Here is a 113326-nt window from a genome sequence, read left to right as displayed (position 1 = left end):
ACACAACAGTAGAGCTTTAGAGACAGTAGAAAGTTGAAAAGGCCGTCTACATCTCCAACTCATTTTAAATGCACTGGCTGGTTGTATGGAGGAGGACTGTCCTATATACATGAAGTGCATCAGAACAGCGCCAGTGATGTAGCAGAGAGAGAGAGAGAGAGAGAGAGAGAGAGAGAGAGAGAGAGAGAGAGAGAGAGATTATTAGAGTATTCTACATAAATGAGTATCTAAACTGAGACAGTGCACCACAGACGAGAAAGAGTTCAGTAATATTGGGTAAAAAAATTGATTGGGTTAGTATTATTATATGTCAATAATATGCCTTATCTCTCTTACATACATAAAGAATGGCAAACAGAGCCCTGCTCTTGAATAATTGAGATGGTGCTAAATGTTTAACTAAGTCCTCTTATGCCACCTAAGAGCCCCATTGGAGAAATGGACCAGTCCTGAGCCATCTCTGATGACAGATCATCTAGCCTCCTACTGCTCGCAATGTATCTACTAATGACAATTCAAGAACAAATTGCACAACCAAGCAGAGAGGATAGGGGAAAAACAGTTTTACTTTTTGTGAATTCATATGAACTCAACTGTAAGCTATGGTGTGGTACTCCCAAACCCTTTCTATGCTTAAATACAGATGAAACTGATCTTTACAGTGGATAAATATAATTCTCTCCTCTGACTCTTTGAAATCCCTCACTAAATCATCCTCCTGTTGCTTTCATGAGCTGCTTGTGTGGAAGCGCACACCAGTGTCGTTGAACTTCACAGCAGATTAAATGAACGTGACACCAAGGTCCTGCGCAGGTACATTCTGAGTACACTTCCAGAGGGATCCCTAGCCCTCGGACTTCAAATATAGACATGGGAACTTACTGGACATGTTACACAACCCCACCTGTTGCTTGAGTCAACAGAACATTCTCCGCTTTCAAGTGACCACTTCCTCTCCTGGACTGTCCAGATGTCTTAATACCCTGAGTTTCACAGGTAATGGCACATGTTTACAGCCAAGTACATATGAAGTACATAATGTGAGACCACATTAAAGTAGAATAAGATGCATATTTATTAAATATATGTCTAAAAGATTTGAAGCTTGAAAACAGAACATTGAAACATTCCATTTACACAACATCAAAATATGTTCTTTGCCTTGTTAAGATCTATGGAAGCAAATCGTGACCAAAATTCAAATGAAAATGCATTTCCAGAAATGCATTTTCATTTTAAGAATGTGGCTGCATTATTTGACTCATAAATCAAATTAGTATTCAATCATCCTATTTGCATTTTCATTTTCTTCTTTAAGACTGCTCATTCTTTCCCTTAATTAAAATGAAAACGAAAAAGACATTTGAAATTTAATTTTCAAAATATGCCCCAGCAAATAGATACCAAAATTCAATTTGAAATGTAAAATTTGAAAATGAAAATGCATTTCCAGAAATGCATTTTCATTTTAAGAACGTGGCTGCAAAATCGTGACCACAATTCAAATTCAAATGCATTTCCAGAAATGCATTTTCATTTTCAAGAACGTGGCTGCAAAATCGTGACCACAATTCAAATTCAAATGCATTTTCAGAAATGCATTTTCATTTTTAGAACGTGGCTGCAAAATCGTGACCACAATTCAAATTCAAATGTATTTCCAGAAATGCATTTTCATTTTAAGAATGTGGCTGCATTATTTGACTCATAAATCAAATTAGTACTGATTAGTACTGAGCGGACATTGCATTTTCATTTTCATGTTCTGCCCGCAAAGAACTGCCCATAATTCGAAAACGAAAATGCATTCTGAGCGGCGCAGTAGAGTGACGTCAGTAGCCGCTCTTCTTCAGCTCCCTGCTGACCGAGCTACCCATCTTGTTCGGTAGGGGGCGGTGTGCACATACGCATTGCATTACATGACAAATGTGCCGGGAAATTGATTGAATTGCCGGGTCTTTAGAGGACGCATCACAGATCATGGCGCTCCCTCAAATTGTGCAGACACTGATAGAATTAGCTGACCTGGTAGAAACTAATAATATATCTGAGTCTGATGCCCGTGACCGAGTAGAACAAGTCACAGAGAGCTTGGCTGCATACTCTGCCGTCACAGACGTACACATTAATGAGGTTGCCATAGTAAACCTCTCTTCAGTCCTGGAACGGCTGGATGCTGTGGAGCCTCAAATGGGACGGGGACGACCAACCATCCACATCCCGTTCGAGTCCATCGAAAACTATTTATTAAATGGTTTAAAAATAAAGGACATAGCGGAGCTGTTGTCGGCCACCAGACCATCCGTCGGAGGATGCAAAGCAACGGATTTACGGAGCTAGAAAGCTGACAAAAGTATCTGAATTTGAATATGAAAGATCAGAAATATTTGTGTCTCGAATTTCATAAAACTGAAATATATTGCTGTTGAATATATAATATCTGAATTATTTGTATGCCAAATTTAATACAACTGAATTATTTTGATCCAAAAATAAAACATTCTAAAATTAGGGTGACCAGATGTCCCGCTTTGTGCGGGACAGTCCCGCATTTCTATCATTTTTCACCCGTCCCGCAAATTGAGACGTTATCCCGCATTCTTACCGATAGTCAGACTCCAAATTTTGAAATGCGTGTTTTATCAAACAGTTGTTTGTGTGTGTAGACAGCCGTGAGGGCTGTCATCAGAGGGCGCCTAGACTCGGCTAGGCTATTTCATAGATGGGCTATGGCTATTTGCTATTTCATCATGTCTGGGACGCGGACCTATGACGCGGAAGAAGTTAAGCGCGCCAATCGAAACAATAGAAATCAGGTCAGAACGGCAAGCAGCAGACATGGAGGAAAACACGACACTCACGGGTAAGAAGAGGAACTGGAAGTGCAGTTTCAACAAAGACTGGGAAACTATCTATCCCTGGGTGAAACCAGTGCCTAGTGATTCTAGCAAAGTGTCGTGTGAAATTTGCTCAAGTCAATTTTCCATTTCACACGGAGGTGAATACGACACAAACAGTGCGAGGCACATAAAAAACGTGTTGCTCAAAAAGAGTCTTGCCAGTCTATGGATACGTTCCTGCTAAAACCCAAACAAGAGTCAAACGCCAACAAGGTAACTGCAGCTGAACTAACTAGTGTTTACCACACTGTAAAACACTCACTATCATACAGGTCAGAAGACTGTGGTAATAAGCTAGCATCTACCATGTTTCCAGACTCTGAGATTGCAAAGAAAATGTCATGTGGTCGTACAAAGGCAGCATCCATAGTAACAGATGTGCTTGCACCTGCCTCTGTAGAGAGTTGTTTGAGAGAATTAAAAATGCCAGTGGTTCAAGAGCTCCCAAGTGATAGAAAAGTCCACACGCCATTTTTTTCAGTGGCTTCAGATGCATCTAATCATGGCACTACAAAACTCTTCCCACTGTCGTTACGATATTGGACACCAGAGCTGGGTTTGAAAACTAAGATACTGGACTTTTATGAAGATAGCCAAGAGTCAGCTGCTGCCATACACCACCAGATAAAGAGCAAGTTAGAGGAAAATGGTCTGCAACTGGAAATGATTTTTATCTTACACTGCAGACAATGCTAGTGTGAACTATGGGAAAAACAACTCGGTTTACCAAAAGCTAAAGGCAGAAAATAGTGGCATCATCAAGGCAAACTGTATGGCCCACATAGTGCACAACTGTGCAAAGCATGCTGGAGACATGCTGAACATTGACATTGAATCTGTAGTCAACAAAATATTCAGCCACTTTTCAGTCTCAGCAAAGCGCACAGAGGAATTAAAAGCAGTGTTCGCCTTTGTGGAGGAAGACTATCATGCTGTACGGCGACATGTACCAACAAGGTGGTTAAGTCTGTGGCCTGCTGTCCAGAGGCTACATAACAGCTGGGCAGCTATCAAGAGCTACTTCTTGTCGCTGGGAGAGAGTGAGTGCCCAAAAGTACTGTGGAAGCTCTTAAAATCAGATCAGGATGGTGAGGGGCATCCCATTGAGCTGCAGGCCTACCTGGCTTTCCTCAACAACATACTCAAGGTGTTCCATGACGTTGTGCTGCTGTTGGAGGGACAGGATGGGACCATCTGTGAGCTCTATGACATCATGCAGACCCTCAAGACCAAGCTCAATCAGCGACAGATCGATTCCTTCTTTGGAATGGAGACCAGTGCGATTGTCCAACAGTTTCCGGACCAAAAGGCAGCATCAATCAAAGAGGATATGTCCAACTTCTACCAGACAGCACTCAACTACCTGGAAAAATGGTATGACTTCAACGACACCAACTATCAGAAGAAAGTTGCCTGCTTGTCACTGAAGAACAGCTTTACATTCACCCAGCTCAGTGATGCCGTGGAGGCCCTACATATAGGGGGGAAACTGGACATGGACGAACTCTACGAGGAGTACTGTGTGACTCTGCCACGCCAGCCGGAAATTGTGCAGAGAAGAGCTCCTGTTGTGGAGAAGTGGTCGACCTTTCTCAAAAGCACGAAGACACCAAACCTGACTGCAGTTGCCTCCTTTGTCTTCAGCATCCCAATAACCAACGCATCTGTAGAGAGAGTGTTTTCCCTGATGACTGCAGCCTGGACCGACCAGAGGAACCGTTGCTCTGTGGAGCTCATCAAGAGTGAAATTCAAGTCAAGACCAACTTTGAATACAGTTGTAAGGAATTCTACAGTTATGCACTTAAGCAGAAAGCCTTATTAGAAGCTGCAAGCTCAAGCAAGAAGTATAAAGCCAAGAAGATCATCTAAGGTAAGATAAACATTGTCTATATAAATTTAGAATATTGTGAGCACTGAGCCAGTGTGGTGCTAGATTTTAAAACAATGCTCTATTCTTGTGTTTTGCTGGCAGGTGCTTTCCGTGGTGCTGAGAGTGCATCGTCTGTGTGGGCCTGCAGTTGTTGCTGTGATGTAGAGAACTGAAAACAAAATTCAGCCAGGTGCTCTCCTTGGTGCTGGAATAGCATTAATTGTGTATTTTTCTATGATTAACTAAACATATTTCATTAAAGTGTTTGCTCTAGTTAAATATACTCAAGCACATACAGTATTCAAGTAGAACATTTATTTTGTGTAGTTTATCTCTATGTGATTCTGAGCTGAGTGAGTTTAGTTATGTTCAGATAATCAGCCTATGTGCTCCATGTTCTACTTGAATACTGTATGTGCTTCAGTTTATTTTTTTCTAGAGCAAACACTTTATTGAAAAATGAAAACATTATTTTATTTAAGTTTGTGTTACCTCCTGACCAGTATTGATTTGCACTTCAGGTTTTATTTATTATTTTATGTAGTGCCTATACCAATTTGTGCGTTTTTGTAGCATTACTTGGTCCAGTAACTGCAGAGCATTTTCAAATGCATTTATTTTGTGTAGTTTATCTCTATGTGATTCTGAACTGATTAAGTTTTGTTATGTTCAGATAATCAGCCTATGTGCTCCATGTATCCAGTGTATGTTCTACTTGAATGTATGTACTTCAGTTTATTGTTTCACTAGAGCAAACACTTAAATGTGGTTGTGTTGTTGTTGCTCTCTGTTGTTGGAGAAAAGGCACATTAAAGGACAATATTTGAAAGAACAATTGTAGCCTTGTCTTTCTGTTTGATTGTACACAGTCAGGAGTGTTAACTTGAGGGGCACTGTGAAACAGCATGAAAACTCCATTGGGAAAGTTGCATTTAAATACATGTGTTACTTTTTTGTTTGCAGGCTGTTATGTGCTCCTGAATCAACCAAATGGCAAATCATAGTAACGTTATAGCAAAGGGGAAGAATAGAAATGTTTATTTAAATTTAATTTTATTTTAGACTGCCTCGATGCATTGATATCTCACATTGTCCCACATTGTCCCACATTGTCCCACACAAACGTTGTCTTTGTCCCACATCTGGTGAATTGGGATCCGGTCACCCTATCTAAAATTCAGATTGCAGGAATTCAGATTCTTGAAATTCAGATTGCGGAAATTCAAATTCAGATTGCGGAAATTCAGATTTTGTCTGAACCAGGCCAAAGGTGAAACAGCTTGCTTTCACAGGAAAAAGTAGACCATTTAATAAATAGTTTTCGATGGACTCGAACGGGATGTGGATGGTTGGTCGTCCCCGTCCCATTTGAGGCTCCACAGCATCCAGCTGTTCCAGGACTGAAGAGAGGTTTACTATGGCAACCTCATTAATGTGTACGTCTGTGACGGCAGAGTATGCAGCCAAGCTCTCTGTGACTTGTTCTACTCGGTCACGGGCATCAGACTCAGATATATTATTAGTTTCTACCAGCTCAGCTAATTCTATCAGTGTCTGCACAATTTGAGGGAGCGCCATGATCTGTGATGCGTCCTCTAAAGACCCGGCAATTCAATCAATTTCCCGGCACATTTGTCATGTAATGCAATGCGTATGTGCACACCGCCCCCTACCGAACAAGATGGGTAGCTCGGTCAGCAGGGAGCTGAAGAAGAGCGGCTACTGACGTCACTCTACTGCGCCGCTCAGAATGCATTTTCGTTTTCGAATTATGGGCAGTTCTTTGCGGGCAGAACATGAAAATGAAAATGCAATGTCCGCTCAGTACTAATCAGTACTAATTTGATTTATGAGTCAAATAATGCAGCCACATTCTTAAAATGAAAATGCATTTCTGGAAATACATTTGAATTTGAATTGTGGTCACGATTTTGCAGCCACGTTCTAAAAATGAAAATGCATTTCTGAAAATGCATTTGAATTTGAATTGTGGTCACGATTTTGCAACCACGTTCTTGAAAATGAAAATGCATTTCTGGAAATGCATTTGAATTTGAATTGTGGTCACGATTTTGCAGCCACGTTCTTAAAATGAAAATGCATTTCTGGAAATGCATTTTCATTTTCAAATTTTACATTTCAAATTGAATTTTGGTATCTATTTGCTGGGGCATATTTTGAAAATTAAATTTCAAATGTCTTTTTCGTTTTCATTTTAATTAAGGGAAAGAATGAGCAGTCTTAAAGAAGAAAATGAAAATGCAAATAGGATGATTGAATACTAATTTGATTTATGAGTCAAATAATGCAGCCACATTCTTAAAATGAAAATGCATTTCTGGAAATGCATTTTCATTTGAATTTTGGTCACGATTTGCTTCCATAAAGATCTAGGCATTTTGTTGCTCCTTCAAACTTGCGAGTCAGATAGGCCTACACAAAACGATGCCATCTAGTGGAAAAACAGTCTGGTGACTAAATTTAATTAATCGCAACGGGTACATCACCCAAGACTTTAGGGTGATAACAAATCATACTGTACACAGTAATAAAGAGGTGTGTCATAATTGACCCAAAATGCAAATTATGTTGTATTTGCTATTTTAATCAAAATACTCACAGTCTCTGCTGACGCATTTATGTCCACTGGCATTAAACATCTGATTGTATGGGATGAAGGGACTGGACATGAACGATGATTCGTTGTTTCCCATGATTATTTTCTAAATGCGAAAAAACTTAATTCTTTATAAAAGCCTTTTTTGTGTGCGTTTCTCTGGTTGTAGGCTAAACTTAGCGAGGAACCCACTTCAATCAAAAAACAATCCCGCCTAAATTTGGTTGAAAAGATAAACAACAAAAGCACGTGGACATTTCTTGCTTTTCTGTCCAATAAAACCGTCGGCTCGTGAAGGGTTGGACTTGGCACGTGCCTCAAGTGTCTCAAAGTAGGAGAAACTTTTCGGCTATTTCAAAATACGCGCACTACATTGGTCTATTATGAGATAACGGCTTTCACCCAGACGCCATAACAATATTGTATTGAAAAGCCTATCAAAACGGTATCTTGTGATGGCCTAAAACCGCCTTTATACCCAGTTTAATTTCAGAAGTCTCCTTTCTCACTTAACATTCAACTGTTCATTTTTTGAATTTGAGAAAGCAACATATGCAACGACTTTTTATTACAACTTGCTTGGACTTGGCCAACGAGCTGCTCCCCTATCACTGTTACTTATGGTTTAAAGTAAACAATGGATCGAAGAAACCATATCTCATTCAGAGGTGCAGTAGGATACGTTAGGGACTTTCAGGCGGTAGCCTACTACTTGAGACTCTCAAAATATTACTCTTCCCACAGAGGGCGCCAACTGCTTGATGCTCCGCAATGAAGACATGCTAAATTGTGGAGGAAATAAATGAACACCCTCTAGAGGTCGCTCACAAACAATTATTCAAGGGAAGCCGGTTAATTAAAGATGGTGTAAGCAATGTTGTTGAGAAGCACTTTTTGTCATATTTGCTGAAATAATCTTCACATCTTGATAGCAACCAGTGCATCCAAAGGTTTGACGGTAGGGCCTAATATGAAATGGACTGTAATAAGACCATGACCAGACTAATGATTGCTTGAAAGTAGTAGTACCAGCGCCATGTTTATGTTCATTATGATAGAATTGTGTGTGTTCTTACATGAAAATGCGACATGGGGTAATTTGTGAAAAAAACTATGCTGCTCGATCAAAAGCTCTCTCTCTCTTGTGGACTAACTAGACTAGAATCCCGCAGTTCTGTAGTCATACAGCGCGTTCGTGTGTTTAGTAGGAGTGGCTTTGAAGGGAGGGGGTAAGATATTATGGTTTGGAAAATAAACTAAAACTTGCCTACACCAACTTTAAATGGTACATGTTTTCATTAAGTTTTTTGTCTCAGATTTCACTAGTAGTTGAGTAGTGACACAGTGTCAAGATCAGATACACTACAGTAAGATACAGTTTTAAGGCCTTGTGTCAACATTTGTTCATTTCTGACAGATTTCAGATTTTACACAGATATGATTAAATCCTTCACACATGCAGAGGCCCTACACTACACACACACATTTGTTTAGAACCGTACTGCTTATAGCCATAACGTCTAAGTCTGTGACATCAACTGCCCCAAGAGGGCAGACAGTTTAGAGGTGCGGATGCCAAACATTCCAAGAATACTCCACACAGGATCTTATGTCTGCATGAGAACCCCTCACAGGAACATGACCCACCAGCTCTGGAGAGTGGAAAAATACAGGCTTTGTTTTGAGTCAAGGAAGTTGATAATGCTTAGAATGGTTCAACAAGCCTCTCCCTTCTTCTGGGGTATCAGAAATGCAGTCACTACAGACAAAAACACTGCCATACCGGACTTTCAGCACATAGTAACACTTTTGTTACTTTCTAAATCTAGTTTGGTTGCCCAGATGCATTACTTAAATAATCAGAACAATTAGAATCTTATATGACTAAAACCATGACTTTGTTCATCTTTAATGTTCCAGCAACACCCACAGTCAAAAAAGGCAGAACAAGCTTTAACTCCCTCATGGAAAATCCTATTTTCACAGCAGCTACAGTGTGTATAGCAGACCTGCCAGCAATGCGCACCTCAGTCGCAGCCTCAACATGCCAAAGAGAGCTGCTGAGGAAAGAAAGTAATGCTGGCCCGGAAAGGCCCCTTCAATGAGATAATACGTAATGTCCTGACATTCTGTGGAGCCGCTGTTGAGTGGAGACGGAGGGTATCGCTCCTCCAATCTGCCTTTACCTCAGCCCCTGTCACGCCAGGGCAGCATCTCAGATGCCTGCTCTCCGATATGTCTGGGCCTCTGAAAGGCTGAGTCTTATCAACACGATTGGTTGAATTAAGAGCAGGCATTTTGTCATAACTGTGCCCAGGAAATGTCGAATGGGAGATGGTGAGTGTGAAGGCCAAGTTTAGCGTTGAACTGTGCTTGTAATTTAGAGGCAGTACATTTAAAGAGCTGATTGCTATGTCCAGCTACCTAGGTGCGTGTGTGTTGTGTGTATGTGTGACCTAAAAAGGTTATAATCCCTGGAATCCCAGCCAATGAGAACAGTACCATGACATTACTGCGTCACCTCTAGGTCCAGGCTGTCAGGATTGTATCTGTGAGTGGGTGTATGAGATTTAGGCCAGCTTTGGGAAGGGATAAGTATGTGGTCTATGGGCAATCCAATTCATTGATATGTAAGCCAGGCAATGATGATCACATGTAGTTAAGAAGCTAGTGCTGTGCATGCGTCACTATGTAAAATACACACAGATGGCTATCTGAGAGATTTGGATGTGGGTTAAAACAACAAGAACCATGAGAAACACACCCAAGTGTTAATTTGCGAATGAACACCATAGCATGCCAGACTCTTTGTTTCCAAGGATGCAAATGACTTGTGTGAAAAGTGTTTGGTGTCTTGTGTGTGAGTCAAAACAATCATTGTCTCTTCTTGCCTTTCTTTCTGTCATGAGCCATCGTTCTTTAATAGAGTATGATGTAAATTAAAATTACTGTAAGACTGAGGTAGCACTTTGTGGCCAATACACATCGACTGACTGCCAGCAATATAACAAAGACCAGTAAGAAATGGCAGAGCCATAGTAATGATTCATTGGTAGATTGCTGTAGCTCTCAATGTAACTGTTTGGGTTGTGGGTGCTATTTTACCAAAGAGGTTTTAACTCCTTCTCACATACACATTTGCAGGTAACAGACCTTTGAAATGCCCCCCTAAGTGAGAAACATTCTCAACACAGGGCCAACACCCACACATACTTTAACACTTCCATCCTTTGCTGACCTTACTCCTTTACAGCAGGAAGTGAAAAGACACAAAAGGATGGGCTGGGCGGCGGGGGAAATGGGGTGGAGGGCAGGAGATGGCGGTGGGGGTTTGGGGAGGGGTGTGAGATCGGGGGAGGGAGAGGAACACATATGTCACCAAAATCCCAGCTTGTCTGTAGCTAATGGTGAGGTAAGAGGTTGATACTTAAGCCAGAATCATTGTCTCTGTTTAGGTCTGCTCAGAGACATGCTAGTCAAATTCACAGATTTACTCTTTAGCATTCTCCTCATTTCCCTGAAGAAGTCAATCAGATGTTTAGTTCAATAAGTGTTTATTTGTCAACAACCCTGTTCTGATGGCGGAGGCAGTTCTGGCAGTGAAAGAATGAAGGCCTTGGGACGTTATCACTCACTGCTAGAATTTTTTTTTTCTCACACTACAGAGAGGTCAGAGCCAATGTTTGGCTAATTTGCAACCCAAACATATTCTTGTCCCTTTCATGGCCATCTCCCCATCTCCTCATTGGCTAGTGAGACAGACGGCACAGGGATGGAGTTTGACTGCACCCTGAATGGTCTTTAGTTGTCACACTTTTCCCAAACGCCTTGCAGCTGCTCCTATTGTGGCGGTGGAGGGGGGCTCTTTGGCTGCTCCTTTCAGCCCCCTGCTGTTGGCATAGCCTCATCTGGGTTCAGACTGAGAAACGGAGTGCTCCCGGAACAATGGCTGACATTAATACAGACCCTATAAGAGACACACAGGATACATTCCCAGATATGAGGCAGGGAGGATTCCATCGCACCACTCCATCCCAGGATACAACATGATAGGAGTTTACGCTCTTTCATGACCATATGCTTCTGACCTTGTTTGTCAGAACATATAAAGGTGCATGTTTAAGGTCAACGTTGGGGTCATTTTTCTGATCAAATGTAGGTATTAGTAGGGATTCTCTCTATCTAGTTAATCGATGTATTGTGCCATGTGAATGATACATAAATGCCATGAAGTGTTCATCAAGTAAGCAGCCCATCAGTTCTCTTTTTAAGTAAAAAATACCAATGGCGTTTATTCAGTTGTATCAAACATACTACAAACATATGCAAAAATATATATAAGAAATATATTACTTTAGTTCAATAAATATCACATATCAGAAAGCAGTCTCTTTAGTAAAAGTTCCCCATCTTAGTGCTTTTGGGGTTCTCTCTCTCTTCCCAGAGCTGCTGCACACAGTACAGAGGCATGAGGTATCTGACGGTTGTTTTAACCCAATGTCAGGTTTGTCAGGGTTTCATGGTGTTTTCAAAGGCAGGCATTTGTATTTGAACGGGCATCTCCGTCCACTTACAGAAATAATTGTTAAAAAGAAACTTGGCCTGAGTTTCATTCTGAAAGAGAAGGGGGATACATTCATTGTTCGTCAAATCGATGAGTCCGAGAAGTGATTCTGTTTCGCGAGATGTCCGCAATGCTCTTATAAAACTGATCTGAAAGCCAAGAAAGGTCATAATAGTTTTCTGAGTGAGTCCTTGAGGACATTTGCCGAATGATAATAATTATCATCAGCCACCACTTTCAGTATCACATGGTACAATTACTGTAAAAAAGGGGTAAAATACTTCAGTTACAGATGACCTGAGCAATCTTGTACATGCACATGCTCTTTGTTGTAAAGAGGTGGGGTAGGGCCTGGCAGAAGAGTGAGGCTCATTCCCATTAACACAGGATGTCGTGATAACAATACTGACTTGTGATAGCGAGAGATAATCCTGTCAACACAATGGGGGCTAACCTATGTCATTGTCCATGGAATTACACCACAGGCCATACAATTGGCCTTTTAAATATCCATCTCCAGAATGTCTTTATTCCCCGTTTTGTCCAGTGTCTATGTTCACTTTATGACACTGTTACACCAATGTTTAGCCACGGATGGGAGGGTTCAGCAGCTGGGGGAGGTGGTGATGGGACTGTGCAGGAAGGAGAGTGGCCCGGCCGTGGAGTGCACGGGGATGGAGACGGGGAAGTTAAAGACAGTGCTGCTCTTGCTGATGGCTGGGCTGCCAGCCTCGGAGGAGCAACTGGAGGTGGCCAGGACCTGGGACTCAAACTGCAGCAGCTGTCCCATGAAGCTAAAGTTGGGGGAGATGATGCTGCGCCGCTGCTTGACAAACTCGAAGGCCTCGTCCAGCTTCACACGGTTGGTGCGCATGAGGTAGGCTAGGCATATTGTGGCGGAGCGGGAGATGCCGGCCTGACAGTGAACGAAAACTCGTCCGCCTTTGTTCCTCACCGAGTCTGAAACAGGGAGAGAGAAGAAAGAGAAAGGTGAGAAACTGTGTCAAAACAAAGTGGTCTTTAAAGTCCTTACTTCCTGTGTTCATCAGTGATACTTTCAACAACAACAACAAAAACCTAACCCCTAAAAACAAGCTCAACTTTCTTCATTAGTTATGTTTTAAATTGCAAATCCAGCCTATCAGTGCTGCTAGTGGTCTCCTTCATTCAGACACAGGAAGAACAGTTAAAGAGGTTTGTGATGCAAGCTTGGGGGTTATTCCCTAAGGAGGGGGTATGAATAGACATAAGGGAGGGGTGGCTGCCCCCTGCAGAGGGTATTGATCTGGGAGGAAGGCTGGCAGTGAGCGTGGAGAATCTACCCTTTGTTTAGCAAGAACAAAGAGGGGTGAGGAGGGAGCCATTCAAGCCAGACCAGGCTAGTGAAGCAGACTGGGGCCTCAGCCTGGTGGTTCAACATGAAAAGGGGGCACCTCTTTAAAAAAGGAGGGTTGAGGGGTGATGATGTAACCACTATTGTGGTGGACCAGGGGCTCTGGGGCTGAGACAGCTGGTCAATTTTGGAGGGAACTTTTCAAAAATTTAAATCCAAGGCCCAGAATAAAGGGAGCGAGGATAGGGGGCTGGGTGTTAGGTCTCCATGGCAACGGCTGGGTTTGGTGATTGTGTTTTGGCAGTTGAGAGAGGGGGGTGTTTTGAAGGTACTTACCAATAAACTCGATAGCTTCGTTGAACCAGGAGCTGATATCTGCTTTGTGGTTGTCCTCAACTGGAATACTTTTGTACAAGAAAGAGTCCTCAAAGTGGTTTGGGCAGTTGGCCGAGACGTTGATGAGTGCTGTGATCCCTAGCATATCCAACATGTCTTTTCTAGATGCATGGTAGGCACTTCCAAGATATAAAAAGGGCAGGATCTCAACTGGACCACCCTAGAAGATCACAAACATGAAAGGAGAGTTGGACGGTCAATGCCAGGTTGATTAAATAAGGGCCCCACAATGTAGGGCTGATAAAATGGATACATGTAATAACTTGAAACATTCAGAAAGTGTGAGCGACCACATACCTGGTCGTAGAGCGGTGTGCTGCATGGACTGCAGCCCGTGCCCGCGCTCTCGGGTCGACTAGCGCTCAGGGGCAGACTCAGACCCTGTGGCGGGGATGGTTTGGTGCACATCTCTGGAAACTCCGACGAAAACGTGTCAAAGCCACCTAATAAGACAACACTATATTAGGGTACTGCCGGACATTCAATTCCACGTATCGATATTTGGCTTTAAGCACCAGCAGCTGTCTAACACGCTATTTTAGCACAATGTGTTTATTCTACAGCACAAGACACCAGCTGGTGCGTTGACAGCTGTGATTCACATTTGTTGTGCGCCGTTGTTAGGTACAGTGTAACTACAACTTTACTCTATGTACGTATGGCCTGCCATAAAATCATAGACAGTTTTGTCTATAAGCTCCTTACCTTTAAGAAAGAATATACTGGCACCGCATGGATCACGACATAAAGCTGTCACTGCGAGCATCAGGGTCCCATCTTTTTTCACTTGGCCGAAGTCCAAACTACGGTCATCGACGAACACCACTGATTGATACTCTCCTGTCAGGAGTCTGTTCCTGAGGTCCTCGTTAGGAACAATGTGTTCAAGTCCCAAGCCCCCTCTCGCTCTCCGGCGCACTATAGTACTGAATCGCACATTGGCAGACCCGGGGATGTGAGAGGAATTAAAAGAGAAGAATGAGCGACAGTCCAGAACAAGGCAAGCGGAATCGTCCTCGTCCAACAAGCCACGGAGGGACGCACTGTCGATGCTGGGCACTTCCATAATCACCATAGTAGGGCGGCGTGCTGAAAAGTCAAAATCCAAAAACATAAAGCGCAGTTGAAGAAAAATAGACTGTCTTTCTTCCCTAAAAACTGTATCCGTGGAGAACTGGTTTCTTTTCCTTGAGTAAAAAATTCGTTATTTTGTTCTTGTTAAGCTTATTAAGGTTAAGAAAATTAAAAAAGGAATACCTCATCAAAACCGTCTGTTCCCTATTGTCATGGGTCCTAGTTGTTCTTTTGTACAAAATTATTCTTACTCTCCCTGGAGTTGTTCAGAGCTTGTGTCTTCGCAAGGTCCTTCAGAATAGGGTTTTATAGTAACCCTCTTCTTATGAATGAGAAACATGACGTCAAGCACCACCCACTTTAGCAATCTGCCTGGCCCGCTTTGCACATACGTCATTGTGTCATTGAGCCAACACAGCCAAGCCCTCTCTTGAGAAGGATACCGACAGAGCTTGATTGGGGCTGGGAGGCTGAATGTGGGACATGTACGCTATGTACTGCAGACCAACTTCTTCCCTTCTCCACAGCGAACAGTTTTTCAAATGCATAGTCTGTCTAAGTCTTAACGAAAAAAAACAAGCATATTGTGTTTGGCCTTAGAAATATGATGTTACAATGTAACCTAAGTTATTGAACACTCTACAAGCTAATTTGTAAATTAACATGCTGATACGATTGGATTAATATTGGTTTATACACTTTGCCATTGCCATGATTTATCCATGCTTCCACAATACAATAGGCTGGTTATCATTATGATGCACATTGTTGTCATCATTGGGATGATTACCCCAGTCATCCTCAATTAATTGTCAGGATTTCATGAAATTAAATAGTTGAAGCATAGTTCTGCCAATGAAGAATTTGACAAATTTTCCATGATGTTATTGTTCAATTATATTTTTATTTTTCTCCTTCAGATGAGGGTTGACAAGTATCAAGATAATAAGTAAATACCTGTCATGGTGGCCATAAAAGTTTATGCTTTGTTTTTATTGGGCAGAGGTACATAGTGTTCAATGTCGCGCGAGCAAAGGCTAACCATAAAAGTTAATCACTGTATAGAAACTTGGGGTCCAGTAAATTTCCACACGGTGGAAACAAAACAGTGAGCTTACAGGAAGAAAACAGCAGATGGGAAGTATTATTTGGTCTTGACATCTTTAAGGCGAGTTATGCATGTAAATATAGCCAAAAAAAAGAACAACCTTACACTGTGATTGAAAACAAACAACGTTACTGGGAAACCCTTTTCAATCCCCGGTGTGGTTTGATGACTCGAACAGGGCACTTCAGATATCTTGTAATAAAGAGGAACAAAAAAAGCTGGTTACTGACTGACAAACATTGTGGTAAGGAGGGTGTTTCTCTTGACTACAAAGACATACTAGTATTGTTTTTCATTTTTGCAAAACGTGCCATGGATCTTCCAAACAGGCAGAGAATGTTGCCATATGCTTATCTCATGTAAAATCAAATGATGCATCATCTCATCCTACACATTCCATCATAGATATCTGAAACGTTAAGGGTAGGCATGCGCTAATACGTCTTCTTACTATAACTGTACACACATACTTTATACACATCACACATTTACATTTACATTTAGTCATTTAGCAGACGCTCTTATCCAGAGCGACTTACAGTAAGTACAGGGACATTCCCCCCGAGGCAAGTAGGGTGAAGTGCCTTGCCCAAGGACACAACGTCATTTGACACGGCGGGGACTCAATCCAGCAACCTTCTGATTACTAGCCCAACTCCCTCACACACACACACACTATATAACTAGTCACTGATAAATTATTTGTTCTTAACAATAAACACTATGTAAGCTACATCTTTTTTAATACTTGTTGATGTAAGTTTAATTAATTATGAAAATAAACACACTTATAATGATTTGTTTTTACACCAAGCCAGGCCAGGATATTGATAAACAATTCCAACAAGATGTATAGTAAAAGCCTTCAGGTAATGACGTCAGTCTAGTATTTTCAGTAGTTAGAGGGAAGCAGAACTTTTGGTGCTGAGTTTGGCTCTAGTTGCATCTGAAAGGGGGAAAAATCTCAACAAAAAGTGTTGGTTAGAAAGGACAAGCGAGAGAGAGAAAGAAATTGCTCTGGCGGGAAGCCATGTATCTTGCAGATACTTTACCCATTTTTTGTAGGCCTACCTCACACACGTCTGTGATGAGTCAACTATGAGCTACTTACTGAGCAGCTGGAATGTAACAAACATAGTGGGTTGAAAGGAACCCCGCGTTCTGAAAACAGTATGTACTATGTAGCCCACCCAAAAAGGTTCTCCATGAACAAGGTACACTACGCATGCAGGAAATGTTGAAATATTCTGTGAATAACCAGACAGAGGTCAGAATGAGAATGGACTAAAGTATGTTATTGTTATGTTAAAGTATTTATTGATAAAGGTGTAGACATGTGTGTCTATACAGACACATTAGGGAAATGTAGGTGCATGAAAAAATGAATTGGGCCTACTGTGTTTTAACTTCCCATCATCAGATGTAACTACTCTCATCAAGAAACGGAACAGAAACAGAGGATGCCACAAAGACATTTCCTGTGTGCTACCACTGTTGTCAGTAACTGTCATCTCTCATGATCACCTCGGCAACCTGTGACTCAGTATCCAGCCTTCTGATCATCAACATATCAGTGCTAAGGGTTTCTTTTTCACAACTCTGACATTGTGTCATTTGGTTTTCATGTTTCAGTATCTTGGGAGGATAATGTTATGGGAATCAGTTGTGGAGTTTCCTGTCACCAAGCCGCAGTGGTTATAATGAGATCAACAAGGGCATCTTCACGGCCCAGGGGCAAAACATACATTTTCCATAGATCATTCCAGTTGAGCATGGTTCCATATTAACATGCATATGACATATAATGCAAATCACTGACCTAACTCAGGAATACTTGTAATTAATATTCTAAAGCCAAATTATATATAACAATCCTACTATAACTATTTGGTGGTCAAAAATAACCATACAGGGATCCAAACTGGTTTTCAACCTACATTCAGTTAATAACTATCAGTCTTGGAGTAGTATTGCCTCTCAAATTTGTCTATTGGTCTGTTCCCTATTTTATAAAAAACCTTTGATAAACTAAACTGGACATGGATTTCATGTATATTTATTTATATCTCTACTAGAAAGAACTACATCATATTCCTTAAAGTACATAACGAGAAATCTATACATATTACGTGTGGACTACTGTAGTCTGAGCCTATCATCTCTCACACACAAAGCGGAAGAAGAATCAGAGGACTGGGAAACGCTCTAGACCAATAAGATTTTGCAAAGCGTCCTAAGCTGACGTCAACCCGGTACCGACGAACAACCGGTAGGATTGAAGAGAAATCTCCACTGGCTCGTGGGCAAATTGAATTGTACAATATTTCTCTATAAAACGTGCTAACATCATGCCGTTCGATGTCAGGAGGTGAGTAAAAAGCTTTAGTTCATAACGCGGTGCCTTCACGGTATTTGTTTCCCCATATAAAACGTTAATTTGTCTAAGGATGAATCATCTTAAGAAAGCCCTGACCACAAGTTCCATAGCCAACAAGTTAGCGGTGCAACATATTTCTGTATTGCATATTGTTGCTATGATTTCCATAGTTGTTACAACGTAACCGTTTCCAGTGGCTCTTATGTCATTGGACGTGTGAGTGTTGGGACAGGGAACGTTGCTCAAGCTTAGCCTAGCATAGCCTACTTCTGCAGATAATAAACTAAACTTATTTGACCGGTTGTCAGGCCGCAGTACTTCCAGGTACAACTGGAAAACTAAGACTAGTAATTAAAATGGAAATATATTTGGCTGGCCATGCAGTATTTAATTAGAAACCTCATAAGTGGATCTTATGATTGCAGTAAACTTATTAAAATAAAAGAAGCGTGATCTAATATTGACCCATCAGCTTCCCATAAAATATATTCTTGATAAATATGGACTGTTAAGTTTCCTTTCCCATGGCGCTTTGGTCTCCATTTCCAAATTAAATCCTTATTTGTAGTAATTCAGTAATCACTAAAGTCTCAATCTATACCTCTCAAAGAAGCAAGTGTAACAGCTAGATAGTGTAACACACTCTATGCAAATAAAAAACATGAGTTCTGATCACAGCCTGCATTTGCATACCTGTTTACTAGAATTCCTGTAGGAGTTGGATGGGGTTTCAAAATGTTTTTCAAATGCTTTTCTGATCACACAATGAGGACGAACAGTTTACACAAATCCAAATCATTTATCTGTGTAGATAACCCTGCAGTTCTACAAACTGATACATGATTCAAAAACATTGATTAACATTTTAAACATTTATTGACACAAGTTCTTACATCCTGATTCGAGTGACTTGAACTTCAGACAGTGTATGTGTGACAGTCTCTTACAATCAGCTGTCACCTTGCTGACCCCCAGTCAAATACACCTGCAACTTCAATGCTGCGATCACTAGACACAGCAGTCATCAAGTGTGACACTGACAAAACATGCCCGATGATCGTACACTGCGAAGCACTGCTGATTGTGAGCTTCCAGTTACGACTGTGTTCGAATCAGCATTTTTGTCATTTACGATCAACTTCCCCAATTGGCCATTATGGACGACCAAGCAATGAGTGGGCTTGATCTATCAACCCCACACAGTGACTCATGTACCATTTCAGTTAGTTCACTCCATTTACCCGCTCGTATGTGTCCTGTAGTTGCTGTTGCATGAGAGCTGACGGAATAGAACACCATGTCCTAACACACAGAGAGAGAGAGAGAGAGAGAGAGATGTGTAATTCAGGAAATTACAGCCACTGTAGCCCTGGAGCTGAACTCTTGACAGGTCCATGTTGGTTAGACACAAGACATTCTTTCGTCAGATTATATTTTGAAATCCCATCTGATTTGGTATGTTCAGGCCATCTTCGTTGGTGTCCTCTGATGCTGCCAGTCCAGTGTGAAGACCCAGGTGTAAGGTGATGAGCTAGAGCTCACCTGGGTCACTTCTATCACCTTGATACAGAAAGATTCACCTTGAAGAGAGACGGAAAGAACCCCTTCTATAATATATATTATTGTTCAACTATTATAAACATTTCCTCAAAGGATTATTCTATTGTTACATATAGGCTAGCTTTGAGTGTCCTTTTGGTATAGAAGGTAGAATCCAGTTCCTTTCACTTTATTAATCCCAAAGGAAATTCCAGTGTTCATTCTAAATCTAGTTACAAAATAAGTAAAGACATATCGGAAGATAATTGAAGAGAAACTTAGAAAGTTTCTCCTGAGACAACAATGGAGCCACATCCAGGAAATGTGTCCAGGCCTCCTTTGGTACACAACACCCCCGACCCCCCCCCCTCCCAAAAACACACACATCCTGTCATGCTGCTCTGTCAAGAAGCGGTAATCACAATGCTTATTGGGACATGGGAGGGGGTGTGGAGAGAGGGGAACGGAAGCTGAATGAAGCAAGGGAGAGAGGAGAGGTAAAGAGTGCATCTGAACAGAGTGAGTGAGTGAGGGGAAAGTTGGAGAAAGAAAAGCCCAGTGGAAGGTATGGGTAGTGAATGACTGACGTAGGGGTGGGGTGGTAAGTCAAAACAAGTGAACAGCGGAGTAACGGTTTGGACAGGAACCCCCTAACCCCCCCCCCCCCCCCCCCCCCCCCCCCTCCCCGCTTCGTCAGCAGTGATTATTTAACTGGCAGCACTTTGTGGAAGAAATGTGCACAGATGTAGAGGTTTTGGGTGAAGAGGAGGAGAGAGAAGTGGAGGAGAGAGGAGGGGGAGAGAGACAGAGAGACAGAGAATAGAGGCAGAGAGAGACTAGGAGAGAAGGAGAGACAGAGAGTGGGAACGTATTACAAGAGGGAGAGGGTGAAAGAGAAGAGGAGAAAAAGAAGAAGAAGAGGAGGAGAGTGGGAGGGTTTCAGGGAGGCAGTGATGGAGTTTGTGTTGAAACTGCACAAATGCCTAAAAAGGGTAGACACTAGTCCTCTGGGGTCTTGTGAGCCTAAATATTTGAGCTGTGGAGTAGCAGCTTTATTCTTTCCCCAACTGGGTAATATGAGCATTCCTGTCAAATAAGAGTTGGATCAGTGAAGTAGCTATGAGCAAGACACATTTGTGATTCATCACTTGGTTTCCGTACCCTTGCTTAGAGCCAAAAATGATCCAACTTTAAAAAATCTGGTTACAGATATGGTCCAAAGACAAATAATATACAGATGTAACATTAACTTGATCAAATGTGCCTTTCATGTCACGATGAAAAGACAAAAATTGAACAAACTAAATGTGTTGTATCTGAGAACAAGGGGAGGCGAGGATGGAGAAAGGACAGGGGGTTCAATATTGTTTCTTGAGGTCAAAGCTTCAGGGCAGGAATGTAAAGGAAATGATGTAGGCTCTGTAAGATGAAGCAGATGTGTGTGTGTGTTCCTCTAGGCCTGTTTGTCTTGGTTGTGGTCCAGGGCTAACATTCCAATGGTCTTCTGTAATACCGCACTGCCTTCTGGGTAAACAATGTGCTCTCCCCCTCACTCTAGCACATTGTGTTTACCTTTTCGTCCTATTTTTTCTCATCACTCTTTTTCACAGTTTTTCCTTTCTTTTCACCCCTCCTCAGATTGGATATATACAGGAAAGTACCCAAAGACCTCACCCAGCCTACGTACACAGGAGCACTCAGTAAGTAGTCATATCTGAAGTTGGTTCACTCAACTTAGGTACTCGATGGAGACAGAGGGACACGTCCCTTGTCATGGTGACTGAACCTGTCTCACTCCAGGTAGTTCTCCCGAGCGTGGGGATGTGGTATGACACGGTACCTGTGTAGGAATGATAAGTCACCTCAGATGATCCCCCCCAGGGACAGAAGACCTGTCACACCAAAGAAATCTTCACTGTAAATGTGTTGACTCATATGGTTTCCTATTTGTCACCGGGCTGTCCTCCAATGGCATTGATTGTTCACTGCTTGCTGGGGCAGGAAGATCATGTGATAGTTTCAGTTTCTTAATCCGTTACTAGCAATGATTAACCAATAGCCTATCCCTAATGAGTCAGTACTTTTGTAAACATGGTATTAACCACATGGGTTGCCATTTAACATCACCAGAGACCACTTGTGGTAGCTTTACCCCAGTAACGTTTATACTTGGGTATCTGAACCAGCTCGTTTGTTATGAGTGTGGCTGGGGGCCGGGGTGGTTTGGAGTGGGATAGTCATACATGTTCCCCCGGGGCTCATATGTACTATTGCATGTGTTTCTCCACAGACAGGCCCCCTCTTGTTACAAAAGGTCAAATATTTGACCCTTTTGTTATTTTCTGTGGGGCTGCATGCCACTGGGTTCAGCCCTAGGGCCATTACGTCCAGATTAAACACGCAGGGTTAGTTTTAATAAACAAAGGGTAAGGCTTCAGGTACCATCAGAATGCTTTGGGACTGCTAGAGCTGTGCACTGAATATCCTAGTACACAGTCATACACCCTGAGGAAAATGTGGAACCATTTCCATTAAGACACCGTAATCACACTTAACAAGACAACAAGGTTCAACATGCCAGTTTTTCTACAAAGAGGAATTGCGCTGATGATCCTGTACCATGACTCCTCAGCTTTGTGGTGATTCCATCTCCAGGAACGTGCTCTCTCAAGACTTAGAGGAAGTACATGTCCTGAACCTGAAATGGTCACCTATGAGTCATAGAGACACTCCCTATTGTTTGAGTCTTGGTTAAACATTACCTTTAGTAAACCCTTTGAAAACCACACATCCGTCATGACGTGTGTTAAACCACAATGTCATGTGACTCTTCCTAGTCCTAGGATACTGTTGCCAGATAAACAGGTCTCACCTGCTGAGCATTGGTTTTCTGACTCAGTCACATGATTGTAATAGTAACTTACACCGGATAGATGTCCAGTTGAGCAGCCCGTCAGATCCCTCCCTCCTATATTTATCTGAGTAAACACACAAATCTCCCTCATAGTATTCTAGAGGCTTGTGTTTTTGACATTTTGGAAACCAGAAGCATTGTATTTCAAATGGAAACTTGGAAGATCTTTGCCTCACTTCATTTCCCGCCCTTTCCCTGTTTCCAGTATGAATAAAGGATTAAAGTTTGCGGTTTGACCCTGTTTGGGTTATATTTCCCACTAAGCCCCTAAGTGAAATCACCTAACATCATCATCATGATGAACGTGAGAATCCCAGCACATGAAACCAAAAATGAGCCGTTTGAGTGACTGAATCAGCATGAGCTCACTGCCCTGGAGGAGTCGTAATGCTCTGTCCGTATTCCAGAGAAAACTTTCACGCCGGTGTAACGACTGAACCAACACAAGCAGTTAAAACGGTGCTATTTCGAACACATGTTTATGACCGAGTGGTGATTTCATTCATGTCAGATGCCAGTCTTCTGCACATTGCGCTGCATAGTTCATTTAGGACCGGCCTCGTCTCCAAACTTGGCTTTCATTAGAAACCGATTATTCAGCAGATTGGAATTGACATGTTGGTCACCCAGTCCACAACCAACAAACTGGGTCACAGGGCTTGTTCTGGTTTCGAGTTGAAAAATCCATATTCACTTCTTCCCTTGTTGTCTCCTCTCCCTGTCTTCCTCCACAGTCTCCATCCTGTGCTGTGTTTTTATGATATTCCTGTTCCTGTCTGAACTGACAGGATTCATAGCCACTGAAATGTAAGTACTCATCCAACCTGCAGACACACAAACTACATCCCTGCTAGACACCACAAACACTGTCATTGTGTAATGTGCAGTTATCTTGAACGTATACACCTGCACATTGAGTGTCCTTGGTGGTTATGCCGTGTGTGCAATCTAGAACAGTTTAGAACCACGTAAGAAGGAGTGATTAGGTCCTCACAATGATGCACACACTTGTGTAACCAACCAACAAAAACAATGTTCTCACAGGAAATTAGCCAGTGTATGCGTCAGCTCTTTCAGCTGTGTGTGTGTGTGTGTGTGTGTGAGAGGAGGGGAAGGGGAAGGATGGTAAGGGAGGGGCCGGAAGGAAATTGGAGGAACACTTGTGTACAAAATAATGGTTTCTCGCTATTTTGTAGAACAAGGAAGATGGCCTTTTGGAACAAGGGTAATAGCATACTTAAAAAGTACCCAAATGTTTTTCAGATGGCTCTTTGTGACAGAGCTTTGTTTGGGTAAATAACACATAACTAATTGTAGTCCTTTTCCCCCTTCTCTTTCTGACACTCTTGTCTCTGTCTCTCTGTGTCTGTCATGTGTTTTTCAGAGTCAATGAGCTCTATGTGGATGACCCTGATAAGAACAGTGGTGGGAAGATAGATGTGAGTTTAAACGTCAGTTTGCCAAACTTACACTGTGATTGTGAGTATACAGTATATACGTAAATACATAACATTACACCCCTGTTTTTCCCCACACAGTTTCAGGGCCTGTCTTGTACCAGCCAACTGTTTTAACCTTTCCATGAGTCATTGTCCTCTTTCTGCCAAATCAACCAGAATGAAATGACCTGTCATTTATCATGACCTGCTGTTGGCATAGAAACAAAAGCCCTATACCGACATTGCCTACATTGACTTAAGCTAGACTCAAAACTGTTCATCTTCCCGTATTTTACGTCATGTCTTGCGTACCCAACCTTAGATGAAGTTGACACTATGACCCGGGGGTAAACCCACATGTTGTCAGACCTGTCTGTGGGCGTGGCTCCCAGTAGCAACAGGCTCTGGGTCGGACCCACTGTAAGTCCCTCTGATGTCACAACTGGGCGGAGCCAAGTCAGGATGGAGAGCAGTCACTGCTTATTCCCTCCTGATGACTCCCGTCCGAAACTATGCCCAATAACACACCACAAGCGTAACTACAACATACACACACACATAAACACAAAACACTCAATTCATGCCAGACACCAAGCCAGCCCTGGAAACTGAATCATTTTTGTCCCACTCCAAAAATGGCAAAGACGATCTAACGGAGATGAAAGTGTGTCGACATGGAGATGATTTTGCATCCAGACACACAGCTGTGAAGCATGTGTTAAACAGCTCTCTCTCTCGCAGCCTGCCATGCACAAAGACTATCTATATTCCTTCCTCTTATCTCCCATAAAAGGTCACAAGGAGTGATGTCAGTGGCTGTTCACTGTTTCTGCAGCACGGCCCTGTTAAGCTCTGGCCTGATTTCCATAAGCATTCTCATTCTAACTCGCTCTGCTGAATTCAGCACTGTGTTCTCTCTGTGCCTCTCTCCAGAGGCATCGTGAGTTGACGTTTTCTATGCGTCCTGTGTTATCGTAGTTCCTTTTTTACTGCACACAACAGTTATGACGATGTTTCACAGATACAGGCTGACAGGCTCATTTCAGTCCTACATGGTATTTCAGTCTGTGTCGTTTCAGTTTCTCTCTTCTGGTCTAGACTCTTAAGTCTCTCCAGTAACCTTTTAAAGATGGCCAGTGTTGCTTTGACTTCATGGAAAAACACAAAAGTCAACGAACTAACAAGCTTGTGATGTCCATTTCCAAAGAACGTCTTCCTGCACGTGGAAAATGTGTTCATGTTAAAAAGGGAGAAGACTGAGTTACATGTTGACACTCCCGGCCATGCCTGTGCAGGCTGTATTTTGGGATGGGGGTTGGAGGGGATGTGTCTAAACCTGTCCTCTTAAATGTGAAAGGTCACAGGGCATGTGGCTGGTCCAGCCGACATCCATCTCACACACAGACCCACACACACACACACAAACACACACAGACAGACAGACACAAATTCAGACACGGTGCCAAAAATAGAATTCTGCCAATGTGCCAATCCTGAGCTGTCCTGAGAGGGAGAGGAGGAGGAGGGGTGGGACAAGGAGAAAGTAGGAGAAGCAGCGAGCGAGAGAGGGAGAGAGCACGAGAGAACATGGAAAACTACAGAGTAGTTAGCGAGCCTACTGTACCATCCACCGCAGACCTGTTGACAAACCCGAGTCAGTACTTTTGTCAGCATGTGCTTGGCTAAAGCTCTGGTTTCACACCCTTGTTGGGACATGCGATGCTTCACCAATCAGTAACTAGATTGTGTTTATTCATTAATAGATAAGCCCCTGTTTGTGACGTGGTTTGTGTGAAATCTGTTGTCCAGACCAATATCTAACCACCTTGCTCCATCATCTTTTGTCCCTCTGTCTCTTCTTCCCATCCACTCATCCCCTCCACCCTCCTCATCCCTCCTTCACGCCCCCCCCCCCCCCCCCTGTCCCAGTGGTGGGCTTGGACATCCAGGATGAGATGGGTCGCCATGAGGTGGGCCACATAGACAACTCCATGAAGATCCCTCTCAACAACGGCTACGGCTGCCGCTTTGAAGGAGAGTTCACCATCAACAAGGTGCGACTGTTGATGTGCCCGTGCCCGTGCCCCCCCCCCCCCCCCCCCCCCCCCCCCCCCCCCCCCGTGTTGTAGAGCCTCCTGGTTAAGAGTCTGTCTGTCCATGTAAACGCTGTCACTGAGACCTAACCATGCGTACAGAAGCCTTCTTCATCAGCATGGCTCCAGTCAGCCCAAATCAAGTTATGTTTAATGGAGGAGCGTGCATAAGGACAGGCCTCGGCTGAAAAGCCTTCATAGTTCGGCCTCTTAAAAGCCCCTTTGTCACGCCGTGGTCTCATGCGTCACTTTCTCCGTTGCATTTCAAATGATTAACCTCACTGTTGAACTGTTAACGGTCTCATTTGGTTAAATGAGGCTTGAATGCAGTGGGAAGTTAAACATTAAGTGCTTTCCGAATTGTTTACAAAGGCTAAAACGTTGAAATCTGCTCTATTGTTGTAGTGGGGGAGACGGAGAACGTGTGAGTTGGAGGCTTGGCGGTACAGCTTGGTGGTTAGCACAGAATGTGTGGACCTTGGGACATCTGGGACTTACCTGGTCCATTCACCTGTGTGTGTTTGGTCCTTTATCAGGTGCCAGGGAACTTCCACGTGTCGACCCACAGTGCCACTGCCCAGCCTCAGAGCCCCGACATGACCCACAACATTCATAAGCTGGCCTTTGGGGAAAAGCTGTCGGTACGCCAACACACACACACACACACACACACACACTAGTGTTCTGGCTCTCAGGAAGCTGGATGTGGATTAAACCCTTCCCTTGTCTGTTTGTGTTCACAGGTGCTCCACGTCCAAGGAGCCTTCAATGCCTTAGGAGGGGCTGACAGGCTTAGCTCCAACCGTACGTCATCCTGTTTATCTCTGCTGGCTTCTGTTATCTCCTCTCAGCATCAAGTGAAACGCTGTCCAGAGAACCCACTCGCTATGCAATGAGGAACCATGGGAAACGGAGACACCTAGTGGTCAAGCTGAACCAGAGCTTTGAATGGCAGTCAGATTTTGATGTTCTACTGAAAAAACCTGTTATTTCTTTTCCAAACAGCTCTGGCCTCGCATGACTACATATTGAAGATTGTTCCAACGGTTTATGAGGACCTGACGGGAAAGCAGAGGTTCTCCTACCAATATACTGTAGCAAACAAGGTAACAAGACTTTCCTACCTTGGGAGGAACACATTGTAATATTCCACCTAGCATGTTGTTTACATGGACTAGCCTCTTGGCTATGTAAGCATCAGCATAGCAGGATGTCATTTATTGCCATAACATGTTCACTCACTTGAGAATTTCTCGGAATGATTTCGTCAACAAACCATAAATGCAGATTTCTCTGCAGCACAATAAAGTGAAGGATCTTTGGCCCCAGCTCTGGTTATATAAAAACCCAGACTGTAAATGCGCAATATAAATCGTTTTAATTAACACAGGTGTAACTCATTAACAAGCACAGTAAGGGCGCACTTGTCACGTAACCCCAGGGTTAAAGGTCAACCTCGGCTTCTCCTCTCCAGGAGTACGTGGCCTACAGCCACACGGGCAGGATCATCCCGGCCATATGGTTCCGCTACGACCTCAGTCCAATCACAGTCAAGTACACCGAGAGGAGACAGCCCCTGTACCGCTTCATCACCACGGTGAGTTCACCACAGCGGGGCTATTATGGGCTGTGTCTTGTGGAGAGTGCGTGTGCGACCATGGACCTGCTGTATCTCAACGGGACATTGTCATCTCCTGTGTGACCACGTCTCAGTGTAAACACAGAGGACTGGATATAGTCAGTGTGTTTGGAGTCAAGGGTGTGTAAAGTGACTCTTGGCCCTCTAGTCATTTTTCACCTGGCAAGAACACATGGATGTAAACATGGTTGTTCCAATCCAAAGCTTTATCCCTGTCCTGTCTAGATCTGCCCTGTTCTGTTTAGTCCAGTCTGGTCCTCTCCTGTTTGTACCAGTCTTGTCCTCTAACGCCCTGTCGGCCCCTCCCAGATCTGTGCCATCATCGGAGGCACCTTCACCGTGGCTGGCATCATAGACTCCTGCATCTTCACTGCCTCCGAGGCCTGGAAGAAGATCCAGCTGGGCAAGATGTCCTGAGGAGCCCAAACAAGAGCCGTGCGTTTAATTTATAACCGGGGGCTGGCCTGCTAGACTGATCTCATCCTGCTGCAGACGACGCCATCCTTAGCTTCCGTTGTGGTTTCAACTGACCAGAGATTTGGCTGACTCAGGACAGATCTGCCTAGCAGGCCAGAAGTTTGCATCTCAGTGGTCTTTCCTGTCTTCTCCTGAATGGCAGTTATTACTAGTGTTGGCCTTCAGGATGGAGATAGGAAGCCCTCCTTACACTATTGAGATGCAGGCGAATAGGAAAAGATCAACTGAAGGAAGTTAGCTGTTTCTTTGTGTGTGTCCTATAGAACTTGTATGATAATACTGACTCAACATAACTCTAATGGCCCGTCTCTTTACAATCTGTAGCTCTCTTATCACTCAAACATGTTTATACCAGATCAGTCTTTTATACCTTGTGATGTGAAAGCCAAACATCAGTGTTTGTGTATCATCCCGTCATGTACCGTTAATGAAGTTAATACTGTCAGGCAGAGTAAAAATCATTGTGCCTTGAAACGTGGGTGAGACCAATATTTGATCAGCTTGTGTAACCTTACTGTCCAACTGTTTCCTCAACACTGTCTGTATTGTGGCACAATATTGATAGCATTTGTAATGAGTTGTTCAGTGAACCAGGCTTACTGTGGCTTGTCCTTTGCTGTGCCAGGACATTTGGTGTCCTAAAAGCAAATCCGACAATCCTGCCTGTTAAAGGTTTTAGTGTCCAAACCTAGTGTCCTTTGATGGATTTGAACTTTAGTTGACTTTTACTTAGCTGATTTCCTAATTTCATGGAGTTTCTGCCAAAAAGAAGGTTCTAGTTTCTTATATTTTTTACTTCCTGTAATTGTATTCAGTACTTTGTAATTGCTGGTTGAAGATATTGTTTGTAAGATTGTTTCAAAGTTTTAGAGGGAGCAATACTACAGTAAGCAACGAGAAAAAAAAGAAAAACATTTTGTAGCTTTTCTTAGCTCCGTTAAGTTCCAAACGTTCACTTAATTTGTCCTACAAATAAAGGTGCTGTAGAAGCCACGTCATGTCTGTCACTTACTATGACCCCAACACACTTGCCTCCCTCTTCGAGTCAACATGATAGTAATTTGATTATGACAGGGCTATTTGGGTTGTTTTCTTTGTTCCTTGAGATAGGGCAGATGTGCTTACTCATGGCTGCGTGAATGTGTCATGCTGTCAAACTCTGGACTTTGGAACAGCAGCGGTGAGGAACTGAATGCCTAGCTGACTTAACATGCTGTCGTCAGTGTGTGTGTGTGTGTGTGTCAGAGGCTTGGACGCTGTCGTCCTCGTCATGCATATTTACGCACAAGCCTTATGAGGTCTTTAGGTGACTCATTCCTGTGTACTCTCCTGTGGCCTTCTCTCGCCTCTACCACCTCATCACTATCACCTCACATCTCTCTCACCTCACCTGTCACCTCTCAGGGTTTGTGAGTTTATGTTTCTCTGAGGTCAGCAGTGAGACAGCCACCAAAGGTGATGGACATCTTCCAGTAATGAGTTCATCTCTGACCTCATCAAAGAGCATGTCATATGACTTGGTCACTGGACATCTCAAGACAATTACTCCTGTCATTCTTGACCAACCCTTTCTCTCACCACAAGTTTGAGGATGTGTATGCGATTAGTCTTGGTTTGAGTAAAAAATTACGTGTTCATAGCTTAAGGATTGTGAGGTGTCAGGAAAAAGAACTGTGAAGAAAAATAAAGTGAGACGTGACAAAATAAGATATATTGCTATATTTCTTTCCACAGGGGACATTTTTTGTACAAATACACAAAAGAAGCTTTAACTCTGTACTCTAGATAAAGATATAAAAAAAAGTGTAACTATGGGTGATATAAAAATACTTGGGGTTCAAATTTGACATAATGGCGCCACCCAGTGGCTTGTTGGAGAACTACAGGCATAGATGGCTCAGTCCAGGTTGGGGCAGCGGAGAGAGGGCGAGGAGCACACAGATGGATGTGAGTATAGCTTGGTGGTCACTAACGTCTCCCTGGAGACCCACATGCTCTTGTTCTATCAAACCACTGACACACCGGATCACATCCAACCCAAGTCCTCTTATAAGCTCTCAGTGGTGTTAACGGACTGAGGCTTGTTAATGCTCGGGTGGATTCGAGCTTCGCTGGATCACCGCCAGGGCAGCGTACCCCCGCTCTCCTCCTGTCGCCATGGACTACAGGTTGGACGAAGCGGGGCATGTGGCGTCCGGGGAAGAGAAGAAGTTGGCCACGCCCCCCTCCTCCGAGAGCTGTCCATACTCGTTGTTGTAGAAGGTCTGTCCTGACAGCTGGCTGAGGAAGGCCGGGCGCTGTCTGCTGGCTCCGCCCCCCACACCACTCCGCTGCAGGGAATCCTGGGAGCCTGTCAGAAGCTCTATACTGCTGCTGCTCTGGTGACTAGAAACACAACCTCCTGTTACTCCGCAAACACATTTACATTTGATTCATTTGGACAAAGTGATGTACAAATAGTGCGATGCTACTCTTGTGGATTCCAATGGTGAATCATAGGGTAATAAGTTGAATTTTGTTTCAGTATCTCCTGTTTTTGCTGTTTGCTATTGAAATGACATCTCGACTCTTTACTCTGTACCTTGTGGAGATGGCGCCCCTGTGCTTGTGTTCGATTCTTTCAAATTCCTCTGAAGCCAGCACCATCCCGCTGTCTGTCTGGTTGTCCTGCTGAAACACAACCAAGCTAGGGGATCAGAGTGAAGCCGCGCCAGGGCCGTCTACGCTCAGATCAGAGACGTGCCGGCTGGGCGAGACACCGGGAAATGTCACCCGCTGGCTGACATTTGGCGGCGAGACGGCGAGACGACAGGAGGGTGGGGCTTACGTGCTGCGTTTTGTGGGAGCTCATCTCCAGGGGCAACTCCTCAAACGTCTTGACTCGGGGATGACACGACCTGGACTGCCCCAGGAACACGCAGCCTGCCAGCGGCACGCAGTTGTAATACCTGGCATGGTGGCACGGACACACAGGGTTTAGAGAGGGTTTTAAGGATGAGCGCAGCAAAGCTTCGGATTGTCTGCCAGCCTCGTGGGCTCTGTGGGTTGCAGCAAGCCAAGGTAGCCTAACAACAGGTCCCACCGGCACAGCTGAGGGAGCAGGAGGAACTAAATGAGCTACAAGGTGGCGGATGAGCGTGATCGTTGCCCTCGGCGCCAGGGGAGACCAATCCACAGAAGTGGGTCACATCCTGAGTTAGAGGAGGGATTACCAGCTGGCTCTTCAGCTCAGCTCCGGGGGAACGGAAAGAATGATCCTCTCTATATCATCTTAGTGGTAATATGATGCTGCTAAGTTACGGGAATTAATCATTATAAAATCATCAAAATGTAAAAAAGCAAATGCGAAAATACAACTTCACACGTGCTGCAGTTGAGGAGAAGGAGAGGAGAGGAGGCCAGTTGGGAGGAACTCCAGCAGTGTGCTATACCTGGCAGGCAGGGTGCTGCAGGCCAGCCTCAGCTCCTCCTGAGAGGGCGGTCGTGACGACGCCTGGGAGAAGCCGTCGTCCTCGGAGCTCTGGGAGGGATTCAGGGGGATGTAGTCTTTTCCATCCTGTATGAAGAGGAGAAAAGTTACACACATACGCACACACACAAATGTTCTCCACCTTTGGCGCCATGACTTACTGGTAGACTGTTGTCCTGCAGCAGGTCTCCCAGGATCTCCACCAAGGCAGGGAAGGTAGGCCTCTCCCTGGGCTCGCCCTGCCAGCAGGCCAGCATGATCCCATATCTACCAGCAGGGGGCAGCACAGCACACAGCAGTTACACGCAGGGGACACTCTGGTTCAGTCAGTGAGCAGTCGTGTGACACCCGGGGCCACTAGGCATGTCATGGACAGGTTTGTCCGGCGGTACAGCGCACTCACATCTCAGGGGAGGCCGTCTCGGGTGATCGCATCCTGGTTCCGTCTTTCAGACGTTTGCAGAAGTCCTCGTCGATCTGGACGCCCGGGTACGGAGACGCCCCTGGGGAGTAAAGAACAGGAGGAGGAAGGCAGATTACACCCGGGGGCCTCAGGTCTCAAGAAACCAAACCAGCTGGAAGGCAGAACGTCTAGAACAAGGAGTTCATGGTGCTGACGAGGACGACCGTCTGAGTCTTACCCAGCGAGAAGATCTCCCAGAGCAGCACACCAAAGGACCAGACGTCACTCTGGGTGGTGTACAGCTTGTCAAAGATGCTCTCTGGAGCCATCCACTTCAGAGGGAGGCGAGCCTGAGTCATGACGATGTGTGAGAGAGATAAAAACATCAGCGGAACATTCCAAACCATTATGCCTCACCTTCCAGGCTCCCAGTGACAAATACTAATCTCACTGTTATCACCGCCAGCTGTGTTTGGGTACAGCAACCCTTTACGGACATAAAATGGATCAAAACCAGAACATGGAATGGGTAAACAGAACCAGTCTTACGTTGCCTTTCCTGACGTAGTCTGGGTCTTTATAGATGTCCCTGGCCAGGCCGAAATCACATATCTTCACCACGTTGTTCTCTGACAGCAGAATGTTCCGGGCTGCCAAGTCTCTGTGGATACACTGCACAGGACACACACATCAAATCTACAGAGACGTGTGGTGTTTGTTTGTGTGCGTGTGACTGGAGAATGTTTTGGACTGTCATCAGAGGATCCGCTGGATCAAAGCTCCAGGTTCAGCCAGGGTCAGGGGTTAGGATGGGGGTCAAGGCACCAGAAGGAAGAGAAGTGTGTGTTTATGTGTGGGTGTGTGTGCATAGCAATACCTTTCTGGAGGCCAGGAACTCCATCCCACGTGCCACCTGAAAACTATAGCAGATGAGATCCTCTATAGTCAGAGGAGTCTTCCACAGGTCCTCCACTGGAGAGAAAGAGAGAAAGAGAGAGAGAGAGGGAGAGGGGGGGGGGGAGATGGAAAGGGATTAGCATAGAGGTGTTTACATTCATATCAAGGCTAGCCGACCTGGACCTTGTCCCGTGACTCACGTCTTTCCACGACAGGGCGGCTCTTCTGATTGGACTTCTTGGACGACTGTTTTTGTGGACTTCCAATAGAGGAGGAGGATGGAGACGGTGGGCGTCGGCCTCTCTGGTCCACTTGGCCTGCCTCTATCATACGCCTCACCTGGCTCTGCGTCTTAGGGGAGCGATCCTGAATCACAAGGTCTCTGGGGTCAAAACCTCCATAATGCACACTGAAACAGCTCACCGCCCCCGGGCACAGATTTATACCCACTCTGTACGGCAGGAAGAACTCCCTCTTGGCACGCAAATAATTGGATAGATTTCCGTATTTGCAGTACTCCACGATCACCATGAGAGGGCCTAAGGTTAAATGAAACACAGATCAGAATCTCAATAGCTGCTCTAATGCATACAGATGAGGAAGCAGCCTACATGGTTTGGTGGTTCGGAATGAGTGCCAGCAGGTGTGTACTCTGTGTGCTGGGTGTGTAGTAAATGTGTGCTAGGTGTGCAACAGGTGTGTGTTAGCTCTGTGCTAGCTGTGTGCTAGCTGTGTGCTAGCTCTGTGCTAGCTGTGTGCTAGCTGTGTGCTAGCTCTGTGCTAGGTGTGTGTTAGCTCTGTGCTAGCTGTGTGCTAGCTGTGTGTTAGCTCTGTGCTAGCTGTGTGCTAGCTGTGTGCTAGCTGTGTGCTAGCTGTGTAAGCACCGTTAGCTTTGGTGCAGGCCCCCAGCAGGTTCACCACGTTCAGGTGATTCCCAATGTGAATGAGGATCTTCAGCTCGGACATCAACGCCTTGTGTTCGCTGGCTGTAGCCCCCTCTGAGAAGGAGACAGAGAACATGTAAGTACACATTTACACACACACACACACACACACACACACACACACACACGCATACAAACCTTTCAGCATCTTCACTGCCACGGTATCCAGACTGTTGTTCTTGCTGACTCCAAATATGGCTGCCTCAATCACCTTACCAAACGCACCATGACCCAGAACCTTACCTTGGTGAGAGAAACCCAACAGTTTAGACTGGAACTAGATGTAGAAAAGACAACAGGAGTTTGTTGATCTGTTTTCAGAATGCAACAGTAGTACATTCCTCTGAGTAAGAGCATCTGGAACATTGCTAAAATGTAAATCAGAAAAATGTGGCATGTGCACAGAAAAACATATCAGTCCAATTCCAATGCCATATTGGAAAATAAACGATTTGGATTCCTATAAATCCTTTTGATGGAACAGATGCATGGCCTCAAGTTATGTACAGGAAACTGTTTGAATGAATCATCAGTAGTAGGCTCTGCTTGGGTGCTAACGCCCTCAGGCTGGGGGAACAGAATGTGTCTTTCATTTGACATTCATTCATTCGACTATTTATTCAGTCGTTGGTTTCCATCCATCCGTCCATCCCCTCCGTGCTCACCAAGACGGAGTCTGTCTCTGGAGACCTCCCACTGGGAGGAGTCATAGGGCAGGTATTCACACTGCTCATCAAGAGGAACCTCCCCTGGATCCATGATGATGGACAGATAACCTGTCTTTATGTCTGCTGGGTTAACCTGAGAGAGAGAGAGAAAGAGAGAGAGAGAGAGAGAGAAAGAGAGAGAGAGAGAGAGAAAGAGAGAGAGAGAGAGAGAGAGAGAGAGAGAGAGAGAGAGAGAGAGAGAGAGAGACAGAGAGGCAGAGGGATAGGGCGAGGGGTGGAAGGAGGAGCAGACAGAGAGGATGAGTTGTCAGTGGCTGGCTGGACTGAGACAGAACAACTCCTACTGAGGCCATGCAAGCAGCTGTTTGGAGGACAACTCTATACATCACCCAGGTTACTTGGAGCTCATCCCAGACTAAATCACTGCATGGTTCAACACAGTGTGTCACCAAAACTAGGAGAGATGTTCGAGGAGAGGACGCAACCAGGTCATTGTCGTGTGTGTGTCAAGAGAAGTGTGTGTGTGTGACTGGAGGAGAGTGTGTGTGTGTGTGTGTATGTGTGTGTGTGTGACTGGTAGATCAGAGACCAGAGAATCCACATGAACTCGAGTGAGGTGAGCAGATAAGGAGCTGAAGGGGCGAGAGGTGAAAGGTCACAGGTCCTGACCCGTTTGGCGTTGCAGAAGATGAGGATGAGCAGAGCCCAGAAGAAGACAGCGATGACCCCGGTCCCCATCAGGATCACCATCTCCACGCTGGCTCGCTCGCTGGATCCTGGGAAGAGAACACAGCACAGGAGCCTTCAGCCCAGCTAGTCCTCCTAAAACCTCCATAAACATATGACACGTACACATGTTACCATGACTACAAATATAAACCTAAAATATGAATGCTCATAGATTTGGTTTTGTTAGTGGTTTTAAAAAGGTTTGTATATTCGTTTGTGGAACAGTTTTTGTTGTCTGTTGTATTTGGTGTTGACCTGTAGGGGGTGCTATACCAGACACAAGCAACACTACAAAACAGCCTCCAGTAATGTGCAGCTACAGTAGCCTGATTGAATCATTTATCAAGAGACCCTCTATGCTAAATACATTTAATAATGAATGCAGGTATCAGATATCTCACTGATCTGAAGCACAAAAGAAAAGAACACAGGAGAAAGAACAGGTTTAAGAAGAGGAAGGAACAAGGAATGCATGCTCGGCTGTGTTGTGTGTGTGTGTGCGTGTGTGTATGTGTGTGTGTGTGTGTGTGCTTGCTACGTGTGTGTTTTTGTTTAAGAGTGCAGAAAGGGGTATCAGTGTGTGTTCCCGGTGCAGGTGCATGGTGTGCGTGTGTTTTAGCAGCTAAGGAGTGGACGCAGGTGCACGTGTGTGGGAGTGTACGTGCATGCGTGCCTGTGTGTGTGCGTGTGTACGCCTGTCTCACCAATCACTGTGATGGAGGCTGAGGACTGGACGCAGCCTCGCTGGTTGCAGGCAGTACAGGTGTAGAGGCCGGCATCCTCCTCCCTCACTCGCTGGATACTCAGAGTCCTGTTAGAGTTCTGCAGCTGGACCCCTACAGCACAGCACAGAGCTGTCAGTCACACACACACACACACACACACACACACTTGTGTGCACCTGCGCACATACTCATGCGCACACTGAAATGTACATACTCACACACACATTTGCACACATATGCAGACATACATGCGGGCACAAACACACACACGCACGCCTGGAGCCCATATACCTACCATTGCACTCCACTGTCAGGCAATCTATCAATCAATCTACCGTATCGGTCCATCGTCCTTTTCCCTACCCATCTACCGTTCCCACTAATCTCCAGTTCTCTCCATCACTAGTTCCATCCATCTATTACTTTATTCATTATTCCTATTCTGTCCACTATCTCTGAATTGATCTTGTATTCAGCATTCTAGTCCAGGTCTAAAGGCCACTATTCTCAGCCGAGCTCGAACCCCTGCCCTTCTCCGCTGTCAATCAAAACAATACCACTATTTTTCTCCCGTGTGTGCTTGAAGATGTCCCTTAGGTTACATCGGGTGTGTGTGTGTGTGTGTGTTGTGAGAGTGGGACGGTGATGGATCGAAGTGTTGATCCACCTATTTGATGGATGTGTTTGGCAGGTGTGTGCGTATGTGTGTGTGTGTGTTAGTTGCTACAGATGAGTAGGTGCTCATAAGAGAGAGATGCGAGGCAAAGCCGGAGGAAACAGAAATAGAGCAGACACTCTGCTCTACTAAGAGGGTTGCTGTAGCAAACACATTAAGCTCAACAGTACCACAGTTTGGTGAGGGTGTGTGTGTGTCGTGTGTGTGTTGTGTGTGTTGTGTTTGGTGCCTACCTACCAGACATTTGGTGGAGTGGTTCGTGGTCTTTGAACCAGGAGAGTTGGGGTGAGGGTGTGCCCTCCACATCACACTCCATCAGCAGAGACTCACTCACATTCACTGTCTGGTTGGTGGGGTTGTGTCTGTACCTGGGGGCCTCCAGAGCTGGGGGAAGGCAGGGGACGGGGAGAGAGGGAAACAGAGAGAGACAGAGAGAGACGGCGAGAGTGAACGACAAAGCAAAAGAGAGGGAAAGAGAAAAGCGAGCGGGAGAGAGAGTCAGGCCACCTTTGCACACACATACAGGTATTTTAATTGAGTCTGATGTCCAGAGGGGTTTATACGAGGAGAGGCCTCCGATAGGATACTGGGGAGGGCAAGAGATGAAAAACACCATTACAGCGGCTATTCGTTCTCACACAGAGCTCCCTCAGGTCAATAGGGTGCAACGTTGGCCATGAATAAGGCATTAGAGGGCCTAGGAGACCTCCAAGACCCCCAACCTCCCTGCATGAAGCCTCCATCTCCATGGCTCTGTGAGGTCCATGCCCTCCCTCATCTCACTGTGAAAGTTAATGTGGTGTGTGTGTGTGTGTGCGCGTGGGCTTAATAGTGCATGACTGTCTGTGCTTGTGTGCACGCCTCTGTGTCCGTGCCTGGACCGCTGAGCCGGCGTGTCCTCCACCCCTCTCTCCCCCCCCCCCCCCCGCCCTCACCTCTGACAGAGATGTACTTGCTGAGGCAGTGCTTCTCCCCGCCGCGTCGGCTCTGCACCTCGCACACGTAGGGCCCCTCGTCCTGCAGCCTCAGGCTGGCCAGGGCCAGCTCCAGCAGCCAGCTGTTGGAGGCCTCCAGGAAGGACAGCTGGCCGTCCAGGCGCTCGGCGTACAGGTGGAGGCTGCGGCAGTCCAGCTCCAGGGGCCGGCCCCTCTCGTCCTGCAGGGTCTGGGGGTCCAGGCGGTACCACTGCAGCCGCTCGTAGGTGTAGTTGTCGGCTCCGCAGCGCAGAGACACCGCCGCCTGCTCCAGGGGCTCCTCGGACGGACGCAGCTCGACGCTGAAGCCCTCTGGGACAGCTGGGGGAGAGACGGGAGGAGGGGAGTTAGGACACGGGGCCGGAATGGAGCTTTTGGGTGTGGTCACCTTACAGACTGTGTAGAATGGCTAGGGAGGTGCTATGACAGGACAGCGTGTTCCACAGCAGGCTCAAGCCTCCAGTCATACTTACTAGTCACATAGAAGTAGATGAGCCGCTCGTCCTGGCCGACCTTGTTCTCAGCCGAGCACTTGTACATGACGGAGATGCTGGCGTTGTGGATGAGTAGCCTGCTCACAACCTGCAGGGGCACAGGAGGCGGCTCACACTCTCAAAGGACACAACCGTTTCATTCAACAATTCATAAATTCTCCTCATTAACTTTACAACAGGGATAGTTAAGACACGAGCCATGTTGTTCACTGAAGCTTGGCCTCAGATTCAGAGGATTCTGGGTAATTCATTGTGTGTGTCAAGGTTGACGTGACTCCAACTTTTCCACTGACACGACTGCCCCGCCCTCGAACAGGAACTGGAGAAAACAGGAAGTGATATCTGCGTGTGCAGTCGTATGTGTGCGAGTGTGGTGTGTGTGTATGTGTGAAGAAGCATGTACAGTGTGTGTGTGTGTGTGTGTCTAGAAGCGTGTGTCAGTAGAAGCGTGTGCGTGTACATGCATGTGTAGATTCATTCCCACTCCCAGCAGGAAGTGTGCACAGGAAAAGGGTTTTAAATATTTCTAATGAGGAAACGGCTGTCCATTCGTCTTCCCTGCTGATTGACAAATATTGTCAATGGGTTCATGATTTGGGACACTTACATAAAAATACCACAGTTCATGGTTAGGGCCACTTACATAAACTCCTTTTTTTCTAGGTTAAGTGTCTGCATTGATATTTCTGTACTCTAAAATGTTAATTTTGTTATATCATTGGAGAGGATGAATCCATGACTCATCTGTTCATAACAAAACGAGTGGAGGGTAGGAAGGCAACTCTGGAGGGGTGTTCCAGGGAAACGAACCTTCTGTCTCCCGTCCACCACCTCCATGGACGTGTAGATGCTCTCCGATGTGTTCCCAGAGTTCTCGGGGTCAATGTCCTGCCAGTTCTGACAGTCAGCCATCCGGCCGCTCCTCCCCTTCCTGTCCCTACGGCTACGAAGACACCAGAAAAGGCAATATTATGCACATGATATAAGCTGTGATATTCATCTCAAATATTAATCTAAGATAGTCAACGGACCCAGGAGAGATATTCAACCCTCCGGTCAATAAGATACGACAGGCACATCAAAGCAGTATTCAACTGACCTGTTCATTCCTTCAGTTTTAACAGGAATGGACAGGCTACAGACGTGCGTCCAAGCAGACAGTGAAATGTCTAATATTGTGAGAGTCCTCATAGTACAAATGTATTCTACATCAATGGTGGACACCCTTTCATATGACAGATCCTTCTCTGGTGAAGTAATAAAATGTAACAGTGGTTTCTGTTATGAGCAAACTGTGAATATCACAGCAGAGCAAATGAGACATGAAATTAGATTGTCTTCTGTCCTGGGAGGAAAGCTATGTTTACCAAATGAGGTAAAGCCATCAATGTCATCATGACTGTGTCCTCAAAACCATCCCATCAATCAACCTCCTGACTGAGTTACGACAGTCATGTGTAAAAATATGATATTTGAATTGATAATTCTGTTTGGCAACACACACTGTACCCTTTACATACCCACACACACACACACACACACACATGTGTGGGAGGATGCCAGTAGGCATGGTCATATTTGTGTGTGCGTTTGAATATGTGTGTGTTTGTCAGTGTGTGCGTGTGTAGAAGTGTGTATCTACATGTGTCAGGATGTGTGACTGATCGCTCCCTCGTAAGGAAGTGCCCTAAGACAGCAAGCAGACCTGTTAAGGATGCCCATGTCCTGTCTGGACCCATGAATCATGCCCACCCACCCGGCTAAGCTGGACAAAAGCAATACCTTTCAGAGTGAAGCCCAGAGGAGGAGAGAGGATATACGACACTGTGTGTTTAGGAGGTTATTGTTGTTTTACAACGAGGTGGTTGAGAGTGACGGAGATTAGAACAAGAAGTCGATGAAGCCGCCTCGGTTCATTTACCGCTGCCTCTGACTCTCTCATCGGGGACAAAGCATTATAGTGAAGCCTCGCGCCTATTCTAGGTAATGTCATTTGTGTGTTGGTGTGTGTGTGTGCACGATGTGGTGTGATATGCATGCGAGTTAGGTGTGCGTGCGTGTGTGTCTCATACAGGCTGCGTCGGGTACTGTTGAGGCCACAGGGGCTCCAGGGTCGCCAGTGCCAGGTGATGGAGGGGGCGGGCCGTCCTAGGGCGGTGCAGGTCAGCGTCTGAGTGCTGCCGCTCAGGTACGGGTTGGAGGGGGCCGCCACCTCCTTCTCATGGATCTGTGGGGGGACTGAGAGAGAGAGGGGGGGAGGGGGGAAGAGAGAGAGAGTAAAGAGAGAGAAAAGACAATTCTACTGTCACACAATAAGCTCAGCCAGGAGGAGGCTCTGCATGGTGAGCTGGCTGCTTGAGAAAAGGTCTCAGACGTCGTCATGATCTCAACTAGTTCTTTCACATCCTTGAGGTGACCGGACAGGGCATTGTCCTGTAGCTGTATTGGACCCGAGACATTAAAGGCCCAGTAGGTCACATTCACATCACTTGAAAAAGAAGAAGCCAAGGTGTTCTCCTGATCTCATGCCAGGCTTGTCAGAGCAGACTACCGTTGATGATGAGGGTGTAGGTGAGCCTCTTCTCCAGGGACAAGGCCTTGCTCCTCAGGACCACCGTGTAGTTCCCAGAATCCTCCTGGCAAACGTCCCTGATCTCCAGATTCTGGTGCTGCCTCATCCTGTTGAACTCGGGACGCCTGGTTATCAATTTTCCGTCTTTATACCTGTTCAGCACACACACAAACACACACATAAACACACACAAACGCACACACAAAAGATTCACAGGAAAATAAAATGCAAATCTTATCAGACAACATGAGGAAAAATAGGCTATTTTAGTTGTGGGATTAAACGGAATGTCAACTGTCTGATAGTGGCTGTCAGGACGTGACAGCTCCAACATCTCCAGGCAGCCGACCGTTGCAGTCTTACCACAGGGTCTCTGGTGTAGGGTAGGCAGACACCTTCACCAGCAGCCTCAGGCTCTTCTGCCCAGCGGTGGCCTCCACCACGGGGCCGTTCCTGTAGTCCAGGCTGATGAAGGGCTTCTCTGGAGGACAGACACACCGTCCATCAGGGCTGTCAAATGCAGTTAGCTCCACCCCTCCCCCCAGTTTGGAGACATCGCTGGGTGCTCTGTGGACCCTAAGGATTTATGAGGATGTACTATGTCTACCTGTCGACAATGGGTCATCAGTTCTTACCGTGAACTATGACCTGGGTTGCCAGGTCCAGAGTTTTCTCCATGCTGATGGCAGAGCAGGTGTAGGAGCCCATGTCGGTGATGTTGACACTGTGGACGGTCAGGATGCTGACTGCCTCTGTGAAGCTGGCTAGGGAGGTCCTTTGGTGGTGGATGCTAACAGAGCTGTTTGTCTAGACAGTGAAAACTCAGGTTAGATCGCAGTTTCACTTCCCTCACTCGGTCACACTAGTAAGACTGAGGTAATTATAGAGCTAACCAGGTGTATTTGTTCTGTCAAACAAAAGAATGCCAAAATCATTTGATTAAATACGATCTCTGGCAGCCATGATGGTTCTTTGTCAAGTACCTGTTTGCCAGGGTAGGACCACTGGAAGTTCAAGCCTGTGTTGAACTCCACCGAGGCCGTGCAGTTTAAGGTGAGGGCCTCTCCCACTATCAACTCCACAGAGGACTCTGGAAATAGCTTGACGTCGTAAATCAGACTTCCTGTCCAGGTGGGAGGAACGGAGAGTGAGTTAGAGAGATTGAGAGAGAGAGAGAGAGAGAGAGAGAGAGAGAGAGAGAGAGAGAGAGAGAGAGAGAGAGATTGAGAGAGATCATACATCGGTTCAGAGATTACCACAAGAAAGGACGCATCAGAGCAGATCAAACCTGCGGCCCTTCTCGCCTCCTTTACATGTTTGTTCAACTGCTCTCTGCTTTGTGTCCTGTCAGTCTCCACTCCTGACGTGACAGGCCTGCTATGAGGACTTGTGGAGACCTATCCATTCAACTAAAGAGTAAACTTGTGAAAGTATGAGCTGCTTAGAAGCATTGGAACGTTGGCAGAGCTCCCTCTCTTAAGTGTGTAACTGAAGACCATCTGCCTGTGCTGTCATTGGACCAGAGCAGCCGCCCAGGGCCCGCGTCTGAGGATGATAACGTCTCGGAGCGCGAGAGCGTCTGTTTGTTTTACTGCTCCATCAGCACCTCCATGTGATGGCGAGGCGAAAGGCACGTTTTCAGTTTGTCCTCGGGGCGGTGGGCCTGTTGCTCTTGGCCCAGAGCTGGGGTGTGAGTTACCTTCACATCAGAACAGTGAGAGATGAATGATCTCATTGAACAACACTGGGACCCGGGGTCTCTCAGAGTTCATGCTGGAGGAGACAGGAGGGAGCAGCATGGCTGACAGTTGCCTCCTTATCTTAGTTTCAGTCCAACCATTCTCTTAATTCTGCATTTTTTCCCTCTTGATATTATGGACATTCTAGATCTTGGTAGAGTGTACTAGATGGTGTGTGTGTGTATGTGTGATAGAGAGTACTAGGTAAAATGTTCTAGGTAGAATGTTCTAGGTAGAGTGTACTAGGTAGAGTCGGTGCTGTAGTACCTGTGGAGTGGACCAGGTAGTAAGTGGATTCATGTTCCTTTCTCAGTACAGTGGTTCGGCAGAAGAACCCAATGAGGTAAGGTCGGGCGTCCAGCACCAGTCTGGGTACCAACCAACCCTGCTTGCTGTCCCAACTCATCCCTTCTTCCTCCAGAGGCATAGGGTTTGGCCACTGGACACACACACACAACACAACACACAAGGTAAACCTCTTACTTATAGCAGAGCATATGGACCTAGAGGGTCCTGACTGTGGAGAGAGAGAAAAGAACAGAGCTAACCAGATACAGGGTGACGTTGAGATCGGGGGCGGTGACCAAACATGGAACGACTATATGTGAGGAAGACCCGGTGATGAAGATGGTCTCCAGGTTGTTGTTGTTGTCGTTGGAGAGGCCGCTTCTCCTGATGAAGGGCTCCTGGGGGTCTGAGAGAAAGGGACACAGGTGTGTTAGGGGCCGTCTATACATATCACATATTTGAAACGAAAAAAAGATGCCAGTGGAAGTCAGACCTCCCGGCACCTTCGGACATTTTTAAGGCCGTCGGCACGCAACTCTGACAGGTTTGTTCGAAGCGTCTTAAAACACGGTGTGTGACGACGTCTTTGTAAGCATGAAGTGGCCCTCAAGTTGCCACGGAGACCCCAATCGGACGCAGCCGTGTGATAAGCAGTAAGACTGGGCTGCAGAGGTTTTAGCAGCAGCGTGCCGTGTGAGGACTGGGGGTTTGTCTGGAGTGTGGAACAAAACCCGGCTCCCAACAGGGCGTCTTCACATAGTAAAACAACACGAGCTGAAAATAAAATACCTGAGACACCTGGGATCTGGAGGGTATCTAATCCCCCACACTAAACATAAGAGACTGCACCTTAGGATGCTGTTAAATGGCTAATGTTCTCTCCCTCTGGAAAGCACCTTGATGTTCATTGTTTTACGGGTATAATAGACCAGAAACACAGATTGTGACAGTCATTTCCATGGCCATTTAGCAGATAGTGGTTTTCCTCATTCTACAAGTAATTTGCTCCCACACTGTGGAACAGGCTATTAAGAGAAGAACTAATCTCTGTGTGTCTTCCTGTCTGATAGAACGCTACGTTTTTCTGGCTCGCATTGTAGCAATATTCTGTGATCGGTTCCTGCACAGATTTTTCTCCTCGTCCTAAGCTTTATATTATTCTAATACTTGAACTTATTTTCCATAGAGCTCAAAGCAATCACTCCAAGCAGCAAGAAGCCCAAACATTTGAATGGAATGGCTTATGTCTCTTTCCCGGGGAGGGCATGAGACACAGATAAAACTGAACAAATACACAACCACTCAGACTTGGAGCTCCTCAAGATAAATCACCACAGGTGTGACGCTGAAGGGAGTTTAGAGAGTGGCATTATGTCCACAAACCTCACACACATCAAGCAAGAACAGTATGTGTGTGTGTGTCTACATGAGTCAGTGTGTACCTGCATGTGTACACTGTCTGTATGGGTGTAGCTGGAGTGCTGTGAGGCAGGGCAGGATAAGTGAACCCACATGTGTCTCCTCTCATCCTGCAGAGTGGGGGTCTAATTTACAGCCGTGGTTTCAGCTGGTTCTGTTCAGCCCCCTGGTAAGATCTGTGGAAAACTGCTCCGGCACCTTGTCAGGAGGAGGCACTGACCGCCCATGTGAGTGGACCTGACTGGACTGGTCAAGGGATTTACCTACGTGACAATCACCCTCCATGACACGTTCTCACGCTCTCTCACCCAGCCTCCCTTACCCTCCCTCCTTCACCCTGTCTCTTCTTTCTCGCCCTTTCATCCTCCCACTCTCCCTTGTAATCCCTTGCTCTCTACCCACTCTCCTTCACCCTCCCTCCTTCCATCCTTCCACACATCCCTCCCCAGCAGAGAGAGAAATGAACAAGGTTAGCCCTGGAGGCAGGTTTGGTTGGAGAAGCAGACGGCATCTCCCTTCGTGACAAACCAACCCGACTAAAGATCTCTCAGCTTGATGGGAGTTATTGGAACATGAATTGAGCGTCACTGAGAGAGTATGAGAAAGGCTGCAGTTATTTGTACCCTAGTTCAGAGATTATCAGCGCCTGTGTGGACTACAAATGCTGTCCCCTGAAGATGGATGGAGCTGAGATTGGCCTCGCCGGCCTAGGGTCCTGAAAACGAGTTAGAGGTGATTTATTGTGACATATTTGTAATCTCAGCGGGGACGCTGGTATAATGTCCTGCTTTATTACATCTTGAATCTTACATTTATTCATCATTAGGAGCCTTAACTCCGACCAGCTTCAAGCACCAAGTCAACAACACAGATGCCTAATATTTTGAGGTTTGCTTTGTGAACACTAGATCTGGTGTCTGTAATCAGCGTGTAGATCCTGAAGAAGAGAAAGCAGAGGAAGACTGCCTGACCAGCCGAGTGGAACTGGTCAAGTCAGGACACCATAACAGGACTGGGGGCGCCCCTGTGGCTCACGGGGTAGACCACAAACCACATGGACTGAGGCCTCACCGCAGGGGCCCCAGGTTCAATTCTGGCCTGCGCCACTTCCTACATTGTTTTCTGGAAACTCTGAGACACATAAATTCACTACAGTCTGTGAAGCCCCTTCTATATGAACTGGACTTACCGCTCACGAACACATAGACACTGACCGCGGTGGTGCCATCGATGATGGCCTTGATGTCCCGGTAGTAGCAGCGGAAGTAGCCGGTGTCATTGACCCTGGCGCCGCTCAAGACCAGGGTCTTGCAGTACGGTCTCCCGGGCTCCCCCCGGCACTCCTTCACCCAGATGGCTCGCTGCCCGGGGGCCCCGGTGGGCGCCAGCTGAGCCTGGCGGTCCGTCAGCTCCTGCCCCACCAGAGTGTGCTCAGGCCAGGCCCACGTCAGCGTACGCTGCCCCCTGTAGAGGCCGCACGGAGGCACAGGTCATTCGTCAACTCAGCTCAGTGAGACGAAGGTAAGCAAAGGGACGATTTGGAAGGAGAAAAAAAAGTTTGGTGAGTGTGTTTTGGGTTTAAGTGTGTGTGAGAATACTTCTGTGAGTTTGTGTGTGCTTGTGTAAGGTTATGTGTGTGTCTGTATTGACTGTTTATCACGTCCAGTACTCCACACACCTCCTGTGTGCTTTGTCAAACAAACTCAGTTATGGGGGACACAATATACTAGGGGCCATATGAATGAGATTGAGTAAAACCATTACGGAGAGCTGAGAAATGATAGCTATGCTGGCTCACCGTACCTCCACAGACTACAAATGTTCACATCTGCTGGGAAGGCCACAAAGAACCGGCGGGAATGGACTTTTTTCCAAGACGGGAACAACTGATAGATTTGCCTATTTAAAATCCCCAATGAATAGGGCCTATCTATCCCATTGCACATTGGCGAAGACCAAATGACGGAAATAAACCTGATTTCCTGCTTAACAAGGTTGCGAACCACAGAGCTTGGTTTGAAAGCTGGCCATATGAGGTTTGAAAATGCACACTTCTATTCATGAATTACACTGAAGCAGCCAACAATATCATCAGCTTTCCAAAGACATGCTTCTTGCTACCGCAGAGAAACATTTTGTATAGCACAGGCTGGGCTTGCTGTAGCGGGCAAGATGTTGTGAGGATAAATATAAAAAGATCAATATAAATTGGTCTATCTGGATTAGAACATTGCTGGCTGTGTTTTAGGAGAGACATTTGGCACATTGGCCTCTGACCATCACCCTAGGACATAGCTGTTGTTACCACTGTTGTTGGGTTGGTATGTCAGACCGATTCTCCTGTGAGTGGGCGCAGAAGCTGGGAAGTTCAAATTGTACAATGCAAATCACTGCAAAATTGAAACTTGGAGAAATGTGATTTACTGCATTCCAGGCTTTACTTGAATAATACATTCCAGCAATCTCAAAACTGTGATGACCTGTGGGTGATATCATATATTGGAGTTTAAGTCAATATTATTGCTTTGTTTTTCACAGTGTGCACTGTACTTGCTCAGTCTCACAGCCTCTCTGTCTTTCCCCCCCTTTCCCTCTCTCCCTCCCTCTCATTCTCTCTCCTTCTCCCTCTCTCCCTCTCTCCATCTCTCCATCTCTCCCTCTCTCCGTCTCTCCCTCACACACACACACACACACACACACACACACACACACACACACACACAGAGCGTACATCACCTGCATGTAATAGTCAGTGTTTCCTGGGCGTGAATCACAACGTCGTCTCTGGGCTTGTCAAGAATAGGCGGAGTCATAGAGTATCCAATCACCAGACCTGAAGGGACCAAACAGAGGGCTTGTATTAGACTCGCACAGAATCACATTTCAAAGACTAATAACTGTTTCTGGGCCCGGAGGGTTTGATAGCACCGCTGTTAGACGCTGTCAAACCCATCTACCATCACATCAACCTGAAATCTAATGAGACAGCAAAGCACACCATCCAATGTTATTCATTACGTTTACCCACTGTAAGGCAATCTGCAGGAGAGCATTGGTCTGGAGAATGCAGACCAATCACGGCAGGGTTTGTGAATGGCAACGCTGTCGTCCTACAACAGCCAGTCAGAACCAAACAGCTGTCAAATTCATTCCAGCTTCTGAGGGACGGTGGGGGTGGACGGATCTGGATTATCACTCGCCAGCCTGTTCAAGCACCCTCACTCATTCCTATATAAACCTGGATCCATGATATACGCCTGGGTATCCATAGAGACGGACACCCAGTCTTGCAGTATGGAGTTCTTTAAATCACCCTCAGATGACTCTTCTCAGGGTAACAAAGACACAAGTAACATGCATTACCTTATCGTAAATTGCCCTAGTGGAGCAAAAACAATTTCAGGGGTATAATTTGATCAATTTAATCATTGTTTGTAGAAAAATTCTAAAGCAATTTAGTTGAATTGCAGTTTCAGGACTATAGAACCCATAACAATAGAGCCATAATCTTGATTTACTGCCCCAGAAATGTAATAAGCTCATCACCAATGAAAAAGCTTGACTGGTGTCCAAAAATGATCTTCATTTGTTTTCCATGCACACACTCACCCACTCACACACACTCCCATTGTATCCATCCCTCTGACCAGCAGCACAAACAAGCCTTATTTCACAACCATCATCCATGACCTCACGCCAATACAAACCTGACTCTCTGGACGATGTCGCCCTCCGTCCAGAGAACATTCCTCTCTGGCATCCTGCTGCTTCAAGAGCACAATACAACATGGCCAACGCTCTGTAAATATTTCATGCTCAGCAATGTACATGTTTACAAGGAAGGATAGTGGCGAGAGATTGGCAGGCTGAGTCTGGGGAACCTTGTAACATCCAAACCCAGCTCCAGTCCAGTTACAACGATGCTGAAGGTATGCGTGAGGCTGCTTTGTAGGGCCTGGCTTTGTAGAAGTGGTCATATGGGTTATGGTGAGGCTTGGAGAAAAGTTTGGTTGTCCAGCTTGTTTGAGGTGCCCTTAGCTGTTCACATCTAGCTCCTTTGTGTGACTGATTTATGGCACTAATAACACCCTGAACCAGCGCGCCATGAAAATACGGAGCCTGTGATTCCAGAAATGAGATATCACACAAACACATTAGTTGAGCTTTTCAGAAGAACGCCACAAAACCAAACATTATGAAACCCACTACTCTCTTTTAATCATGGTTATGATCTTTTAAAACCATTCCTTACAAAAGAGACTGGATGAAGGCAGTGTGGGGATGTCTGGTATCTTCTTACTGATGGAAACAAACAGAGGTTGGTGGAGGCAGGAAAACTAGGGGAAGGCAGGGAGACTGGGTGGCTAGGTGGAGGCAGGGTGGAGACAGGGTGGCTAGGTGGAGGCAGGGTGGAGACTGGGTGGAGACAGGGCGGCTAGGTGGAGGCAGGGTGACTAGTAGGACACAGGGTGGCTGGGTGGAGGCAGGGTGGAGGCAGGGTGACTATGAGGACACAGGGTGGCTAGGTGGAGGCAGGAAGACGGGGGCGGCTCATGAAAGAATCCCAGCTGCCTCTAACAGCAGGCTGTTCCTGCATCCGCTCTCACAGAACCACTCTGCTCTCCGCTCACACAGGCCTGCCTGTCAATCTGCCTTTGTCAGTCAGTTTGTCAGTCAGTCTGGAAGTCTGCCTGTCAGCCTGCCTGTACTGGACTAGGGCTCCCTGTGTTGTGTGGTCACGGGGCCCTGTTAGATAAACATGCAGAGGGCTTGTGAGGGTCTGTGGGGGACAGTGAGGGAGGAACTCCCACCACCATGGCTCACACCTCCTCTATTTCTAGAACAGCCCATTTCCTGCCCTGTCTGAAAGAGGGAAACAACAGAATTCCTCTCAATGCCGAGCTGAGGTACACCCCCCCCCCCCCGCCCCTCCCGCCCATCCCAAGGCCACTGGGGGCCTCCCTCCTTCCCCTTGTCCTAACACCCACTCCCTCAAGGTCTCCCCTGACCAGAGTGGACCCCTGACCTGGCTGATTCAACACGCCATCATTGCAGGCGGGCAGTCCACAAAGCAAACTCTCAATCATCTTGCAAAAACACACATATTACTCTATATCATCTCTAAGAGTACAATGAAAGCGGATGATTCAGCGATGGACCAACCAAATAGCAGTCTCTCATCAGAGGTTAATCTATGGGGAGTTGGCAGCTGCAGAGACAGTATCTGGGAAATCACAGAGCAAGCCTGTGAGAAGCCAGGGATATGTATGGAATGTGATCAAGCTCTCTTCTACTGACAGAATGGAATTCAGCAGGAGTGGAGCGTAGAGTGCAGGTTCTGTGGTGGTGGAGCTTGCTAAAGACCACAAACAGCTGCCTGCCTGACACTCAGTTAGGAGACAGTAGCTTTTTCCACACATCTAAACCCTGACAGACTGCAACATTTTAAATCCTTCTCGAATGTCAAAGACATACCAAGCCCCTAAGGGGCAATGACAGGGATAGAGAGGTGCTAGAGAATTCTTCACGGGGGAAGTCATGGTATCAAACACAGGAGACAGACATCTTTTACCTTTTTTAGATTGTGCCGACCCACAACAGAGTGTGCTACTAATTGTCTGACTTGATCCAAGTATAGAACAGGAGACGTACGTTACGTGATGTCACACCAGAGTGAAGCAAGCAGTTCCATCACACATTCTCCCAAAGATTTTCCTCTGTGATCTGAGGAACCCTGATGGCTCCCGTAGACCAGCCAGTTGTGAGTCAGATGGCTGAGCGGTGAGGGACTCGGGCTAGTAATCAGAAGGTTGCCGGATCGATTCCCCGCTGTGCCAAATGACGTTGTGTCCTTGGGCAAGGCACTTCACCCTACTTGCCTCGGGAGGATTGTCCCTGTACTCACTGTAAGTCGCTCTGGATAAGAGCGTCTGCTAAATGACTAAATGTAAATGTAAAGCCAAAGGGGTGTGGGGGTGATGCAAAACTGGTTGTCCCTCCACAGGTCCTTTAGTGTGTGACATCATGTGGTTCTGAGACCTCTCCCTTCTCCTCCCTTCCTCTCATCTCCTTTCCCCTCCCTCTCTTCTCCTCTCATTTCCTCTCCCTTCCTCTCCTCACCTGGCATGTGACATAGTTGGAGGTGGATGCCAGATGTCAATATATTCCATATGTATGCTATACCATTTGTCTCCAAACTGCCAGAGGTCTTCGTATTTGGGAGTGGTCATGTGAGGAGAGATGCTGTCAGGCTGTCGGTTAGATATATAGCTCTACCTAATATAAAATGAAAACCACAAATGTCTTAAAATTTACGTACACGCAACCACCCAGCCCCTGCCAAAAAGTGATCCCATTTCCAGCTTCAGACCTGCAGATATTGTGTTTTGCAGTTATCATACTCACACTCCTTGAACAGGAGTTTCACGACGGAGAGAGATGTGCATTGTTCCAAACGTTATCTTTCAGGAACGTTTAAGAGAGCCATAAATCTGTCTGACTAGGGTGGCAGCATTACACACACAAACCCCTTGAGATTCCAAAACACCTCAAACAGAACGTTCAGAATCAGGCACGCTTCCAGAGCTTTGCGCTCAGCCAGTTTTCAGTCAGCACATGTAGTTGTGTGTTTTAGCATACAGGAGCAGTCCCAGTGCTAGAGTTGGCTTTGAATGCACCACTACACAACATGTCTGCATCAGCACAACGGTTGAGACAAACTCAGTAGGTTTTTTGGAAACTTGTCAGTAAATTACAACTATAAATGTATAGGGTTGTGGGAACACTACAAGCCGGACTGCAATTAAGCGGTTAACATAAATGTTCCAATTGTTTCCAACAGTTTCTTGACATGAATGGAAGCTCACACACAAATTTGTTAAAGATTTTCTCCAGCAGTGTTCATTTTACTCATTGAGTGTTTATATAGGTCCATTCTCATCATAATAAATACTACTTGAGTTAAATTAACACTTTCAAATTGACTGTGACAGGCTTGTTTGCCAGTTCACTATAACTGAGGTGCCGGAGCCCTGAGTAGGAGCTAGAGAAACAGTTTGGACTGGTTCCCCTCAGTTCCCATGCATTCCAGTGGTAGCTATCTTGATAAGCCAGGGCTCGAGGTGAGTTTGTGTTTGTGTAGACAAGAGCAACATTCTCCCTTTTAATCTGAAAAGATAAAACATAGCACCTAAGGTCCTCTTCTCTCTCCCTCTTCATGTAATTAAAAGTGGTGTAAACAGAGTTTGTTTCTGGTTCCCTGTCCTGTACTGAAACAGATCCACGACTGTCCCACTAGGTCAGGGGTGGGCGGAAAACTCAGTGCTCTGAACGTTAAAACACTTTGCTGGCCTCATAAAAACAGAGAACAACAGGCTGTGTCTTTCTCATCTAAAAAAACAGGTTTAGCGTTTACATCTTATGGCTGAAGTGCAGTACACACATGGCATGGTGACTTTTCTGAAATAGCTTCACTGTTTACATATACAGCTTTGTACAACCGTGAAAATACCATTAAATTGAATTCATGTAAACACACTAGATTTTCACAAATTCTGGCCTGATATCAGTTCTTACAGTGAACTACGGATTGGCAGGACTGTCCGTACGACACGGTTTCATCGTACAGAGACCATTCATGGAGCATAGCCTAGTAAATTCTATGGCACAGTGCATTGCTCTGGAGAAATGTGATTGCTCCATTGTTGTGAAAGCCCATTCTCTCTATAGAAATAATTGCACTCTCTCTCTTTCCCGCTCTCTCACACACACTCTCTCCTTAACTCTCACACACACACTGTCTATGTCCCCAGCCTCAGCACCAGCTGGGTCTTGCTGCCATATACACATACAGCTTTTTGTGGACAAACTAAACATATCCCTCAAGGCGATCCTGTTAGTTTTAAACAGTCATGACAAAAGGGAGGCAAAATTATAAATACAGGAGTGAAATACAATTATGATTAAAGCAATGAAACTCACTCCTGCACTCAGAACTTAGTCTACTGTAATGTATCTAGCGATGAGACATGAAGTTCTTGGCTGGTTTCTCCCTTGTGTTTCTGGATGCGTGGATGCATGGACAAGGTGGTGTGACTGGATTGTATAGCCCTGATTGTATCTGTTCAGAGCGTAGTATGTGCATTCTCCGCTCTCTGCGGTGGGTCCCACAAACACCTGGCTCCAAGAGTAACATTAAAAGGATGTTTGTGCCCATCTGTCTACAGAAATATGTCAACATGCGTGCTGTGACATATTTCTGACTGAAGATATTCCATTCAACTCCTTTTCTCACAAAAAAGGAGTCGTGGAACTCACGTGACTCTCCAACTAAACCTAGAATCGCTGCACGCCGGCTGTAACATAAAAAGTAATTCTTCAAACCACCGTTAAACCATTGAAGCATGCCACTTTGGATTGTGCTTTAATCCTCCATTGTTCTTGCTCTCCAACTGTAACGTACACATGTGGGTTTGACGTCTGAGCTCCGGAGCTTCAACAACATGCATTAGTCTCTGTCAGGAGCACCAGGGGTCCTGCTGCCCGGCCCATCCAACCACAGAGGCACCCAGGCAGACTGCAGATAAATCACAGAGCCGGACTAGTGAGACAGGCCTGGACGACACAGGCTTTATGACACATAACCAAAGTGAGTTTCTCTGTGACAGAGGGGCAGATAGACACGGCATTGGAGCATCAAAGGTAGGCGTGAAGTGAAAGGATTTGCTCCACATAAGCTACATGGGAGGAGACATTAAAAGGTTTTGGGCGCAGAAAGTCTTCTTTTTTTTAATCCCCGAGAAATTTCCTGTTTTCTTGATGGCTTTTTTTCACTCTCTGCTTCCTTCTTTCATGGACAGAGGGAGAGGTGTTGCTGTTAGGGCTTTCTTGTTTCTCTGTAGTTTTGTCTCTGATCAGTCACATCACAGACACAGGAAGGAGGGAAGCTTCATATCAACAAATCATATGCTTTCTACGAGTCCCAGTTTAGCAGTGTAGACATTACCGCAGTTTTAAGGCCCCTCAAATACACACAAATACATTCACGCTTCTCATAAACCACCTGATTTTAAGTGAACACAAAGACTTCATTTGTATGTCATCAAGGCCTAACCCCTGAGCTTGGTCCTGGCTTTCTTTGAGCTTTACGTGAGTGGTTGAATCCGCCATCAGCATCAATCAGTGCTTCTTTTTACAGGGCTGTTACATGAGAGGTCAGGGTTTTAGTGTGCAAGGGGCATTTGACCCAATAAAGATGGACTGAAAAGTCTCTGCTGTTGAATTTCGCTTTGCTACACTCAGCTAGCCACATCAGTGGCAGCCTCAAGATGCCAAAAACAAACAGGGGCCGTTCTCATTTTCAGCCAGCTATACCTATATTGAATTAGTAGAGGATTCTACATGCTATTCACAAATTGTACAAATCCACATGGGCCATTGTAATTTTAAGAAAAGCTGTGTCAATTCAACTAAACTCTTTCGAATAACAACAAATTTAAATCTTCATGCAGCATTATCACATTATCACTACAATGTCACAGTGTGTGGGCCTGGGGCCAGGGTCAGTCTGCCTGGAGACTCTGAAATAGGCCATTGTGTGCAGTTGGGGCTGGGAGGCCGGCCAGGAGGGCATGCAGGCCACAGAACAGACCTGCTCCCTTGGTTGTGGAGTCAGCAACCCCCCTCTACTTCCTTCGATGGACACTGGCAACACCTACAGACGGCGACCTGACAGAGAAGACATTCCCTCACCAGCTCTCTCCCCGTCTCACGCTTTCTCAATGCTTCGTCTCTCTTCCTCTCGCACAGACAGTTTTTCAGTCTCTTCTCACTCCTTCCCCACCCCCTCTCTCTCTCTCTCTCCATGTGCCTTTCATCCCCCATTTCACTCTACCTAAAAAAGCATTAAAGTCCACTTCCTCTGTCATCTGCGTTCAAGGCCGGAGCGAGCAGGCGGCTGCCTGGCTGCCTGACAGGCTTTGATTTCATTGTGGTTCTGTGTGGGTTGAGAGGTGACATCTCCGGCGTCCCAGTCCTGCACTGCAGCCATGTCTGTCCATGCAGAACCCTCCCACATCCTGCCAGAGGAGGGGTGTGACACAAGGATATGGGGGGGGGGGGGGGGGGCTGATGTCCATCTGGGCAGGTTTCCTGTGTCCCATCCCCCCGTCCCTGACTACATCTTCCTGTACCTGCCTCAGCGGAACACCAGACACCTCTGCCACTTCCTCTACGCCGCAGCATTTTCTTTTTTTTTACGTGTCATCATTTCTATCACTGAGAAATCATTTTCCGTGCTGGGAAGAGAAACAAACTCATTCCGGCCAACGCCGTCTTCTCTGCGTCGCCGACTTGTGCCTCTGTCAGGAAACATGGAAAATATTTGCACGGATCTGAGCAGCAGCAGGTATCTGGTGGCTTGGCCCTGACCCTCTGTGCTTGGAGGAGAGCAGCGAGCGGTCTGCGAGCCAGGCTTTGAGGATCCCTTCTACAGGTCCTGTTACGTAATTGGAAGTGATGCGGCCCATAAACAAGTCTCTCCGTCTGAGTCAGACGTCCCAGGGAGCTAAATAAACACAGAGGCTCAAGTCGCCACGCAGAGAAAACAAGGCCAGCAGTGGGGAGTGGGCCGGGTCAGAGAATGGGCGTTTAAGACCAAAGGTGGGAAACTGCCAATTTCCTCAGGCCAGGCCAACGCTCTCTTTCCCATGAACCTGGAGCGACCGTGTCAGCGACAGTCTAAGAGAAATCACTGAGCAATGAAGGCTTGAACTTGCTAGCCAATCAAAAACCATAAGGCCTGCCGCCTGGGAGCAGATAGCAGTTGAACCATAATGGCGATGATCGCTCTCCTTAAACTGATAAGTGTTCCAAAATGATGCTTGTTCCTAAGCAACACAGGATTCTCTGAGTGCTGTGGGATCTGAGATCATGCTGCCTGCTCCGGGATTCGGTTTCTGCCTTTAAATGAGGATAGGGGTCAGAAACGCAGGCCATGAAAAGCTAAATGCAATTTTCCTTTAATATGTGCAGGTGCAGCTTACAAACAATGAGCAGTGCTTCAACGTAGCACAGACGTTGAGCACGGTTGGACCCTTCTGCCAGTGCACTTTGCTGGCAGGTCTAGCTTCCTCAAGCACTCGCCCCAATCATTCACAACTTGGCACAGTTAATAATTGATGTCAGAAACGTTTACTCCCTCGTAACAAAGCACCACACATCTTTGACCGTTTTTATCTTCAATTTGTTGACAGACAAACTAAATATTAGATAGGAATTTTCTCAACACATCCACCTCAGTAAAGATATACATGTATACGTGCATAGACCGAAAACTATCAAATTCCATCTGCAGTTTGAGTGTTTGAGTTAATTATGGATGACACTAACAAACACATTGGTTTACCACTTAGAGAAAAGTGCTTACGGATTTGAAACCATCCAGCACACAGCCCACTCTTTGCTCATTTGAGGAAAATGTATTCTGGGGTCCAAACAAAGTTCAACATCATTAAAGTCCACCAGTGTTCCAGGCTCTGTACTTCCACCAGCCTAATATGAAACACTGCGACTTCAGGAAGAGACACGCCAAGGAAACTGACTCAAGACCGATTTACCTGGTTGACCATGGAGATTTTAGTCTGTGTTGAATGTTCACCCAGCGAGATTCATGTTGAATCTGTCATCACTGTGAAATATCAGCCTCATACCACATAATGTTTGATCCTCACTCTGCAAACCAGAGAGAGACACTGTGGTAAAGATGCTTGCCAGCCTTAATTCCCGTTTATCATTAAGGTTTTCCATCACGGCCAACAGTCAGAGTCCAGGATCAGAGGTTCATTACCTTTTATAATGAGCTACAATAACCACTCTTTACTAAGGAGCTGCTAATTGACTGTTATTGTAGGGTGGGGCAAAAAGGGGGGTCCATCAAACCAATCCTGTCACAGCAGAGGAGGAGACAGGGCAGAGGTCGGAGAAACAGTGAGGAGCCACACCATGTGCTTCTCATTAGTGCACATATCAAACACAGACACATATCAGAGTTTTCCAGAAGCTGCTGGTTATCCTTCATATTGAAAGAACCCATCTTTTCTCCCCAACCCCCTCCAGGGGTGTCGGGCCGCGTGTATCTAGCAACCGTTGACGGGTATTCTGTAGAAGCGGAGGGCTCTCCTCCACCCTCGAGCGCCCTGCTCTCACGCACCTGCGATGAGTGAGGGAGGCACGGCAACCGACACATTCTCTTTTCATTGGAGCTTATTGTTGAGGGCTTCCCACACGGAATAGAAGCATTCCACTCTCCTCAGAGAACCTCCCAGCTGACTAAACCAGATACTGGAGGACAGCCTGCGAGGTTCTGAGAGAGCTCTGTCAGAGGAGCATAGAGGTGAATTCTTCAGAGCAGTGCTGAGAATAGGGAGGCTGTTGTTAAAGGCTAAAACAAACCTAATGCCTAAGACGGATGGCTGGAATAATACCCAATCTTGAGAGTCGGATTTCTGGGATGATCTGATCAAGCAGAAGTATGCATACAGAAAACACCAGGCTAGCAGTGATATGAACACCGCTCCCAGGGCACAAAGCAAACTGGCCTTGCATATTCTGAAATCATAGGATTACACCAAACATGCCAGGAACGCTGGTGAGATACTAGAGGCAAGGCACTCGGAGTGAGGCTGTTCAAATGATGCGATAAATCAAAGTAATGTCCAACATCATCATGGTTTAATTAAGGTGAAACCTTGAGTAATAACAAACAGTGATGTCCAGGCCTCTAAGAATAGAAAGCAGTCCTTGGACTGCCAGGTTTTTGTTTGTCCATCATCCTATCCTTCTGCCCTAATGACAGTGAAAGACTATAAGATTGGGAACACTCCGGAGGAGCATTTTCAAGTAAAGCGAGTGAACAACAGGCTGTTCTGACCTTACACACTTCCAGTGGAACAGCTTGTGCATTACATATCAAGGCAGGGGCCCAGTCACATTGTCCATCCATTTCTCAAAAGCAATCAAATCAGCCGACAGCTTGCGTACGCATATGAAAGGAAAAAGAGTGTAAGAATCTCTGGAGGGATGATTTGGGTAACCATATGGCCGTTTTCCCTCACAAAGTATTCCCTGTTCTTTGTAAGCAGCTGTTCAGCAGCAATCAGTGATGGATAACTCTCTGCCTCCGACCTGCATGTTCAATTTTTGGGCAAAACTTTAAACTGGGTCAACTCATATCTTCCTGCTTGGCTATGGTTGTAAATTTTAACTGCTGATTTGGATAAGTATTCAATTGACTAATACAGGCCCAATGAGTTCCTGCAGAGCAAAATCTTAGGACAGATCCGTTGTCATTAAATCCAACTAGAGAACATTTGTCCTGGCTGTTTCTGCAATGAATACATAGTTTGGGTGGAATTTGAAGATATTGATTGGTTGAATATTAACATTAAAACGATAAACTGTTCCCTTAGTGATTACTTTTCAACCGTCCATAATCTGCTGGCCACTAAACTCAAGATGAAAAACAGGATGGGCGACCTCCCCCTAGTGACTAACGGTGCGCTGCAAATAACATCGAAGCCATTATGTGTCAAATCAATTCACCTTTCTCCGCAGAGACCATCACACAAATGGCCTAAGAGGCAACCGTTAGTCAATTCATTTGAATCAATAATTAATCACACATTGCCATAAACCTTTTGGAAATGTTATATTTTTTTTTGCATCTTAAAGTACACGGACAGTTGTGTGTTCAAAACAAAAGCGACACGGATCAAGGATTAATATATATATTTTTTTTTTACTAATATTTTAAAAATAGTGAATTTGTTGTGTTAAAGTAATGACCTATTTGCAACCATCAGATGCTAATTAGTCCGCTAGCACCCAGACAACTGCAACCAATTAATTAAACCCGATTTATTTATAAAAAATACAAAATTACATTATCTAAAGTAGCTTAGACGGTTGTACTTTGTGGCTTAATTATACGTATCAAATTTGCATGACCGTTGGGAAAAATAGATACACATAAACTGCATCTGAAAGCCCACGACACCACCTTCCCTGAAAACCCTGTTGCTATGGTCCAAAAACTTTTAGGTAAATAAAGTCTTATCTCTCACCTGAAGCATAAGCGAACACAATCCAAATCCGACAGAAAAACGTTAAATCTCTCTTCATTTCCAATCTCCAGTCCTCGAAGTTATCCGATATTTAATAACTAACTCTAGTTGTTGGTGCTGATTAGTCTAGGAACAGCAAAGAAGGGGTAAAGTTAACTCCGTGAATGGAAACTCTCAGGTGAACTAACCTCTGGAAAAACCGCGTGTCTCAGAACAGAAAAGAGGATGTGCGAGATGTGTAAGAGAAGAGCTACACACTTTTCGTGTGGAAAGGATGCATAAAGGTCTGAATAGATTTACAATGATTTCCCTTTCCCTTGCTCGTGACTGGGGCGCACACATACCCACCCTTCTCGTTCATAAAATAGGCATGCTTCCAGTCGCATTGGAAGAATCGCTTAACACCCATGACAAATTTCCTTCCTGGTGTAAATATCTAATTTCTCCACTCGTCCATCGAGCACTGTGATCTCCTGTTGCTCTTTAAACGTATTTGTCTTATGCCCTCTCACATATTTTAGGAGTTTAAACTTTAACCTTCATGTAAGTTTGGCGGGTATAGGACAAAATAAATTCACATCCTTCTAGACAAGTGAAATTGAAACGGAAAGGCTGCCAGGAAAGTTTAGTGTCCTCCCTAATAAGCCTTATCTTCGGATGTGTTAAATGTCTGTCATTATCATGACATGGAAAAAAAGTTTATTTCTTTACAATAACTCCATCTGCAATGAATCCCATCAGAAAATATTCAGAGGAAGTTCACAGAGGAGCAGAGGTGTCAGTTGTACTCAGCATGGCTGTTGCTCATAATAAGCCTCTGTGGTTATCCTTCAGGGCTTATCAGATACAGACTCAAACATAGAAGATATCTAATAAAAACACCAGACAGGGTTTACCTAACCTCATCTGCACCCTCCTTTGTATCCTTCCAAGAATGTTCAGCCAGCACCAGAGAGAGTGAAGGATGCAGTGGTAAGTGCAGTTAGATTTGACACATCCTTGGTGAGCATTTTTTTACATCAAATTTAGAGAAAGTTTCATAACTTGAGCTCTCCTGTAAACCAACACACTGGCGCTGAAAGCAGGTATATATAAACTGCCACACACACTTACAAACACACACAATGTGAAGTTGTGGAAGATACAATGGGAATCCCAGAGCTGTAAATGTATACTTTCTATATGCACTATTTGTGCATCCCTTGGATAAAGTGTGGTAAATGAAGAACATGTACAAATGTCTTTGCATCTGTCCCTCAAAGTCACCACCTTCACTGCAATTTACTTTGGCTCCGGTCTCAGGACCCAGAGGAACCGAGTGGCCAGGGGCGAATCCAGGTTCCCACTTTTGGGGAGGCTAAGCCCCTAGATAAAACCTATAATTTTTTCCTGTGACCCAGCAAAACTAGGGGGGTCTGGGTGCATGTTCCCCCAGAAGAAATGTTATTTTATTATAACATTAAAAAAAAATATTATAAACAATATTTTGGGGGGCTAATGAACCTTTTTGGTGGGGGGCTCCAGCCAACGAGTGGCCAACATCTTGAAGTCAGTGGTGATACAGGTCCTACTGGATCAAAAGACCTCACTCATCCATCTCAAAACAGAACTACACTACTTTTCTGTTAAACAAAGTATTGACTTCAAGGGCTCAGGCTGTTACTCTTTCAGCCAGTTAAAGAATGGCTTGCTACAGAGCCTATAATTAACCACAAAACTAATTAATGATATACAATTGAGGTTTATATCAACTGGCAAAACCTAATTAATGATTACTGTGTTTTTCATGTTGAGATTTGGGAGGCACACTGCATGCATACAGTTCTCCCCGATGTTGCTCTTTACCTCGGAAACACAGCTTAATTAAAAAGTGATGATTATCACTTCCTCTGTGAACAGGTTGTGTTAGCAGCTGTTAATAGAATAACCCAGAGTCACAGTGTATCCACGGTTCCCTGTTTAATGTGTTTATACTTCATGAGCCACATAGGCAGGCCAAAAGTAAAAGTCGAGTTAAAATGAGGGGGTAGAAAAAACAAGCATCGCTTACGCCGTAGCCGTGAGGCACAAGAAGCTTGTGGGGGAACATGTCAGTGTTTTTGTAGGAACATGTTCCCCCTGCACCCTGGAGGCAAACCACCTTACTGACCCTCAGACACAATGTTGGGATTGAATGGTTGTAATTAAAATGTTTCTGTGGTCTTCAGCCCTAGAGCTTGCAGAGCTCCGGGGACATCCAAACACAGCTCCACAGCTGCAGCCTTCCAGAGTTGCAGCCCAGGAGGTTCAGCTACACCCTCCACACACAATCACAACAAGAATCCTCTTTTACACACTTCATAAATAACAGCATCAGACTAGCGATAACAGTGTCATTCTCTGTGAGTGGCGAGATTCTTTTTATCGATTGGTAGGAAGTACAATCAGCAATAATTTACTTGCACGATCAACCCTGCTCTGTGAGATGAAAGGTTGTGCTGTCCGGTTCAGAGGGACCCTGGGGAAGAGGGCTCAAGGACCCGGCCTTGAAGTGCCACTAGTCTATCCGGCCCAATCCTGGGTCAGGAAACACATTACGCATCCACAAGCAGTAACATAGGAAGGATATGGGAAAGATGCCACTCACTCATTGCAATTCCCGCACACACAACACTTTACTTCAGCCTCAGTAGCAGCCTGGCTAGACCTGGCTGAACGGAATTGAAATTCACTCAGCACACATACATTTATGTATACTGTAGTCTACTGTCAGGGTTTAATCAATGCAAGGCCGCAGAGAAGATAACCAAAATGACCGGTGACCATACGTCTGTGCTACAGACTAAAGAATGTACCCATTCAACCTGAGCCTGGTCCTGATGTGTAAAAACAGCGTTCCTGCTCAAGAGTGTTGGTCAGTAGAACCCTATCGGCAGGGGATCTGGGGGTGCCATCCTGCCCGACGTAGCCCCCCCAACCCCCGAGGCTAGTTAAACAGCCGGGAGGCATCCCCACTGTCATTCTGTTTGTGTGACCTCTAACCCCGGTGGAGGAAACAGGACGCGGGGCGCTCTGCTGTGTTTGTGGAGATAACTAAGGGACCATCCTTGCAGTTAAAGTGTCAGGGAGTGACGCCTCATATCCAGGACACTTCCACTCCAGGTGCACCGTCAGGAGAGGCCAGTCTCAGCCCACAAGGCTGGCCAAGCTGAACAGCATTCTGGCTCCATCCGTGGCATGACATGTATTTGTGTTTTGTGTTGTACTTTGATGAGATGTCCTACTTCAACAGCATCTCCAACTGAAACCAGGTTCTCCATTAGCTTTCAATAAATGTCAAATCAAAAGTGTTCAGCTAATGGGTAAACGTGATTTGGTTTATTGTTTATTCTCATTGGCAAGATACAAAGATTTGGCTTTGACAACTTAAAATTACCTTTAAAAACAGTACATTTTCATAAGTATAAAATATTCTTGTGTTGGTAGTTATCATTAATTTTCTTACAGCAATATTGATTCTTTTTTGTGAGTAGTGAGTAATCATTCATTTTTTTGTATTAAGTATTTATGATTCTCTTTATGTTAACTACACAGTAAGTACGTACTTTTCAGAATGTGTGACCTCAAACCAATGAACCAAACAAGACAATGAACACACCGTGCATAAAGTGCGTTTCCTGATTTAAAGAGAAGAAGGACTGATCAAACAAAAGATTGTAGTGAGATAAGGCACCCAAGGGTCAAATTCCGTAATCAAAACATAAATTTAAAAAGATTTACAAGATTATTATAGGCGATGATATTAATGAACAAATACAACATTGGCCAACTTAATTCAGTCACTGATTAGGTATACAAATGCAGAATCTCCTACATAAAATCTCATTTGGCAAGGTGCACTCAGTCATGCAGATTTAGAACTGGCATGGTTGACATCAGCTGACCTAGCCAGATAAAATGGCCGGAGGGAAGTGGAGGAGCTGGATAGGCAGGGGTGTTTGGCGGGTATTGCTGATGCAAGGGCTGAAGAATGGGAATGCTGTGCCCCTGGGCCCATTGGTGAACGAGTACAGCAGAGTCATGTTCTCTGCATTGAAGAAGGACACTCTCCTTTCCTCGCAATCCAGGAACACTCCAATCCTCTGGGGGGCGCAAGTGAGCTGCAGACGGGTCCAGGGCTGGGTGCCAGCCCAATACTCGTCTCCGTTGCGGAGCCGCAGGGTCCAGTAACCGGTCTCTGGGCTCAGCTTGACCCGGGTCTGCCGGTTCACCCCCTCTGACGCCAGCCCCAGGTCCCACTTGGGATTGCTGCCGACCCTCACCTCCCAGTAGTGGCGCCCAGACTGGAAGCCCTGGCAGGCCAGCACGTTGACACACTGGAGGAAGCGTTTGGGGTTGAGTGGGTAAGGTGCCATGACATTACACTCTATTGCAAGGGTTTTGTCCCTGGAGATGTGGACACTGGGGTGGGCAGTGTCAGAGTCAAAGGTCACTGGGGCAGGGCCTGTAGGGGAAGATTATTATATTTAAAATGAGTGAGCACACATCCTTAAAAACGAACAGCAAATAATAAAACTGTAAAAATATAGTAATATACATATATATATATACATACACACACACACACACACACACACACACACACACACACACACACACACACACACACACTACTCCGCAATCAAACTACTGTAATTAGCCTGATGATTCATTCATGCTTGTTGCTAAACAGTACACACACACTAAGATAATGTGCTGGGTGCGACTTTCTGAAGCGTTTCATGGTGCAAGTTGGATAGGGAGTCACCTGGCTTTAGAGAAGTGAACATTTTCCTCCATGTGATGTACTGCAATGGGGCCACATATTTGCTGCTGAAAGCACTTATGTCGAGCTCTGGCCCATTTGCTACGTGCACTGGAGGTCTGCCAAAAAAGAAGAAAATGTTCATTATACATAGGTCATTCATACTTGACTCAAATTACATATTCATGGATAATGCTGAACATCATTTAAATGTAAGGATTAAAAAAAAAAATCACTGGAGGTTTTAATCACTCTGCTCTGTATATTGTACACTCACCTTATCTGTGGGAGCTGGAAAAAAAACAGGTGAAAAGATTTGAGAAAAAGGTTAAATCATAACTAAATCTGAATAAACAACCTCAAGGTATAACACAACACAAAATAAAACCGATTAGCCCCTGTAAATGAGACCCAAAGAAAACATCCTGGCGTTGACTTTGAACTTGACATCGTGTTTTGACGTGCCAGCTGTGTACAAGCTACATATGCCATGAGCGTTCACCTCAATCAGCATGCTATGGTCTGAGGCTGCAGCGGCCTGCTGCAGCACGGTGATGTTGTGCTCCAGCTCTTTAACAGAGCTCTGGAGGAGCTCCAGGTGGCGCTGCAGCTGCTCCAGAACCTCCTCCTGCTCCCTCCTCAGCTGCTCCTGCAGGCGGGCCTCCTCGTCCTGGAGGAGCTGCTGGAGAGCCAGGAACTCCCCCTGCACCCGCGCCTGCAGCTCCCCCCCGACTCTCTAGCAACACACGGTGGACATGAAGACATGAGGGAAAAGGTACCCCCCCCCCCCTCCCTCGTCGTGTTTGCTCACAGTTCCATAGATACAAAGCCCTCGAATGGGTGCTGTGAATGTGGGTCGTTCTGTGCATCTCAGCAGTGAGATTGCACACCCTCAGGAGGACACAGTGAACACGTATATAAATGACACTTATATTAGCAAACACGGCCCGGGCCATAGAGATGGACATTCTACAAACAGCCATTAGGGACAGACATGCTGTATCTCCCTCTTATCTTTTAAGTGCAGCCGTCCTACAGGAGGAGTGTACCTTTATGGCATCCATCTTGTCTTCATCTCTGCGGATGCTGCTGATAGCCTCCTCCCTCCTCAGGCGATGGGCCTCCAGCGAGTCTTTCAGTTGTTTCTAGGTAATAATATATTGCAAGATCAAGTCCCTCTCAGCTGTTCAGTTTTACTGACAAAACAAATTCATTCCTTGTTCCTGTTGCTGGAACTCATGACCTCTAACAAAACAATTTACACAAGGAGAGGAAAGTGACCTTTGGTTTGTGCAACTCCACAGTCATATCCCAAAGATTGCATTGACTGATCAAACAATGTAGCACTGAAGGCGTAAAGTGCTAATGTTTTTTTCTTTTTCTTTAACTTCACTTTCAGAATTCAAAGGTCATTTGCCTCTACTACATTTTACAGTCCATTTGTTTGATGCACCCATAAACACTTCATCACAGACCAGGATGGAACATAGAACAGCTGTACTAAACAATCAGAGGACTTAACAAATTAAGTTGGGAGCACAAATGGGTGTCAAGAGGTAAAACTCACCTCCATTTTTTGGACAAAGCTGTCAGAGGTGCTGGCTCGAACTTTATCCACCATGGCAGTCACCAGGTAGTTGGTCTGGAACTGTTTGGTGTTGAACACTTTTCGACATTGGGGACAGGTAACAGGTCCCTGGGTACCCCTCCAGTACCTGCTGATGCACGCTTTGCAAAAATGGTGCGCACAGCCCAGCATCACGGGCTCCGTGAATAGGTCACAACATATAGCGCAAGTCAGGTCTTCCCGTAAACTTATTTTGTTGGGTCCTACACCAGCAGCCATGGTAAAAACGCCTGGAGCCTTGGTGCTTGGTTTCCTCTCAAACAAAATTAAAGCAAATGCCTGCAGTGAGAAAAAAAGTGATAGGTATGCATTTTCTAAATGTGGATTTCCCCTTTAACTGATGCAAGTACGCAAACGAAACTAACTTGACTTTAGCTAAATAACAAACTATTCAACCCAGAGATTGATCATCAATTCGATGTTTGAATGTGTTTAAACATACAGTGTGGTAACACATCTTCAATTTCAAACATCTGGGATTAAATTAGCTACCGTAACCAATTGTATAACCATGCATTAATTGTTAAATCATGCATGCATTCCAACTCCACTGTCAATCGCTAAACAAAGCTACGTAGCCTAGCTAACGATAGTGTTAACATGTTATTTTATTATTTTATTTTTTACAATATATGGTATCATAGAACACATCAACAACCAACAAGTCAATTCTATCTAGGTATATTGGATTATTTGTTTATGAGCTTGGGCTTTACTATAGCGTTTAGTACTTCAGGCTGCGTAACTAGCTTTCATAGCTAGCTAGCTGGCTGGATACAGCAGTACCAACCATGCAATTCAACGTGCATTCAGTAGCTAGCATATGTCAAACTGTCTATTTTAATTACAAATTCATTCTTACCGTGTCTGATGTTCCAGACTTCTACGTGTTACCATAGAAAGCTGAAGCTGTCATCTGATACTAGGCTTTGGTTAACACACTGAACGCGTGAACTGAACTGAACAAAATAGAACACAATGTACTGCGCACGCAGCACAGCGCAAAGTTTGAAGTGACTTGATTGCTCCATAGTGGGCTACAAAGTGGACAGTGGAACGTGTATAATTACGTTAGTTTGGCTATTTGATCAATTGAACTCACAATCCTCTGCTTAATGTCTGCAATATTAAATAAACGCCAACTTGTTCATGAAAATGAGAAGATCATACATTATGTCTTGAACTCAGGTTCCCCCGATATCCTTTCCAATCACGGCTATTTGCCCTAGAAATCTCATTGTTGGCCTTGGTGGCTACTGCACATCTATTGAAGCAGGCATTGAGGGCAAAAAAAAATCATTTGAGTATCTCTCACTTGTTGGCTATGCAATAGAGAACACAACAAGACATTGACATTTAATCAATGTTTCTAATCACAAAGACTAAAGCCTAGGCACCACTTCTGCAACAGAACTACAAATCCAGCTCTCATTCCGGTCCTTCCCCATGAGAAATTGCGGGACATCATTCAGGCAGGAAATAGAAATGATCATAGGAGAGGAACTGGGGACAGAGAGAGAGAGAGACAGAGAGACATTGTAGACAGTTGAGAAAGACAGAGAGAAATTGTAGACAGTTTATGCATGGCAGGTTTTGCGACAAGAGGACGCCATGGTCTCTGATCATTGTCAGTTCAGATCAGTGACACCTGCCCTCTAGGACGAGCTGAAGCGAGACACAGAGATCAGATTGGATGTTGTGGAGCATGAAGACAGCTTCATTGACAGTGAACACCTTTCCTAGAAACTGTCTAGGAGACACTTTGGGTTCCACTGATTGAAATGATGAATGATCCTGCCACACTCTATTTTGCACAATGGCTGTTTAATTGAGGTTTGAGATGTGTTGAACCAGCAAGCGTTCCGCTTCTGCACCCTCTGAGTCTTCTGTGTGCAACTACATCTTCTGTTGTATGCACGAAAGGAAGTTGTTATGGATAGTGATGCATGACTCAAGATGGATGGTGACCCCCCTCCATGCCAATCTCTCCACAACCCACTCCCACCCCAGTCAGTGTAGCCTTGGTGGTTGTGTTCTCATGATTGAAAGTGTAAATTGAAGTGTGGAAGCTCTGTGATCCCAATCAATAAAGGCAATTATTTTATGCAGTGTCAGTCATAGACAACAGAATCTTTTCTTAGTGCATGTATTTATGCATTGATTCTCAAAACCATGAATTATGTTGACCACACCAAAAATCAATGCCTGGAATTTTTCAAATAAACAGCATAAAAAAACATCAAACAGCCAAGTTGTCTTGGAATCAATGCCATACTGGGAATAAACCGTCATTCTGAGATAGCAATAAATGCCCCAGTGCAGCCCACGTAGACTGTAGACTTTAAACCAGTGAGCAAAGTACAGCTATAACAGATACTTTCCTAGATGTATTGGATGGGTCATTTATCACGGTGTCGAAAACATATCTGAATGGAGTTTCTCAAAATATAAATGCAACCCTTTTTTGAGGACACCGTTGAAGCCAATGAAAGGAACTCAAATTGTTCGCTAATGCTTTCCAGTCTATAAGAAAACCGAATAAAGCCAATGAGAAGTAGAGAGGAAAATCAGGATTGATTAATTTGGTAAAAGCAGCCATGCATTTTTCCCCCACACGACAGTTCCACTGATAGTCCTGCTCTACAGCCGCACTCTGGATGAAAGTACCGTCAGTCGCTCACCAGTCTCAGCGCACGGACTCACCATATGTGCGCTTGATGCTGGCTTGGGAGGAGCTTCGGGATTTTCACTTGTTTCGCTCTATATCTCCTTTGAAGACTCGCTTAGCAGATGATATACAGCCTACCTGTATACTCTTGAAGAAAAGGTCAGTATGTAAATATATATTGTCTAGAATTTTTGTTCTAAATATATTCACAGACTACAAAAGTATAACCTTTTACAATACAAATTGGTTATCAACGTAAAGACAACTGTCCATAAAAACATTTGATAAAGTATGCATGCGTAATATTAATGAAAAGTTGGACCTTTAACCAATTTGATGTAGTCTTTGCTTATTAATTATTGTAGCAGTGATGAGACATGATTTGAGGATATAGTTCTATACGCAGCAGGCAGTAATAACGCACGATGTTATCACCAATGGGCTTCTCAGTGTTTGGGTGTAAGCGTGTAAATACTGCATGTGTGACAATGAGATTTCATATTAATAATGTGAATTGCATTTGAACTGTGAAATAAGATATTCTGTATTTGAGGAGAAGCTTTAAAGAGACCACAACTTCTTTCAACAAGAGCAAACCTTGTCATTTACTGATTGGACCAAAATAAAAGAGCACGCACATTGATAAGCAGCAGTCTGTTCGTTTGTTTGTCTCTCTGTCCCAACATTATGGTGACCTGGTGCAGACATGGAGGTAGGGGAGGATTGTACTGTTGTGTGGATGATCATGGTCTGGGTTGTGCAGAATGAATTCAGATTTAGAGTTCAATACATCATGAGTCAGTGTGGTTATTTTATCTCCTCCCATACAGAACCTCCATATTTCACACAGCATCCACCTTTTATCTCCATTTTATCTGTTCTTTCCTCCCAGAAATCCTTTGATATTGTGCCCACTGCCAAATGTAATTACATATTGTTTAATAGTCTGATATGGATGAAATGGTTTGGCCCTTGAGTAACTGAGATGTTGAGAGGGTCACAATGCATGCCCTTTGGCCACACAAATTCACATACTCAATGATTGTCAAAAGCAGATGGTCCCAGTACAAAAACCAAAAGGTCTGGTCGCTAAGCCGACGACCTTTCAGCCAGTGCTGTCCTTTCTGCCTCAGTGATGTGTGTCCCAAAAGAAAAACGTTCAGACATTTGGAGTGTGGCATCAGGGAAAAGTGCGAGGATTCCTTAGGTCAATCAATACTCTGAGAATATACCCGCTGGGTTTTCATTCTCAATCTCAGTGTAGCAGAGGTGGATTTCAGCACTATTTTTATGATGAAATAGATATCCCTCAAGTATGAGGTCTTTTATGGAGGTACATATAGAGAAGAACACATTTGCATGCCAGGCATGAACCGCTGATAACACCTAGGACGTTGCTAGATGCTGTTTGACTTGAGAGTAGTTGGACTGTTAAGAGTGACAGTATAATGGGCTTGAGGGAGAGTGCAAGAATGAACCCGGGGTGGAAGGGGGGGTGGGAGATTTTTCACAAACTTACAATGGTGTCACAGCAGGCCTCTTACTGTCTGTCAGAGCTAAGGATGACAGTTTAATCAGCCCCCTGTGGGATGTTGACTGAGTGTGAAAGGCATCTGAACTGTGGCTGACTACGACCTGACTGCTAGCTCCATAACCTGCCTATCTGCCTTCACATAGACAACCCATAGATCTATTGCATCTATTTATTGGAAAATCAAAATGCCAAAAGGGTGTGGATAACTCCATAGCATTGTCTATATGTGATGTTTTCAATCTCTTCAAATGCCAATGTAGTCCAGTCCATGAACCAACCATATTTGCAGATAAAGATGACTGATTTTCAATTGATTTTTCCATTCCCTGAACTGACATACAAAAACATATTTAACCTTTTGGTATATCAGAGAATCCAATTCTACAATACAATTTTGTTTTTTTGGATGATTGGGCAATTTATGCAGTTCTCACTACAGGGAATCAAAACTTCACAACGGTGCAAAACAAACTAAATTATTTCACAGAGATAAGATTCTGCCTGGGACGACCAAAGTATGACATGAAAGGAATATTTTAGCTTTTGGCGAGTTTTGTGAGCATAGCATTGTTACATGTGTTACCCATTGATCACTTTTTTTTATACCTTTGACCATCTCTTTTAAGCACTGCCAGAATGTCCTCATTGCACCTTCCTTTTCTGTCTTGGAATACGTAAATATTCTGAGATCGGAACACAAACTGTCCACTAATTACACATCCTTCTTGGAATTAAACCCTAACAACATTATGCATAGCTCAGTATGTGGAGACAAACAGCATGAGGAAGAGAGAGAGAGAAGGAGGGAAGGGCAGATGGGGGGGAGGGGGTGGGGGGGTGGGGTGGTCTTTTGTGACACTGTTTCTGTTGTTTTATTTCTCACCTTATGCATTAGGACTGACAGGAACCCTGCAATGAGCCCCTCAGATATGTTAAACAGCACCGATGAAGGCGTGGCAAGCGTTGAAACCGAAGTCACCCATTGGCCACAAGGGAGCCTGGGTAACGACAGCATGTACCCCCACCGCCCCGACTTCCACACTGACATTACCAAGCACCTGTGGGTCCAGATCACGCTCATCACAGCCTACTCTCTCATCATCCTGCTGGGCCTGGTGGGCAACGCCCTGGTCATCTACATGATTGTCCGCTTCAGGAACATGCGCACGGTCACCAACTTCTTCATTGCCAACCTGGCTGTGGCAGATCTGTTGGTGGACACCCTGTGCCTGCCCTTCACTCTGGTCTACACTCTCCTGGATGAGTGGAAGTTTGGCGCAGTGCTGTGCCACATGGTGCCCTTTGCCCAGGCCCTGAGCGTGCACGTGTCCATCCTGACCCTGACGGTCATAGCCCTGGAGCGCTACCGCTGCATCGTGTTCCACCTGGGCCAGCGGCTCACTTGGCGTTCCAGCTTCCTCATCATGGCGCTGACCTGGACCTTGTCCTCCATCCTGGCTGGGCCCCTGGCCATCTTCAGAGAGTATCGCTACGAGGAGATCCCCTCCATCAACCTGCGCTTTGCAGTCTGCTCTGAGAAGTGGCCCCATGGAACCAGCTGGGACGGGGTCATCTACAGCTTCTCCATGCTGGTCCTGCAGTACGTCCTTCCCCTGGCCATCATCAGCTATGCCTACATCTGCATCTGGGTCAAGCTGAAGAACCACGTCAGCCCCTCCAGCCGTAGTGACAGTTTGAAGAGAAGGAAGAAGACCACCAAGATGCTGGCTCTGGTGGTGGTGGTGTTCGCCACCTGCTGGCTGCCCTTCCACGTGTTCCAGCTGGCTAGTGACCTGGACCTGGCGCTGAGGCTGAAGGAGTACAAGCTCATCTACACCGTCTTCCACATTGTGGCCATGTGCTCTACTTTCGCGAACCCACTCCTCTACGGGTGGATGAATAAGAACTACAGGAATGGCTTCCTCATGGTGTTTCGTTGCGAGGACAAACAGGACTCCATCCATCCTGAGGGCTCCTTCAGGACCAGATCCATGAGGGGGGTGACTCTTAACGGGCGCAATGGTGGACATCCTCCCACCGCTGTTTGAGGCCCTGTGACTCATATTAAGTAAATAAAGAACACAAATGTGAAAGATGTTATGGACCACTGGCTTGAGATGAAACTACAACCTTCTGACTTGAATTACTTACCTTGAATACCTTACAATGGGGAGGGTTAAATGTTAGTGCATGTGAAATGTTTGATCTGAGGCCTTTCACCTTTGTTAGTGGTAATCTTGTCAAATACATTTCAAGATGTTTAAGATGTTAAAACCATATGTACGGTATATAAGTTGCCATTGCAGAGCAATTGCAGGTTAAACTACATGAATTGACCTTGCAAGGATTACAATCATTTTTAGCTTTTTGAAATTGTGAGGCTGTATATTTTCATCTGTGAAGTGACATCACGGTTCCTCTAAAGAGTCCTTTTCTAGGAAACTAATTATGTCCATAATTGCTCTGGGTGGGTAAATGGCAGGATATTTGCCATTGAAATTGGAACTGCTGCTTTTTCATGTAATGTTGGTGTTCTTTCAAATGTGTGGATGTATCTCAAAAACATAAACAACTGTTTTGTGCAGGTTGTGCCCTTAATTAACAAGCAAACCATTAATATTATTCTTACAGAATGATGGTAGTCACTTGGTAAGCATGCAAAAAGCATTCAGCCTTAGGCCTTCTAAATAAGTCATAAGATACAACCTTTTGTTCATTGAACTAGTGCTTTGAATCTTCCGTTTCTTTATGCAGTCCATTCAATCAAAAATGTTTAGAAGAAATCTATGATAGAGAAAAACAAGTGAATGTTCTGGGGGAAGGTATGGTCAGTAATAAAGAAATCGTGTTGTGGTTGTCCACTGTAGCTACAGAGTGCTGTGATTGAAAAATAGATAACATAAGATTTCAAACATTACAGTCTCATACAACAAACATATTGAATGTTCTTCCCTGAGGAAAAAACGGACATGAAGATTATTATGAACAATGCTCCTATAAGGAAAAAATATTAGGAACAATTATTGTCATGTAGGGCCTATCTTCTTGGATGAAAAACAGATTTAGCAGAATATAGGTTTTAGAATAGGGATTCCTGACTCCCGTGAACATCATAAAAAGGTAATGGAAATCTTTCGCTAGACTAGTCACTGACAGATGGGGACGGACACATTAAGCCGCGCTTTAATTATACATGGCACAGTCATTGTCTGCCATCTATTGGTCATAAATAACAACGCATACAAAATATTTACTCACCGGAAACAGCGTATTTTCTGACCTTCCCTTTTGGTGTGCATCTCGTTTGACATGTAGCAGCTCGGCTAAAATTATATTGGAAGTAGTGGTAGAAATGCAACCAACTTTATAAGAAAGCCGTTTGCCAACCTGGTAATTGATATTGAATTTTCCCTATTCTAATACAAACATGATTTAATCAATTTTAGGTCCTATCAGGGAAATGCTTTTATGGCGTGGACTTCCTCGCTAATCGACCACGTCTAGCTTGCTAGCTGAATGGTTGGATAGCTTAGCTGGTTGAGTCCAAGTTTACTACACTAACTATGTCAGAAGGACTTGGAACTAGTCGCGGTCGTGACAGTAATTTGCCTGTGATCTTATCTTTTACCGTGTGTTTAAGGTGACAGAGGAAGTAGCTTTATGTTGTGGTGTTACAGCTAACTGTGTATTAAATTTACATGGTTGACGAGCTAGGCTTTTCTGTGCAGCTGTCACAGGCAAGCTTGTCTAACTGCAACAAAAAAACATTTCTTCAGGAAACAGGTTATTTCCCGAGGAAGCCCACCTTATAACGGAAAAATGGTGAAGTATTTCGTCTGTGTGGGTCTTTTGAAAAGTACCTGGGACCAAGTATGCATTGCGTTCTGGCAGCGATATCCCAACCCTTACAGGTAAGAGTATGCACAGTGAAGAAATATACTAATCTCTAGTTAACCCTAAGGAGCCTAAACGTACCATAAATAGCAAGTCTATTCAAATACCACATACAAATACCATGTGCTGGGTGAAAACCTAAACACTAGTGCTTTAGGTTTAGCTTTTTCAGATGCACTAAATGATGTAGAGCTCTATTATTATTATTTATTATGATCTATATATTACAAATAACAACATTATTAATGACACTGTTTTATACTTTGCTCCAGCTGTCTCCTATCATATTTTCTCTCCCCAGTAATCATGTTCTTACTGAGGACATAATTTTCCGGGAGGTGACCCCAGGCAACTGCCTTATTTCCAGACGACTGTTGACCAAAACCAGCCGGGCACCAAGATGGGCAGAGAAATACCTGCCTGTGCACATGGCCAGGTCAGCGTACATCATAGAGGATTCCATAGTGGACCCTATAACCAGGACCATGACTACAGTCTCATGGAACATCAGCCATGCACGCCTCATGGTAAGACAGGGTCTGCACCCTAACTCAGTGTAATAGTATCATTATAGGTTTCTATCTAAAAAGGCAGAACCCATCTGCCTGTTTACATACAGTAACTTAAGACACTGTATACTTAAAATAAGAGGATCTTAACAGTAAGTACCCATGTATTTCTAAGCTCATTGTGAAGGCTCAGAAGTGTGTGTATTGACGTGGTCTGTTTGGTGTGTGTTCCTTCCCCTTTGTGTTAGTCTGTGGAGGAGCGCTGTGAGTATAGAATTAACCCTGAAGACACCAGCTGGACGGAGATAAAGCGAGAGGCCTGGATCTCCTCTAAAATATATGGCCTGTCTAGGGCCATTCAGGTGAGTGGGTTGAAAGGGCTTTCCTCTCATAGGATAGGATGTATGGGGAGCGGGCTTGAGGCGAGAGATGTACAGTTTTAATAAGACACCCATATATCATCCATTATAACTGCATTTGACAAGCCGTAAATAAGACACAAGCTTGTGTTGGCAATAGTTTGCCAGGACAAATGGGCTGCTGGATTATGGCATCATTATCAGGATTATTGTGAATTATGGGTTTTGTTCACCTTTTCTTTACCCTCCATTTCCAGGAATTTGGTCTTGCAAGGTTCAAGACAAGTGCCACTAAGACCATGAAGGGGTTTGAATATGTCCTGGGGAAAATGCAAGGTAAGCTATTGTTTGAAAGGGGACACATTGCCATTTATTACGTTTTTGTATAGTATTTTAAACTTTATTTAATTTGTCTGAACTATCTCTCCTTCAGGCGAGACACCATCCAAGACTTTGGCAGAGACGGCTACAGAGAGGGCGAGGGAGACGGCTCTGGCTGCCAAAGAGAAAGCCAAAGACTTGGCCTCCCAGGCCCAGAAGAAACAATATGTTTGAGGGAGGGGTGGGGTGTAGAGTGTAGATATCCAAGGACCTTGATCACAGGTGCTGGGGCCACCATTCTTCTGTCACTGTTCATATTTTCAGTGGCTTTACCAGTTTACGGTAAAGTGGTATTACTTGGTAAATGCATACTGACACAACATTTTAGTTTGAATTCATTGATGAAATACCACTGGAGTAGTCAATGTATTTGTATGTTTTTTCCGTTGTTGCCATGTAGTATCTTGTTATACCTGTTAAGTTTCATGTTTGAAAAAAGTGTTATCATTTATGTTCATCCAGCCTATAGGTAAGATGATGTCACTTTCTCAGTGACCTTTTACATTCTTGATTACTACAGACTGTACTCACATCTGATCTGGGTTCAGGTAGTCTGGATTTCTTGCCATCTTGTTTTCTCTCTTTAGAACACCTTGACAAGTGGGTGACTCATGGAGATGGAGCACTGTGCTACTGGACAGGTTTAAACCTCATCTCCATCTCTCAGATGGTATTGTTGTATGGATGAGTGGCTTGGAGACCTGGGGTGTTTCAGTACTTGTAATGGCCCTTCCCCAAGCATCAAACTTACATGTTCAACCTCTGGTCCCATCTGCCTCTCCAGCTATGTGCTTTTTCTAGTCTTTCTTATTACAAGAGTCAATGCAGATTTGTCACGCTTTATACCTCCTTACTTGATCTGTCTAATGGTGTAAGATGACTGTCAATATACCTTATCATCGCTCCGATTTTAAGGTTTTGATATTAATTAATATAATATATAAATACTCATGATTCAGCTATAGTATGTTTTAAAAGCGCTTTAAAAACGGCTGTAGCAAACCTGTATGATCATTTTCATTCAATCTTGGTTTGTCCACACTTCTGGGTTTTTGATTTCAGTTACTGAGCTCTTTCAAAGTGATATTTCATTGCTTCAAATTGAAGTTATTGGTGTGATGATGGATCCACATTATTTTTAGTCATTGCTTATGAATTAGACTGGTACTGAGTGCTTTAGGACAGGAGACTTGAAATTGTAAAGGACAGGATTGCCATGGATATCAATATCTGTACTTATGCTTGAATTGTGAAAAAGTACGATATTAAATATTCAACATCTGATTTTAATATGCCTAGCTAATCGAATGAAAACCAATCATGAAAAGATGTACTGTTTTACAAATGGAATATGCTTCTTAATAAACCATAATTTCCTACTTCATGTATTTTAACTCTAGTTTTTCTCTCATCGTTCTGTGAACCAGGTCATGACCATTCACCTTTCATATGAAACAACCAAGTACTACCGGTACTTATGAAATGAAAACAGGTCAAATTAAATAAAATATTTATTGATACAAAAGGCTAGTAGAAAATGCTACATAATGTTACTGGGAGGACAGAAAAGTGAATGCATACATGTTTTGCTGTAATGAAATACACAATCATAAGGCATTTTATATTTACAATCCTGAAGGCACAACACACATCAGAGAATCAAATGTATCTTTGTTATACAGCAAAAGTTGCATAAAAGATATTACTAGTTCTTTTTGGTCACCACTTCCCTGACAATGGTGCAACAATTGCATGCATAAACATAATATAGATACAACCCCAATAGAGACCAATGAATGACTGCATTTCATGTTACATTAGTTTAACCAGTCAGTTTTGATTAAATTGGTGCACTTAATTAAATGTTTGTGAACCAATTAATGGAGCACGAACAGTCTGTGGTACTAACACAACTTGCATGTCAGATATGAAAATGTGCAAAAAAGATCTGTTCAGTAAAAGCACCATTCAGAATGATATTCCCACAACCCTTACTAGACGGATGAAGTGCTGGGTGGATGGTTTGTGCAACAGACCACAACTAAATAAAATAAAAACAGCTATTGTTGTTCCATTAGATATACATAATTCAGACTACTGGATAAGTGCAAGCTGTACATTACAATGATACACCGGAAATTAAGCTTGTTAGCTGAAGAAAAGCTGTAGATAGTGGGGATTAGAATCCATATTAAAGGCCTCATCCAAAATATAAATACTGTATTAAAAAGAGTCCTTCAAATGTAGATTATAGACCTAATAGGACTGGGTCATTTGTACAACACTCATGGCAAGTGACAAAAACTACTTCAGCACCTCTTTAAAAGTTAGACGTTAAAACAAAGGTTCAATTAAAAAATCAGTGATGTTTCTTTTTGTAAAGGATGCTTTTTTGGATTCCGCACCCAGGACATGAAATTGCTACTCAGTGCGATTGGACTGTGCTCAATTGAGCAAAAATAAGTTATTCTGTACTCACACAGAGTGAATATTGAGTGAGTATTAATACAGTTAAATAACTGTAATAAGTCACTTTGTCAGCGATGTCATAAGCCACCTGGACAGTCATGTTGTCTGTGTCATCTTCTCTTTTTAGTAGTCTTTTTTGTTTTTTCTCTTTTGGAATGTTTGTGTCTTCTCCTTCTCTCCTTGTTTCCTTCCATCTGGGCCAGTATGGATGAACTGCTGTCATAGCCACACCCCATCTGGGCCAGTGTGGATAAACTGCTGTCATAGCCACACCCTGTCAGGGCTAGAGTAGCAGTGGTCCACCTCAGTGTGAGTGCCACCCAGGCTGTCAGAATCCAAGCAATCAAACACGATGCTCTCCACATCCACCTCCACATCCTCTGTAATGGCAACAAAAACAAACCACATCAGCAACGTTCCATGACGTCACGCCTAGTATAGCCGTTTCCGTCATCAATTTATATCCCCAGCTAATGCCCTTAAGGACAGGCGGGGGGGGGGGGGGGGGGGCATGATTCAATGTGACTTGAGCCTGACTGGCCACTCCTCCAGGGGGTGGTGCCTACCTCTGTCAGAGTCGGAGCGCTCGGAGGACATAGTGGAGCCCAGGCTGTTGTTCCTCATCCTCTCAGTGCTGCCCTGCAGGTGATCCAGCCTCACCTGCAGTTCCCTCTGCTCCCATCGCAGGCGCCCCTTCACCTGCTCGGCACGCTCGTCCTGCTGCTGCAGCTTCTAACGGCGGGAGCAGAGACAGGTGGGGGAGAAATAAGTACGGTATAAAAAGGGAAAGTCACGTCAACGGTAGCAAGTACACAATGGGAGTCAGAGAGAGCACAGACAATGAGATAAAGAGAGGGATAGAGGAAGTGAAGTAGGAGGCAGAAGGGGACATCGAAACAGACGACGTCACAGCGGATGTCACGGCTCCAGAGATCCATAGTAGGGTGAGAGGGAGCTGAGAGAGACAGGCTGGGAGAACTAGCCATCTGTGTGTTTACCTTAATGTGGAGCTGAGCTCGTCTGAGCAGGTTGAGAGTGGTGTTTCTCGTGGAATCAGACGATAGAGGAACCTGCTCCTTCAACTGCTCCAAGCAGTGCTTCAGCTGAGCTCGCCTGTACGGTACATAAAACAAACCTGTCAGTATGAACTAAGATCACCGATTTGAAAATAATGTTCATAATAAATGGGATTTTATTATTATACTAACATTACATTATGATCATATAATATTACTGTTAGTTGTAAAATGTAGGCAATTCATTTACTCAGTTTGACAGTAATTGAGGATAGAAGTGTAAAATGTACCTGTGCTTTTCCAGCTCGTTGTGAACAGACCTGAGAATACACGCAAACAGTATAAGTTTTTGTCCACCATTAACCATTTCTGTCAAGCCTCTCAGAACCACGCCCTATGTTTAGTACAGTAGTCTGTTATGTAATGGAATCACCTGTTGCTACCAGCAGGTATCTTCTTGTTCTTCTGCTTGTTTTTCTTATCGGACTCCCTTGGGCTGTGGAAAGGCAGCGCTGATGATGCATACCCGTGTTCTGCTTCTGCATAAGAGAAACGTCATCCGTTTCAAAGACAAGCCTCTTAGCGACAGAAAGTACCAAATTAAGCAACAACTACTACTTGCAAGATCAGTTAGCATCAAGTTACATTTGTAATTTACTACATTTGTTTTTAAGCAAAGCGAGTAGGCCTACCCATTCTATCTTTGAGACAACTGTGCTGTCACTGTTGACGTTTTGCTTTTGGGTTTTGGCGCCATCCTCATTTTGGATGACAACATTATATTTTATGTGGCTGAACTGCTGTTTACAAAACAATTGCACAGACGACAGATCAAACAGTGGGAACATCATCCTTTTCATTTTATATGTGAATGTCGGCGCTCGGATACATTTTCAAACTGCTGTAGACTTGGCGCCTTTGTGTACAATGATTTGCCCGAAATCTAGGTCACTGAGTCAAACAGGAGGGCTCGACTACATGGATATCTGAGCTACTGCATCGATTTGTAAAAAAGCCTACGCTTTTCTTTTAAAAACAGTTGATCGATAACGTATTTAAAATGAATGCATTCATATATATTATTAGTTTCATTTCTCAACCAGAGCGACAAGTAGCCTAGGTTATTGGCAATCCGCAGCCTACCTCGTTCTCTTCTCTCCAAAAATTCGGCGGCTTGAAGAAGCACCTGGATGCTGCAAATGTTCGCTTCCATTTTAATAACTTGAATATAAAAACTATTGCGATCTATCAGAATTACAGTCTGCGCTAAAAGACAGTAATGCAACGTCTGCAATTCTGACTCCCTACCAAAAGAAACTAGCCTGTCCACGTAGTATACGTCATTAGGCCACCCCTCTCTTTCTACTACCGCTCCCACTCTTGTTTTCTAAGTTCTGAAGTGCGCGCCTTTACTTTGAATTATGAAGACAGAGACGGGGGCTTTACTCACTAAGGAAACATCCTTTAGAAACATGCACTAGAATTGAACACAGTTAAGATTACTTTTGGGAAAACCCGTTTTCTAACATGTGCTGCTTTAGTCTGGCAACTTTTTTTTAGAAAGTCTCTATCATTTTAGGTAGCCTACTGGGTTTCAGTTTAAAAACATTTGACACTGTCCTTTACTGGTCACTTGACGTGACCTCCTGTAGCTTGACCAGAGCCTGTTTAAGGAGGAGGTTAACTTTATTAGACATTCTCTGGCTTGACCATGTACCAGTTCTTGTTCAATCAGTGTGAGAATTTTTTTATCGTATAGTATTACCAATCAATACACATTGTAGAACATATTCAGTCAACACTGTACTCTATAAATGTTTTAAATGCATTTACATTCGTCTACCAAAGAACTATTTACCTCACAAAATACGAAGACTCAATATACGTGAAGTGTATTTAATTAATTTATATAATGTTAATAATAACGTTCTGTTAATGCCACAGAGTAAATAATGCCATAATGTCTATTGTAAAATGCCTCATATATTTGAATGATGGATGAATTACTAAAAAATAAACGAAAGTGAATGTATTAAGTTGTGCAAATGCAGGCATCGTCAAACGGAGCAATATCGACAACCAAGAGCAAATGCCCTCACTTATCATGGTGGTGAATTTGCCTCACTTATCATGGTGGCCTGTATAACATTGAAGCATAGACATGTACACACGACTTGAAGCTAAATTGCCAGCAGTAACTTTGACCTATGAACTCCACAGTGTGCCAGTTCTCCGCCATATTGACTGTTGTCTTGACTGGAGAAGATAGGGAACATTTGTGATCCTAGAAGAACAGAAACTGTGTGTGTAAACCCTCCAAACTGGTGCAAACTTGGCCAAAGGATACCACGAACACTTAAGTAATGGCAAGGAAGAAAAGCAAACAACAAGGAGTCGGGCACAAGGAGCTGGTGCCTGGACAGCAGAACATATCGAAGAACCCCGTCTCTCCCGGCGATGCAGCTGGCGGTGGTGGCGGAGATGCAGGGCTGGATAGACTGGCCACCAGGGCGAATCAGGTAGCTAGCTTTCTTGTTAGCATTTGAACATAACTTAGACAGCTAACCAGCAATCAAAGTCACATGGCTGCTTTTATATGTATATATTTACGTGTTTTAAGTTGTGGATGGGATTCTATGGGTGCACAATGAACAAGGGTTTATGTTTTATTTTCGTTTCCGTAACGTGGTCGGGGTAGATCCATTTGCTACCAAGCTAGCTAGCTTGCCAGCTAAATAAATAAATAACTCAATAGCTATAAATTGTGCATGCAAGCTAAAAGACATCCACATCAGTTTACCAAATGCTGGCAAGCCAAAAAATAACCTGCTTGTCTGTATCAGTTAGCTACAATACCAGTTATAAGTTTGACATTGTTGTGCGCGTGCATCGGACAAGTCGTAAATGCTGGCTTCGAAGTGCCATAATCGAATCTGGATCTCAGACTAGCTTGCAGTTAAAGTTTACACTTCAAGACTATTAGTGGTAACTGCGCCAGGCAGTTATTATCCGTCCAGAAAGCTAGCAATTCAACGTTGTATGTGCCGATCATTGCTTTATAGTTTTCACAACACAGCTGGCTCTGCGTGGTTAATACTGAATTGCTCATTGTCTACAGCAGAATCATGCATGTTAGCTGTGTTTTATCAGTCAGCGAGCTTGGTGTTATGTAGACCATCATACGTTAGAATTTATTGCTGTCAACCAAGCGTAAAGTTGAGGTGGACGTCATGAATATGAATCTGTGTGCCTTGTGTAAAGTGAAACCAAGTTGCCTCGATAGGTAACCTTCACGTGATTTTCACCATGCAGAGGCTGCGAGAACAGATTTAATACGATGCTTTACCTCTTATGGAGAAATACCCTCACATAGGACTCGCTTACCTGCCTAATCATACCATTTAGTGCCTAAGTTAGTAAACTCTGAGCCAACAGCAGTGTTTAACACTTACCTTTTCCCACTTATATCTTCCATCCAGCCTATGCACACCTGCTGCCTACTGTGTCATCGTGAGTTCAAGGACTGGGGGGCAAACTCTGTGAACGGTCTCCCTGGGGGTCACGGGGCGAAGCTGGCGGACACGGTGGGCCGTAAGCTGGCTGACGCGGTGCCCTCCCTGTCCCAGTCTCTCCTGGGGGAGGTGCCCCTCTGGATCTGCCAGAGCTGCCGGAAGAGCGTGGAGGAGGAGGAGAGGCGGAGTGCCCAGGAGGAGCCCACATCGGTCAGTATGACAGGCATGAAAGGACCACACTGGTTTGTTATGGTAGCTTGGATGAGGTAGGCTAAGTGATGGGACTTTACGGTTTAGTGTAGCAGAGATGTCAGAGATGAATGTAGGAGGATATATGATGGAATCTGCCTCCCACCCCTGAGCCGGGGTAGGCTTATTGATATCTGTAGCAGAGGGACACATGGCCTCGTTGGACTATGGCCCAGTGCTTCATATAAAGTCTCGCCATGCTCAGGACCTACATAAAGATGAAAGATGGGTGCACCGCTTGGTTATTCCTTGCAGTTTTTGGTTGAATGGAAGTGCACCTTTCAACGAGACAATGCACAGAATATTAGGTGCACTGTGCAACTGTGGTATAGCTACTTGGACAGCCTGACACAAATGCCGCATGCCGGCCAATTTATTTTGGTGCTAAATATCTTCTCACATAAAAAAAAAGAAGCCTTCTAAAGTAGCCTTGTGCCTGTCCTATTTTGTTTCAGGTACCGTTGTCACACTCGTCCTCCTGCAAATCCCAGAGTTGTGGGAATGGGTACCCAGAGCACAGTTCTGTCGACTGGGACCCCAGCTCCTTCCTGTCAGCCCACAAGCTGTCTGGCCTCTGGAACTCTGCCCACAGCAATGGAGGGGTCCACTGCAACCACAATGCAGCCTCACACTCACAGCAAGGTCTGCTAACCCAACCCAGTTATCCTTTAACTAGGGATGCACCAAAAATGTCATAGCCAAAAACTTTCTGCCGAAAATGGCATTTTTGTTTTGGGGCGAGAAGAGGCCAAAAATATGAGCCAAAAATAAATGCTGCCCCGCCCCACAGTGCTCAGCAGCACTCAGATTTCAGTCCTGTTCGATCCCGTCATTTTCATGGCGCTACCCAGCAAAGGGGGATTGTGTCAGTGATTTGGAAATACTTAAATGTTTCTGATAAGAACATCAAATTTGCAATCTGCAGTGTTTGATCAACAGACATTTCTAGAGGGGTACAATGCCGAAATTGAAATAATTTGTATGGTCTAATATTGATACAATTATTTAAAATCGTTATCTTTTTTTAAAATAAGCAAAAACGGTTTCGGTGTTCAGCCAAGTGCATCTTGAAGTTTCGGTTTCGACCCAGAATTTTCATTTTGGTGCATCACTAGTTAGTACCAGGGTTGTTGTGGCAGAAGTGAAACATTGGTTTCATATTGGATAAAAAAGACATGACAACCAGAGTATGACGTGAAAGAGCAGATGCTGGTTGCTGTGTGTAATGTAGTCACCTCTACACCTCCAGGTGGAACAAGGGGACCAGTCTGTCATGAGAAACGAGGTTCTCATGAGGCACCTGGGAAATCTGCTAAGACCTCAGGGGCCAAAGTGTGCCCCTACAGTCACCCCTCATCCCAGAATTCCAGCGGAACGTCTCCTGGCAACCCCCATTCTACCTCTGACCTCTGTAAGACCACCCCAAAGCACTTCAAGACCATGTGCAGAAGACCAACTCCGCCAGGTGTGAAGCTTGCACATCTTTATCTTTTCATCACAATTTTCCCATACATTTTAAAAGATACTTCAGTTGAGGTCCAGAATCTCCTTGCTGAAAGACTCTTTCTTGACTTTTTCTGTTTCTCCCCCAGGCGAAGCCTTCCATCCCAGTGATCACCACCAACACTCGGACCTGTCTGTGCCCCCCAACAGCCCCACTGGTCTCTCCTCCCAGCATTCCTCTCTCCTGCCGCCCAAGCAGAGCTCGGGAACGCACGGCCACGTCCCCTCCTCACCCAGCCCTGGCCTCGCTGCTCACGCTCCCTTCTCCCCTCTGGTACCAAACCTCCACAGCCCGTCAGCCAAGCTCTCCTCTGGGCCTGACAGCCCCACGGCCCTCCACAAGCCTAGCCCCTGCAAGAACGCCCACATTCCTGCTAGCAACACTCAGCACAGCAAGCTGGGGGGGTCCCTCATGGGCTGTAACCACCCCTGTAACGGGAACAGCGGTGCGACAGTGGCCACCTCCAACGTAGGACATCTGACAGCAGGGGCCTGCAGGTTAGTCTGGAGCATGGCTGTTGTTATTGAGGTTGTTGTCCATTTACCCAGTGGTGGGTATTTGAGGTTTAAAATACAGTAGGTCAGGTTTGATGCTTCTCTTAAGCTCTAATGCGCCACATGACATATTCGTTTAGTTTTTTAATCTAGTACTGGGCTGTTCTCTATTCCATTGCTTTGCTCTACGTCGTCTGACTTGTCTGTCCCTGTGTGTCCTTCCCTCAGGGACCAGGCGTGTAAAGGACACAAGCTGGCTAACGGGACGTTGTGCCACGCTCCGTCGGAGCTGGAGGAGGGGGAGGACGAGGACAGCAGCTCTGAGAGGAGCTCCTGTGCTTCTTCCTCCACCAACCAGAAGGACGGGAAGTATTGCGACTGCTGCTACTGCGAGTTCTTCGGACACAACGCAGTAAGTGTCATCTTTAGCTGCAATGTTGGCCTTTTTTTCTGATAATAAAAAAAGTCTAATATATGGACCAGCCATTGCTTTTGTTAAAATGCCAAAAGTTGTTTCCTCTGAAATATACAATTAAGAGAAGTGAACGCTAAATCAGTTTTCTCCACGTCCAGCCTCCTGCTGCACCGACGAGTCGTAACTATGCGGAGATCCGGGAGAAGCTAAGATCCCGTTTAACCCGACGCAAGGAAGAGCTGCCTCTGCAACAAGACTCGGACCCGGGCGTCGCCAGCGCAATCGACAACCGGGATGTCGACGAGCTGTTGGACTTCATCAACAATTCGGAGCCCAAACCCATCAACAGTGCGAAGGCGGCCAAACGGGCCCGTCATAAACAGAAGAAGAAGGTAAGAGAGACGAGAATTCAGGATATACTAGGTGCTACCTAAATGTATGGCATTTATTATGTTTATCATGAATTGCATTTATTTACTGATCATTGTTTCTTTCTCTGTCACTCTCTATCTCTGTCACTCTCTATCTCTCTCTCCACTGTGTCAGGAAAAGGAGAAGTCGCATGGCTGCATGGAGGCTGGAGGCAGCGACCCCCCATCCACCCCTCCAGAGCCTGCAGACGATCCCAGCCCTGAGGGCTCGGAGGCCAGCCGATTGCTGGAGTGGCCCCAGCTGGAGCTGGAGCGGGTCAACAGCTTCCTCACCAGCCGGCTGGAGGAGATCAAGAACACCATCAAGGACTCTATCCGGGCCTCCTTTAGCATGTATGACCTCAACCTGGATGTCAACGATTTCCCTAAGAAGGCGGCCACGCTGGAGGGCAACCACCTGCTGTCACACCTCAACGGCTCCTCCGACCTGCAGCAGATCGATCTGGACCTGGCCCCTCTCTCCCTGGGCACCTTCAAGAGCCATCTGGACCTGGTGAACGGCTGGGAGGAAGCCCACAGCCTCTCCTCCTCCAACACAACCGCCGCCGCAGGGGCTGCCACCGGGGCTGCCACCACCGGGGCTGCCACCGGGCCCAAAGACGTCCAGCGGCTGCACTCCACACCCAATCTGTCCAAGCTCATCCGCATTCGTTCCCCAGAGATGTGCCCCTCGTCTGGGCCGGACAGCCAGCAGCAGACCCCGGTCCCTGCTGCTGCCAAGCCAAAGGAGGATGTCTTGGATCCCAGGAACTTTGCCGCTGCTGGGGCTGGTGCTGCTAAAGCCAAGAAGGGTAAAAAGCAGCAGCAAAGGCAGGAGCAGCCTCTGACTGAGCCAAACCCAGCCAAACCCACCAAAGCTGCCTCTGGGAACGAATTGATGAGCAAGGGGGCAGACTTGGGATCTAACAGTTATAAGATCGGGTCCCGACAGCCCCCTCCACCTCAGCCCCTACCGTCTGCAGACAGCCAGAGGACCGTGCCCAAGAACCCCACAGAGTCCAGGCCACCCAGACAGGCGACCAACGGAACAGCCAGCGGGGTCTCAAACACCCACAGGGGCAAGGCTGACGCAGAGACACGTGGCGGTCGCTCGGAACAGGAATCAGAGGGCAGAGGTCACTCCACTGCTCCTACAAATGGACAGCAGCAGCAGCCCAAGGGGAAGAATAAGAAGAACAAGAACAAGGGCGAGAAATCTGGCCCTGCAATTGGTAGGTTATGTCAGACAATGGCGCTCATTGATAAACTATAGTGTAGTTAGTCCATGTATGTGTGTGGCAGCACTTTTACTGTGACTCTCTTCATTTCCTAGATGATGTTTTTCTGCCGAAAGATGTAGATGCTACAGAAATGGACGAGATTGATCGTGAGGTGGAATACTTCAAAAGGTAGGCACTGAATGTGGAGGAACCTGTGCGCTGCAGAGGCCACATGGCAGTCATGCTGTCAGAATGTTCTCTGACGCGTTGATTGATTGTGGTCATCTGAAGCTCTCCTTCTTATCGGTCTCTTTCTCTTTCTGCTGCAGGTTTTGCCTTGATTCTGCTAAACAAACCCGCCAGAAGGTAGCAGTGAACTGGTCCAACTTTAGCCTCAAAAAGGTTTCTTCAAACGCAGCTCAATAACTTGATGGGCCCCGGACTAAAGAACTCTCAAGTTCCCAACATAACTGTCAATAGAACCCTGATTGGCCGGAGGCCTTTTTACTCATTCCCACTTCCTCCTCCTCTTCGTCGCAAAGCCAAGGGACCCTGGGGCAGCATCGTTTTCCATTCAGAAGGACTATAATCCTATTGGCTACTAGCCAGGGATATCTCACAAGGCCAACTCCAACTTTTGCTATCTTGGTGATGATCACAAAACGAGTTGCAAAAATGGAAAATAATCAACTTTGTCTGACCCGCTTCATCTGTGTGCTTCATTTAATGTAGTATGTAAACAGTTACCTTACAATAAAAGTGTTTTATTGCAAATGTGGCACATTTTAACATTGTTAAACCTCTGGATTCCTATTGGTTCGGTTTGGTACTCCAAAGGTACTCTGTTGCTCATTCCTGTTTTTGTTGCAGTTGTTCTTGGTCCTCTGGCCCCTTCACACCATTTCTGTGATGAGAATGTGAGGACGTTCCAGCTTTATATAATTTTACAATGATTTTAAGAAGAAAGTATTGTGAAGGTGACCCCACAGATATACATTTTTCCCAGTGTCAGTTAGGGGGAAAAGACATATCCACTGTCCTCGTGTAGGTTGTTATGGCACCCTAGTCACCTAAACTCAACCGTACTGCATAGATTGTGCCATAGATTTAACTGACCCCTATTCAATCCATTGATTCACTGGCTAAACTCTGCATTAGGTTGTGACTGGTAGCATCAGGAGTTGTGGCATTTGGAGTATCTCATTCTGTAGTTTTTGTTTTTAATGCAATTTCGAAAGCAATCAACAAAGATGGATGAAATGGCATGACATAGGCACCCGATGTCCTACCATGGTTTTTGTATAAAATTGTTACATGAAATGTTTTTGTTTTTTAAAACATGAACGTTTGCGAAGTAATCAATACGACACTAATATAAACTTGATCTGAAAAAAAAAGTATATATATTTATTCAATTACTGTGTTTGTTTAACACTTTAATCTACCTACATCATACAAGATGTGATGAATGAAGCCAGAGCCCCCTTGTGCATGATATTTAAAAGTGATTCTGAAAACCTCTATTTTATCCAAATCAGATAACTGGCAATGCCTAACATTAGTCACTGGGTATATCTTGCTTAAAACATTTTTATCCCTCTGGTATTTTAATTGAGCTAATATCTCCCCCCATGGTGGTTTTTGATATAGTTCTGGCTTTCAAACATGTTCCCAACTCTTTTTTTTTATTTTATTTTCTTGGTTTTCCACTAATCATACATTTTATTCCAGTGCGCTTCAGTGGAGAAACGGACCACTGTCTGCCTCATTAAAGTCTCAAACTGCTGCAGTTGTACAGCTCTTACAGCTGAACGTACACTGGTGCAAGACAGCTTCCTCAAGACCATGGCATACTTCTGCTTCATCTAATCATTTCAACATTTGTACATAAGGACAGCTTTAGTGATCATAGGTCATTCTGTGCTCTTAGAAAAACCCTCCTCCACTGCTTCCTTGGCTATCACTCCCCTTCCACAGTCTCTGACCTTGATTATCCCTCTGATGAGAAAATAAGAATCAAGAGTTAGCATAGTGATGGGAAGTGAGGCTTGTGTTTTAATTGAATCAACGCAATTTGTTGGAGTATCCATGAGATGGGATGTTTTCTTTTCCTAAAAATCTGTTATGAACTTTGTCTTCATGTTCTACATCTGATCCTATCCAGGTTATATTCAACTAGAGGACATTATCTTAAATGTTTGGAATGTAGATTTATAATACCATAAATAGCCAAGTGTATGTTGGCTTTTCTGTTTTTTATTATTCACTTTTGATACTGTGAAAATCTTTCGTTCAGAAAGATTAAAACATGACAGTTTTGAAAAATAAAGTGTGTTGTTTGCTTTTTTAATAGTTTTAGTCCGAGTTATAGTGTTTACACAAGTAAAACAACTAAGTTGCTTTGCACAACTAAGTTGCTTTGCTTTGGGGAAACGTCCACTCCAGCAACATAATGTCCTTCTCAGCTTCCCGTACAGAAACAAACTGACTTCGTTCTTGGTGCGTTTGTAGGCTAGTACTAGCCAACTGCATCCCCGAAGGAAGAAAAGAAGCAGCGTTTTGTAGTATTGTTTCATGGTCATAAGTAGGTCACACAAGCGTATATATTTGACAACTAACACCTATAACAATGGAGGCGGAAAATCGACTCAAAAAGGTAAGTGATTAGCTTTCACACGTTAGCATTTTGTTTTGGATTAATACTGTGCAGTGCTAGCTAGCTAACTAGCTAAACTGTTTATTGTAGGCTAAACCCCATGCAGAGGTACACATCATGGCATGGGGTGCTCAATTTCGGCTTGCACAAGCTAGCATAGTTATTTACGCAAATTATGTTCATTTATCGAGGTAATTGGGTTTATGAAATGAAATAATATTTCAATTTGGCTCCAACCATACAGTAACCTAGCCATCAAGCAATACATTTACTAGATAGCTAGACTATATTGTTGGATTTAAAACTATTTTATCCTCAGCCTGGGTAATTGGATGGTCATGCTAATACGTATAGGGCATTTAAAATTGGAGATGAACTAAATATTGTCTGTCCTTTTGTTTCTACAACAGAGGTCTTACGACGAGGAGGAAAAATCGGGATCAGAGAGATCTGAAGATGACGCTTATGTTCCATACGTTCCCGTTAAAATACGAAAGCACCAAATGGTATCTACACATCAGTTAATGGGCAGATTGTTTCACACCCATCCATATGAAGCATGCCATGTAGCCTACAAGTGCTGTTTTGCGTCCTGAAAACAATCAGATTCAATCAGTTGCGGTTCTAGACACATTTTACTGGAGGGGCCAATGTGGGGCCAGAGTTAATCAGAAGGGCACATTAACGGAAACAAATTACTTTTAAATATTAAATACTATAATTTTGCTTTACATTAAAATCATAGAAACTTTCATTTTGTACATAAAGAGTTTCAATTGAAACAATGAGGTCGGGCCATCAAAAATGTGAAATTAAATACAATAGGACAATGCTGCAAAAGGTGGGCATGAACCCCTGAAGAAAAAAACAAAATTTGATATATATATATATATTATTCAGTCAGCTCAGGGGGGTCACAGTGGGGGGGCAGGGGCCTTTTTACAGGGGCACTGTAAAAGGTCCCTGTGTAGAACCACCCCTGGATTCAATGTCCTCTATAATCCTGTAGTTAATCATTCTCAAACATCACTTATCATATTACTAACATGGATTATCACACATGCTCTTCATAAATTGCGTATAAAAGACTTTGATTCCAGCCTGGTTGTTATTCCTTCTCCTGTTCTACAGCTGCAGAAGATGCTACGTCTGCGAGGAAAGGCAGTGGAGGAGGATCAGAAGGACAGCGGAGGAGAACAGAGGGATGAAGAGGAGGGTCTGGGGCCTCGCTCCAACGTCAGCCTCCTGGACCAGCACCAGCACCTTAAGGAGAAAGCAGAAGGTACCACATTCTGAGTGTTCATGTCAACAGTGTATAAGAATATGTTACAATTGTCCACCAGTGAGGCCATGAGAAGTAGGCATCATGTTTAGTGCTAAGCACCTGTGCTGTTTCATTTTGTTCGTAGCCCGTAAGGAGTCGGCCAAAGAGAAACAGCTGAAGGAGGAAGAGAAGATTCTGGAGAGTGTTGCTGAGGGCAGAGGTAAACTATTACCAGATTCCAACCTGCCTTCATACTGTGAAATGTAGCAGGTTGAAAAGGGGATTGGCTCAGTCAAAGAGGTGGTTATGTCTCTTATTACATGCCAGCATTTCTCAATATCTTGAGATTAAACATCTTGTTTCTCTTGGGGTCAGCTCTCATGTCAGTGAAAGAGATGGCTAAAGGCATCATATACGACGATCCAATCAAAACAAGGTAAGTTCCATGGTTGGGTTCAAACTAATGCCTTGGGGCTTATGATGTAAAGCTTGTGTTAACCCTCACCTGTCCTCTCACTATAATTGTCCTGTCCAGCTGGAAGGCTCCGCGGTACATCCTAAACATGCCCCCTGCCAGACACGAGCGCGTCAGGAAGAAGTTCCACATCCTGGTGGACGGAGATGGTGTCCCTGCTCCTATTAAGACTTTCAGGGAGATGAAGTTTCCACAAGGTGAGATAAACTGCACCACACCCACTCACCATTAATCTTCTAACATACCTGCTATCCTATTTTCATTCAAAAGAAACTCACTTTATTAATATACCCGTCTTATGTTTCTCGAATTGTCCCTCCAGCTGTTATGAAAGGTTTGAAGAAGAAAGGGATCGTGCATCCCACACCCATTCAGGTCCAGGGAATCCCTACTGTGTGAGTCGACCCAGTCCCCCTGTCTCCCCTCTAGCATTCCTGGCTACTTGTCTTGACTTCAGGATCTGATCGGGTTTCTGTCTTATCATTGACATTGCTCCTGTTTGTATGTAGCCTGTCAGGCAGAGACATGATTGGCATCGCCTTCACTGGGTCAGGAAAGACCCTGGTCTTCACCCTGCCCATCATCATGTTCTCCCTGGAGCAGGAGAAGAGGCTGCCCTTCTGCAAGAGAGAAGGGCCCTACGGACTCATCATTTGCCCATCGGTGAGTCCTCAACTCGGGGTCCGACATCATTTGAGCTTGAACTAAGCATCGGGAGAGAGACTAAGCTTCTGAAAGACACATTCTTAGATGAGAGTATATAACAGCGGTATGGTGACAGTTGTCCTGGTTACCTTGCAGAGAGAGTTGGCGAGGCAGACCCACAGCATCATAGAGTACTACTGCAAGCTGCTGGAGGAGGAGGGAGCCCCTCAGCTGCGCTCTGCCCTCTGCATCGGAGGCATGTCCGTCAAAGAGCAGATGGAGGTGGTCAATCAGTAAGTCCTGGCTGCTGGGGTCAACAACAGACACAAGTGTATGACAATGCACGGATCGGGTTACTTTGTTGTTGTATTTTAAGTAGCGAAGAACTAGGTTTCAGTTGCCTCCGTCTATGGGCCTCAGTCCTGGCTGATTGTTTGTTTCCTCACCGGGTTGCAGGGGGGTCCACATGATGGTAGCCACCCCTGGCAGGCTGATGGACCTGCTCCAGAAGAAGATGATAAGCCTGGACATCTGCCGCTACCTGGCCCTGGACGAGGCTGACAGGATGATTGACATGGGCTTCGAGGAGGACATCAGGACCATCTTCTCCTACTTTAAGGTCAGCCCCCGTTGGGAGAGGTGTAGCCAGCCCTACACGGTTGAATTTCAACCGTGTAGTTATAGTGGACAGTGGTCACTTTCCTTATTGTCATACACAAAGCAGGATGTGTCTGGAAGCAGTTACGTAACAGCACTGTCATCCCACAGGGTCAGAGACAGACACTTCTCTTTAGTGCCACCATGCCAAAGAAGATCGCAAACTTTGCTAAGAGTGCCCTGGTCAAACCCATCACCATAAACGTAGGCAGGGCCGGAGCTGCCAGCTTGGATGTCATTCAGGTAAGCTCACCGGGCAATATAGCACTGTGGGATTTTATTAGCATTTGACAACATGCCAGATTCTATTGTTGAGATATCGTTAATCTTTTTAGCGTTTTTGTAAACCAGCTAAGTGTAGCTAATCTGTCTCCCTGTGTGTACAGGAAGTGGAGTACGTGAAGGAAGAGGCCAAGATGGTGTACCTGCTGGAGTGTCTGCAGAAAACCCCACCTCCTGTGAGTTCACACTGCTGTCGAAACTTCCCCGCAATCCAGCGTGACAGGATGTGTTGATGCCGGACTCAGGATGCTGTTGGGTCTGAACACAAAGTGAACATCCTCCCCCCCCCCCCCCCCCCCCCCCCCCCTGTTCATTCCAGGTGTTGATGTTTGCGGAGAAGAAAGCCGACGTGGACGCCATCCACGAGTACCTGCTGCTGAAAGGAGTGGAGGCGGTGGCCATCCATGGAGGGAAAGGTGAGACATCAAAGGAACAGTGGCGTTCATAAGGCTACTAGGTCCAGCCTGTCCCCCTTCTCTGCAGTTGCAACCTCGCACCACTAGGTGTCCTCCTTCCTTCACACATTTCAGCCATCGCCTTCTCTATGTGTTGTGTATGTGTTGTCACCCTCAAATCTCGAGATGCGACTGTATGTCTGTCCTGAAGCCTGATTTGGTCCTTCTGGATGTTTCCAGACCAGGAGGAGAGAACCAAAGCCATCGAAGCATTTAAGGAAGGGAAGAAAGATGTGCTTGTGGCCACAGACGTGGCTTCCAAAGGTCTGGACTTTCCCGCCATTCAACATGTGGTGAACTACGATATGCCAGAGGAGATCGAAAACTATGGTGAGGGCCTCTTTGAAACCTGGTCCCTGCTTTTTCCCACCTTGTTTTTACTCATGTTTTAAAGCTACTGTTGGAAATCCTCTACGTCATATAAATTCCCATATTTCAGTCCACAGGATTGGAAGAACTGGTAGATCTGGGAAAACTGGTATTGCAACAACCTTCATCAACAAAGGCTGCGGTAAGCAGCAACCAATATCATACAATTAACAAATGTCAACAGAATTTCCTCTTTCCACAGCCCCCAGGGTGTTCACGTGTTTGCTACAACCTGTGTCTGTGTGTTGTTGTGCAGATGAGTCGGTGCTGATGGATCTCAAAGCTCTGCTGATCGAGGCCAAGCAGAAGGTGCCTCCGGTCCTCCAGGTGCTCCAGACAGGAGACGAGACCATGCTGGACATCGGAGGCACGTCTCTCCGTCTCTCTGTCTTTCACCATCCTCTTCCTCCGGCTCCCTCATTTTCAGTCTCTTTCACGTTTTCACTGTTCCCCTCCTGTCCTGAATATTTTGTTATTTTCTTTTCGTGTTCAGAAATAGAACTCACTCTATTTTTACTGTATCTTTCTATTATCCATATTCACAATAAAAATTATCTTGTAATTATTACATTAATTTAAAAATATATACTTTTAAGTAAATTCACATTTATACTCATTCACAACTTTTGAGAAGTTGTGGCACAGACCTCTGCCCCTTGTGTAACACCCTGATTGGTCTTGTCTCCCCAGGGGAGAGAGGCTGTACGTTCTGTGGTGGTCTGGGTCATCGTATCACTGACTGCCCCAAGCTGGAGGCCATGCAGACCAAACAGGTCACCAACATTGGACGCAAGGACTACCTGGCTCACAGCTCCATGGACTTCTAATCACATGTTTGAGGCTCTGAATCTCTCCGATTTTAAACTGCCAGTAGACATGCTCAGTGAATTGTACAGTCGTGTGAATTATGTTTTCAATTAAAATGGACTTTCTTTTTGTTGCAAGAGATGACTTATTGAGATGTGGGTTACAAATGAGTTCTGTTTTTATGTAAAGACATATGCATCTATGAAATGTTTCTGTGAATATTTTATATGGGACCATGAAGCAAAATTCAATAACAATTTTGTGTAAAAAAAGAAAAAAAGTGTAGTGTGTTCTCTTTCAACCATCTTTTTTGTGAAAGTAATTTGTACCGTGAAAATGATGACGTGTACAAAAGGAAGTGAGTCTGTCACTTTCTGTAAAATAGTTTTTACATAGACATATTACTGTGGTTCCTCAACGTGTCTACAGGAAACAACTGAGAACTAAGCAAAGCATGTTATAAAATATTTTTGTTTCTGAATTCATGAGAACGTAGCCATATGCTAAAGTGCAGGAAGTGCAAAAGGTAGATTCGTTTTGGTTTTTGTATGGTTTTTCTTTTTTTACTGTGCCCACAGTGCTGTAGTGTAGAAGTAACAGCAAGCAGAAGCAGAGGAGACAGTTGGAGACAGCCATGGAGGTTGCCTTTAAGGAGGGTGTATTGTATTTACAAGGAGTCAAGTTTGGAAAGGTATGTATACATGAATGTCTTAAAACAAAACAAAAAGTAACTACAAGTTGTACTCATAATAATCTTGCATTTGAGATTAATGATACAATAGGCTGGTGAAGTAAGTCAACATGACTAATTGCAATATCTAGTTGAGATATTTGAGTGTGTATGAAGGACCAGTCTTTAACCTTGTTGGCGTTACCCAAAGAAAAACTGGCGCAGGACCTGGGCGATGCTTTTCCAGCCCAGCATGTCGGGGGTTGGTCGGGTTGAGCTCTACAACATGCGCGACATCCCCACATCCCTCTATGCAAAGTCCCCTCTGTCTAGGAGGCCAGAGAAGAGGGTCCGTCTGTGTGACTGCCTGAGCATCACCCTGGCCCAGGAGGAGGTCTGCCCCCCGGAGTGTAGTGCCTTCCTCCTCAGCACCACCCAGCGGTGCTACACCCTGGCCTCCGACACCTGCCAGGACTGGGTCTGCACCCTCTCACAGGTGGCTTTCCAGACACCGGATAGCCTAAAATCACGGGGCTGGAGGGAAGAGGTCAGTGTGTGTACATGTTGGTGGTGGTCCTGGTCGTTGGCGGGGGGGGGGGGGGTCTATCAATATTCTGTTATCAAGTCAATTTAGGTTTATCTTAGCCTTTTTCTACGTTCTCTGAACTGGGGGTTTAGTGTTTACCCCCTACCCACAGTAGCAGCAATGGGGAAGTTATAATGACAACTGCCCTTTTCACTTCTCCTATCTTGCTGCTTGCACAAGCCTCAATCCGTTTGTGTGTCTAACAATGTTCATATCATAAAACAGAGATAAGTGAGAGTATGTTTCCACTCCAAGATGCAATACTTTTCCTCTGGCTCAACAGAAAGAACCCACAGAGCCAGAGACGAGACTTCTTCAGACATTGGGGGAGATACCCATGGAAGACAATGAACTGTACTCATCTTGGAAAACAGGTAGCAGTAATTCATTGATCTATTCACGTTAACATTGCAATTGTGGCTTATTCATGAGCCTTTTTTTAATTAGGCTTATCACCTCATCATGTTTGGTGACAGTGTTTCCCCAGAAGTTATTTTGAAACAGGATGTGTCTTAATAGGAGGGAGGGAACAAAATGGCTTCTTATCGCTGCTCCTCATATTGACAAAAGAATACTTTGTCAATACAGAGAAGGAAATAAAATGAGGAAATTGATCCCTACATAGATCATAGTACTGTTTTGAGAGTAAGTAAGAGGATGAGTGTAGTTGACGGGTTGTGTTGACTACCGAGCACGCAAGTCAATAATTCCATTAAATATTAGTATAGTAAATATGAATACGAACATCCTTGTAGGCCAACTGTATAGGCATCCATTAGTCCCTTGGGTTCCTCCCGAATTTTGCTTCCATCATAGACTGAATGCTTGAGACCAGTATGGGTGATTTGATCTCAAACTCTCTCTACATGTTCTCTACATGTTTCATTGACTTTAAAGTATTGTGGATAAACACATTTGATCCTGTGGTATACTACAAAGCAAATTCTCCACGCATCATCCCTTCCTTTCTGTTATTTAACCTCAGCCCAGTACGAGGTCACAATCCAGCCCACTGAGGCCTCGAGGAGGTGTAAGCTGGCAGGGGACTACCTCCTCTGCCCGGTCATAGACGGCCTCCAGCTGCTGGAGCTCCACACAGCCCAGACCATCTACAGCTGGCCCTACCACCTCTTACGCAGATTTGGTTTATTCAAGGTACAGGTGCCGGAGCAGGTCATTTAGTCATTTGGCAGACGCTCTTATCCAGAGCGACTTCTGGATAAGAGGTCGCCTTCGTAAATCCTAGAGAATATGAATGATCTTCACGAAACCCTTTTATTTCATCTGCAGCCCCATGCTCTAGTGTGTTATTGTGAGATTAAACCGTGAAGGTGTGTTTGATCGCAGGGGGGCTTCTCCATCGAGGCAGGCCGTCGCTGCTCCTCGGGGGAGGGGCAGTTCAGCTTCCTGTCCCAGCTGGGTCCCCAGATCCACCGGGCGGTGGAGGAGGCCATCGCCCAGCACCGTCAGGAGGAGGACACGAAACCTCCTCCCTGGACCTCCCTTCCCCCTTCTGAAGCCCCGACCTCGGGCTGTTATCGTGACAGCAGCCACCTCCAATCTGACTGTCCTGACAGACTCACCGGCGCTCAACAGCCACCCAGGTCCTCTCCCACTGGATTTTTACTTCCCGAGGAAGAGAGTGATGAGTGTGACGGTCAGCTGTATGCGACGATAGACGACAGCTCTGGAGCAAGCTGCAAACATCCAGCACCTAGGAGGATGCTGAGCCTGCCTGAGGCCAGCCTGGAGTCTGGAGGGGATGAGGAGGACAGTGAGAGGTGTTATTCTCTGGACGCAATCAGACTGGACAACTTGAATGGAGAGTCTGACTATTACAACCTGAGAACATGGGTGGAGGGCCAGGGGGTCACAGAGAAAGACAGTTCTAGAATGGAGTGTACATATGCAATAGTGAGCAATCCGCAGTCCCAGTGCCAATCCCAGACAAATTTCCAAGGCCAACTGCAGGCGCAGCCGCAGCCTAACTATTATCAGCCTAAGTCACACCCCCAACTTGAGATCCGATCTCCTGTCAAGCCCCAGCGGACCCACCCGAGGCCCCAGCTCCGAGCCCTGAGTCAGCCCCGACACCAGTCCCCGGCCCAAGTGGAAGAGGAGGCAGAGGAAAGAGGGGAGGGGCGGGCCAGACATGTTTCCCCTGCCATCAATCCAACTGAGATCCCTGGTAGCTTTAAACAGAGGCTGTCAGATATCCTCGCTAAAGACCTGGCAAAGTTCCAGCAGGCCCTGCCCTCAGGAGAGAGTGATTCTCCAACCTTCCACCACTAACTGTCAAAGTAAATATTCTGAAGGAAAATATTAGAGATTATAGAACATTATAGATATAATATCTATAATTATGTCTTTAATTATGTTTGTGTGCTCACAAAAATATAATTGGTCTGTAATTTTATCGGATATTTGAGTTCATCATTCACTTGTTCACAATTTTATACTGTTAAAAAAGTGTTTTGGTGATGGAAATGAGAGACCAAAAAGCTATTTAAATATGTACATTTTAGAACAAATTCTTTTTTATTGCTTCTTCATAAGTAAAAATAACCATTACATAAATACCAAAATAGTTTCATGTTTAAATACATATGCAGATAGCAAAAGGGACAAATGCAATCAGTCAAGTCACATTTGATAAAGTGCAATGATTGGGCTCTAGAAATTCATTTTACATGAAGCCTTAGATGTTAAAAAGAAAAAAAAATAACATTTGTTTTTACTCAATATCTCTCTCATGTGTTATGTGGCATTTAATCATATGGATCATAAAATATGGCAGGGTGATACGCTACTGTGTTTGCTAGGCTACTTGTTCTTTCTCATTCTAGCCTATACCAACATTTCAAGACCGGCTACAAACCACACACACATTTTGGTGTCCCTCATGTCTTCTAAAACACAGACAAGTGATAGCAAATTGTCATTGACCATTAAAACACCCACACATTTCACTTGGAATTGATTTGAAAGAATATCCTGGCAGTTAAGAGTCACTGTCTGCTGCTCTGGCCGTCCTCGGGATCACTGTAGTGTGAGGACTCGCCATCACTTCCGTTAGAAGCGGAGGCCCTTTTATTTACAATAGACAGGTCTGATTTAGGGGTCGTCAGGATGATGAGGTGACCCACTTTGGTAGAAGTGTTACCCTGCTCTCCATTTAGCCTCTTCTGCGCTGGATGGGAGTCCATCGTGTAGGTGATATCGCTGTTGAAGGTGGTTTCTGGCGAGAAGGTTTGCATTGAATTTCTTTTGGTGGGGTTATCAGGAGAGCCGCATCCTGTACGTGAACTCTTCTCCGGCTGCACAACTCCACCCAGAATCTCGGATAGTTCAGTGATGTAAATCTGTGCCATTTGGAGAGTGTCGTATTTAGAAAGTTTTTTCTCGTTCTCCAATGAAGGGATTACACTCCTTAATTTGTCAAATGCTCTGTTAAGCCCGTGCATCCTTCTTCGCTCCCTCGCGTTTGCAGCCACGCGCCGATGTTTCTGCGGGCCTGGGTTGCCGAGCCTGCTTGCCTCTTCTGGCATTTCATCAACATCCATCTCATTGGTAGAACTGTCTGAAAATGTACCCACAGAAATTAATTTGTCAAGCGTCATTTCCATGGATCCGTGTGAGTATCGGCCAGAAACTCCACTGGAAGAAAACGCAGGATTGGAACTTGGAGACTGAACAGGTGAATTTATCCAAGTCCTGGAGTTGATCTGCACAATATTTGACTCTTCTGACAATGAGTAATCATCCGTGGAATAGTCTGACCAGTTGGAAAGTTCGGATTTAGTTGCTGTCATAGTTACTAGTGCAGTAAAAACAAAATACAAAAAATATGTAGTTAGTCCAGAGGTCTAAAGTGTTCCTTCAGTTTTCAGGATCTGCACAGCACCAACTCCCAGAAGTCTCATGTCACCACTGAATCCCTCGTGGGCCTTTAGTACATCACAGACCCCTACCCCGCCCATTAACAAGTCGGGAGCGTGCAGCCAATCACAAGAGTTAGGCATTCTTGCAAATGAAGAAATTGTATTATGACTTTCTCTATTGTGCATTTGTATTCAATCTTATTAGCATTACAAATGAATATCACTTTGCCATTAGAGACGTGACTTATTGTCCATCTGCGGAGTTTGGTTATGGCTTTTATTTGTTTTGAAAGTTGTTATGGTTTGTTTATTTTTAGTTTATTATTTGTTTAGAGTGAATTCTAGTGAATACATTCACCAAACAGGAAATATGGTATATATTAATCTAATAAAAATGACTTCTTAATTGCTTTCATGTAATATCAAGTGCTGAGCATGCCGTTTCTCATAACGTACTTTTCCTAAGGTTTGTCAACTAATCCACTGGAAATAAGGGAAGTTGGCAACGTCCTTTTTCTAATATGGGCACGTAATGTACGACAGATAAGCAACGGAATTGGTTGAGCAGGAGACATGGCAAGAGGGGGCATAGCAGTGCAATTCCTGCTCAGGTTTGCTCTCAAATAAACAGTAAAAAGTGAACTATCGCCACGGGATTATTTGCAGCATCATAAAACGGACAGGTGGGAGACGTGGTGGGAGGCACCTGTCTCTGTGAGAGCAATGTAACTGATAAGTTTGTCTGCTGGTGATTCATGAATCATTTAGCATGAGACAATATTTGATGATATAAAAACAGCCAGTCAGTAGAGATAGTGATGCGTTGGCTGATGACTAAAAAGTAGGCCTATATGCCGTATGCATATTTCATAACCATCATCGTCATTAAAATCATTCTCAAAATCATCATCATCGTTTTTATTGATGACTAATTAAAAACTCGTCAAAGTTTGAGATTCGTCCTCTTGCGACTCTTTGAGAGAGTGAACCCTCTGCCTCTCAGCTGGTGTCCCTTGGCTCCCTCGCTCAGCTTTCAGACAGACGACGCTCTCACCCACGTCTCCCATATGCTGCACGCAGGGAGAATTCAACTTTCACACTCCTCATTAGCTTGGACTCGCGACAGAAAAACGAATCACTTACAATAACAGTAACTAACACTTTACATGTCTACTTAAATTCAAGTAAAACACGACCCTAGAGAATTGTTTTTACGTATAGGCTATTTGGGTGTTAAGTTCGAACATTGAACCTTCGAAATGAAATATTGTAGTCTTTGCTTTTATTAGTCATAGACCGGTAAAGTAAATAGCCTACGACTGAGAAGAGAGACTGACGGTTAAACAGGACCTTATATAGTGTACATGCATAAACAAATAGGATACAGTTTATCTCTATCCTATGGAATTTTCACTGCAGCTCAAAGCACAAATAAGCTATAGTGTGGCATTGTGTCGTTCGCGCGCGCGCGTGTGTGTTTGTGCATGACAGGCGGTAGGCCTAGATGCTAAAGCATAGTAAGGAAATCACCGTGACCTGCCAGACCGTCAGCGGTTTAATGAGCCCTGGCCTCAGTTGAATGAATAGACACGCTCTTCTACCGGGGGTGCCCATTCTTATTTTGAACATGAATATTTCATTCCTCCAGCCCCACTGCCAGCGCAACAGCCTGTAGCCCTGCCGACTCTAGGATGAAGCGACGGGCCACACTTCCCATCTGGTGCTGGGTGTGACTGGGGAGTGGTGGAGCAGTCCACGGGAGGTGTGAGGAACATTACAAAGGTCAACCTATTGCAGCCCCCTCGAAGATGATCACTGACTGATGCACGCGCGTTAAACCAGGGGGGCTAGGACCAAAGTGGGTAAACAATCTTCGGTTCAATGATTTTGAGGGTGATCCATTGTAAGCTTTTTTGATGGTCATATTTGAAAAAGACTATGGGTTGGACCCTTGACAAAAACATTAACCATCGTTCGGCTGGTGACTTACAGACGTTTCAGAGTTGATATTTCTACTTAGGTTTAACTGCGACTTCTGATCATGGCCCTTGTGCCTGGGACTACAGTATGCTCCTGAGCGCTTTAATTAAAGACTCTTTAAACAATTGAACGCTTCCACTTTTCACACAAAAGACATTATCAGAGTCACGAAGAACAGAGACTGTCTATCCCCATAAAAAGCTACCCCTTGATGTTCGAAGCAAGAGCCTATAATTATCTCTGTCCACCCGAAGCTACGGAGGTGGTTCTGGAGAGGTAGTTGGTTTGGGTTGTCTAATGTCAGGGTTTCAACACAAATTAGGACAATTATTAGCCTCATTAATTCAGGGAAGGGAAGTAATACTGTGGCAGTTATAGCAATGGTTCATTAAACCAATGTTATCTGTGGAAGAAAGCTAATTGATTAACAGCAAATAACTGTTTGCAAAACTGATGCCTTACCCTTACCCAGCAGTTATCATTATGAAGCGCATGAGGGTTCTCCTTTATCTCGTGCTGAGTGAAGAAGTGCTTCCGTGCTCATAAAGTAAATATTGAAGTACATGCTAATAGAGGCAATTAAATGTCTCCTACAGAACAGAAAGAAAAACATATTCAACTTACCTCAAGGTGTATGTACCTTAGGTACAATGTAGGAATTATACATATAGATCCATATGTATATAAAGAAAGTTATAGTATCCCTACGCACTAATTGAAGACATCACGCCAGCCATTAGATCTCTCTTGTGGGGCACTGGTGCATGACCTGTTCCTCCCAATTGGGGTGGAAGGGATGGGGGAGGGGGGCAGAGGGCACTAGAGGTCAGATGTGTAACATGATTTAGAGAGAGATGAATTATTAGACTTTTAGGTAAGATTCATGACCATTTATTTTTTAATCCAAACTGAGCTTTGAACCCTGCTTATTCTGTCATTCATGTGTGACATCATGCCTGGAATTGCAGTCTGGCATTCTTTGTTTTTGCACATTGAAACAGCATATGGCAGATGGGAACTGTGCAGCATGCCCCTGTCATCAAGAACTGCCATCAATGTTGAATAAAGCACCCTTTTAACCAAATTGACACAAGAACCCTTCATAGCAGTCAGAGAAGAGACACTTCTTTTGATGCTAGCATAAAATGATAGATTGGTGTATTATTTAAAGTTTAACCCTGCGAATTAAACATTAACTGCTTTAATCTAATACTGCACATCTTAAAAATTCTCAATGAATTTGTGTCTATATTCATCTATGTATTGTGTTAGAAATGTCGATTTGGGCTTTACACATCTTTTAGAGGTTTAAGAAGGACTTTAATGTTTGAGTGTGTGTAGTTTTATTTCCTACCACTAGATGGTGAACACACCACATCCCAGCAATGAGAATACTAACAAGGGGGCATATTCAAAATCCCTGGAGCCAGTAGTCCTTTTCATACATAATTTAAATGAGGTAAATAGTATAATGTCACGCCTCAGACAATGTAAATTATCAGTTGCAGTGGACAATATTGTCCTTGGTCTACAGAGTGACTGAGGCACAAATGCGGCAGGAGATTGGCTGACTGTCACCTGGGGAGAGCCTATCTCTGGAGGCTTCTGTGATAGCTGACAAACAGACATAGCTATTTGTTGTGTGGATAAAGACGTCTTATCATAATCACGGCCTCCTCAGTTCACCAGGGATGCTTCTCACATGCCACCGGCCTTGTCACACAAGATCCTATCTTCGAAACATGGTTTCAAGATTCAACAAAACAGAACGTTTTCCGGTAAAAAGAAAGAGGACTTTCTTTCAGCAAGATAAAGCCCGATCCACTGATATTTGAGTCCTGTTCACCAACAATCCCGGGACATCTCAAGCTTTTGTTATTTGATAAGCAGGGCAAGGAACTGTGATAAAATAACAAATTGCATTGGACCAATTCTTCTCTCATCCATGGCTGTGTCTTCTTAACCAGTAGAGGGCAGTAGCACTCTGCATGTTCTGGGAGACCACAGAGATGAATTGCCATTGGGATTAGATCAGCTATTCTTCTGTTCATTGACCTCTTTGACCTCATGGATCGTAACAAGCTGGCTGTAAAAATTATGCCTGTGTTATAATGTTTTGGGGTGATTCAAAATCATATGCGAATGTTGTTGATAAATGGTCCTTGAGAGGATGGATGACCTTGACACCCCTGCAGTGGTTACAAGCTCACCATCCTACATACAAACCAACACTTAGGACTGGTCAGTCTCTCCAATCCTCTCACCCCTCCTGTACTCCTGCATAAACACACAAAGTTGCATACATTTGAAGTGATTTTGCATGATATAATGGTCGACTAGTTACTGATGTGACAGAGAATGTAAGACTGATCAACTCCTGGTCAAATGAAGAGAGTTATGAATAGCTTTGTGTGTCATCATTGTTATCCTTAAATAGATCATTTAATTAGTGAGACTGACAGGCGCAACAGGCCTCAGTTATTCACATCAGTCTTATAATCTGCCAGCAAAGATTGTCAGACAAGCTACAGTACAGCAGCTCACTGATGAGATTTGACATTCACAGAAGTTCATCTCACAAGACTTCACTGCTTCTCTGATGAGCCCTTTATTCCCGGACCCACAGAACCTGTATGCTAACCAGGACATCAACATGGAAAATGCAAGAGCATCAATTTAAGACACATACCACAGGGGTTCTGCAGTCGGCCCATGATGTGGTGTGTGTGCTGGGTGAGCTACATGTGTGTGTATTCTGGGAGGGCTGTGTGTGTGTGTGTGTTGAGGGAGCTGTGTGAAATAACTGTCCGTATGAAACCAACCTTTTTTTAGCACCTGTCTGCTAATTGTTCCCACTCTTGACATTGTGGAATGGCGTAATTCTCCTGAAAGCCTGGACATGAGGCAGATGTGAGAAGAGGGGAGGGGGGGAGAAAGAGAGACGGGTAGAGAGAGGGAGAAAAAGGCTGTGTGGGGCCAACAGACTGATGGGAGAAGCATAGCTGATGCAATGTTCTGATCATTTAGCGATTTCCATCCTTAATTTTAGAGAGAGGGGCTGTGCCTAAGTGGAGCAGAAGGATTAGCAAGGCTTGTCCTGTGACCTGCACGCTTTCCCCCTTGTCCTTCCCAGAGGTCTTCTGTGGCGAGCAGGCGAGGAGGGGGAGACGTCAGCCAAAGAGCCATCGCTGCCTGTCTGCCGGAGCAGCTAGATGACCAAGGATGAGACGCTGACGTCATCAATCTCAGGATTTATCCTGGTTGTATGCTTACTTTGAGCCCCGAGGCAAAGAAATGAGTTGTGGGAATCAGGCTCTCATGTGTTTGGCATCCACGCCTTGGTTCCATGGTTAACTCATCCATGGTTGACTCATTATCACTCTTTACCTACAGTCTGAAATAGGTGCAAGGTGTGACTGCCTGAGGCAGGTGTCTGGGGAGGTGAGGGTTAAAAAGAGTCAACAAACATGCCATCTGGAGGCTGTCTGAGCGCGTGAAGGAGGTGAACACAGAGGGGAGCAGGGTGCTAGGTTATGTGAGGGGGGGAGAGGGTGGCGGCAGGCTTGGGCTTAGGTGGGAGGGGCAAATGAGAAGGTAGAGTATAAATGGAGCCCGGTGAGGTCAGACTGGAGGAGTGGATGAAGAAAGACTGAGGTTCAAGACTAGTGGGTCGTCGGATGGGTAAGGTCTGAAGGACTGAGGGGTCGGGATGGTTGTCCTGGTGTCACGAGGTCAAGAGGGGTGCCCTCTGCCAGAGAGCAGTGTGACACATGACCATTTCAGTCAGAACACCCCCCCCACACACACACTTGTTCCTGTCAATCTGCTGGGCCTAATGAATCACCTCTCTGGTTAAACATGAACACTGTAAATCATAGTGTGCCTTGGCACCATTAGAACCCTGTCATCTGTCAGCTGCAGACCTTGGCTAATGGTCCTTTGTTGCAGAGGCCTGACTGTGACAGCACACCCGCCACCTACTGGCCCTCCTCATCATTAGTTTCTCATGGAACTACTCTAGAACTCATGGAGCTACACACACACACACACACACACACACACACACACACACACACACACACACACATGCATGCACCTTCATGCATGCACATATTTGTGTGCCTCTGTGTCGGTGTGCAGTGCATCTGAATGCTCACTCACGCTCATGCCAGTCCTTCTGAATGTGTGCTTCACTGTCTGGTTGAGGTGTAATGGAGCTGGGGTAATACTGCTGGGGTTCAGTCTTTTGAATGGCAGAGGCTCAGAGTACGGATGAATAATAGAGATGACAGACAGAGGATGGATGACAGAAGCAGTATGGATGATAGAAGGAGTATGGATGATAGACAGAGTATGGATGATAGAAGGAGTATGGATTATAGACATAATAGATGATAGACAGAGGATGGATGACAGAGTATGGATTATAGACAAAATAGATGATAAATAGAGTATGGATTATAAACAGAACAGATGATAGAGTATGGATTGCATAGATGATGAGACTCCTTTATAAACACAGTGTTTGTGAGGATGATTGCAGTCACTGCGTGTGCAGAATGAAAGAAATACCAATGGACAGTTAAAAGATTTAACACAACATAATTACACTGCATCATGAAAATGAAATCAGGGTCATTTTGAGGGCTTGAGAAATGTATGGGGACATGGTCATTTCCATTTTGTTATGTAACCTATTAATGTAGGACATATAACCACTCAATACAGAATTAGAACGTTGCAGACAGGCGGAAGAAGTAAACAAGCTTACAGTGTGTGTGTGTGTGTGCGTGTGTTGAAGTGTTTAAGTATATGTGGCTAAGTGTGTGTTTGTGTGTTCACACAAACACTACCATACACTGCCATTGGGCAATACGGATTATGGCTATGAGTATCTCAAACTGTCAGCCAATTACAACCTGTGTAGAGTTCCAAAGCTTTGTAGCAGTGAACCTGAATCTCCAAAACATCTTCTGTTCTGACCATGTAACATGGTTGGGGACAGACAGTCATGTATTATTGCCTCCTCCCCCAAAAAAACTTCCACCTATTTTTGCAATTATATTTACATTTTTTGTGAGTTTTTTTCTACATCTGCTAATAAATGATAGGGCCAAGCCTTTAGGGCATTTGCCCTTGAGCCAATAGTTTACCACAGCCCTTGTCCGTACAATTTTGTTCTGTTTCCAAAGGTATGACTCTGACTACTGTATGAGTCTGGCGTGCTGAGTGATAAGCTCTCAAACTGAGTGAGACTTAAGGAGCTTTAAGATGGACGTTTTCAGGCACTTTGAATGGTTAGAAGTTTTGCTCAGTGTTTTAGTCACTGGCTGGAGGACTCATGGTTAGACAGTAGACTGGAGTCACAAGGGTATTTCAGTATTTTACACAGGGCCCAGGGTGATGGAGGGACAACAGGATGGCAGTGGAGGGGAACAGAGCACTCACACACACACACACACACACACACACACACACACACACACACACACACACACACACACACACACACACACACACAACAACACACACACACACACACCAACACACACACTGCCGTCACCTTGTGTGTATGAGAGCTCCCTGATGGTGGTACTGCCATACAGCATGACTAATGCAGCCCGCAAGTCACTGTTTCTCCTCACCAACTCTCCTAGAACTGAATTAATTGGCTGTCATCATGGTTACAAACTTACATACTGTATGTAAAGTATGTACAGCAGCGTGTGCGCACACACACAGACACAGACACACACACACACACGCACACACACACACGTACACAGACACATTTACAGAAATACAATCATTTACAAAGAAACACAACACATTTATGCAGCACCCATGGCCATTCTCTTCATCAGTGCCAGACATTCTTTACACCTCAATATTAAACTCAATATTAAAATACCTAGTATAACGTATGTTACTGTTTGTATCAATTATTATTGCTGTGGAAACAGGGATCACTTATATACATAACACTGTCTGTAGTATAATTAACCTGCAAATGGTCAAACCTGATTCACAAACCATTTTATTGTAATATTCTGCTGCATCTCATCTCTCATACCAGTGTAATAATGCATGGTGAAATATATGTTTAGACCATGGGGTTGCACTGGACGATACACATATTTTTGTTTGTAGAAACAAAATCACTATTCTCAATTTGTACTTATCAGTGTTATGTTTTCCACAGTGAAATGTACACCTGTTGAAAATAAATGCATATGTCAGTCTCCTCCACAATGCATTCAGTGAGGATATAATGAAAGAGCTTAGTACTGTGTGGGCATGTACAATGAGTTAGATCTACTGTAGCACTTACTGCAAACCAGTGTATTACATTCAAACTGAAAATACTTAAAAAAGAAAAGAGCTCTTCCCATTTGCCTGTGCTTTGAACCATGTTTTCCAAAAGTGTGAAAGGTAATGGATTGCCATTTTGTTTTTATACAGTTTGTCAAGCACCCTGTTCATAACTTCCTTTCTGGTTCAAAGTAATCCTCTTTTAGGGATTCATCACAAACTCCCAGTGCCTGAGCCCAGACCTGATGCTAGGCAGGTCCTGGTTGAACTCAATATGGAAATGTCTCAGAGAGCTTGTTTGGCTTCCCAGAATCCTTCAGGTGGAGAGTGCCGATGATGGCTTCTGATACAAACATCTTTCCACAACAAGAGGCATTTACCTTTTGTTGACCCTAGTGTCTCATACTTGGTGAGAGTGTTTATGTCAGTGTGTTCGTCCGAGTAGGAGTTTGTGTGGGGCGTTTGTGTGTCTGTGTGTGTTGTTTCCCTTTGTGTAAGTGTGCGCGTGTCTGTGTTCCACCTATCTCTCAGTCCTGTGGGCTCGGTGTGTATGCGAAGCTCCAGATGTTGCCTGTGCTTCTGGGAGACGACGGAGCGGGCTGGTTTGAGGGATCAGTGCCAGACGGGATGGGAATGTGAATGTGCCCTGTGTTGTTCCCTGTCACGGTTCGGGCCTTTTATTCAAAAACATTTTTTACAGAGAAAACAACACTTACCTTTCAGTCCTAACTAGGCCTGACGTGTGCTGTGCTCCTGCAGAGCTGGCTGTGGTTCTGTAACTAGGCCTGACGTGTGCTGTTCACCTGCAGAGCTTGCTGTGGTTCTGTAACTAGGCCTGACGCGTGCTGTTCACCTGCAGAGCTTGCTGTGGTTCTGTAACTAGGCCTGACGCGTGCTGTTCACCTGCAGAGCTTGCTGTGGTTCTGTAACTAGGCCTGACGCGTGCTGTTCACCTGCAGAGCTTGCTGTGGTTCTGTAACTAGGCCTGACGTGTGCTGTGCTCCTACAGAGCTTGCTGTGGTTCTGTAACTAGGCCTGACGTGTGCTGTTCACCTGCAGAGCTTGCTGTGGTTCTGTAACTAGGCCTGAGGCGTGCTGTTCACCTGCAGAGCTTGCTGTGGTTCTGTAACTAGGCCTGACGCGTGCTGTTCACCTGCAGAGCTTGCTGTGGTTCTGTAACTAGGCCTGACGTGTGCTGTGCTCCTACAGAGCTTGCTGTGGTTCTGTAACTAGGCCTGACGTGTGCTGTTCACCTGCAGAGCTTGCTGTGGTTCTGTAACTAGGCCTGAGGCGTGCTGTTCACCTGCAGAGCTTGCTGTGGTTCTGTAACTAGGCCTGAGGTGTGATGTGCTCCTGCAGAGCACATTTGTGGTTCTGGGTACACAGAGAGCACTGATTCCTCCTCGAATTTGATTAAAGAAACTAATCTCAAATTCCTTTTTTGTTTGTTTAGACAGGTGGTTCGCGTGATATGTGGGGAGGAAACTCACAGGAGAGAGCTGTCCCATTTATAAGCCAGTTAGTTCCCAATGCTATGGAGATAAATGGGAGGCTGAATTACAACTTTAAAGGGAAATGTTGAACTGTTTAGCACTTTCCAATGAGCTGCAGTACACCAAATAGTGCGGGTAGTTGCCATAGTTTCAAGAGCTGTGGTTGTGGCACCATAGCAGCAGGCAGGGCACCACTGTTCTCTGGTGTTTTGTTGATTGCCCTGGTTACCGGCCTCAGGAGATTTCAGGAGCTGACACCAACCTGGGAAGTAGGAGTGATTAAACCAACTCTTAGGTAAATGAATCATTGATACTGTTACTTTAATTCTGTTATTTGGCTTATTTTAGCATTTCCTTTGTGGAAGTGAACTATTTTAAATGCTTCATGTGTGCAGTGAGCTGTTTCATGCCATTCAACTCTCCGTCTGTCTGGCATTTAGAACATGCATCCACCGCCAGCCTTCAAGATCATTGTTCTCTACTGTCCTGTGAGGATATAATACATTTAGATGTGGAGAAAGACATATAAATGGACACCAACGTTTAGCATCCTTTCCCAGCTGATTGCTCTAATTTCACACATTGTGATTGAACTGCAGCACAGACATGCTATCTGTGGCAAAACAGTTGGAGAATTTCAAAGGCACCAACACAGTTCAGCTAACAGCAGACAGACATTAGAGCGTGCATTCAAGCACCTCATAGAACAGACCACAGAACTAATTACTACTCCACTCACTGTGCCCACCATGGTTTCAGTACCTGTTAGACAACACTTCATGAAATCCAATCACAAAAACATGGTGTGTGTGGAGGTCAGGTTGTAGCCGGCCCTGAGGGAGAAAGCCTGTCAGAGGAGGGCAGGCATCCTGTTCCTCCATGTTAGAACAAAAACTCCAGGAAGTGGTATTGATGAGATACAATGCTGATACATTGTTGTGTCCTTTAGTTGTGAGGGGGGAGGATAAAATATCACCACATTAACAGTTGATTTCCATTTTCCCATGAATAATTTCTTTTCCATTTTATTTTCTGGCGCATTTGTCACTTTTTTCCAGACACACAAAAGGAGAAGGATTGCATGGCAGAATAATATCGGTGATGATAATTCTTACATCTCAGCCCCAGCGCACAAATGGCATGTATCTGGAATGAAACCCTTCAGGAGAATTTCAGCCCCTGTACTTGTGACCCTCCTGTCAACTGTCTCTTTCTTTTTCCGTTATCAGAGACACATAAACAAAGGCTGGAAGCTTTGGTCATTCGTTTTCCTCTCCGTTAAATGTACTTTAATGCTTGTTTTGTTTTCTGTTGACAGAGCCTTCAACCCTTTTAAGTGAAGACACGGGGGAAATAAACACCATAATTAATGCGTGGGGTCAGGGACGGTTGACAACAACTTTCAGAGAAATGAATTTCAGGAAAACAAGCGACGGGTTTCCTAATAATGGCTGCTCTTCTATTGACTGGCTTTCGACATCCGTCCAAACCTTAATGGGCTTTATAATTAACAGTGACGAATCACCAGCTCCCCAGCCTCTCCCCTCTGCTTAGCGTACGCTGGGATGGGGCTGGATGGAAGCTTGACATTTCTCAAATTGCTTCTGATTGATCTTGGCCACCCTACTGTGAGGGCTGCATGGAAAGGGCTAACTCACTCCCTTTGAAGGCAGGCCTGTCCAGCAGGCTATGGCGAATACTCAATAAACACAGTCGTGCCACAGGAAACACCTCCATGGCACTGACCAATCACATCACGCACGAGCGAGGCAGGCGCATCCACAAACACCACTTAGAGGAGAGATTTCATGAAGAATCACTGTTGTCAGTTCTCCTGCTCTGTGTATCCTCCAGCCTCCTCTGCACTGTCATCTGTAGGGATATCAGACCAGGCTTGAACAGGACAGGAAGCTATTTTTACATTGTCAGTGGGCTAAAACTGCATCAGTAATAGACAGATAGGATGGCCCTGTTATCAAGTGCATTTCTTATAATTATAAGTTGTTTTTTCTTTCTTTAAAAAAAGGCTATAGTCTAATTAGTGTAAGTATAAGATGTGTTCAATGCATTCCTCGTAAATTGGACAATCAGACTGCATGATTGGTTCTATGTTTACTGTCACAAAGAATATTACAGTGTAGAAAAGAACATGATTTTGATACAGTGCTTGAGTCTGCAATCTGGATTGATGGCTCTGCGTATCTGTGTGTGCTGTTTGAACTTCATTTCTTTGGTCATTAGTCACCCTAACAGTTTGGACATAGGACCTGGAGACCTGCCCTTTCAGCTCATTAAAACAGGAAGCAATAAAAGGTGATAATAAAGTAACGATGTCCGGACGAAACGTTCCTTCTTTAATGAGGAGGTTTGTCTATTTGAGGGTAAACAAACCTTGCCGCAAATGGGAAAACAAATCTAAAACCCCCGACATATTTAGCTTGAAAGTAAATAGTTGTACAAAATAATGCATGTCTTGACATTGGAATTCATTCCTTTTTTGCATTTGAACACTGGATCACACCATGTATCGCATTAAGCAAGCTCATATTTTTGAGAGAACACTTGGGGGAAATTGTTGTTTGGGAGAGAGCAATGAGGAGCTCAGCTGATCCAGCTGGAGGTGTCTGGTGCGGTGGCTCAGACCATTTGAGGCGGCTTGGAACGTGACATCCGCAGGATGAGAAACTTAATGGGGCGCAGTCCACCAGATACAGTTGACCTGAGGTATGATGAGATACTGCCTCTTTACAGTTAAAAAATAAGTTTGTTTTCCCTACGCAAGCTTCTGTGATCCCCTTTGTCCTTTTCAAGGCTGCTCTTAAGAAAATAGCTCTTGTGTGAAAATAGCACTGCAGTCTTTTGTTCGCCCGATAAAAGATGTAACAGCTGCATCTCTAGGGGGGAATATTAAATGAGGCCTGGAGTTGCCCTGCGCTGTCAGATTCCACAATGACCTGGACTCCTTCTGACTCCTCCATCCCTGTCTCCATCCACGCCCCTCTTCCTCTCTGCCACCTACTTCCCTCTCTTCCCGCTTTCCTTTCACCTCCTGTAGCCTCCTCTCCACCCCCCCCCCTCGTCTCTTCTTTCCTGTGTCCTCTGCCCCCCCCCCAGAGCTGCGTGTGTTGACAAGGCTTTGTCCCACAGATGCAGCCAGAGGGATGCCAGCGATGCCTGCGTCCTGCACCACACCACTTCTGTTGCACCAGCCTCTCAGCAACCCCTGCTCCTACTGGACCCAGGGGAGCCTCCTGCCGCTGTCGGTTGATGAAAACCAGACGGGAGGAGGGGTGGTAGGGAGAGGTAGGAAGGGGTAGGGGTGATAAGGAGAGGTAGGGATGAGTGGGGTTCAAAGAGAGTCTGAACAAAACTCACGGGGCTGGTGATGACACAAAGTTTTCCTGTCAACGTTTGTGTTTGTAGTATCTGAAGCGTGCAGTGCTGGCTCTTGGCAAGGTTGTGCTGCGTCAGATTTCTGCCTTGATTACGATCTGAGAGGAGGGGAGACATACTGGCGAAGGCAGGCTTGGACGTTTCTTTCATGACTGACGGAAAACATTTTAGACCTTACCGTGGTACAATACTGGGAGACTTCTCTCTGCTCAGTATATGATGTATACTGTGGAAAGTTCTGGATGCCAGCGGGAAGTAAGGAAGCTGTTTATGCTGGTTTATCTGCTTGTGGGCAACAGCAGGATTCAGTGCATGAATGACTTCCCCCGTATGTTTCAACACACATGTGAAACTGAGTGATGAGGAGGGGAGGAGAAGAAAAGAGGAACATTGTGAATGACATGAAGGAGTCCGGGGGTGTCTGAATAGACAGGAAAGGAGCCCGTGGGCTGGGATTTAGGCCACATTGAGTTTTTAATCGCTTCCACAACAACGTGCATCGCGATTGCTTACTCAGTGTCCAGCTGCTGCCTTCCTCCTGAGCAATGGAACTGAAATCAAATTAGGCCGTGTTGTCTCATGCAGAACAAGCTATCATTTACCCAAAGCAAGCGTCTCTGGCTTCTTTCAATATCCCAAATAGGGCTTTAAAATCCCTCAGTCTTCATCATGTTCTGCTGGAAATAGCAACAGTATGTGACAGGCGGATTGGGTCAGTTTAACCTCCCAACTCTGAGGTAATGGTGGGTGATTATGGGCGTTTTGAGAGTCTGTTATTCGTACAGAGAGAGAGGGTGGCCACTGGTCAGTATTCAATAGAGTAGAGGATTATCTCAATTATAGATTTTCTCCCACACAATTTTCAGCTCAATAGCTCAAGTAAGCTCTTTGTTAGACTGGACCATTACAGAGAGGTAGTGGAGCTCACATTGAAAAGGCACTCAAAAAACACGAATCTTCCCAATTTGTTTACAACAGCGAAGCACATTAATAGCTGCAAGTAATAGATAAAAAGCACAATGAAACATCTTTTGTCTCAACATTTTAATTGTCTTGATAATAATCCAACTACTGTAGCATCACAGCTCTCATGCAGCCCTTGTTGTCGAAGCAGATTGATTTTCTAAAAATATAATTTTAATCCATAGATTTTTCCATCTTTGTTTCCTTGACAACAGGTCCAAACAAGGAATGGTCTCCTAGACAACAGGCTTGAGAGTACAACAAGTGGGAGAGAGGACCCGTGAGGGAGAGTGAAAGAGGGCTGGGGGAAAGAGAGGTGAAGAGAGGGACGAGTGGAGAGTACAAAGAAAGAAAAGGTGAGAGGTGGACGTTTTATTCTGCCGCATCTCACTAGAGAGCATCATGTACCACAACCCTTTTTATTAATTGATTTACAGTTCATGTACTGTACTCCTTTCTCCCCTTGGCTTCAAGTGGGAAGGCAGTGCTTGGTTTGCTCTAGGATCTATTCAGCCAAACTGAGGACATATTCTTGATGCACTTCTGGAATACACATTCAGGACCTGATCATCAATAAATCAACATTCCCACTGTGAGAAACAAAGAAGTATCTATGTCTGTTACAGGTTATGAATTTAAACACCTCTTTCCTACAGAGCTACACAGACCAGGCTCCACCTAGCCTGTGTAGTCAAACACACTGGGAAAGAGAAGGGGGGCAAAGATTTCACATTGTGTTATTGACCAATTGGCGCCCCCGTGGTGAGTGAGTCATGTGACGGTCTCCTTCTGTTCCTCCTGAGTGTTTTCTTCATCATCCTCCGCCTGCTCACTCTACTGTAACAGTGGTTATCACACTGAATTGCTTCTCTGGCTGACTCCCAGGAAAAAAGCCTATTAACTGTCTGATTGTGTCTGTTGTTTGTATTGAGATGC

The 113326-nt window shown here is 44.9% G+C and overlaps 12 protein-coding genes across 18 annotated transcripts; 7 read left to right on the top strand and 5 right to left on the bottom strand.

Moving 5' to 3' along the window:
• Window positions 1–3432: 3432 nt before the first annotated feature.
• On the top strand, window positions 3433–5937 carry LOC124467414. The gene is made up of 2 exons (XM_047019699.1): window positions 3433–4771; window positions 4874–5937. Exon 1 carries the CDS (start codon window positions 3673–3675, stop codon window positions 4768–4770), a length of 1098 nt encoding a protein of 365 aa, XP_046875655.1. The 5' UTR covers window positions 3433–3672; the 3' UTR covers window position 4771; window positions 4874–5937.
• Window positions 5938–11627: 5690 nt separating this feature from the next.
• On the bottom strand, window positions 11628–15044 carry dusp1 (dual specificity phosphatase 1). Of its 2 annotated transcripts, XM_047023043.1 has the most exons (5): window positions 14939–15044; window positions 14387–14770; window positions 13979–14124; window positions 13622–13841; window positions 11628–12912 (listed from the first exon to the last, which is right to left on the bottom strand). In XM_047023043.1, the coding sequence occupies exons 2-5, from the start codon at window positions 14754–14756 to the stop codon at window positions 12557–12559; spliced, it is 1092 nt and encodes a 363-aa protein (XP_046878999.1). In that variant the 5' UTR covers window positions 14757–14770; window positions 14939–15044; the 3' UTR covers window positions 11628–12556. The 2 variants fall into 2 exon arrangements, with proteins under 2 accessions (XP_046878999.1, XP_046878990.1); XM_047023034.1 differs by having other exon boundaries at window positions 14387–15044.
• A 3058-nt stretch (window positions 15045–18102) lies between these two features.
• Window positions 18103–29334, top strand: ergic1 (endoplasmic reticulum-golgi intermediate compartment 1). Its single transcript, XM_047032269.1, has 10 exons — window positions 18103–18231; window positions 21418–21479; window positions 23428–23500; window positions 24078–24172; window positions 26062–26186; window positions 26762–26866; window positions 26969–27029; window positions 27231–27331; window positions 27700–27822; window positions 28174–29334. The coding sequence occupies exons 1-10, from the start codon at window positions 18212–18214 to the stop codon at window positions 28279–28281; spliced, it is 873 nt and encodes a 290-aa protein (XP_046888225.1). The 5' UTR covers window positions 18103–18211; the 3' UTR covers window positions 28282–29334.
• Window positions 29335–30052: 718 nt separating this feature from the next.
• Window positions 30053–58820, bottom strand: flt4 (fms related receptor tyrosine kinase 4). 3 transcript variants are annotated; one of them, XM_047031847.1, is made up of 30 exons: window positions 58459–58820; window positions 47075–47171; window positions 45528–45802; window positions 43180–43325; window positions 42899–43070; window positions 41876–42015; window positions 41528–41699; window positions 41256–41373; window positions 40872–41044; window positions 40393–40558; window positions 39131–39263; window positions 38300–38408; window positions 37788–38147; window positions 37090–37236; window positions 36156–36287; window positions 35392–35498; window positions 34720–34855; window positions 34193–34297; window positions 33995–34108; window positions 33561–33649; window positions 33311–33476; window positions 33091–33185; window positions 32763–32885; window positions 32452–32563; window positions 32214–32313; window positions 31972–32077; window positions 31773–31897; window positions 31169–31289; window positions 30923–31011; window positions 30053–30726 (listed from the first exon to the last, which is right to left on the bottom strand). In XM_047031847.1, the coding sequence occupies exons 1-30, from the start codon at window positions 58514–58516 to the stop codon at window positions 30504–30506; spliced, it is 4209 nt and encodes a 1402-aa protein (XP_046887803.1). In that variant the 5' UTR covers window positions 58517–58820; the 3' UTR covers window positions 30053–30503. The 3 variants fall into 3 exon arrangements, with proteins under 3 accessions (XP_046887803.1, XP_046887891.1, XP_046887969.1); XM_047031935.1 differs by having other exon boundaries at window positions 30923–31008; XM_047032013.1 differs by lacking the exon at window positions 36156–36287.
• A 2973-nt stretch (window positions 58821–61793) lies between these two features.
• trim105 (tripartite motif containing 105) lies at window positions 61794–65883 on the bottom strand. The gene is made up of 7 exons (XM_047032140.1): window positions 65731–65883; window positions 64809–65147; window positions 64291–64386; window positions 63744–63977; window positions 63519–63532; window positions 63245–63360; window positions 61794–62941 (listed from the first exon to the last, which is right to left on the bottom strand). Exons 2-7 carry the CDS (start codon window positions 65085–65087, stop codon window positions 62382–62384), a joined length of 1299 nt encoding a protein of 432 aa, XP_046888096.1. The 5' UTR covers window positions 65088–65147; window positions 65731–65883; the 3' UTR covers window positions 61794–62381.
• A 1733-nt stretch (window positions 65884–67616) lies between these two features.
• npy7r (neuropeptide Y receptor Y7) lies at window positions 67617–71878 on the top strand. The gene is made up of 2 exons (XM_047021124.1): window positions 67617–67695; window positions 69966–71878. Exon 2 carries the CDS (start codon window positions 69985–69987, stop codon window positions 71116–71118), a length of 1134 nt encoding a protein of 377 aa, XP_046877080.1. The 5' UTR covers window positions 67617–67695; window positions 69966–69984; the 3' UTR covers window positions 71119–71878.
• A 467-nt stretch (window positions 71879–72345) lies between these two features.
• prelid1a (PRELI domain containing 1a) lies at window positions 72346–75095 on the top strand. The gene is made up of 6 exons (XM_047018956.1): window positions 72346–72460; window positions 72847–72981; window positions 73266–73491; window positions 73722–73835; window positions 74090–74168; window positions 74266–75095. The coding sequence occupies exons 2-6, from the start codon at window positions 72890–72892 to the stop codon at window positions 74385–74387; spliced, it is 633 nt and encodes a 210-aa protein (XP_046874912.1). The 5' UTR covers window positions 72346–72460; window positions 72847–72889; the 3' UTR covers window positions 74388–75095.
• A 622-nt stretch (window positions 75096–75717) lies between these two features.
• Window positions 75718–79057, bottom strand: mxd3 (MAX dimerization protein 3). Of its 2 annotated transcripts, XM_047019238.1 has the most exons (7): window positions 78842–79057; window positions 78391–78498; window positions 78132–78237; window positions 77989–78018; window positions 77681–77795; window positions 77249–77414; window positions 75718–77062 (listed from the first exon to the last, which is right to left on the bottom strand). In XM_047019238.1, exons 2-7 carry the CDS (start codon window positions 78392–78394, stop codon window positions 76944–76946), a joined length of 540 nt encoding a protein of 179 aa, XP_046875194.1. In that variant the 5' UTR covers window positions 78395–78498; window positions 78842–79057; the 3' UTR covers window positions 75718–76943. The 2 variants fall into 2 exon arrangements, with proteins under 2 accessions (XP_046875194.1, XP_046875186.1); XM_047019230.1 differs by lacking the exon at window positions 78391–78498 and having other exon boundaries at window positions 78842–79056.
• Window positions 79058–79927: 870 nt separating this feature from the next.
• fam193b (family with sequence similarity 193 member B) lies at window positions 79928–86902 on the top strand. The gene is made up of 10 exons (XM_047022361.1): window positions 79928–80217; window positions 81178–81420; window positions 81915–82101; window positions 82709–82924; window positions 83052–83460; window positions 83686–83869; window positions 84031–84264; window positions 84419–85514; window positions 85616–85691; window positions 85832–86902. Exons 1-10 carry the CDS (start codon window positions 80062–80064, stop codon window positions 85926–85928), a joined length of 2898 nt encoding a protein of 965 aa, XP_046878317.1. The 5' UTR covers window positions 79928–80061; the 3' UTR covers window positions 85929–86902.
• A 1079-nt stretch (window positions 86903–87981) lies between these two features.
• LOC124468603 (probable ATP-dependent RNA helicase DDX41) lies at window positions 87982–93389 on the top strand. The gene is made up of 17 exons (XM_047021431.1): window positions 87982–88158; window positions 88569–88664; window positions 89290–89440; window positions 89568–89642; window positions 89798–89858; window positions 89958–90094; window positions 90220–90292; window positions 90407–90560; window positions 90699–90835; window positions 90999–91161; window positions 91311–91442; window positions 91586–91657; window positions 91801–91897; window positions 92117–92266; window positions 92376–92447; window positions 92562–92672; window positions 92996–93389. Exons 1-17 carry the CDS (start codon window positions 88132–88134, stop codon window positions 93130–93132), a joined length of 1845 nt encoding a protein of 614 aa, XP_046877387.1. The 5' UTR covers window positions 87982–88131; the 3' UTR covers window positions 93133–93389.
• A 144-nt stretch (window positions 93390–93533) lies between these two features.
• dok3 (docking protein 3) lies at window positions 93534–97006 on the top strand. Of its 3 annotated transcripts, none has more exons than XM_047021452.1 (5): window positions 93534–93803; window positions 94116–94329; window positions 94652–94742; window positions 95354–95523; window positions 95716–97006. In XM_047021452.1, exons 1-5 carry the CDS (start codon window positions 93661–93663, stop codon window positions 96658–96660), a joined length of 1563 nt encoding a protein of 520 aa, XP_046877408.1. In that variant the 5' UTR covers window positions 93534–93660; the 3' UTR covers window positions 96661–97006. The 3 variants fall into 3 exon arrangements, with proteins under 3 accessions (XP_046877408.1, XP_046877416.1, XP_046877401.1); XM_047021460.1 differs by having other exon boundaries at window positions 93658–93803; window positions 94102–94329; XM_047021445.1 differs by having other exon boundaries at window positions 93658–93803; window positions 93994–94329.
• Window positions 97007–97374: 368 nt separating this feature from the next.
• atoh1b (atonal bHLH transcription factor 1b) lies at window positions 97375–98445 on the bottom strand. Its single transcript, XM_047021474.1, has one exon. It carries the CDS (start codon window positions 98178–98180, stop codon window positions 97377–97379), a length of 804 nt encoding a protein of 267 aa, XP_046877430.1. The 5' UTR covers window positions 98181–98445; the 3' UTR covers window positions 97375–97376.
• Between the last annotated feature and the right edge of the window lie 14881 nt (window positions 98446–113326).

The sequence above is a fragment of the Hypomesus transpacificus genome, chromosome 1 (genome assembly GCF_021917145.1).
Source record: "Hypomesus transpacificus isolate Combined female chromosome 1, fHypTra1, whole genome shotgun sequence".
In the NCBI taxonomy this organism is placed as follows: domain Eukaryota; kingdom Metazoa; phylum Chordata; class Actinopteri; order Osmeriformes; family Osmeridae; genus Hypomesus; species Hypomesus transpacificus.
This window is presented reverse-complemented; position numbering and strand designations above follow the sequence as displayed.

What these genes read in the sequence shown, in the direction of transcription:
- dok3 (XM_047021445.1), top strand. Translation starts at nt 93,747, where the DNA reads ATGGAGGTTGCCTTTAAGGAGGGTGTATTGTATTTACAAGGAGTCAAG. An exon ending in AAGGAGTCAAGTTTGGAAAG is followed by an intron (nt 93,804 to 93,993) that starts GTATGTATACAT and finishes CGTTACCCAAAG; the next exon opens with AAAAACTGGCGCAGGACCTG. An exon ending in GCAGATTTGGTTTATTCAAG is followed by an intron (nt 95,524 to 95,715) that starts GTACAGGTGCCG and finishes GTTTGATCGCAG; the next exon opens with GGGGGCTTCTCCATCGAGGC.
- ergic1 (XM_047032269.1), top strand. Translation starts at nt 18,212, where the DNA reads ATGCCGTTCGATGTCAGGAG. An exon ending in GCCAAACTTACACTGTGATT is followed by an intron (nt 24,173 to 26,061) that starts GTGAGTATACAG and finishes CCCCTGTCCCAG; the next exon opens with TGGTGGGCTTGGACATCCAG. An exon ending in CCTTTGGGGAAAAGCTGTCG is followed by an intron (nt 26,867 to 26,968) that starts GTACGCCAACAC and finishes TTGTGTTCACAG; the next exon opens with GTGCTCCACGTCCAAGGAGC.
- atoh1b (XM_047021474.1), bottom strand. Translation starts at nt 98,180, where the DNA reads ATGACAGCAACTAAATCCGAACTTTCCAACTGGTCAGACTATTCCACG.
- LOC124468603 (XM_047021431.1), top strand. Translation starts at nt 88,132, where the DNA reads ATGGAGGCGGAAAATCGACTCAAAAAG. An exon ending in AAATACGAAAGCACCAAATG is followed by an intron (nt 88,665 to 89,289) that starts GTATCTACACAT and finishes CCTGTTCTACAG; the next exon opens with CTGCAGAAGATGCTACGTCT. An exon ending in GGAGATGAAGTTTCCACAAG is followed by an intron (nt 90,095 to 90,219) that starts GTGAGATAAACT and finishes TTGTCCCTCCAG; the next exon opens with CTGTTATGAAAGGTTTGAAG.
- prelid1a (XM_047018956.1), top strand. Translation starts at nt 72,890, where the DNA reads ATGGTGAAGTATTTCGTCTGTGTGGGTCTTTTGAAAAGTACCTGGGAC. An exon ending in CGATATCCCAACCCTTACAG is followed by an intron (nt 72,982 to 73,265) that starts GTAAGAGTATGC and finishes TTCTCTCCCCAG; the next exon opens with TAATCATGTTCTTACTGAGG. An exon ending in TCAGCCATGCACGCCTCATG is followed by an intron (nt 73,492 to 73,721) that starts GTAAGACAGGGT and finishes CCTTTGTGTTAG; the next exon opens with TCTGTGGAGGAGCGCTGTGA.
- trim105 (XM_047032140.1), bottom strand. Translation starts at nt 65,087, where the DNA reads ATGGCTGCTGGTGTAGGACCCAACAAAATAAGTTTACGGGAAGACCTG. An exon ending in GCTTTGTCCAAAAAATGGAG is followed by an intron (nt 64,387 to 64,808) that starts GTGAGTTTTACC and finishes ATTATTACCTAG; the next exon opens with AAACAACTGAAAGACTCGCT. An exon ending in ACAAGATGGATGCCATAAAG is followed by an intron (nt 63,978 to 64,290) that starts GTACACTCCTCC and finishes GTGTGTTGCTAG; the next exon opens with AGAGTCGGGGGGGAGCTGCA.
- flt4 (XM_047031847.1), bottom strand. Translation starts at nt 58,516, where the DNA reads ATGAAGAGAGATTTAACGTTTTTCTGTCGGATTTGGATTGTGTTCGCT. An exon ending in CATCTACTTCTATGTGACTA is followed by an intron (nt 38,148 to 38,299) that starts GTAAGTATGACT and finishes TCTCTCCCCCAG; the next exon opens with CTGTCCCAGAGGGCTTCAGC. An exon ending in ACCACTCCACCAAATGTCTG is followed by an intron (nt 36,288 to 37,089) that starts GTAGGTAGGCAC and finishes GCTGTGCTGTAG; the next exon opens with GGGTCCAGCTGCAGAACTCT.
- LOC124467414 (XM_047019699.1), top strand. Translation starts at nt 3,673, where the DNA reads ATGGCCCACATAGTGCACAACTGTGCAAAGCATGCTGGAGACATGCTG.
- dusp1 (XM_047023034.1), bottom strand. Translation starts at nt 14,795, where the DNA reads ATGTTTTTGGATTTTGACTTTTCAGCACGCCGCCCTACTATGGTGATT. An exon ending in GCACACCGCTCTACGACCAG is followed by an intron (nt 13,842 to 13,978) that starts GTATGTGGTCGC and finishes GTGATCTTCTAG; the next exon opens with GGTGGTCCAGTTGAGATCCT. An exon ending in CGAAGCTATCGAGTTTATTG is followed by an intron (nt 12,913 to 13,621) that starts GTAAGTACCTTC and finishes TCCCTGTTTCAG; the next exon opens with ACTCGGTGAGGAACAAAGGC.
- npy7r (XM_047021124.1), top strand. Translation starts at nt 69,985, where the DNA reads ATGAGCCCCTCAGATATGTTAAACAGCACCGATGAAGGCGTGGCAAGC.
- mxd3 (XM_047019230.1), bottom strand. Translation starts at nt 78,911, where the DNA reads ATGGAAGCGAACATTTGCAGCATCCAGGTGCTTCTTCAAGCCGCCGAA. An exon ending in AACGAGCTGGAAAAGCACAG is followed by an intron (nt 77,796 to 77,988) that starts GTACATTTTACA and finishes TGTACCGTACAG; the next exon opens with GCGAGCTCAGCTGAAGCACT. An exon ending in GCGCTCCGACTCTGACAGAG is followed by an intron (nt 77,063 to 77,248) that starts GTAGGCACCACC and finishes TTGCCATTACAG; the next exon opens with AGGATGTGGAGGTGGATGTG.
- fam193b (XM_047022361.1), top strand. Translation starts at nt 80,062, where the DNA reads ATGGCAAGGAAGAAAAGCAAACAACAAGGAGTCGGGCACAAGGAGCTG. An exon ending in CAGAAGACCAACTCCGCCAG is followed by an intron (nt 82,925 to 83,051) that starts GTGTGAAGCTTG and finishes TTTCTCCCCCAG; the next exon opens with GCGAAGCCTTCCATCCCAGT. An exon ending in AGTTCTTCGGACACAACGCA is followed by an intron (nt 83,870 to 84,030) that starts GTAAGTGTCATC and finishes CTCCACGTCCAG; the next exon opens with CCTCCTGCTGCACCGACGAG.